This window comes from Podarcis cretensis (assembly GCF_951804945.1).
Source record: "Podarcis cretensis genome assembly, chromosome: 8".
Lineage (NCBI taxonomy): Eukaryota > Metazoa > Chordata > Lepidosauria > Squamata > Lacertidae > Podarcis > Podarcis cretensis.
The window spans coordinates 37,386,905-37,510,605 of NC_137177.1; the positions used below are offsets into that span (position 1 = coordinate 37,386,905).

Consider the following 123,701-nt stretch of genomic DNA (forward strand, 5'->3'; position numbering starts at 1 on the left):
CAGAGAATCTTTAGGAAAACAGAGCTTGCAGAAATGCTTAAGTGTTTAAGTGATTTCTATTCTAAATAAAATACTTGCTTGGCTTTAAACACGTCTGTATAAAATAGTGTGCTATGGAGATAAACCTATCATGTGAACCACACAATCAGCCATCTGTGTGGTGGGCTCAGGACAGAGCAGAGTCCTTTCTTCCTTGCCACCTAATTCACTTGTTGCCAGCTTACTGGGGTTTTTCTCAGGAAGGATCATGAAGGAGAGTGCTATTAATCCTACTGGTCAAAAGAGAAGCCTCATGCTTGCGAGTACCAAGCAGAATGGAGGCAAATCTCAGGGGATAGCTTACACTGCAGTAGTAAAGCAGATGAGCCTGGGTCTGACCAAGCAAAGACCATTATGCAGTTGCTCAAGGCCTCTAAATTCTCTTTCTCCTGATCAGCACCACACCTCCTGCCTTTCCGCTGAGTTCTTTGAGACTTCCAAGCTCTAAAAGCGCAAAAAACTGTTCAGAAAATCACTGTACTCTCTTATAGTGTTCAAATTTCAAAACATCCAGAGTGTGGTTGAAGTTACACAGTATTAATGGGGGAACAACCAATTGCCAGCTTTTTTTCACATGGAGCACACTTGCAAGTGTTGCAAAGCAGAAGGCATAGCTTCTGCAGGGCATCCGTCGGCAGCTACAACTACCCAATTAATTCATCAGGAATAGCGTATGAACCTGCAATGCCCTGTCCATGCATGGGCACCAAAACCAACAATTCACACATGCACTTAACTGAGAAAACAGCTGTCAAGATAAAATGCATTTTATTAATGCGGACTACTGAGAAGTGAATCCCACAAGAGCCACCCGCCTCCCGAACAGTGCAAGGACACAGTCGGCTGCTGGCAACACCAGCCACCCTGTTAAAACTTTGGCGCGTCCACATTGACATCTGAGGAAAGAAAAGGTTCCATGGCTTGGGAATATACAAGCGTTGTCTGATGTGCACGAGGCCACAAGGGAAAGTCCACACACGAGTTGGAAGGGAGCTTCCATCCAATGGAATATGTGCAGAATATGGAGTTCAGGGAGGCCTTTGTATCTTCCTGACCTTGAGGTAAAGGCACTTCCTTGCCTGGTGAGCAGCTACAGAGAATTCTAGCAACCAGAGTTCAGTTGCACACCATATTTTACAAAAACAAACCTGTTATGCAATTGAAGCATAGCTTCAAAAAATGGAAAACGCACTTAAATCCAAACACATTAGCCACAACTGGGCAGAATTTGAATCATTTACTACAAAAAGCATCTTCAAGGACAAGTACAGGAACTGCTGCAGCAAATTGTTAAGTGGCCTGCCAACAAGCTTGAGAATGCAAGACGAGCATATTCTAAACCAGTTTCGAGCGATGAAGTTAAGGTTGCCAATTCTTGTCTTTTATCCTGTTCTCCAATAAAAAGAGAGCTTTGCGCTCAGTGGGTCTGCAGAGGGAAATGGCACCACTTGGCATCACATTCATTTCACAGAAGATGGAATTTTTTAAAGGGGTTAACCGCAATAGGATATGATAAAACTCAAAGGATGGAATGTTTGAAATTGCGCTAAACTAAACTACAAGCTGTCATGTTTGAGTTTACGAACGCCAATTTCTTTGAAACGCAAATGCACTAACACTACGCATGTTTAAAAAAACACAAGGAATGCCGAGTGTCAAAACAGCTCAGTTCCGGAATCATCACGCCCTGTTTTGTATCAAGGGAGATGTCGAAGCGGGGGAGGGAGCAGCCCCACTTCCAGGCCATTTCAGTTGTGCCACGCCTGCCACGATTGCAGCTCCACAAGGCAAAGTCCCGTCTCTTCCAGAATGCGCACACAGGAATGTATGGAGCCAGTTCTCTGTGCTGTCCATCCCCAACACACGGACACGGAGCAGGGAACACTTGGCTACCCGCCTTGGGTCCCCTCCGCTAGACGACATTTCTAGGAGTGCCGTTATGAGTCACTGCTTTTAGACCAGGGATGCTTGCTTGATGGTTGCAGGATCGGTGGGAGGAAATGCCTACTTCAAAGACCTCGTGGATGGCCTTGCGGAAGCAGTGGAAATTGTAGTCTATTAAACCTGGGGGAGCAAGAGAAACAAACCACAGGTGACAATCGAGAGAAGGCAAAGCACATCCTCATCTGGGAGCCTGACTTACCAGAAGACCCTCAGCACCCTCTGCCATTCATTCTGGGTGTAAAGCCCTTGACCCAGCTGTTCTGCACAGCAGCAGACAGAAGCTCTACAGCTGCATCACAGTTACTGCCAAATGCATTCCAAAACACAGTTGACTAAACATGCCTGTTCTTGTTTTAACATGCCTGACAGTATCCAGGCATGTTAGAAAGGGGCCCTGCTCTTCCAGCATCTCAGACTGCCTATCTGGTCGAGACACAAATAGCTACAACAACACAAAACACAACTCAACAACCCAAGAGGATGAGCAACTTTACATGCTCAGGCAAACACTCGTGCTGCTTCAGGGTTTGGATCCAAGCAGCAAACATTGTTCGGCAAATAAAGATTCAGTTGGATCGAAGCCCAAACCTGAGCTTCTTCAGTAAGAATAACTGGGACAGGGTAAATGTAGAAACGGGCCCTGATCTGCAACACAGTTTTAGAAGTGGGGAGGCCATCCAAAATGGATTTTGGAGTCAGCCAGCCTGGAAAAATGATTGAATATAGGTTGAGTCTAGGGCAGAGTATGTGACTCCAGAGGCCCTGGAGCACTAGGCAGAGATGAGGGCAGCACTAAGGAGGGCATCAAATAGCACAAGCTATTTGATGCAAGGGACACACACACACAAAACCAGCCTCTTATAGAGTTTTACATTGCACTGAAAACACATCATGCAGAAGGAACTTTTCCGGAATGCTACCATAAGGAGGCTCTCAGCACCCTCCTAGGCTTGCTGCCCTTTGCTTGACTCTTTGCAGCCCTTTTACCCTTCTTCCAGGCTGGCACCACAACCCAGGCACACACTGCTTAGCTCCCACTTGAGGAGTGACACCATAAAACTTTTGCCTGTGTACATTATGATAAATTGTTTAGCTGTTTATTGATTCTCCTTATATAATTTTGTATATTGTTTCTCTTTATTTTTATTTCCTTGTACTTCACTCTGAAGGACGCGGGTGGCGCAGTGGTCTAAACCACTGAGCCTCTTGGGCTTGCTGATCAGAAGGTCGGCAGTTCGAATCCCTGTGACAGGGTGAGCTCCTGTTGCTCGGTCCCAGCTCCTGCCAACCTAGCAGTTCAAAAGCATATCAAAGTGCAAGTAGATAAATAGGTACCACTCCGGCGGGAAGGTAAACAGCGTTCACATGTGCTGCTCTGGTTCACCAAAAGCGGCTTAATCATGCTGGCCACATGACCCAGAAGCTGTATGCCAGCTCCTTTGGCCAGTAAAGCGAGATGGGCGCCACAACCCCAGAGTCGTTAGCAACTGGACCTAAAGGTCAGGGGTCCCTTTACCTTTTTTACCCCACTCTAGGCTATAAAGATCAAACCTCTCCATTCTGAAGGAAATCAGCCCTGAGTGCTCACTGGAAGGACAGATTGTGAAGCTGAGGCTCCAGTACTTTGGCCACCTCAAGAGAAGAGAAGACTCCCTGGAGAAGACCCTGATGTTGGGAAAGATGGAGGGCACAAGGAGAAGGGGGCGACAGAGGACGAGATGGTTGGATAGTGTTTTCGAGGTTACCAGCATGAGTCTGACCAAGCTGCGGGGGGCAGTGGAGGACAGGAGTGCCTGGCGTTCTCTGGTCCATGGGGTCACGAAGAGTCGGACACGACTAAACGACTAAACAACAACAACAAGGCTATAAATACTGTAAATAAACAAAGTTGTAGAAGTCTAATGAGAAGATTTGAAAACTTGCCCCAAGGGGATTTTGGTGAGTGCAGCTCACAGAGGATCAACTCTTCACAAATTGCAATTACCAGATTTGTGCAACCCCATAGAAGCTGGAGCCCAGGCACTCAATCGCGGGACACACCAATCTTCTTCCTCACCTTTGCGTTCAAAGCTTTCTTCTCTAAGGATGCACACCAAGGCCAGAAACTTGGTCACTTCTTTTAAATACAGCACGGTTGTGTTGTTGAGCTTGATGATGGCCATGGACTCCTTGTCGTAGGCACTGCCGCTCCCATCCTCCTTGAGCCTATGGTTGTTTGAGACAGAAGGGACTATTCAGGGCACATAATTAGCTAAGGACTTTGAGGCAGCATTTTAAAAGTAATTGAATACTGGACGGAGGCATTAAGCAGCAATGAGGATTGTGAGAATCTTGTGGACACCGTTTATCTTGAGTTCAGCAAAGCATTTAACAATGTACCAGGATATTCTGATGAAGAAGCTAGCTAAATGCAGGACTGAAGATTCACAGCTGAGGGATTCACAGCTGGTTGTAAAACTAGCCAAAAAGAAAATGCTCACCAACAGCTCCTCATCAAACTGGAGAGAAGTTTTGGAATGGGGTAGTGTAGGCCCCCACCCTGGGTCTGGTCCTCTCCACTGAATTAGATGGAGGGTGAAAGGAATTCTGATCAGATTTGCAAACTATACAAGACTGGGAGGACAGCTAACACCTCCAAAGGTCAGAAGAAAATTGAAAGCAACCTTGATAAAAGGGCCAAAACAAAATGAAGTTCAACAGGGGAGGGGGGGAGTTCCATATTTAGGCAAATAAGATGCATAGGTATGGGACTGGGGTGTGGGTGGGTGTGGAATAGTAGATTTAGCAATAGTACGGAAAAGAGTTGGAGCTGATTGTAAGATGCATAATGTGAATGGGCAGCATACAAAAGGTTTTCCTCATTATTTGGTACAAATGAATATATTAAAATGTCTCAGTATCATAAATACAGAAAAATATTTACACATGAATCCATCCAAACACCTTCCTACTTTACATCACTCGCTCAAAACAGACACTGCAATTTCTAGTACCCCTCCTTACTAGCAACAAAATCATACAGAAAATGTGTTTTAGTTTCACACCCAATATTCCAAGAGCCAGGGCTTCCTCAATGCTAGGTTTTCATTTTCTCATGACATTTGACAACGGATTTCCCTCTAAGCTACTTCAAGATTCTCTGAAATGCCAAAGAAGCACCACATGGTACTTACCCATATATACAAGAAACATCAATGACGACATCTATCATGTCGCAACAGAGCTCGTATGACTGCATATCAACAGGCGAACTATCCGTTGCAATATAGATCTTGCTGACGACATCAAAGAGAAAAGCTTTTTCAATACCAGAATTCTAAAAGAAGAAAAAACAAGTTAAAATAGTTGTCTAACATACTGAACTATTCCTCAGCCTACTGGCGACTCTTGTTTTACTTTTTTACTGAAGGCAGATGGTCAGACAGGAAGGGGCCTTTCATCGCCACTCTAAGAACGCAAGGAAGAAGAGCTCAGCTGCTGGATCAGGCCCAGCATCCTGTTCTCCACAGTGGTTAACTAGATGCCCCAAGGGGAAGCCCAAAGGCAAGAGCAGCAATACTCTTCCCAATTGAGACTCTCAGCAACTGCCTTCCAGAGGCAAACTACCTCCAATGGTAGAGGCAGAGCACAGACATCCAGAAATTTGTCTGATCTCCTTTCAAAGCCACCCAAGCAACCACCACTATCTCTTGCAGGAAATGAAGATGGTGGCCTCACATTAGCCAAACCTACCTCAAAGACACCACCACCAGTGTTTCAAATAGCACACTGTGCCAGTTGCAAAACTGACAGCCATACCACCAGTTTGGTTTTCAAACTGGTGGTAGTGATGGGGCAACTGCTGTCCATTTTGCAGTCTGAAATGAAGGCACCCGAAACAACTAAGCACGCTCAGAAGGTAATAAATAACTGGCTATCTTTTTATAAAGCGACAAGCAAGACTCTCTAGTAGTGGATTCTGCTTTAAGGAATGTCTTGTCCACATTTGCTGCCATCTCCGAAGATATCAGTCAACTATTTAGGAAAACGTCTGTGCACTTTAGGAGGCCTACTAAATCCCACCCCACCCCCCAAGCCTATTATGCTGCACAAGTGCTTGCTTTATTTCACTGGTGTTTTATTATACACATTGTGGGGGGATGTAAGTAGGTTGGATAAAAACTTGCTGATAACTACACACGTTTTTGAAGAAAAAGCCTTACTTCCAAGGGGTATGCCAGTTACTCATTATTTCTTAACCAAGTATGCCAGTTACTCATTATTTCTTAGCAATATGTCTTCCAAAGGAGAGCTTCTAAGCAAGTTCATACGCTTACCGGCCCAACTAAACATTACTGCAACGTTTAAAAACAAGTCATTGCATTCATTGCCTAATCTTCACTAAACGTTCCCAGGGCAGGGTAAAAAAACATGACAATTAAAGTACATGTACAACACCTACTTACTGATATAAAGATATTTAGCAGGTTTTCCAAAGTTGGCAACTGTGGAATGAGCTTCTGTACCACCTTGCTGAAGGCTTCAAATATAGAATGATCATAGATGCTGGTCAAATAAAAACTACAAAGCAGAACACTGTTATTAGCTATCAGAACAGTTCCAGGTATAATTAGCTGCTTTGGCATACTGAAAGCAAAACTGAAGCATCAAGGAGGCCCACACTGAACAGCTTCAAGTACATTTAACATACTCTGGAAATTCTTGTTTTTCTCTTTGTTCCCCTCAGTGATGAGATCATTGCTTCCAAAGATACCTTTCAACGTGAAGACTAATTTGCATCTCAAAGAAATCGTGAGGGGGGAGATAACAAAGAACAAAAGCAGTTTAAATATTTTTGCAGTCTCTCCTTATTGCACACAATAAGGAGCAACCCTTTTTCTAAACATTTCTCTTGAAATACAGAATATAATCAAGGGGCCAGACATGCCTCAGGGGGGAAGGAATGCTGCAGGGCCACTACTGGAAAGAGCCTTCCCCCCATAGGGACCAGTAGGAGGGCCTCATCTGCAGATCTCATGGCATGGATAGGTCTACACATGAGAGTGGGTATTCTCGTGGATATTTAGGGCCCAAGCCATCAAGGGCATTAAACCTAAGTGTGAGTACCATATTTAGGCCCAGAACAACATCTGCAGACAATGTTAACTGTTGTAAAATGGGAATTAGAGGTGCTTGACCCACTACCCTATCAGCACCCTAGCTAATACGTTTTGCACAAGTTGTAATTTCCATAATGTCTGGTTAAATTGAACGTACACTTTTTAAGAAGACGCCAACAATAAATCAACAGAGACTAATGATTTTTAAACACAACTATTCACAAAACCCACAAATGATTAGTAACATCTTGGAATACATATTCCTCCTTTTCGTATGGAAGAGAAAATACCTCTTCTAACATTATGCAAATGCCCCCCCCTTCAGAACTACCTCTTTATTCATGTGTAGATTAAGACTCATATTATAAGTCAAGTAACAGCTGACTCCTTCTTGACCAATAGACTCACTATTGGTCTTGGCCGCTCAGAGCCAGTATTTGCATGCAGGGAAAGTCCCTAATTCACTGAGGATTTGAGACCCATAGGCTACCCTCACTTGGTTTAGCCAGCCAGTTAAAAGTTGTTCCTGGGATGTGGCTGCTGTTGCATGCTAACAGCTTCTAGGGGCCACAGGTGAGAGCTGAGTGCAGGGTGAGAACCAAAGGTGGACAAACTACCCCAGAAGGAGCATGACATACACAGCTCCAGAGGTACTACCCCTCCCCTAACACCACATACACCCTGCATGTGCTGTAGAGGGAAGTGAGGGGCAGATGGGGCTCATCAACCTGGGAAGGTAGCCCATCTAGGAGAAGGGAAATTCTGATCTTAATCCTCCACTGCCTTGAGGGAGAAGAAAAGTCTAAGGAATAAAGCCTACATAAATCCAAAGTGGAGTTAGACGACACCTTGCAACTCTTGCACCCAAGCTGGTGCCAAACATCCTGTTCTGCTTTTCTTTGGACAACATCAGCAACATGGGTGGGGGGTCGGGGTTCTGTCATCTGTGCAGCCCACCACCTCCACACACACTGCCCAAGCTTGCACAGTGGTTTGACTTCATCCCCGTAGGCACACTTCATTGTCTCGAGACAAGCAAATACCAACAACAACAACTGATTGCTCAGGTGATGGTCCCAGCATTAAACAAGCCCTCGAAAATGCAGCTTCTCCAGATTTGGTCTCAAATGGGAGAAAATTGTGTCCAAATGAAGTCCACTTACCTAAGGTGAAGTTTTTCTAGCCCAGCATCGCCAAGATCATCATTGGCTCTCTGATGAATATCTCTCTGAGTTTCTATTTTATGATCATCTGACAAACCATCAACTTTATGAATAAAAACCTCAAAGTTCATTTCTGGATTAATTTTGTAAGCTTTTGAGACTGTAATGTGCAACCTGGTTAATGCTTCCATGTAGTCATCCTGTAAGCAAATAATATGCATTCTTCAGTCAGAATTAAATGTACAGGCCATACATTACTAAGAAACATAATGATGTCTGCTTGTTGATATTTACAATTTACAATTACTATAATAGAAACAGACCTTGTGAGAATCCCAAGGATAATTCAGAATCAAAATAGTTCTATTCTTGACCAGATCTCATCCCAAAGCCTAAAAATACTGTTACAGAAACTGATAAATTCAACCACAAACTGGTCTCTAAAAGCTGGATTGTTTGCTTGACACTGCCTAAATTACTCAGTAGTATTCCTATCTAATATGGTAATGCCTCTGCACAATGTCATTCCTACTGTTACCAGTATTTTAAAGGTTGTAATCTACTCTGAGCTGTGACCTGTTTAAAAGATAACAACAGACAGACTACAGCTACTTCAACACTTGATATTTATGTTCAGGATCATTGCTTGCAACATCCCCAATACATCCTCCCCACCACTCACAGAGCAACCGACTCTGCTCCCCAAAGTCAAGCTTCATAATGACCTGTGCATCAATAACATAGATGAGGGCTCCAGTTCCCCTGAAGATCATCTCATAATCGAACGTTGGATCAAAAAAATCCATTTGTCCAGGAAAATCCCATATTTGGAAGTTCACAAAGGAGCTATTTGAAATATCATCTTTATAGATTTTATTGGTACTCTCCAAGAATAAGGTTTCATTAGGAGACATTTTGTGGAACACCACCTGTTTGCAATAAAGAGAATACAACCATTATTTACTTTTTTGCTGTTTTACATTTCTACCCTTCCTTCCACTAAGGAACTCAATAATCCTTGTTCTCTCCTCCACCCATCCATTTTATCTCCAAAATAACGAAGCACAACTCCCCCCTCCTCAGTGAGGATCAGAACTGAGAACCTGAAGCTGCATCTTTCTCCCAAGTCTCTTGCCTGAACCGCCAACTATGATGCTACCTTGAGGAGGAGCCAGTAAAGAAATGTCAGACATCTTGATGTGGAATGACAGGTTGAATGGTGGCATGAAGAAATTAGAGATCTTGCTTATATCCCTGCAGGCTCCCTCCACCCGATTTGTCCCCCTGCCCTCCCCAATCATGAGTGATTATTATTGTTAATAATAATACACCCAATTATATCCCACCATTCTTCTAAAGATTTCAAGGTGGGGCATATGATTCCCCCTCCCCATTTTATCCCCACAACAACCCTGTGAAGTAGGTTGCGCTGAGTGACAATGGCTGGCCCCCCAAGATCACTCAGGGAGTTTGAACCCTGGTTTCCTCTCAGGTCCTAGTCGAAACCTAAACTTCGATCTCCTCCCTCGTCGCTATCCCGAAGCCCCCGCGATGCTCCGGACACGACCCCACGCCAGGGAGGAGGGGGCGGGAGGCCCTGCACACCTTCTGGATCGACGATTTCCCGCTGCGGCGCAGCCCCATAAGCAAGATCCGAGGCTGCTTGGAGGAGTCGCCGCCCGCTCCGCCGCCCGAGCCGAGCCCGCAGTTGCTGCCCCCGCCGCCTCCTACGCCGCCGCTCCCGCCAGGACCCCCGATGATTCCTCCGCCGCCGCCGCCCAGCTCGGCCCCGCCATCGATGTCCTCTTCGTCATCCTCCTCGTCGTCGTCGTCCTCCGCGCCGTAGCCGAAGTCCTTCGGGAAGGAATCCGCCGCCGCCGCCGCCGCCGCCCCGAGGCTCCCGCCGGGCAGAGCCCCCGCCGCTGGCTCCTCGACCGCACCAGGACCCGCCGCCGCCCCGAATTGCAGGGCCGCCATCACGAGCTGCCAAAGGCGCCCCCCACTCCGACAGCTCCTGAGCCCGCCCCCACCTCCCAACACCTCGCGCACCGATTGGCCTGCAGGAGCAAGAGGCATTCCCATTGGCCGAAAATGAGACGGCAGCGCGGCGCGTGACCGGAGGGGGGCGCGCGGGGGCCGAGCTTTCAGCTACCTGTCCGGTAAGGAAGGGGCGCCCTTTGATGACATCCGATGGCAGGCCTCGCCTCGCCCAATGGCGCGTCTTCTTCTTCTAGTCCCACCCCCACCTGGGATCCGCCTTCCGGGCGACTTCCTGGTTTTGTCAAGGGAGCAGAAACAGTGGCGGCCTTGCATTGTGTTGTGTCACCTGCGGCGGCAGCAGCAAATTCATCGACCGTTTAGGATGTCCTTGTTTCGGCGTCGCGAACCGCCCTGGAATCGCGCGGAAGCCTTGCGGCGGGGGGCGGCCTCCACCCATTCGAAAGTTCTCCTGAGAAAGTGCGCTACGGCCGTGGAAGCCAATAAACTGACACCCTCAAGCCCTCCCACTCCTTCCCCCTTTCCATGGACTCACTAAAACAGCATGACCGGGAATTTTCTATGGAGGAATAGCTGAAACTTCCAGCATCCCACTTGCGACCTTAATCTCATGGTCTCCTTGCACTGGGCTACAATTACTACATGTTGATTCTTTCACTGGCCAAAAAGAATTAAGATTACAGTTCTAAGCAGTCTTAATTGAGAATTGCAGGAGGATCTTGGGTTGCTGCTCCTGTTCTAAGGGAAGTTAGCTTCACCCTAGGAATATTAAGTGGCATTCAAGTCCAAGTCATTGGAAGTTTTTAAACAGAGGTTGAATGACTATTTGTCATGGTTGTTTGTTGAGATTCCTGCATTGCAGGGGGTTGGACTAGATAACCCTTGGGGTCTCTTCCAACCTGACAGTTCTATGACTCGCCACACCAATGTCTGTACCCTTATTTGTCTTTCATAAAAGCTTTCAACCCTCCAACAAAAAAAAATAGAAAGATTGCCCTGCTGTACAATGGATCCACTTTTAAACAGTGCTTTTCTATTTAATGTTCTCTATTTTTTCAAGACAAGGTATTGAAAGATAATAGTCACCATGTTGACAAAAGCATATGAAGGAGACTTATTACTGCAAGAGTCAGGAACACTAGATTTGTGTGCTTCAGGGTCTTTTATTCAAGTAATACAAAAGGATCTTATTCCCCACGCTTCTCTTCTTGAGGTGGTTCATACTGAGCAAGCTGCAAAGAGAAAAACCCTGATTAAGTCTCAGATCATTTTTGTTGTGTCAAAAAAGTATGCTATGGGTTGACACTCTTGTTAGTGTGAATACATTAGCAGTGCATAATAGTCCTTTGGCTTGCTTGCCAAACAAGTTACTAAGCTACCTTTATAAAGAAATTGTGATTTTAAAAGTATAGACCTGATTGACTTTTGTATCAGTTGCTAGATTTCAACAAGATGACAATAAAGATTACATTGTGAATAAGGGGACAATAAAGATGTACATTGGGAACAAGGGTGGAAGGAGACCAGCAGCACCTCTTATTTGCCAAGAAGCTGCTGCAGAGGTGGCACTGGGGAGGGCTGCCAAGAAGACAGTAGATCCAGCCTCCAAGGAGCATGGAGCAGCTATTAATGCTCTCACAGTGATGGTGGTGGCGGCAGCAACAAACAATGCCTTCCCTGGAGGCTGGATCTGCCCCTGTGGGTCCTGCTGCCTGAGATGGTCACTTCACCTTGCATTATGGGTGAGGTGGCCCTGGGTCAGCAGCAGGAAACTGCCTGGAGGAGCTCTGCACTCAATAAACACTGAACGCTTTACCTTTGCTTTTAGTTTCTTATTTTCTTCCAACATGGCTTCATACTTCTCTTTCATCTCTGCCACTTCCAAGCGAAGGGCTTCCACTTCAGGATTTTCTGGAGCAGTAGCTCCTAAATGATGTTTCATAAAGCTTTTAACCAAAAGTTAAGTTATTTGCTTGCTTGGATGATACTTCACTGTGCACCTGATGAGCTGCAGGCTGTGCTACTCACCAAATTCTAAACTATGCCAGTTAACTCAGGTGCTGCCATCTGTCGGCACATCTACTTTTGTTTTTAGGATTACAGCCCACCAAAGTCAGGATTACTCCTGAAAATAGTGAGTCATGCTGAGCTGAAAGGAGCCCTTTAGTGAGCCTCGTAATTGGGGCCACAGCACTTTATCCTATGAGAACCAGGGACTCAGGGCTAGCTCAGGGCTGTACTCAGCTGCTGTGGGAATCCATTTCCCTAGCTCGGCAGGGCTCCCCTCCCCCCCCCCCCATTATTCTCATCCCCATCAAGTAGGCCAGGCAAGTGAAGGATACTCCAAGGCACAACTGGGTTTCTCCGGTTCTTCATATAAGGCCACCAGGACTGCGGGAGGAGAAAAGAGAGAGAGGGAGGAAAGGAGAGAGGAGGCTGAGTGGCTCTCTCTGCCCCCTGGGAACATAGGCAACAGCTGCCTTATACTGAGCTAGACCACTCGTCCGTCTAGCACAGCATAGTCAGCACAGACTGGCAGTGGCAGCTCTCCAGCGTTTCAGGCAAGACTGGAGCTGGGACCTTCTGCATGCCAGGCAGGCGCTCTGCCTACTGAGCTCCGTCCCTGCCCTCCTCCTCCTCTTCGTCTTCCTCCTGCCCGGCTTACCTTTGGTGAGGCTGTCCATGACGCCGGACTTCTCCAGGTAGCGGCGGAACTGCTCCCTCTTGGAGTCGGCGGGCTGTAAGGGAGAGAATGAGGAAGTCAGGGGCTCGAGGGGGCTCCCGCGCTCCCTTGCCCGCCCCTCCTTCCATCTCTCCCTCCCTCCTTCCCCCTCCGCGGACTCCCCACCTTGTAATTCGCCATGGGGTCCGCCGCCTGAGCCGGAAGTCAGACTGCGCCTGCGCTCCGCACCCTTTGTAAGCGACGCGGCGTCCGCGCGTCGCCATGGAGATCGGCGCTCCTCTTGCCGACGCCTTCATAAACTTAGACGGGTAGACGTACACGCTCCACGTTCAGTGTGGCTCCGCTGCACCCTTCTCGCACGTTGTCCTGGAGGTGGCGCCCGCCACGGGAGAAAAAGGGTGTGTGGAGGCGAAGGTCGAACGCGGCCGAGGAGATCCCCTCTCCCCGCAACAGGGGAGAAGAAAGAGCAAGAGGGCACTCTATTTTTTCCTACCTCTATGGTTGTGCTGCCTCTCCCCGCAGATCCCGCCCCTCCCTGGAGGGGGAAGACGAAGGCCTCAAGGCGGCCCCGCCCTCCAGGAGCAGCGCTCAGACGCGGAGGTCCGTGGGCGCCCGCCTGTGGCTGCCCGCGCCGGCCGAGGCCTCCTTCCGGGGCGGGGGGAGTCCTGGGCCGCCGCTCCTGCCGCTCCTCCTCGCCTTGCCGCCGCCGCCGCCCTTGTAGGGAGCCGAGCCTCCCGGCTGACTCCCCTCGGCGGCGGCGGCGCGAGTCCGGCCTTGGCCGGGCTGGAAGCTCCCTTCCTGGGGGCTCTGCTGTCCCCGCTCGCTGCCGGTGCTGGAGGGCGGGGAGCCGGCCGTGCTCGGCGCCGCCGTGGCCGAGGAGACGGCGCTGCCCGAGTCCCCGCCGCTGCAGGAGCCGCGCCGGGCACCGTTGGCGGGCGGCGGCGAGCGGGACGAGGAAGAGGAGCCGGCCGTCGCCTGGGCTGCGGCGGCGCCGGGGCCGCTCTCCTTGGTGCTGCTGCTGCTGCTGCTGCTGCTCCGCGACGGGCTGCGAGGGCCGGGCGGCGGGTGGGCTTCATGGGCGGCGGCGGCGGGTGGGCCCTGGGCGAGGCGGTCGTCCGGGCGGGGTCCCCAGGGTGCGGGGTTTGGCTGCTGGCCCAGCAGGGCGGAGCGCGGGCTGCCCCCGAGGGCCGAGGACGAAGCGCCGTAGGAGCCCGCCCGGCAGCGCTTGCAGGCCAGGTGGGCGACTTCCAAGCCGTTGAGGGCCAGCGACACGACGGCGATGGCTTGCATGAAGAGCAGGAAGACGGTCTTCTCGGTGGGCCGGGAGACGAAGCAGTCGACCACGTTGGGGCACGGCTGCTGGCGGCACTGGTAGAGCGGCTCCAGCTGGAAGCCGTAGAGCATGTACTGGCCCATCATGAAGGCCACCTCCAGGGCAGAGCGCATCAGGATGTGGGCCAGGTAGGTGCACATCAGGGAGCCCCTCAAGGGCGCTTTGCTCAGACGCTTCTGCTCCAGCTGCCGCAGCTCCTTCTCCAGTCTCCGGCGATCCTCCGCCTTCTCTGGGGCTGTCGCCTCCAGCTCAGCCCTCACCTGGGCCTTCTTCTTCTGCCGCTCCTTCTCCAGGGTCCTCAGCCTGTACAAGGCGTGGCCCATGTAGACCAAGGAGGGCGAAGAGACAAAGATCACCTGCAGGACCCAGTACCTGATGAGGGAGATGGGAAAGGCCTGGTCATAGCAGACATTCCTGCAGCCGGGCTGCTCCGTGTTGCAAATGAAGTCTGCTTGCTCGTCGTCCCACACGTCTTCAGCCGCCACGCCAAGGACCAGCATCCGGAAGATGAAGAGGATGGTCAGCCAGATCTTGCCAATCGTGGTAGAGTGGATGTGGACTTCCTCCAAAATCCCACCCAGGAAATTCCAGTCTCCCATGGCTATGCTGCCATTCTGACCCTAGAAGCCAGAGCAGAAGAAGAAATGGAAAATGGTCGTGTTTGGTGGGCAAAGTTGTCCCTTATCAACCAATTCCAGATGAACCTCTTCTGTCTACTCTGAATGGTTGATACTCCAGTCAGCTCTAAATAAATAGGGTCTATAAAACGCAGGTGGCGCTGTGGGTTAAAGCCTCAGCGCCTAGGGCTTGCCGATCGAAAGGTCGGCGGTTCGAATCCCTGCGGCGGGGTGCGCTCCCGCTGCTCGGTCCCAGCGCCTGCCAACCTAACAGTTCGAAAGCACCTCCGGGTGCAAGTAGATAAATAGGGACCGCTTACCAGCGGGAAGGTAAACGGCGTTTCCGTGTGCGGCTCTGGCTCGCCAGAGCAGCGATGTCACGCTGGCCACGTGACCCGGAAGTGTCTCCGGACAGCGCTGGCCCCTGGCCTCTTAAGTGAGATGGGCGCACAACCCCAGAGTCTGTCAAGACTGGCCCGTACGGGCAGGGGTACCTTCACCTTCACCTTCATAAAAGGATAAACACATATACCCATCCATTTTCTTATACCATGCATATTTTTATACGCCACTATTGTGTCTCTTCTTACTTGCCTTTTCTTTAAAAATGAAAAAGGCCCAAATGTTGCAATGATCCCCTTGATAATTTTGGTTGCCTCTTTCCAACTGTATAAAATCCATTTTGAGATGAGCAACCAAAACTGTACACAGTATTTCAAGTGTGTTTGCACCACAGATTTGCATTACAACATGATATGGATAATTTATTTTCAATTCTTTCCTAATGATTCCAAACATGAAATTTATATTTTTCGCTGCTGCTGCACACTGAGTCAACATCTTTTTAATTGACTACGACTCCAGGGCTTTGTTCCTGGTTAGTCCCTGCCAGTTCAGGGCCCCACAGGCATATGTGCAGTTAGGAATTTTTTGCCCTGGTGTGTATCACTTTACATTTGTTTACATTGAATTTCATTTTCCATTTTACTGCCCATTCACCCAGTTTGGAAAAATTATTTTGGAGCTTCTTTACATCGACCCCGTCGAAACCGGGCCCCTTGGTTTACTGAGGAGCTCTGGAAAATGAAGCGGGATCTCAGACGGCTAGAGCGAGTATGGCGACGGACTCGTGACGGAGCCTCAAGAACATCTTATAGGACACTTATGAAAGCCTATGAGACGGCTATGAAAGCTGCTAAGAAATCTTACTTTGCAGCTTCCATTGCATCCGCTAGCTCTCGCCCGGCACAACTTTTTAGAATAATTAGGTCAATAACGTCCTTAGGAGGACAACCAAATTTAAGCACAAATTTGACCCACAGCTGTGAGGCATTCACGAGTTTTTTTGCGGAGAAAGTCCTGTTGCTCCGCCGTGACCTCCCTGCCAATTTAGATACAGTGACTGAACTGGAGGCCCCTCGACTGACTTCAGGTCCAGTGTTGGACCATTTCGATCGGATACTCCCTACTGATGTGGATAGATTCCTCCAAGTTGGTAGGCCCACCACCTGCCTCCTCGATCCGTGCCCGTCTTGGCTGATTAGGGAGTGTCCAGATGTTGTGCGGACCCCCCTGGTTGAAATTATCAATTTGTCCCTTGACACGGGGACATTCCCAGGGGAACTGAAGGAAGCAGTGGTGTGTCCACTCTTAAAAAAAAAAAAACTTCATTAGATCCCTTAGACCTATCCAATTACTGCCCAGTTTCAAATCTTCCATACCTGGGTAAGGTAATTGAGAGAGCGGTTGCTGAACAGCTTGGTAGGTTTCTGGAGGAAACATCGGCATTGGATCCATTTCAGTTTGGTTTCCGTCCTGGTTTTGGGACGGAGACGGCTCTGGTTGCCCTAACAGATGATCTCCGTAGACAACTGGATCGAGGCGGGTCAGGACTGCTGATCCTTTTAGATTTGTCAGCAGCCTTTGACATGGTCGATCATGATCTTCTGGACCACTGCCTCGCAGACGGGATACAGGGCATAGCCCGTAACTGGTTGTGCTCTTTTATCTCTGGTCGGCGACAGAGGGTGGCACTAGGGAGGGAAATGTCGTCGCGCCACTCCTTGGTGTGTGGAGTGCCGCAGGGCGCAATTCTCTCCCCAATGCTTTTTAACGTCTTTATGCGCCCCCTTGCCCAGATTATCCGGAGCTTTGGGCTGGGCTGTCACCAATATGCTGATGACACTCAGCTCTATCTGCTGATGTATGGCCACACCGACTCGACCCCGAACACACTGACCAGATGCTTGGAAGCTGTGGCTGGATGGTTTCGTGGGAGCCGATTGAAACTAAATCCTTCGAAGACAGAGGTCCTATGGCTAGGTAGGGGTGGCATGGGGATGAGGAACCAACTCCCTTCTCTTGCGGGGGCCCAATTAGTGCCATTGCCTTCCGTTAAGAGTTTGGGTGTAATCCTTGACGCTTCCCTTTCCATGGAGGCGCAGGTTACAGCAACAGCCAAGGCAACATTTTTCCACCTTCGCCGCATCAAGCAGTTGGTCCCTTACCTTTCCCGCCCCGACTTGGCCACAGTGATCCATGCGACGGTCATCTCCAGGCTTGACTACTGTAATTCGCTCTATGCGGGGCTGCCCTTGAAGCTGTCCCAGAAACTCCAGCGGGTACAGAATGCTGCAGCGAGGCTCCTCACGGGGTCTCTGCCAAGGGAGCATATTCACCCAGTGCTTTTCAAGCTGCACTGGCTCCCGGTGGAGTACAGGGTCAGATTTAAGGTGCTGCTTTTGACCTTTAAAGCCCTTCACAGCCTAGGACCCTCGTACCTAGGGGACCGCCTCTCCCGGTATGCCCCACAGAGAGCCTCAAGGTCCATAAATAGCAACACCCTAGTGGTCCCAGGCCCTAAGGAAGTTAGATTGGCTTCAACCAGAGCCAGGGCCTTTTCAACTCTGGCTCCGGCCTGGTGGAACGCTCTGCCTCATGAGACCAGGGCCCTGCAGGATCTGATTTCTTTCCGCAGGGCCTGTAAGACCCTTTGGCTTGGAGCCAATTTGATTCCCTCCCTCCCTCCCTCTCTCTCTCTCTCTTTTTTCTTTTCCTTCTCCTCCTGCGATGAGGCTACATTTTAATATTTTAATGTTCCATTATTTTAATGTATTTTATTTTTGTTTTTAAGTTGTAATCATTCTTCTTGTTTTTATTATTGTTTGTAAGCCGCTCTGAGCCCGGCCTTGGCTGGGGAGGGTATAAATAAAAAATTATTATTACATCCATTACTGTTTCTAACCACTCTGAATAATTGGGTATCATCGACAAACTTTGCTACCTCACTGTTCATCTCTAACACCAGGTGATTTAGGAACAAGTTAAAAAACTGTGGTCCCAATACTGATCTTTCGGGATGCTTTCTACATCCCTCCATTGGGAGCCTTAAAATTCCATTTTGAAAAGTAGAATACTTTGAGCCTCCAACTTTCTAACAAAGATTGAAATATATCTCTACTTGTACAAAAACTACATGAGTCTCTATCAATATCTTCAGTCATTTGCAAGAGGTAGTTGCATATAATGCACTATACATTAATTTGCATCTTGACCACAATTCAGATTTTCAGATTTTGCAAGCTTTGCTCCCTGGAAGAAGCTGGTGGCTTCTTGTATTTTGTTTCACTATTTTAATAGTGCACATACCTTTTCAGCTGAAAACAAATTCTGAAAGCCCAGTGGATTCTTGCAACTAGTTCACCTTCTGCATATTCCATAGGCATTACAAAACGGTACGGGTTTTTTTCTCTTCTTGGGAAAAAATGGAATGCGAGGACATAAATCAATCAGCCCTTTGCAGCCACAGTTGCTTTTCAAAATTTCATTAGAAGCAAAATGATAATCAAGCTGTAAAAGCAAAAACCCCAGAATTGAAGAGATCAACCCTTGTGCCTTTGTGCAGTTTATTTTTCTTCTTGGATTTTCTGGTCCATCACAATTGCCATAGGCAAAAGGAAATAATCATCCAGGCTATGTTCAAATAACTGACCTCCACTCCCAGTTCTGGATAACAGGCTGGCAGGCTGCATCTCTTACCACCTTATTGGTACCAAGGTTGGTGTGAGCCATGGCTCTTCTTTTTATTCCATATCCAGAAACAGGTAGCAAGAAACCCATAATCCACGTTAAGGCCATATATTAGGCCAACCGGCATGTCACAAAATTGTGCGCGATCCTATTGAGCTCTCCGGAACTCTTCATCACATGAGATGGTGAACAAAACAAGAGGCGGGAAACAGCTGGCAGGCACTGAAACCATGGGGTGGAGCCTGCATTTTGTCACAGGGTGGAAAGTGGGCAGGGGAAAGAGATGTTCGCATGAGGCTCTGCAGAGTTCATGTTGCCTTTGCTGTAGGAAAAAGGTTTCCCTGTGCCCTGCAGCAAAAGCTGTTGAATAATGATGGCTGGAATGGTATATAGAGAGGAAGATATTCTGGCAGGACCAAATGTGGGCCAAGGAGACCAGTTTCAAATATTATCTTCTCCAAATAACAAGGTGGGGGTGCATCTTGGACTCATCAAGGATTTTTGAATCTTTAAATAGTTGAACTGCTTTTACTGATAATTTCATAGTTTTGTTGTAAACTGCTTTAGGGTTTTTTGTTGTTTTTTTTGCAATCAAACTATATAAATTTTATGAAATAAATAAGTAGTGTGAGCATCTTCAGTTGAGCCCAAAAATGAACTGGCAGCCCTTTTGGACCAGTTGAAGTTTCCTAGTTGTCTTCAAGGGCAGCCATACATTACAGTAATCCAATCTGGAGGTAACCAGAGCATGGAGTATTGTGGCGAAGTCATCTCTGTCCGAAAGGAGCCATAGCTGGTGAACCAGCTGTAGATGGGAACCAGCACTCCTAGTCATCAAGGCAGTCTGCACTTTGAGGGACAATGTAGAATAATAATGTTTCTATAGTGCTTTAAAGTGTCTAAAAAACTCCACATGCTTCAAATCCTTCCAGTTCTCAGAAGATCTGAGCATTGGGGGGTGGAGAAAACTTTGTTCCAGGCCCAAAAGGCACTACATACTGCTGTAAGCCTGCAGCTGTGTTACCCTAAGCCCCTGGAAAGAAAGGGAAATTATGCTGTCTCTGTTTCTTTCCAGGCAGGTTCCCACAAAGTTACCTGGGAATAAAATGCAGTCTCAAACACACATACACCCATGCCCTGCCTGCAGCCTCTGGGAACAGTTTGTGTTTGCTGCATCACTGCGGGCACAGCAAGGAGTAGCCTGCAAAGGCAGATCAGCTGCTGGCTGATTTGTCCTTGGCTGCCTCTATCAGGTACCCCACTCACCTTCCACAGAAGAAAGGCCCATCACCTGAAAGGAACAACAAACCCCATTTGTTTTAATTGGGAGTGATTATTGATTAATAGGGTAATTAATTGAAGTACCAATTGATGTTGTGAAATTGATGTTCAATTCACAGCAGAAAACTCTGGGACCAAAGGAGTGGGGTTTTTTTACATTGGGTCTCAGGTGGGCTAGCCTGCCTGGTTCTTATGCAAGGTTTGCCTTCAGTGAAATGGGTTCTTGCCAATAGTTTACTTTGTTTAGAGCAGGCATCACCCCTCCAGCTGTTTTGGGACTACAATTCCCATCATCCCTGACCACTGGTCCTGTTAGCTAGGGATGATGGGAGTTGTAGCCCCAAAACAGCTGGAGGCCAAGTTTGGGGATGCCTGGTTTAGAGCATGCCAATAGAGTTAAGGGCTTAGTCCCATGAGACACCATGGCAGCCTCCTCAGAGGGTAGGCTCCTATACTGTACAAGGCTAGCCTAGCTTGGCAGACTTATCCCACCATTTATTGCTCGTTTCTTCACATGGCAGATAACTGAGGCAGTGTATTTTTTTTCACCCTCTGGAGTCCTCTCTCCTTGGAGCCTGTGCATTCTTTTCTTTGAAACAGGAGGCAAGCAATATGCATCTATGCAGCTTCTAAATGGGCAGGGCCCAAAGTGCAAGCAAGAAGGCTGTTGCTTTCTGGAAGAGAACAATAACTAAACACATTGCCAATATTTAAATCAGTTTGTTAGCTTGCTTCTTTTCACTGGTATTGAACAGTCCTGGGCGATCAGAATTAGACAGGCACACACACAATAATGGCATACAAAAATAATTAGCTGGTTTCCAATTACTAGCAAGCCATGAGCACCTGTATTTCCTCCCACCTTATTTATTTGCACAATTTAAGGAACATATTGCAGAGGACAAGCAAACAACCAGATGGAGAGAGCTCCCAGCAGTGGATCAATATGTTCTGGCACTGAGTAGCAATCAATCGGTCACGTCCGATTTCATAGTTAAATGAAACGAGGCCCCAGCACAGTCAAATCCTCTGTGCCAGCCTCTACTTCACCACAGGCCTTTCAGCAACTGATTTCTCCCGTTTTTTAAATGCAACTTCAGTAACTGAAGTTAGTCCATTGAATGACTCTCTTCCCCCACCCCATTCCTTGAATTACCTACTTCTATTATGTTTGCTGAATAATTCTACTGGATCTGGCCTCTCCTTGTTATTGCAGGAAACAGATGTTCCCTGTTTTAGTATCTGTGTTTGCAGAGAGTCAGGAACCACTTTTTGAGGTACGGTGAGGGACAGTCATAGCTCGGGGGTATGCAGAGGGCCCAGGTTCAGTCCCTAATACCTCCAGCCTGAGATTAACCTTACTGGCCAAGAACAGCTCAGGAGACAGAGCTGAATGCATTTTAAAAAGAACCTCAGGATAGTTGCTTCATGAAATGGCTGGCTGGGGCAAAGGGGTTACTCCCAAAGTCCTCAAGTGTCTTCTGAATAGCCCTGCAGGAACCCTGTTTGCTTAGAGTCTGCTGCCCTTTCCCTCCTGACTCTATAAAAGGACATGAGTCATTTATCCTTGCTCTGGCCAGGACCCCCTGACGGACAACTTGTAATTATCATATCCATTCCCCACATGAAAATGGCAGTGGCACAACCGCTGAGGCTATTCCTGCAAACAACCAATCTTCCAGAATGCATTTTGTAACACACCCAGTTTTCTTCCTAAATATGCACCAACTTATGCACAAGGAGTTAGCAAAATGTTCCAAAGTTTACCATTTTGTGCCTGCAATTCACAAAGAAAGCCTGGTTAAAAGAGCCTAGCTTATTCATTAGTTGCAAGATCCAACGGCAAAAAAGCTTTTCTTACCTAAAGTTGGCTTAACTTGCAGTGTTTTTATATTAAACTGGCTGTCTAAACATTGCAAGGAACACACAATGTAAAAGCCAGTGGATTAATCTTGACATTGGTTCAGTTAACTCAAGACCCCAACTACTTGTCGCCTCTAATCTCCTGCTACTTAGGGGGACAACAACTGAACCAGAACGAAGAACAGGACACCTCTCCTGTTGCTGGGAAGTTTTGGCAAGTAATTAGAATAATTTGAAGGCCGGGATTTTCCTCATTCAACAGCAGAGATTCTGTAACATTAACAGTTGTGAAGAAGGGGAATTTTGTTGTTCTCTAGTGCTGTTCTCTAGTGGGAACCTTAAAGTGTCAACAAAGCCACTATAATAACAGTGCAACCCCACCCCCAACCCAACAGAGTTGTTTCAGGAGGATACTGTGGTCAGTGGTATAGAAAACCACTGAAAGGCTGGGAAGAATCCACAGGGAAGAACTCGCCTACCCCCTCTCAAAAACCAATGAGAGCAACAGGAGCTTTTGCAGGCCTAAAGCCAAACTGAAATGGGTCTAAAAATCTGCTTCATCCCCACCCCACTGCCTTCCCTCAAAAATTCTATTTCTCTTGTATCTGTAGTCAGAACATGGCAGACTGGACAGAATCAGGCAAAACTGATCTCTTTGATCTCAAGGAGGAAAGACATGATCACATGCAGGAGCTCTTGTGTGCAGAGATCAACAAGCTCATATATGAACGAAATATCATCATATTGTGCATATGCTATGGCACAGCAAAATAATTCTAAACATAAGAAGTAATGAAAATGCTTGCAGTTTAATATTAAAATACAAAAAAAATATTTCCAGAGCATTGAAGTGCAACATTTGACTTTGGCAAGATAGTGATTAAAAAAACAAAAAACAATGAAAACCACTGTTGCAATGAAATATCACCCATAGAAAAGAAAATCACTTCATATTGTCCTTTAAAGCTTTGCATAGTCATTGTCAGGTGACGTGTTCTACTGGTTTGCTGGTGAAAAAAACACATTGAACAATACAGCAAACACTACAAAGGCCAAGTAAGCAACTATGCAGACCCAGAATCGAGGATCTTTAATGAAATTCTTATCAAAACAGCTGAATATGACATAGCCTATTGACATCCCAGCAAGGCCTCCGGCAATGTGGGCTACAAAGGAAACCTTAAGAGGAAAAACAAACACAGAGAGACACTTAGCAGGTGTTCCACTTTAGGATGGAGGATCAAGCAGCGATCATGACACAGAGGCTGCGAGTATAGTGCAAGGGAAAGTCAGAGCAGAATTGCCAGCAAGTGTCCAGAAGGACTTCAGCACAGTCTGTACTGTGGAAGGCGGGGGCTGCAAGCAGGAACAATGGCCCAAGTCAAGGACTTTGCAAGAAGAGCTTCCAAGAGCTCTAACAACCCTGCCAACGTGCAGCAGGCAGGAAAAACAAGGGGTTAACCCAGCACGTTATCCAGTGTAATAGGGCTCCCACCTTCTCTTCCCCCTTCCCCAAATCCATTCTGGAGGATTGGGAGAAACCCCAAGACATCATGGGGGGTCCGTTCCACCTGGCAAGGAGAAATGCTTGCACTGATGCAACAGGGGGATATTGAATTCCTACCGGCGAATCCACAAAAAAGGGGAACCGGCTGGAGACTGCAAGGGTGGGGCAGCAGGACCCCACAACAACTGCTAGAGGGACGCACCCACCTCAGAGTGAGCCACACATGCTCCGCACCCACCCCCTAGTGGAAACTGCTTTTGGTTGTCTTGGTTGCTGCTGGAAGCCAGGTCTCCCTTCCTAGGCAGCTTGTCTGACTCCAGCTACAGAAACCACCCCCCTACAATTGGGGACCCCCTTTCTGCTCTGCATGGACCAAGAGAACATGCTGATTTCCTTCCAACACATTGCCAGGCTGACTCAAGACCAATGGTCCCTTCCCACAGAGCATTCGGCCCTATCTTCATGTAGGAACCGTTCATGGACTCTCTTTCCACATGCAGCCACTTCTCTTCAGGCTTCCTCGCCCACCCACTTTCCTCTGCAACCTGCAGCATGCAAAGTGCCCCTCAGCTTCCTTTCAGTGTTATTTGAAGCTCCAACGCAGCCACTGAGCTGGACCCGCAGAACAGGCCTTTCTTCATTCTAACCCTGCGTAAGGTGCCAGAGAGGAAAAAGAGAGAGCAAGAAGGCCGCAGGTAAATCATACAGTCCCAAAGGCCAACAGCATGAAGAGCGGAAGGATTCAGCCCTTGAAGGAAGGAGGAGCATCTGGTGAAGGGAAATAAGAGAATGCCAAGTTAGTTTCCCAAAGCAGAAAGCTGAGAGAGCCCAATGAAACTCTGCTGCAGGAAACACGCTTACCTGAGGCGCAGAATTATCGGGAATAAATCTTCTGTACAAAGCAAATCCCACATCAGTTCCAACTAGGAAAACAAGACAAGTGGTCAGAAGAAAACTGGGCAAGGCCTCAAACACTTCTGAGCAGCCTCCCTGTCTGGGAACCACTGACAGGACAAGTAAGCACAAGGGCCACATTGACCCACTGGGTCAAGTCCTTAAGGGCCAAAATGTAGAAATGGGCACCACCATTTCTTAAAAAGGGGAAGGTCTGGGAAGGTCACAACAACCTTTCGGCCTCACAGAATCACAGCAGGGGCCCCCTAGGAATGGTAAGTAAATGAGTATTTTTTTAAAAAAACAAATTTGTGGGTGTAAAAAACTCCAAACCTTTGGCATCACAGTATCACCCATGGAAGCAGACATTGAAAGTAAATCTAAAACTAAATTTATAAAGAAGTTAAAAGGGACAAATTTGGGAGGCCATAAAAATACTTTGCTATCACAGCAAGGGTGGGGGTGGATGGGAGAAGATGGGTGGGGGGGGAATAAATTTGTGATTATGGCATCACAAGTGAGGAAGTACATAAGAGCAATCTTTTTATATATAAATGACAAATTTTGGAAGTTGGTAGTGGCGGTGAAGACCATTGTAGATATAAGAAGAGCCTGAATTGTATGGCTCAGTCGTAATTGCTACGCCTTAAAATGATTTTTACAACCAAGTTAAGCAAGGGTCACCTTCTTTGAAAAGAAAACAGTCCACCAGACTTTGTTCTGCTTCCAAACTGTGGATGATAACATTGAATTATTACTATTATTTTATGACTGTATTAAATTGTTTTCCATTAGACACTCTGCTTTTTTGGGATAAAAGGCATGATATTAAACAAATAAGGAGCTATGTAAATAAACTGTCACATAAAAGAAGAACTGTAGGTATGCCTGAGTGAGCACGGGACAGAAAAAGGAGGCTGGCTTAGTAAATGGGTTTACAGATAGACAGAGAGATTAAATCAGAATGGGACACATTAAAAAATACCTATGCTGAGTATGAAGAGTAATCTGACAACTCCAAACAGTGGAATCATTTCTCGGAAGTTCTGTAAAGAACAAAAACATTAAGAAAATTTTGAACAACCCCATACCTCTTAAGGGTGCTGTTGGATGGCCATCTGTCATGGCAGCTTCAGCTGAGATTCCTGCACTGCAGGGGGTTGGACTAGATGACCCCTAAGTCTCTTCCAACTCTTTGTTTCTATGATTCAGATGTTACCTCACCACCACCACCAAAACACATATTTTATAAAGGGGAGAGAAGGTATGGGACTCCTGTATCTTTGAAACATTTGGGTGAGTCTTAGAGATGGGTTCTGGAGGTATCTTACATTTTCATACAATCATATTATTGGAAGGGATTTTGAAGGTGATTTAGTCAAGTCCTCTGCTCAGGGCAGAGTCTGCAATGGGGGGTCTGCTACTACAAATGGCCCATCACCTCCTGGGACAGCCTCTTCATCAGTTGACAACCCGTTGCCATTCAGACATTTCTCCTGATTGCTCCCCTGCCATCTTTATCCCCCAAAGTTCTAGTCTCGTCCTCATGGAGCAAAAGAGAATGAGAGTCTCCTCCACCTTCTGCTTGATGGACCTTCAAATTGTTTGAGAGCTGCTCTCCTTAATCTTCCCTTTTCCAGGTTAAACACGTCCAGCTCTTTCAACTGTTCCTTGCAGGGCTTTGGTTTGTGGAACTAAGTGCCTAAAATAATTGTTTCTCCATAGAGCAAAGAGAGTTAGGATTAAGCTTCGCACCCACAACAATACAGGTATATTCTACCTTTGAGTAGTTATATCTTTACTGATACCAACCCCAATTGCAAACAACTTCACTTGAATCCTGAGCAACCTCCTTACCACTAGAATATTCATGAAGTATCCTCCTATGAGAGCATAGACTCCTCCTGATGCTCCGACCAGGCCCTGGAGAGGATCACAGACTGAGCTTGCCAAGGAACCTGCAGCAATGGTGGGGAGAAGAGGATTGTGGCAGGTTAATTACTGTATTGGCCCAAATATAAACCACACCTTTAAATTTTTTTTTTGGGGGGGGGGAGAAAAAAAGACAATATCCAAATATAAGCTGCTCCCTTAAAATTGGGCTATAGGCTGAAAATTGCTGTGGTTGGTAGAATTGTAACTCCAGCCAATTTAAGCCTTTGATCTTGCAAGCCCTCAAAAGTTACAGTACAATCGCTAAAATCGCAAATCGCTATTCAATTGCTACAATTCCGCAGGCATTCACACCTGTAAATGGCAAATGAACAGTCTCAAGCTCGCAAATTGGCAAGAAAACATTTTTTTGTTCCATTTTACCGTATGTCTGTTTCAGCAGCGCTATTGTAAAAGCCAATTTTTATAAGGTCGCAAATTTAAGCTGCACTTTAACTTTTCACTGTCGGAATTTGGGGGAAAAGTGAGGCTTATATTCAGACCAATATGGTAAAGCTTCCCATAGAAAGAGGCATGACTGTGCTGCCTGTTTTCCAATCTCTTCTCTTCCTACTCACCTGCAAGCACTCCTGCAATATAGACCAACCCAACTCTGTGACCTTTGTGAACCAGTTCTAGGGGGATCCCCAAGAGAAGCTGCAGAAAGAGGTTTCCTAAGATATGTTCAATGCTGCAGAGGAAAAGAGCACAGGGAGAAGACGAAGCAGCACTTATGTTTATATTGATTAAGACAAAAACAAAATCTGCATTCAAGTGCTGGAGATAGATAGATAGATAGATAAATTTATTGTCATTGTCCGTATATACACAGTATACACAACAACGAAAATCAAACACCCAAGACCGGATTCACATACACATTTGCACGTATCTCCAACACTCTCATCCTATTCAGACATAATCTATTAAAACATACATAATCCAGAATATAACACAACCTATTAGAAGCATAGCATAACCTAAAACCTATCTCATTCCTTACTACTCACTGCTTGCTATTTCTTACAACTGGCCCTGAGATCATTGTTTAGTGCAATCAGAGCTCTTGGATAGAAACTATTCAGAAGGCGTGTAGTTCGTGTTTTCATTGTCCTATATCTTCTGCCCGAAGGCAACAGTTCAAAGAGGTTGTGAGCAGGATGGGTGGGATCTCTCAGGATATTGTGTGACTTCTTCAAGCTGCGAGACGTGAAGATCTCATCCAGGGTTGGTAGTTGGAGCCCAATAACATTCTGGGCAATTTTAATTATTCTCTGTAAGGCTTTTTTATCCATTTCAGAGCTGCTCCCATACCACTAACTACAGGTGCTGACACACATAGGCCACTTACTACTCTCTTAGCCCTGGGCCATAAGGCGGTTTAGATCCAGATTGAAACTGAGACAAGGTCTCCAGCAAAGGAAAGACTTTGGGGACCCTGCTTCTTTGTGGGGCACTCAACAAGTCACCCACTCAGTCACTTGTGCCAGAGAGCCAACATGGCTGTGGTTGAATAGGTGCTGCTCTAAAGGCCAAGCCTCACGAAACTGAAAATCTTAATCACATCATAGAAGGTGCACTGCTGTCTTGAGGCTTAGCCAGAAAATCACCGTTTTAGAAGAAGGGGGTGACCACCAAAGAATAATCCATAACTCATCCCAGCTTCATTGAGGGGGAGACACTCATATAGCTTAACAAGTCTGGGATGATTCAGGTAGGTAGCCGTGTTGGTCTGACACAGTCAAAATAAAAAAATAAAAGACCATCTTTTAGAGACCATCTAAGACCATCTAAGGGACGCAGGTGGCGCTGTGGGTTAAAGCCTCAGCGCCTAGGGCTTGCCGATCGAAAGGTCGGCGGTTCGAATCCCTGCGGCGGGGTGCGCTCCCGCTGCTCGGTCCCAGCGCCTGCCAACCTAGCAGTTCGAAAGCACCTCCGGGTGCAAGTAGATAAATAGGGACCACTTACTGGTGGGAAGGTAAATGGCGTTTCCGTGTGCGGCTCTGGCTCGCCAGAGCAGCGATGTCACGCTGGCCACGTGACCCGGAAGTGTCTCCGGACAGCGCTGGCCCCTGGCCTCTTAAGTGAGATGGGCGCACAACCCCAGAGTCTGTCAAGACTGGCCCGTACGGGCAGGGGTACCTTTACCTTTACCTTTAAGTTTGTTCTGGGTATAAGCTTTTGTGTACATGCACACTTCTTCAGATACACTTCTTCAGAACTATATTCGTTCCAGAGGTCCATTCTTAACCTGAAACTGTTCTTAACCTGAAGCACCACTTTAGCTAATGGAGCCTCCCACTGCCGCCGTGCCGCCGGAGCACAATTTCTGTTCTCACCCTGAAGCAAAGTTCTTAACCCGAGGTAATATTTCTGGGTTAGCGGAGTCTGTAACCTGAAGCGTATGTAACCTGAAGCGTCTGTAACCCGAGGTACCACTGTACCCAGAACAAACTTAGATGGTCTCTAAGGCGCTACTGGATTTTTTTATTATTATTTAATTATTTATTAGGTCTGGGATGCACATTCCAATCCAAACTCTTTGAGATGGGAATCATTTCTTAACTCCAGGAGGTTAAAAGCCTGTTAGTTTCCGTTGCGCTTTCCAAAGTTAACCCAGGCATTGATCCCATAGACCAGGATTTTTGTTTTATTTTAAACAGGCCAAGTCTTCTTCCCATCAATCAATGCAACGGGTTGCTTACCCAGCATGCACCAGCATGTAAGACAAGAATCTCCAGGCTTCCTTCCTTTTGTCAGGCCTGTAAATGAAAGGACTGTTCTGGTTGCTTTCCCAGTCTAGGGTGAGCCACTGACTCTGGGGCTTTGAAACTGCGTAATAAATGAACACGGCCACCTAGAAAGAAACACACAGAGAGTTGCAGTCGGACTCAGACTGGCTCAGGGAAACAACGAAAGGGCAGAGCAGCTATTGCTGCCACCTATCTCTCGCCCATATCTCAGAGTCGCCAGAACCTGGTGCATCTGAAAGTTTAGGAGCACAGGAAGTCTGCACCGAGGGCAAAAGGATAGAGGAGTCTTCCTTTATTTATTGCCTCTTTAATTATTTTTATTGATTTGTTACAAAAAGAAAAGTGCAAACCTAACAAAAAGAAAGAAAACAAAGAATAAAAAAATGTAACCCATGAAGCACCACAGCCTGTAAGGACAAAAGTCCAATCATCCAGCTCAGCTCCAAAGGGATAATGAAGTGTTAACTCATGCAAATATTCCCTTTGCAAATATTAAATGTTTATAAAAATAAAAGTATTCTTCACCTGTGAGTTTCATTATTATTTGGAATAAATGTTCTATGTTGTCTTAACGGAGCCAGACATTTGCATAGACTAGTGGCACTGTGTGACCACATGCCTCAATATTTGTTCTCCTTTATGGCAGGCTCAGCGGCAGCGCACTTGCTGCACATGCATTGGGAACCTGGTTCAATCCCCAGAGAGGGATAGGGAAAAACTCCCCGTCTGAACCCCTGGAGAGCCACTGCTGCCAGTCAGTGCAGGTACTACTGAGCTAGATGGGACTATCATTATTTGGTATAAGGCAACTGCTGCCAGTGTTCTCCTATGAAATCTCTGAGTATGTGTTTCAAAGGAGCCTTGCTAAGCAGCCTTAGACAATATAACATTTCTATACACACACAATACTTTCTGTGGACCAGAGGAACCCTGGCGGTCATGATTTCTGAGCTCTTTTCCAAAGCAGACTGGAAAGAACCCTGCAATCCCTCAGCAGCAGTAGCTTTTCAGATGGGTATGTGTCTTTTCAGACCCTCATTGGACCATTTCTAGTTTAAATACAGTCACACAATTCATCCAAAGTCATGCAAAGCAAAATGTTTACTCCCCATTTAGAGGCAGTAGTATTTCTATTGTCAATTAACTGACACTTAACTTGAAATGAACTTCATATGCTCAGAAAAGAGCATGTAAATATGCACATAGGAAGAAAGTAAGAATCCCTGCACACAGAATAGTAGCAGTCATTTTTACTGAGGAGGATGGACTGCTTTTCCTTGACACACTAGCTTTTCCCTGCGCAAGGTTCCTGACAAGGCAAAGAATTCATTTCAGCCATTCCACCCTTGCATTCTGAAATCATATAATCCCATGAAGGCTGCACCATGGCATGGGGTTTTTTTGTTGTTTTTTTTTAAAATGACAGCTAGGTGGAGCCCCAAGTAACTGAATAGGAACACTTTACTCATGGAGGCAAATGAGACCACAGATTCAAACTGTCACACGCACAGGGAAGAGGGCATCCTGGACTATTACATTGTCTGTCATCCTAAATTGTGAAAAATATGTTGGGATTTTAGGCGGGCGTCGGGTAGTAAGGAAGAGTTTTGAACATTTCCTGGGAGAGCTCTCTACCTCAGCCACGCTGATGCCCAGGATGAAGATGGGTGGCGGGATGCAGTTGGCTCTCTCCAGATAGGTGGCCCGGGAATCCTCCGGGAGCATCCACTTGGACACCGTGTTGTGGAGGCTATCGCAGCTCAGGCAGGCCGCACGGTTCCGACCTTCCTCCTCGCCCTCCTGGGACCGGGTTGCCCGCTCCTCCTCGGCGCTCAGCCTCTCCAGCTCCATCGCGCCCGCCGCAGCCTGCTCCTGCCGAACAAGGAAGAAGAGGCGGGTATCGTCAGGGAAGCCCCGGCTCTCCGCCAGCAGCCTCGCCCTACGCAGCCCAACCCCAAGCCCGCCCCGTCCAAATCACGGATCGGCGCTGGGCTCGCAGAGCGCGCCGTGGCCAGAGCGCACGGGGCTGCGCGCCGCCAGGCTGCGGGAACGGCGAGCGCGGGGACCCCGTCGGAAGCAGTCACCTCCGCCTCTCGCAGAAGCCCGGGGCGTGGCTGTCTGATCGCCCACCGCCGCTGCCGTCGCGAAGGAAGGGCGCGCGGCTGGCGGGATCCCCCAGAGGGCGCTCCGAGGCTGGACGGAAGGTGTCTCCGGAGGAGGCGGGCAGGGCAGCAGTCCACCACCACCGGCGGCGGCCCCGACGAGCGCCCACCTGGAGTCGGGCGCGGTGCGGAAGCAGCACGAAGGGGCGGGCCGCGAAGGCGGAGAGGAAGCAGCCGCGCTCGCTCGCCCTCGAAGCCGAGGAGTCGCGATCGGGGCCAGGCGGAGCGAAGGCAGGCAGGCGAAGCGGGCTCCGCCCTAGGGGGTTCCAGCCAGGCAGAAAGGGAGCGTCTGCGAGTCCCTCCCTAGGGAAGTTAGACGGGTTTCCTCCTTACAGTCCTTCCGCCCGCAGGTGAAGACAAGCTTTGGGGAACTGACTGGTGGTGGTGCCCTGCTATTTTTGTTGTGATTGGGCTTGTCCCCGCCCCACCGCCCGTTTTAAGCACTTCTTGCTTTATCTGTAAGCTGCTTCGAGTCCCTGCTTGGGGGGAAAAGTGGGGCATAAATAAATATTACTATAGCACACTGGGGTGGGAGTCGTGAATCATGGCGCAAGGCAGGGACCCTCTGGGTATTTAGATAGAAGGAATGACAAACGGCAACAGCAGCAGCAACAAAAGTGCGTATCAGTACCTTTATATTATCAACATGCAGGGCTGCCACTGATCTTTATGGACTTATGGATTTTTACAGTGGGTTCCCTCTAAAGTGACTCAAATCACAGATCACATCATTACAATGAATTGCAGCTCAGAAGCCATGGATCCCGCAATGTGTCGTGTCACGTGTCATGGACGCTCAGAAATTTTATACGGGATACTCCTGGAAGTCATCATGCGCACAAACTGAGCAATAAAACCCATTACATGGTGCTGCCATAGTGCAAAAGAGTGAATCCAGATCATGGATCCTCTGGAATTTTTATAGGGAAATCCTACAAAACAACTGTCCACTCCTTAACACACCTAGATCAGAATATTGCAGCACAAAACCCCACCACAGATTTAGGGATTCACTGCCCTGCAAAACATAAATCCAAGCCATAGATCCTTGTGAATTTATGTGATTTTTACATGTTTTCCCCCCAAACCATGATGAAATCAGAGATTCTATCCACATACTAAACAGCTGCTATGGAGCAGAGAACTATGGGAGGTATCTACTGTAGTAATAAGTACGTAGCTTGTTTCAGTAATGGAAGGATTTATTCTGAGGCAACTGAACTTCCACCCCTTTTCCCCCTGAATCTGTTTGAAGGCTCCCCACCCTCTGGAACAGAACTAGGATAGGCATGCTGCAAAGGGATGAGGAATGAAAGGGAGAAATTCTATTGCTTAAGTGTGAATCCTTGCACTAATGGAACCGCTTTGAGGTTTTTTCTACAAGTGGCATATAAATTTTATGAAATAAAAAAATGCACTCACTGAGTAGCTCATTTGCAATTGAGTTAAAATTTCCTTTCCCTTCTCATTTTCTCTGTATTCAATTCCAGATTTTGGGCAGGCAGTTAATGTAACAAAAAAATTCAAAAATGGTGTATTTTAAACTCATTGGGCATTACTCAGTGCAAATTAAAATATTTAGGCACATATATATTCAGAAATATGAAGTTTATTTTGAAACAACAATAAACCTGTTTGGCAAAACATTAATAAATAGGTGGAAATGAGAGAATTATACTATATTGGACATTTTGGCTATTACTAAAACGATCATTCTTCCTAAATTAACAGATCCCCCTTGCTGCTACACGCAAGAGGTAAGGCATGTCAACTTACAGAATCACTTCTATGACAACAAATAATGGGTACCAGATTGCCCCTCAAGGAGGGATTTTTACTTTGCTTCAGCATTCATCAAAGAAAGCAAGAATGCCCTCTAGTGAGCATTTACAACAGCACAACTCATCAGCATCCTTAAAAGAACCAAGGGACCATTCAGGACACACTTATGGATGTGACCTGCCCTTGTCTAACTCACAATATCAGTAAAAGAATCAGAGAATCCTGGAGTTAAAAGCAACCAGCAGCCCTCCTGCCCCTCCACACTCCCAAATTCTTATCAGGATGGTCCCCCATCCCTGCAGAGCTAATTTGAGGGTAAAGGGAGAGGAGGGGAAAGTACCTCTTCTCCCTTGTCCTCCTGGTCCATAACCCTCGTCTGAGGGTTAGGGTTCTTTAAACCATACTGCAACCATTCTGAAGCCTGGGGTCTTCTCATCTGAGATTCCCAACCTTCACATTTCATTACACATTTTCATAGGGGTGTTTTAGTGTTTGGGAGGAAGGGCAGGATAAAGATGGCGCAAGCAATGGAAGTCTATTATGCACCCACAGAGTCATTCCCACTTCGCAAATAGAAAGGGAATGGGGAAGAGAAGGGCGTGTAAATTCTTGTTAAGTTTTAACAAGAATGCTCATCATTTTCCCAGCTTCCTTATGTTCTGCAACAGGGCTAGAACCATGTTGTTTTTCTAAAACTTTTGCTCAAGCTACTAAATTCCTGCATTAGAAGTTACAGTTTTATGTTCTGAGCTTTGCTTTCCAGACCTCCCTGGTCATAAAAACTGCTGAAAGGGAAATTGTCAGAGCGACAGTCTGCAACCTTCATTAATTTAATGTTGGCTGGAAAGAAATCAGCACTTTGACATCTCCTTCCCAAGGCATCAGACAAGCTTTCACACATGGTTAAGCAAGGGGGAAAGGATTTTTTTTAATTCCAAAAAGTAATAAATGCAAATGCTATCAAACAACAGTTGCGTAACCTGTACATCTGCTAGGCAGGGGAAGTTTGCTTCAAAAGCCCAGGCAGGGCAAGAACAGAAGGCAACCTGTGCTGTTGGGAGGAAGAGAGCGGGGGAGGGCCTAGTTCTTTGTAAGGAAAATGGCAAGCATCAGCCTTCCCCCCAGCTTGGTGCCCTCCAGCTGTTTTGGACTACAACTCCCATCATCCCCGACCATCAGTTATGCTGGCTGGGGCTGATGGAAGTTGCAGACCAAAGCAACAGGAGACACATCAACAGACATAATCTTCCTCAGAGGCTGTCTCCATGCTAACAATCTCCTGACTAACACTGCAAGAGTCTCAGGAATTGGTGCTACTCTGGGGGACGGAGAAGACTCAGTTTATGGTCAGCACGTCACTCTGGATCTCGTGGCTCAGCTGGGTTTGGAGATCGCTCAGTTTCTTCTTCAAGCCAGACAATGCAGAGAGGACGATGGTCTCAGGACGCAGGGAGCCACAGGACTCTACGTTGTAGTAAAACCTGAGAGGATAAAGAGGCCAGAGAGGTTTTCAGAGAGAGATGCTCTTTGCTCAAGCCCCAGCACACAGTAAGGAAAACTCAAGAGAACTATCTTCATGACACTGCTTATTAAAAGGATGCACTGTAACTCAGTTGTTTGTGAATGTCTAAAAGTGCTTCAGTTTTCCATGGAGGCTGAGGACACTCACCAGGGAAGAAATGCTCTGGATTATGCTGGGAATGTATACACAGACCACTAGTCCCAGCTCAACATAGTCCAAAATAGACTGGAAGCAGCTCTCCAGGATTTAAGATAAAGGACATTCCAAGTCCTAGCTAGGGGTGAACCTGGGACCTTTTGCATGCTAATTAGGTTCTCCACCACTGAGCTATGGCTATAACACAATATTCAACATACAGATCATAGAAATATGTAGAGAAAGTGGATAGAGAAAAACTTTACTCCCTCTCTTGTAACAACAGAACTTGGGGACATCCAACAAAGCCGAATTTTGGGAAGATTCAGGATAGAAGGAAATACTTCTTCACACAGCGCTTACTTAAACTGGAATTTGCTGTTACAAGATGGTGGGGGGCAAAATAAAGTCACACATACACACATCCCGGCACTGGTAAGATATCAAACTCCTCACCTCTCTGGCTTTCCATTGGGATCATATGGAGCCTGGGCTTCATCTTCATCAATTTCAGAGTATTCACTCTTTGGCCTAGAATAGAGACACAACATTTCCAGAAATTTTGAATCCATAGGGAGAAAACAAATTACCCCTCATCCCATAAATATTTGGGGGGGGGGAATGCAATACTCAATTTGTTCAGCACATTTTACAGATTTTATTGATTTAACCTTGCATTTATCTCTCACCTTGATTGCAAACAGAAAATGACAGATCAGGGCAACCAGCAGGACAGCCCCCCACCCCCATTTTGGGGCATCTTTGTGTGAATGTGTAAAAATTTAATCCACAGGGCTTGCCAATCTCTGTTCCTTCCGCATAATGTTAGATGTAAAGTTCGCAATATACCCTAAACAGTTTGCTTTCATTTGAACTAGAGATACAGTGGGGTGGAAGAGTTTGATTTGTGTTTTAACATGAACTTGTTACTGCCTACAACAGTTTGAGAACTGAATCACGAAAAAAAATTGCACCTCTCCAAATTTTGTGATGCAGTTCTTGAACCAAAATCCATGTACAGTAATGCATTTATTAGCATAAAGTGTGCAGAAAAATGCACATTAGTACAGTGGTCCCTAAACTTCCCCCACCCCCTCACAGACAACTTGAAAACTGCTGAAGGTCTTGGCAGACCACTCAATGATCTTCCTGCCTGTTTTAGCAATTGTAATGTGCTGCGCCAGATAATGTATGATATTTAATTGTATCTTTACAAACACTTTATGAACCACCTGAATGAGGTGGTCCCAGTTTGAGAAACTGGCACATAGCCTGGGAAAAGATGTGAAATAGATGTTAAAATGCTGGCGAACATTCTTCAGAACTTTTTTTTAATAAACAATGTAGAAATCTGGTCAACTGAATTTAAGAGTGGAAAAACGAGAAATAGAAGTTGACAACTTTGTGTCTTCCCCACTTGAACCACCTCTTTATGGAAACCCACCATTCCTCTGGTTTTGGGTAGACAGTGTGTCGCAGGGCGTTATCTGGGTCGTACTCAAAGGCCACTCCTGCTGTGGGGTTCCACTTGGCGTGCTCCTTGCCAAACCCCTTCTTGGCATACGCTCGCAGCCTCAGCTCCTGGCCTTTCCGTAACTTGACAATGAGGATGTCTAGAAGAAGAACACACACAGAGATACACTGGTGAAGAGGTGTAAAACAGCTGTGATGCTTTGTACCTTCAAAATCACCTCTCACCAGAAGCCCAAACGGGGGTGTATTATCATGGGGCTGCTGGGGCAGGGATCTTGGCATCTAGTTCAAGGACACTCCCTCAATACCAACAGTTGTGCTGCTCACACAAAGGTGGGCAGGGACCAACATGGACCATCTCTCATCCCATGTTGAGTAACGTGTATTAATGCCTATAGAGCCCTTGGGCCTCAAAGGGTATGTTATTGGATACAATTCAGGAAGAATTAAACAAAGAAGTCTAGTTTGATCAGAGAATCCAGCTCTGTTCAGGCATGATTCCTGGACAGGGTATCCCATCTTCATGTTTCCCATCTCATATATGTGCATATGGATGCTGGGAATGGAGCTCCCCCACCTTACACATGTTGCTTCTCATGTAACAGACCTTCTCTTAAACTGAGTTTTCCATAATGGGCAGATGAATATGACTAAAGAAAACAAACACAACAGATGAAGATGTCTAAAGAAAACATACACAATTGTACCTGCAACCCTTTGGGAGGCTAGGGGCTCAATCCTGCCATCTAAAGACAACTCTCACCAGAAGCCAAAATATGGGTGCATTGTGGTGAACTTCTGATAGGTATCCATACATATTACACAGCCTGGTAAAGCATCAGTTGCATCAAATGATGGCTCCTCCATAGAGATAAAATACAATCACATGGCTAACTCTGCCTGTAGATTGCCTTTGGCTTGGGTACCTACCATCCTGTTCAACATAGTCATTAGGGTCATTATCTCTGCTCCTGGACGTCACCTGTGTGGAGCCAAGAGAGAAGAGATCACAGGAAGACAGTTTGCATCTTCTGAATTTAAAAACTGAGTTCCTCACTTAAACACAAGTTGGATCAGAATACCACTTGATCCCAATCTGCTTTTCTCCCACCCTGACTTAGGAGCATAGGAAGCTTCCTTATAATGAGGGAGACTATTGGTCACTCTAACTCAATATTGTCTACACTGACTGGCAGCAGCTCTCCAGGCTTTCAGACCTCTCCAGGGTTCTTTCCTAGCCCTACCTAGAGATACCGCTGGGGGTTGAACCAGGGGCCTTCTGCAAGCAAAGCAGGTGCTCTACCACTGAGTTACAGCCCTGGTGTATAAGGCATCAGGCGTCATATATATGCAGGTCCTGCTGTCCACCTGCTCTGCAAAAACTCACTTATCTGCACATAAAGAATTATGCCCAAAGCTCACTAAAAACAGCAGATTCAGATATCTGAACACCGGGAGTTTGCTTGCTTCCTTATTTCCTTGCATATTTGTGCTTTGCTGGTGGGTGGCAGCCATTTTGGGGTAGAAACCATGCAGGCAGGCAGGGAGGGAGGAAGTAAGCAAGATCAAATGAATCAGAAAGCAGGAGACATTGGACAAATCAGTTTTTTTTCCTTTGTTGGTTGGCTGCAGCCATTTCAGGAAGAAACCATTGAAAAATGGAGAGAGATTGGAAAAAATCCAGATTAGAAATATTGACATAGGAAATAATGGAAATCATGGGCTAGTTGTGCAAATAGCCTCCAAATGAATGGAAACAGCATGTACAGTATTTGGGGGTACCTTTGAGGCATTGTCCTCTCTTATTCCTGCACTGGAGCTGTCCTACATTTCTTCACTTTTATTTGTACAAAAAATATAATTAAGAGACTTTGCAGAGATAGAGCAGGACTGACCGGTATAACTCGGGGGTTGTTGGAGATGAGGTCACGTGATGTGACATGGCGGGTCTGGTCTTCATTGCATCGGACATCGAGCGTGAACTCCACCGAGCACTCAGGACAAAATTCATCACAGGTGCAATCCTGAAGGGATGGGAAGAAAAGCAGGACAGGATGGTCCAACTGCAACTTGAAACATCTCCCATTAAATCAGTGATGCTGCTGCTCTCCCACCCCAAAAACTAGAACACAGGACCCTGAAGTGGATCAGAGCCAACGGCCCATCTAGTCCAGCATCGTATTCCTACTATGGCTGACCAGATGTTTATGGGAAGATGCAAGCTGCCCAAGAAGGCAACAGACCTCTCTTGTTCACGATTCCCAGAAAATGATCATTCAGCAAAATGGGAAATGGGCAGAACCATGTGCACCAGTTTCCTTGCAGGAAAGTTGGGATGTAAATGTACTACTAATAATAAGAAAAATGGCGTGGAAATGAACTGTCAGATATAATGATTGCTTGACACAACATGGTCTAATTTCTCCACAAACTAATCAACCAATGGCCAAGATAATCTAATCTTGCTGCAAATTTTGTGCAAGCAAATCAGAATGACTGTTTGATATACTAGTTGTCTGCAAGTAAGCAAGGAATTACAAACAAGACACTCCTGGATCCTTTCTGGCTTCCTGAAGGATACTATGCTCCGGTGGCCAACACAGGAGCAAAAGAGATGTGAAGGAAGTGGTCCATGAGAGGCCCCTTTGAAGAGGTGAGGGAGGCCTTTGGCCCTCTGTCTCCAACTCCCTTTCTACAGTGATCCTCCAAGAAATCTAGTTTGCCGACTAGGGTCAAGACTCACCCGAGAATACTGCAGTTTATCAACAACATCATCACTGGTAAGTGGGATCAAACCTAAGAAGGAAATGAGTGAAAACAGCCATGTGAGCGCTGGAAGGCAGCCAGCCAGTCAGCATCAATAAACAGAGTTCCCTGTTCAAATTTCAGACACTAGAATAACTTTTGTGGCTCACAGTATCCCAGAGGTAAAAAAAGAAATAGCCCCAAAGACTGGAGTGGGTGGGGAAACAAACCTCAACAAGGTACTGAAAAAACATCAGATGGAACTTAATAAAATAGTGAAATGTCCAATACATCTCATTATTTTATTAAACTTTGGGGCTTGTCTCTTTTTGGCGAAATATCACAGTATCCAAAGGGGGGGGGGGTTGGCGGGGAGAGGATAGAAGAGAAAAAACCCCCACAAAGATGCATGAGAAACTTAAGAGCCCATTTAGCTGTATGGAAAAACAGGCACACCAAACCAGCCCTTCCAAACCCTGCACTCATTCCTCTCATTTTTCACTCTTAATTGTATAATAATGACAGGCTGGTGGTATTCTAAAATTGGGAATCTGTTGGCTTATATGGATGAAAGATTTCTATGAAAATATGAGCTATTAACAGGGCTTGAGCTACAAGCAAATCTACAGAAATTACGTACAGCCTGATCAATATATGTCAGGTCTTATTCATATACCACCTGAAACCTTGGGGAAGGCAAGCTGCTCAACCCTTAATTTGATGACTAACGGCCACTCAAATCAGTATAGCAAGATATTGGAGATCCCTAAAGACTGCTTTTATGGAGATTTGATCAACAACTTTGGGAATGAGCACTTATGAAAAAATTCAAGTCATGCAAGAGAAAAAGGAAAACGATCTGATAACTTTTATGCATTTTGGTTTAAATGTATTGTTTTTGCAACAATTAAAATGCACAGGGATTTATGGAGGGACACTTTTAATTCCTTTTGCTGAAGTATTGTTATGATTTCTAAATAACAAAACATCGTGCCTCTCTTCCTTGTTTCTTTATGTACCTTATTGTATCTCATTGATTATATGTGGAAAATAGTTTTTTTTAAAAAGATGCAAGAGAAAGAGGCAATGGGATGATGAGAGTTCAGTTCAACATTTGGAGGGCATCACGTTGGTGAACTGTGCAACTGCTGTACAATGTTTAAAAAGTCTGGGTGCTTTATAAGTGATAAGTAAAAAACAACAGGTACATGAATCTCATGAAGTGGACTCTGGACCGCAAAAGCTTCTACCATAATACACTTGCTAGTCTTTAAGACACTACAAGACTTGCTGCACCACAGGCTAATGCTGCCCCTCTTTAAAGAGTAATGAGGGGTTGTATTTTTTGTTTTCCTTCATTCCATCTTCTACGTACTCACCCAGCCTGTGTGCAATGAACTCATCATGGAGTACAGAGGAGTTGGCGTCTATCTGGACCCAGTCTATGGCTGCAAACAAGACAGTAAGAACCCAAAATGAGAAAATACTTTTTCACCCATCAACGGTAAGAGAATGTGGGCTCTGAGGCACATCTACACTTCAAACTAGGCTTCTCCCCTGGTGCTCTCCGTATGTTTCGGATTACAATTTCTGTCAGCTCCAGACAGTACAGCTACATGATGCTGGGGCTGATGGGAGTTGTGTGGTCTATGACAAACCTAAATTGGTTTGGTTGTAAAGAGTGGCCCCCAAGTTCCTTTGAGAACTGCAGACTGGGGCGATGCTGAAAATTTTCTGCTAGAGACCTGGAATTTCCTTAGAGGACTACAGTTCTGGAGGGCCTTGAGAGAAGCCTTGGCAGTCCACTTTAGCATAGAGCTGAAAACTTCAACGCTATTAGAGAAGCATGCAAAAGTACAACTTTTTCTAAGTAATACATTCAAATCTAGGTTACTGACCAGGATGAATAATATTTTTTCTTCTTTCCTTGCAAGAGAGCTTGAAAATTGGGGTCTTGGTGGACCACTTAAATCCCCCCTTCAGAGCCAGCATAATCAAAAACAGTGCTGTGTTTTGAAGACCACTAAGAGGCCCCAAAGGGACGCAGGTGGCGCTAAGGGACGCAGGTGGCGCTGTGGGTTAAAGCCTCAGCGCCTAGGGCTTGCCGATCGAAAGGTCGGCGGTTCGAATCCCTGCGGCAGGGTGCGCTCCCGCTCCTCGGTCCCAGCGCCTGCCAACCTAGCAGTTCGAAAGCACCTCCGGGTGCAAGTAGATAAATAGGGACCGCTTACCAGCGGGAAGGTAAACGGCGTTTCCGTGTGCGGCTCTGGCTCACCAGAGCAGCGATGTCACGCTGGCCACGTGACCCGGAAGTGTTTCCGGACAGCACTGGCCCCTGGCCTCTTGAGTGAGATGGGCGCACAACCCCAGGGTCTGTCAAGACTGGCCCGTGCGGGCAGGGGTACCTTTACCTTTACCTTAAGAGGCCCCAGACCAAGCTCTGGAAAAGAACCCCTTTTAATTGTATTCTTTGGGGTGGGGGAGTTAATTAGCACACTGCACCAGTGCCATAATGTGAAAATCATGGTCCCTAAGCCAGGACTTTGCTAGCCTGTTTAATAAATCCAACCCTGGGGAAAACTGCCTCAATCTCCAGTGTCAGGGAAGGGGGAAATCAAGTGCAAGGAAGGCCCAGTTCAGATATCTCAACCTTTCTGAGGACTACCTGAGCGCAGCTTGTGGACTACAATATCTGAAATAGGACAAAACAAAATAAAAAAATTCCTTCCAGTAGCACCTTAAAGACCAACTAAGTTAGTTCTTGGTATGAGCTTTCGTGTGCATGCACACTTCTTCAGATACACAGATACATTCTGTGTATCTGAAGAAGTGTGCATGCACACGAAAGCTTCTTCAGATACACAGAAAGCTTCTTCAGATACACAGATACATTCTGTGTATCTGAAGAAGTGTGCATGCACACGAAAGCTCATACCAAGAACTAACTTAGTTGGTCTTTAAGGTGCTACTGGAAGGAATTTTTTTATTTTGTTTTGACTATGGCAGACCAACACGGCTACCTATCTGTAACTGAAATAGGACAGAAACATATTGTGTGTGTATGATGCATATGCATTCGCACCAGCATCTTTGATCAGCCTAGCAATATAATTATCTTGCAAGAAGAGACAAAATATAAAATGGGGAAATACCTATGATGGGAACTTCAGCAATGAAGACTCTCCTGATGGAATTTGCTACTCTAGAATAGAAAAAAACAACAGTTTTTATACAATCTGAATTGTATTTCTGAACCACGTGTGTGAAGTTATGAGCCCCCTTCTCAGCTCGTGCTTTGAGAACTATTTCTGAAGTGCCTTGGGTGCAATCTCCCTCTAAAACTCTGCTATGGATCAGAGCCCTGAGACAAGGCAGCCAGGGCAAAGGAACCACAACCAGGCCATGGAGGGGATCTTGCAAGAGACTCACATTTCAATGCAACAGAGCAGAGGGTGGGGGCAGTTTGAAGAGAAAAACCACAAGTTGTGTTGAGGAAAACAGGTCTTTTAAGAGTCAGTGGCACAGTGTAGACTTAATGGGAAATGACTGGGCCAGTTTCAGAGGAAACCAATAGTCCTTTCCTGCTTGGTATTTTAGGGATGTGTGCATGTGTTTCTAAGTGTTATCTGCCCAAAGTGCTACCCTCCAGAGTCTTCCTCATCCAGGGCTTATGCATGCATATGATCACTAATGTGCCCAATAGTACAGACTTTGCTATGTTACACATAGCAGCTGCTGACAGATTCATTCTGAACTGTTTTTAATATTCTATAGAACAATTACATAGAGAGAGTTAGAGTTAGAGTTGTTATAGTTCCTACAGATATTGTTAGCATCTCTTTAACCAGAAGAACAAGCACTTGCATTGCCAAACATCCTGTTCTCAGTGGCCAACCAGATGCCCCAAACAGAAACCCGCAAACAGGACCAGAACACAACAGCCCTCTCCCCTCCTGTAGTTTCCAGCAACTGGTATTCAGAAGCATTGCTGCAGAGCATAGCCACTGCAGGTAGCAGCCATCAACAACCCTATCCTCTACAAATCTATCTTCTTTGAAAGTCATCCAAGTTGCTGGCCATTGCTGCCTCCTGTGGGAGTTTAACTATGCGCTTGCATGAAGGACTTTCCTTCATCCGTCCTGAAACGTCCAACATTCAGCATCACTGAATGTCCACAAGTTCTAGTATTATGTGGAGGAGGGATCTCTCTCTACGGCATATATAACTTTATAAACTTCCATCATGTCCTGGCCTTCCTCACCTTTTCTCTAACCTAAAAAGCCCCATAGTGCTGTAACCTGTTGAATGTGGGATGACTTCAGGGCAGATAAATGACTTTTTCACACAGCACAGTTAATCAGTGGCATTCTCTCCCACAAGACGTGGTGAGGGCCAGCAACTTGGATGGCTTTAAAATTAATGGGGTCTATGACTAGGGCCGGATTTAGGTTTGATGAGGCCCTAAGCTACTGAAGGTAATGGGGCCCTTTATATTTCCAGCTGTCCTTTGTCAACAACAAAGTGTCGCTGTTTTTGTGTGTTGAATACATGCTATTTGCTAATTTATGGACCTAATAGGTATCTAAAGCCATTTGCACATAACAAAATATGTATTTTATCAAAGTACACTCAGTTTTTCCCCTTTAATTCTTTGGGGGGGGGGCCAAGAGAGTGGGGCCCTAAGCTATAGCTTGTTTAGCTTATACGTATATCCGGCACTGTGAATCCACGGCTACTACCCCCCAACATCCACGCGCTGCCCCCCCCCGCCCCCGTGGGAGGCCAGAGCCCCCTGAATCCTGAACATCCCCAGGCGGAGAAGAGTGCTGTCTCTGGCCCTGCTCTCGGGCTTCCCACTGGGGGATGTGGCTGCTAGATTAGCTGCGCCCCCCTGCGTTTTGAGCCCCCAAAGCTCTTCTCTCTTCGATGTGCATGCAGTGAGTTAAGAGCGGGGGGTTCAAGGCGCGCGGCGGCCGGTAGTAGCGCGGCCCGAGAGGAACCCGCCCGGGGGAGGCTTGCGAAGGCCCCGACCCCACGCCCGTAGCGCCCCCCCCCCCCCCGTCCTCACGCCAGGTCGGTGTTCTCGATGATGAACTTGACGTTCTCGTCGCTGAGCTCCGTGATGCGCACCGTCGGTTGGTTGGCGTAAGGCATGGCGGGACCGCCCGGCAGAAGCACCAGGACCTGGAGGAGGAGCGGGGACAATTCCTCCGCGCCTCCTGCCTGGGAGAGGCGCAGCCCAGCGCCGGCTCACGGTTCCTTGCTCGCCCCCCAGCGACCCGGAGGACCCGGCCTAGGCGGCTGCCTCGTGGTCGCTGCTCTCTGCTTCCCTCTGTGGCTCTGGTGGGCCTTGGTCTGATCTTTGCTCTCCGCCGCAAGCCGGGGGATGTTTCCCTTGCCTGGGTACGTGGGGCTGTGGTTGTTCCTGCTGCTTCTCCTCCTTCATCTGCACATAGGACACAAACTCTGTCAATAATCACGTCGGCTGCGTATTTATAAGGACCTTGGAGTGCTTCAGTTGTTGTTGTCCTCATGTTTATATCCCACCTTTCCTCCCAGTGCGGCTTGCATTAAAAGCATCACACAACAAAACACAATTTCGGTAACAAAGCATAGTGCACAACTTTGCTATCATTTTGTTTCCTCCAGATACTATACCACAATGTGTAGAAGGACCCAAGACCTTGTGACTGGTCTAAGCACTTGTTGCATTTCATAGCTAGAAAGCTTCAAAGGGTATCTTGTGCATCCTATTTATTCAACAAAGAATGGAGGTGGTTTTACCACGATGAAGTAGACTGCGGCCTTGAAACCATAATGAATTTGTTTCACTGCAATCCTATATTCTGAGTCTACAGTACTCAGAAGTAAGCCCCAGTAAGGTTACTTTACTTTGCCTGTATACAGGATACACTCCAAAGTCCACAGTTGGGCATCTTTCTTAGGACCAGCCTAATATAAAAATTGATAAAATATATGCGCTTAATATTGCAGCCTTAATATTCGAGATGCCGCTGCAAGAATGGATGCAATAAATCCTTGCTCTATGCGGTGGGGTGCTGAGCCTTCCGATAAAAAACATTTCAATATATTTTACTGCTTTTTCTTTATCATTCTGGTTTATTTTGTACATTTTAATGCTAAGGGCATTCCTTGATTTGTTACTACTCTTTTTATATCACCTGTTTGAAAGGTAGCTTATCATAAATCTATAAAATAAAACATTTCCGTTTTAAGCTCGTATTTGATTGATGAATACAGCAGGAGCATCTTAATGGGGGAGGGAAAATAACTGCTCTCCTCCCCAAATCTCCAGGTTGTAGTAAGAGATACGAAGCTCTTGGGGCCTCCTGTCTCCATAGCAACGAAGCCCGGCTGGTAGTGATTGCAACGGGCGGGAGCGTGGCTGCCTCGCCTTCGCTCACATCCGGGTATTTTCGAAAGCCGCTGACCCTCCCTCCACCTCCCGCTGTCGTGAAATGAAGAGGGTGCTTTCCGGACCTACTCTAAGCAGTGGGACAAGTCTTACGCCCCCGAGCTATTTATTTAACAAACAAAAAAATTGGTCCGCTGTTCTTAGTGCTTTATTATATTTAGCGTGGAAATAAGGCGGCCGCGGTGGCTGCTGGGAGAAGCCGGGCTCTCCTCCAATCAGAGCGCGCGGCGCGGAGCAGAACAGCGTTGACGTGACGGGCTCGCGGCGGACCGAGGAAGCGGAGCGAGAACGGTAAGAAGCCCTTTGGCTGTGGAATGGCGGGGAGCGGACGCAGCTGAGGGGAGCTTTAAACCTTAGCCTTCCACACACGTGTTTCGGCCCGGCACGCGTTTACAGCCCCTTCTTTCCTTCCTCAGCCGTAGGCCCTAGTACCCGGATGTGCCGCCTTCCACCCTTCCCGCCCCGCTTTAAGGTGCCAAACACCATTAACGCCAGGGCAGAAGGGGCCTCTTGACCCAGCGTCCTGCTTCCAAACAGCGGCCGCTCACTAGATAGCGGGGGGTGAGGGTCTCCCCTTCCTGCTTATCCCCAACACCATGGAGAAACTGTGGGGAGCCAGACTGCCTCTGCACCTGGAGGCTCTATTTTGAAATCATTGGCTAATGATTCCTGCTCCTCTTCTTCCTGCTCTGTGGATTTGTCACCCAAACCACTTAGGCTGCAGACCTACACACCTTTAACTGGAAGTACGGCCTATTGAGCTTACTTCTGAGTAGACATGCAAAGGACTGTGCAGCCACCGGTATCCGTCGCCTTGGATTTTTCTAAACCTCTCCTAAAGCTGCCAGTTCTGCCCGTAAAAGGTTCCATGTTTAATCAACGTTCCAGATAAAGTAGGTTATGGAGGAGGCCTCACCTGAGATCATGATGAGCCACTACCAGCACGAAGCTTGATAAGCCCAATGATCTTGAGTCTGGATGAGTGAGATTTTGTATGTTCACATGGCTATAGTTAGATACAACAAATTCTTTAAAACAGAAGTTGTCTTTGTCTTGTCTTTCCTAAATCTACTGTGGATCAGTTGGTGATCCCCAAGTTCTAATATTAAGAGAAGGCAATATATTTATTTTCTATCCATCCATATCACATCACTCATAGCGTTATCAACCTCTAGCATATTCTTCCAGAACACTTAAACAAAATAATAGAGGGGTTGTTCGCTTTCTTGAGGAAAGGTTTTTCTTTTTCTGCATCTGTCCAACTCTACTGTAGCCTTCTTCAGGTGTGTTAATAAAGTTAATGTTAATTAAGTGTGGTGGGGAGGAGCTCCAGGGACAGTCCTGTTAGCACTGCTTCCCACCACAATTGTGATTGCACTCTGCACAATTGGGAGAATGACAGCAGGCAGAGCTAGCAAACTTGTCTAAAAGGGGCCCCCCATATTTTTGGTTAGCATATGCAAAAACATGTGTCATTGAGCTAGCCATCTAGAACCCATAAGGACAGGAAACAGGGATATGAACTTACAGACTTACCTCTTTTAACGAACATCTAGACTTGCACTCTCAGAAACAAGGATATGAACATGAGGATGAGACTGAGAGGGAATATGTTGCCTACAGCTGCTCAATGAATCTAGATGAGTTTACAACTCAAGTCTCTTAGCTATTTTGTTACACTGCTATTTATCATAATAAATTTGTTAGTCATTGAACTGCCATAAGACTCTGCTTTGCTTTAGCTCTCTGAGATAATACAATTTAAATCCTTGCCTCACTTTAGCAGACTTCTGGTTGTTGTTGCTGGGTAGTGTCAAAGCTCTGTGTACAATGGAGGAATAAAGCCCATTGAGCATACTGGGACTTTCTTCTGAGCAAGTCTGCAGAAAGTGGTGGAAACTCAAAGGTGAGGGGGCAGTTGAATGCCACACAGGAAAATCTCCACAGCTGGGATGCAGCCATAGAAAAGGCCCTCTTGCATGTGCCAACAAACATATCATCACCCTGTGTCATGATATAGAGAAGGGCCTCTCCATCTTGTGTATGGGAGAAGGAATTCCTTTAGGTTCCCTGGACTCCAAGCCATTTGGGGTTTATAAAGGTAATCTCCAGAACTTTAATTGCACCTGGAAATGTATTGCTAACTAGAGCAGTTGTCCTTAAGCGACCACAATATTTTCCCGCATTCCCCCAAGCCACATTGTGGACCAGTTACAAGCTTCCAGAGGTTCTTTTCATAGGTAGCCTCATGTAGTACATTGCAGTAGTACAGTCTTTATGTAACCAAGACGTGTTACTGTGGCTAGATACAGAAATGATCATAGTTGGTGAACCAGCCTAAACTGGGCAAATGTCCTCTGGCCACAGCTACTTCCTTGGTATTCAGAAGGTGGGTGGGCCCAGGAGAAGTCCCAAACTATGCACCTTTATTTTTCAAGATGTCTGCTACTTTCTTTAGAAAAGGCTGAACACTGCACATCCTGCTATTCACCAGGATTATGTAAAGCTGCATTAACTCTTCATTACTAACTAATTAACATAGCATGAAAACAACACGGAAACTACCTTGCCAAAATGATTAGTCCTGTTCCTTTCTTGCGACGAATCTCACAAAGGTCCTTGACACAGAAGTGATATTGCAGCTATGAAATCTTGCTCTAGTTAGTGGGCATATAAAAATTATTTTGCAGTGTTGTGCTGGAGCACCCCAGAGGCATGCCTGTGTGTGTGTGTGATGTAGTGTTGAATCTTGCACTATTAATTGGAATGCTTTTAGCACTCTCTTTAGAGCTGGATGTGTCTGAACTCTCTTGGACTTAGGAGGAGGAATTTTAAATACACTACTAAAAGCAGACTATAGGATTGGTGTGAACTCAGCTCTCGTAATATGGGAAGTTCTTGATGTTCAGCAACAGAGTTCTTAACTGGAAATTGTGTACAAAGCAATGTGACTTGTTTTGTCCCTGTCTGCAGAGTGGGCTGTGCATTGAAATAACACATTGTCATTTTCTTTACTACACAAGATTGTTTTACATTGCAAATGTGCATTGTCCATTGGTGTTGTATGTGTTTTATCAAGTGAACCTGCATTGCAGGGCTAGAGCTATCGTAATGGAACAGAGTCTCTGTATGAATCCTAAATTGTCTGGCTTTGTGAAATGTTTCTTAGGACTTCTCCTGAATCTCTCATTATACATTCTCTTTTCTTTCTCAGTCATTTTAGAGTGGTTAATCTTGAAGACAGCCTATCAGCATGCATCTTCTCTAATTTTGTGCTCCAGTTTTATTTTCTTCAAGATGGACCTTACCTTTTAATATTCAATCCACCAGGAATGCCTCCTCAACATTGTTTAAATGAGTGGGACTTGGGGAATGGCACACAAATATATTGTCTTGTCTCTTGTTTGGGTCCGCAACACCTTTTGGTATGACTGTGGCATGAACACTGAACAGGTAACACCCAGACACAATTTCCACCTCACACTTTTACTCTACCTATGCAGGCAGAGTAACAGGAGACTATCTGGCATGTATGTGGAGTTGTGTGTGTGTGTGAGAGAGAACTAAATTTTGTTGCCTTTAGTTCTTAGTGGATGCAAAGGAAAGAAACTCTGTTTCCCTGCCTAGCGACCAAAAATCCTTTTTGTATTTGCTTGAGTAATGATTCCCCAACATAGTGATTGTCAGTTACTTTATTAAAAAAGGATGGTGGAGGAGGAGAGACTCTGTGTAAGCCTCTTCCAGGATAAGGAATCCAGCTGAAGAAGGATCAGCTGGTGGCAACAGCCTTGATTTGAAGTGGATGAGAATCAGGGAGAAGGAATAGAAGAGGGTCTAAAAAATGGTTTAGAGCATTAGAGACTAACCTTTCGGTCCAGTGTGCTGCAACTTATCAGAGGTATGAGAGAGGCAAACTGGAGTAGCAAGTGAAGCCCCGTCTGCAATGCAGGTATAGTTGTAGGCTGCATAGCTGAGAAGCAGACAGCAGTGTTGGAGAAGCAAGCACAGGCCTCATTCTCTGCCTTAGCCAGCCCTGGGGACCTCCTACTCTACTGCAGTCAAGCCAGAAATTTCTACTTTCAATCTGTCACTGAAAAAAGTGCTGTAGCAGCAGTGGGGAACCCCAGGCTGCTACCTTCCAGATTTCCTTTGGCATTCTGCCCAGGGCACACCTCTCACCAGTTTGAGTGCTTTTGCCGGACTTGAATGTGCCATAGAACTCAGATAATGCCTCTTGCATACTTGTGTGGAGGATACAGAGTGGGGTGTTAGTGTGTGTGCAGAAACTAGTGTACTGTACAAAGGTTTAATTTATGTTCATTGCTGTGCCTACTTTTGCCTCTGGCCCTACTCCCCCCTGACATATGACCCCCAGAAGGGAATGTGGCCCTTAGGTTGAAAAAAGTTCCTATTCTGGAACAAGAGCCCTTTATAAATGGATACATAATCAACGTGAATGAGTTGTGCGCACACACATATGCACACACATTGTATATTGGCAAGAGTTGCATTGACCAACTAGAGGAAAATGAATGGCCCAGCATTCCATTTAATTGACCCATCCAGCCATGTGCAGTTGCTGGAAAGCCCAGCAGGGGAGAGCGGTGTTGCCCTCAGGCACTGTTTGATATTTCTGACCACCGTTAGAACAGGATGTTGGCCTAATCTGTAGGCCCTTATGTTTCACCAAGTGATAAATTGTAGACTGGTTATTTTTCTGTTAGAAGTTGGCTATTTCTCTGTTCTGTTTTCCAAATATTATAGTTTCATTTTAATGGAGGTTGTTGTTTCAGAGCACAGATATTGGCTTAATGCAGCAGGAACTATTGACAGATCTTCAATCTTGATTTTGATGAGTTTTGCTCTACCTGGCTTTTGGACTAATATTTGATTCAGAGAACTTAGTTTACTACCTTCTGCCAGATCCACCTCTTTGAGGTCTCAGTTGTTGCTTTTTCCTCAGCCAGATGTGATGATTCTGGCATCATTCCGCTCATGACTGTGCTATTGCTTTCCATACTGAGCAACCACATTAAGAGTCTGACTGCAGTCCCTTGAATGCAGTAAAATTCTATCCATGTAAAGGCTATAACTTCTGTGCACCAATGGTCTGGAAAATATTGAATCCTGTCATTTGGGAAGAAAGCCCCCTATTTCTTGGCTGGTCCAGGGCTAAATAGCCATTGAACAACAAGAGCACTTAAGTATCTCGCCCCCACCCCTGCCCCTTCTGCTGTCTTCATTCAAAATTCGCCATAATCAGACATAGCCTTCTATTGTTGGACCCTGCCTCCTGAATTCACTCCCCACAGACTGTAAATCCAAGGGATATAAGGGAGGCTTCAGCTGAGGCAGCACTTTCCCATTTTGCTTCAATGAAACAGGATGTCTTTCCCCCAGTATTTAGCAATGTGTTTTTAAAATTCTTTCCTAGCATCCATTACTGTCTGCTCGTACTTTGTTTTTTGGGGGGGCAAAGTTTTAAGGTGCATTTTATGAATGAGACTAGTTTCTGCTGTTTTTAAGATGAACAGAGCTGAAACTTTCACATACAAAACTGCTTAACCATTTTAACCTAGGAAAACTGAGCTTTCTATTTGTTTTTAAACCTACCATTTTAAAATCAAATCTGACTCTCACTAGCTAGATTTATATTGTGTGGAACTATGTACAGTATATTGGAGTTTTCTTTTTACCCATTCAAGCTTCCCTGCTAGGGTTGTGCTGAAAGCTAGGTTTCTATAGGCTTCCTACACCTGTAGTTTAGTTCCTGACTCATAATTTGGTGCTGTGGAACAGAGATGTATAAAGAGGCTCCAGTTACAGGGATGTTTATTATATTGTTGTTAAGGCTTTTATTAAAACCTTCACTTTTAGAAAATGTAAAGAATGCCAAGGCTTTGATTCAAATGCAGTTTTATCTGGAGATTTGTGGGGCAAGCTTTCCTTGGTACAAATACCAGCCTTTGTAGGTACGCTGCTGACATTTTGCACTAGAGTTCCCATCAGTCTTGGCCAGCATAACTCTGCTGGCTAGGGCTGATGGGAGTTGTAGTCCAAAGATCAGGACGGCATCAGTTTGGGGATGGCTGGTCGAGGCTAACCCAGGTTCTGAATCACATTTTGTGATCCAGTGCTGCCTTCTAGCCTTACCAATGCTTTTTGCACAGTTCAGTTTAAAAGTACTATTTTTAAATAAAAATACTATTTTATTTTTTTAAAAAAGGTAACAGTACCTTTTTACATTTCTAATAATTTTCAGTGAGGTTGGTTTGAGAGATGCCTGATCCTCACTCCAATTTTCTCCACCTACTGCCCTTCCCACCCCACTCTTGCTGTTTGGATAGAAGAAAGGCCAGATGTGGGTTAAATCTAGCAATATTCTCAGGATCATTCCAGCATTTTTACAGATTTGCATGTGTGTTTTATACTGATTTATGGTTGCTTCCCTGTGTGCCGTTCAAAAGCGAGAGCAGGGAAATGCATCATCGGAAGCAGCCCATGGAGTGTGCTTTGCTTTACATACTTATTGGCTTCATTGTCGTCGCAGAAGTTTGCTGGTGCTCTTGGTGTCGTCTTACCGACGATGTAGTTAATGAAAAAGAGAAGTGAACCGGATCAAAGTGGAGCGTGTGCTGTTCCTTCTGTCAGTACCAGACGCACTGCTGCACCTTCTGGAACCGGCAGTGGCAGCCTTAACTGGGTGGGAGGGCAACTGCTTCGGTCACTGTCTGCCAGCAGAGGCTTTTCTGTCAGCGGTGCACAGTCATTCTCTGCCAAAGGGGAAGCAGCTTGCAAGGAGATGCTGAGGCGACATCCTGTACTGCATTGCAGGGCATGAAATTGCCTTTTCTCTGTGACCTGGCTCTCTCCCTGGCTTCCATGGCCACCGCCTGTGCTATTTATTGGATTATTGAAGTCTGATGGCCATTTACGTTAGCAAAGAGCCCAGGGCCTGGCGATAGGGGAGGTTCACATGGTCTCCATTGTCTGGGCCAGCCTGATTATTTGCATTTTTTGGCATTTGCATGAATTCTGGGATTAGCTTTTCTTCTTCAGGAGCAAAGCCTTGTAAGGATGGGTAGGTCATATCTTGGGAAAAGGCATATACACTCTCTGCGCCTTGGGTTCCAGGGTGCACACTGCACACTTCCATGTAGGGACAAGCATATTCTAGACCCCAGCTACTGAAGCCTGTTTTCACCTACATAGCTCTATCCTGTATTCTGCTTCTTGGTCACCCTTAAGTGTCATGGCATGAGGGGAAGTGGCTTTATTTGTATCAGGGGTGGGGGACCTTAGACCCAGAAGCCAAATGCAGCCCTCCAGGCCTCTTTCACTGGGCACTGGGGCTTTGCTCAGGCCACACACCCCTCCCTAGGTTACAGTCCTCTGATCAGCCCTGTTCCATACACTCCTCAAATGTGGTTTGTTTTTGCATTCTGGAAGTGTAATAATGACTTTTGATTGCCTGGATGGAGAAATGGAAGTGTGCATAGAAACATCTAACTGAACATAGCCTACTATGCAAAGGGTATAATCATATACGTTCCTGTGCCTACTTTCCTGTAGGGCCCTGCCCAGCAGAGGCATGTGACACCCAGAAATTTGCCCATGAGGGAATTGCAGCCCTTAGGCTAAGAAAGATTTCCACCCCATTTTATACTGATACCTATTATCAGTTTGTCTGAACCATCAAGTATTGCTTCTATTTCTATCCTAATAGTGAAATGTTGCCTTAAACAGAGTGTAGGATGGGCTGATTCAGATGCTTTGGGAATTCCACAAAAGGTTAGATCGGACAGATCAACAAACTTCACATAAGAAGAGAAATAAACTACCACAGGCAGATCAATGCAAACAGAAGTGAAAAGTAAGACTATGGAGTGGGGTTGGCACAGTGAAAATCAAGCTTTATAAATTCTGGCTTTTAAAGCACTTAACAGATTGCAGCCTGTTTTGGCATAACTTATTCCTCCCTGAGAGTTCTTTGAAATGACTCCTACGCGGGAATACATGTGAAAAGTGTTAATGTCGGATGGGAGCCCCTTGTGGGTTTTCTGGAAGATAACTGTGATTAGGATATCAGATTCCTGCCAGCTGCTGCTGGTAAGTCTTTCCTCTGAAATCTGCAAGGGTTTCAGCTACAACACTGAGCTAGCTTCTATAGGAGGTCTGAAACTTCAGAAGCAGGGCCCAAAGCACAGCCCTTCTCTACAGCAATATTTTCTAGATTTCTAGCTTTTCCCTGGACCTCACGCTTGAAATATATAGAAGAAAGTGCAAAGCACCCACTTGGGATCAAAGCTTAAATTGAATGACCAGATCCCACTCCTGTAATTTGTTTTAAGACTAGCTCATTTGAAAGACCACATGGTATTTCTATTTATCTGTTAGTTTTTATCTGAGTTGGTTTCTATTTTATTTGTTAAACTTGCTGTACACAGCTTAGAGACAATTGTCACTAAGCAGAATATAAATTGTCAACAAACATAAATTTCAGAGACTTGAAGTTGAGGAGCTTTCAAGGAAAGGGGAGTATCACTGATGCTTCAGGGCCTTTTGGTCATAATAATACAAATAACTTATATAACATTTAATTCAAAAAATTCTAACTTCATGTTTAGCTGACTCATCCTTATAACAGCCCTGTAAGATAGGCATGTATTAAGATAATAAAAATCATAATCAATATCCCCATAATATATCTGGACTAGGGCTTGTCTGAGGCCACTTTGTGAGCCAGTGATCAGAGCTTAAATTTAGAAGCAGAGACTGCTTGGCTCACAGCTCATAGTTATCTTTGTGGTCTGTGGCAGTCAGCCTGTGTCACTTATGGCAATGGCCCTGGCGTCCATTGCTTCCAGGTCTTTCAGGTGACATAGCTGTGCAACTAAGCCTCTGTGGTAGAGCAGTGTTGGTTCCTGGCTCTCCCTTTCTTGCTTTAGCACAGGCCTGGGGACCCAAATGAGGCCTTTATCTGGCCCTTTGAAAAGCCCACAAGCTGTACAGGAGGGTTCTAGTGCTCTCCTGCTGTTGTTCCCATGCTACTCTTCTTCCAGGTCTGGAAGTAGAATACAGCCATCATGACATTGATAGCCTTATCAGCCATCATTTTTTCTAGTTCCTCTTAAAGTTACCTAAGATGATAAGTGAAGGCTTTAATAAGCTTACATTCAGATATCATTTTTACATGGAAAAAACAAGTCATGACAAGTTTGGTAAGAAAGACTTACCTATGCTACCCCTGTTCTGTACATTTATTGTAGTATGGATGCTAAGCTATCCTTGCAGTTAACCCTTTGTTGGAGTTGAGTAACAATGCCTTTTGTGCGATGAGCTTACCATACCACCTCTCCAGTGATAGATAGAAATTTCTATAAGCCACCAGCCATTACAAGCCCATAAAATGCTGAATCAAATTAAAAATTATACAATTTAAAACTCTGAGACCATCACTGAGACCTTTCTTTTAATGACAGTCACTAGAAATTTTACAGTCTTTACCTCTTTATGCTCAAGTGATGTGTAGGTGATGGACTGGCAAATATTTTGCTTTTATCCATAAAACTGACCACAGCAAGCTTCAGTCTATTATTTTTTCACACAGGTTAATTGGAGGCTGACATTGTTGTCAGTAGCCTTTTCAGGTTGTCATGATTGTACATTCCATTCTTTCTGATGTGACTTTTCATACCCATTTCCCTCAGGTCAGTCCACGCAGTGAGCAGCCTCCCAAATGGATGGGGAAGGGTTTGGGGAGCTCCTGCAGCAGGCAGAGCAGCTTGCAGCAGAAACAGAGGGCATCGCTGAGCTTCCTCATGTCGAACGCAACCTCCAAGAGATCCAGCAAGCAGGAGAGCGCCTGCGCTCCCGGACACTGACCCGCACTTCCCAGGAGACGGCAGATGTCAAGGCGTAAGTTCCTGGTTTGCTTGAAGCTTTTGGTCTTGTTGGTAAGATGCTTATAGCAGCAGACCTAACTAGGGAGTAAACCCCAATAAACCCCTTGGGACTGAATTCTGAGCGATATGCTTAGGGTTGCACTGTAGTTCATTCTTTTTATATTCTCTGTGGAATGTGTTATGATGTATTTTTAAATTGCTTTTATGTAATTTTATTGTGGACTGTCCTAGACACCATTTGGGGAGTAAGGGTGGATTATTATCTGTACCCATTCCAACCTGGGTTCAGGAATGAATCTTCCTTGATTACCCTGGTGGATGACCTCTATTGAGAGGGGAGATTGTGAACCTGTTTCTCTTAGTAAATCCTATTGACAGTGGTATCCTCCTGGACTGTCTACAAGAGATGGGTATCAGGGGCACAGTTTCACAGTGGGTCCAGTTTTTTCTCTAGGGGCAAAATGTAGCACTGGATTATTGCTTCTCAGCCCTTTGCTTTTGATCTACTGGTGCTGCAGAGCACTATATTGTCTCTGATGCCATTTAACACTTACATGAAGTTGTTGGGAGTGGTCATCAGTGTTGGGAGTCTGAGGTGAGATGCCCATGTAGTGGAAGTTGCCCCCAGTTCCAATCACCACACAGAGGCAGTTTAAGGTCCAAACTAGCTTACTTCTGCGGAAAATAAAGCTTCAGTGATGCAGTTTTGGATGTTGATAAATACATACAGCTTGTAGGCTTTGCAGATACAGATACAAATACAAAGCTGCTCCAGCAATTAAATACATGGAGTGATTTGTGTCCTTGAAGGAAATGAATCTCTTCCCCAGGAGCTTTTGAGCAAAGTCTCATCAGTACACCAATGATACCCAGCTCTGTTTCTTTGTAACATCTGAACTGGGAGTGGCTGAAAAGGCCTTGAACCAGTGTCTGGATGCAGTGGTGGGCTGGGTGAAGACTAATAAACTGAGTCTGAATCCTGGGAAGATGGAGGCTCTGTGAGTGTGTCTGGAAGTCAGTAAGTTGCCTGCCCTGGATGGCGTTGCTACTCTCCCTGAAGGATCAAGTGCATAATTTTGGAGTCCTTCTGGATCCCGCTCTGTCATTGTGAAAGTATTTGTAGTCTCATCCCCCTGCCTTTTCATGTCTCTTATAGATCAGTTCTCCTTGGGTCCAGAGGTCTTGACATCTCCCACATCTCCCAGCGGTTGGAGAGTCTTAGTGCTGTAACAACATTTGAGCCTCTAGAGCCTGTAAAGGACACAGATATACAGGTAAGGGTCTTTGTGTAATGAAGTGTGAACAGTATCAGAATCAGCAGTGAACAGTAATGGGTTACTGCCAGCTTTTGGGGGAAGCAAGTGTTTGAGCTGCACTGATTGCAACACTTTTAAGTACTAGGATAGTTTCCCCACATTTTCCTATCAGCAGGGATATGTTCTATGAAGTTAATTGTGAATTTCCCAGAGTTCTTTTCTTACCTCCCCTCCTTCACCGATGACAAATTCTACCTTCAATATCTACATGTTTCAAATATTCATGCTTTAAATATTAGGATCAAAAGTTTTAGTATGAGACAGTCAGGTTGGAAAAATGATTCTGCACATAGATTGCGTAAACCTCCCTGAAGTTGCTGTGATTTCATCAGCATGAACTATGTGCTGCATTCAAGACCCATCTTTGCAAAAAGCCACCAATTCCAGAAGGCAGAATTCTGTGTTTGCCTCCCTTGTTGCATCTGTTTTCTCTTTAGGGAAAGAGCTGTAGCTCAGTGGTAGAGCTCATGCTTTGTGCGCGTAAGGTCTCAGGTTCAGCCCCCAGATTCCCCAGGTAAGGCTGGGGAGTGGGGAGACTCTTATCTGAATCTCTGGTGAGCAGCTTCAAGTGATTGTAGATAATACTGATGCACAATCTATTTTCAGTACAGAATTTGGGTTTTCTTGTACTGAATTTGAAGTGTAAGTACAATCTGTCCTCTTTTCAACATTATTCCTTTCTTTACTGAATCAGCTGCCTCTTCATCTCCCCACCACCCCACCCCATTGTGTTGTAGTGGGTGGCACTGGCAGATTCATTAGGATTCCAGACTTTCAAATAAAGGCAGACAGAACTTCAGCTACTACATCCTTGTAAACTTCTGTTTTCCTTTCAATCAAGGCTTTAGCCGGAATGGATGTCTATAAAATTTATGCTTTGAATGGCTTAGTAGTATTATTTGGCCCAAGGTCTTAGCCCATCAGCCTCCCTGCCCTCTTCTGTTAATCAATTGAGTGTCTTGCTGATCTGAACTTGTTTCTTAAACCATATTTTTTTACTGTTGATTGGGGAGAGGAATGCCAAATTGCATCTTGGTTAATTATGTGAATTATTTAGCAGTAATAAACTTAGATGGCTGAAAAAGAAAAAGAGGGTAGTTTCGGAAATGGCTCCCATTAGAGTAATTGATGAGGAATCTTGTAGTAGATTCCTGTCACTTGAGAGTGGGGTGAGTTTTTTCTTGGGTGGATGAGTCTTTGTATTTTGGAGGGACTTCATTTTCATATCCATTTTGAAGGCAGACAGTGTAGCACTGAAGGTATGCATGCCTTCATAGGTTACTCTTGAGCTCATGGGGTGCAACATCCAGTGAACCACTGGGGTTCCTTTGGACCCTCCCAATATGGTTAAAAAAAACAGGAGAGTCCTTAAGGGAGAACACATGGCTTCCTTCCTGTTGCACTGCTCTGAGGAAAGGCAGGATTCAGGCTGTGCTAGAGGAACACAAAGTTCTGGTGTTGCTTCAGCAACAAACAACCTGAGCCTGAGCCCTTATTACTAAAATGAGAATACTAAATCCATTTGAAGGCCCTAACCAATCAGATACCGAAGCTTATGTCATGGTTTGTGTAGATCATGGAGGAGGAGCTGACCAAGAATTTAGTAGGTTTTGATCAAAATAGGATTTTCATTCCATGATTGGAGTGGGGTCCCATCAATCAGGAAGGCACATCAGCTTGCTTAGTGTTGATCTGTAACTGCTTAACCTTTACCCTTTGTTAGGGAATAAATTTCCTTACAAATAAAATTCTATTCTTTTGATCTATTTTTGTTGTTTTCTGGTCTTGTTTAAATCGCTGACGTACCCCAACAATCTTAAATCTGAGCAGTAGCTAGAGGACCACTTGCAATCAGATGTTGTAATTAAATTAGGACCAGGCCTTCAGAGAAATTCCATACACCTAAATTTATTCTTCCACCATGACAGAAAATGGTTGGATGTTGGGTTTGTTGAAAGGCATGTCATCATAAGGTGAGGAAGAAGCCTAATTGCCTTTTCACATCATAAAGAGTGATCGACTCTTTCCACCAGTTGAAGACTTGGGAGAAAGCTGCAGCTGGTCCTACCTCCCAGTGAATGTAAGTCACAGTGATCTTGGGCTTACATCCTCCTCTGTCTTCCTCTGGTTGTGGGTACAGGAGGAGGTTAGAAGCTTTAATTTTCATTTTCGGTTAACCACAGGTGGTTGTGATGGTTCAAACTGGATAGACTATGGTTAAACTTAGCTATGGTTTGTTGAAACACATCAACTTCAAACCGTGCTTAACGAGATTTTCTTATTTCAGCAAATCCTAGTGAAAATTAACCACAGTTTGGGGGGTCATATGACAGCAGTTAATTGAAAATGAAAGCAGAAGCATGTGGTTGTGCCAGAGGAAGAAGAGGGAATGCATAAGTCCAAGACTGGCTATGGCTCCACCTCATCACACTAAACCCTAGTTATAACATTATATTCTAACATAGCCTAAGGGGGGTGTGTGTGCAAACTCATGCCTATTGCCTTCGCACATTATGCTTTAACTGTACTTTTAAAACACCTAAGATGCATACCTCAGAACTAGTGTGGGAAAAGCAGCCCAAAGTGCAGAACAAAGAGGCCCTGTTCTCAAGCAGCTGTTTTCTCTCATGCAATATTTCATTTGATTTTGTATTGACATCACTTCTACATTTCAGGTATTAGTCTGTGCTCAGTGCAATTCCCACTTAATCTGCCTGGAATTAAGGATGACACATCCCATAAATATGAAATGCATTTGTAATAATAGGCACAGTGATGTTTACTGGGGCTCCTTTAGTGTTACGGTGAATCCGCAATCTCTTCAGCTTTTAAATCTTTGGCTTCAGAATTGCCAGTAAGATGACAGGCTTAATGGCATTATGCAAAATCTGTTATACTGAGCTGTACGCTTTGGGTTATTTCCCTGTGGTTAAATCTGCAAGGAATCCATTCTACTTTTTAGCTGTTCAAAAAGTACCTTTTTAAAAAATCATATCGAGTATAGGTAGCTTACTTTACTTATGCAGTCACAGCTTTTCACAGGTGGGTGGGGAAGGAAGGAAGGAAGGAACCAACTCTCCATTTATTTGTTCCTCCTCCCCTCCCAGACCTGTGCAAAAAATGTGATTGTGAGATTAGCCAACATTGGGAAGGAAGCACAAGGACTCTGGAACCCTTGTGCCTCCTTCCCAAAGCTTAGCAAGTACTTAGGCTTTGAGAATGTGACAGGGGCATTGCCAGAGCCCTCATGCTGCCTTTCTGAAGCCAGGTTCGCAGCCCTTCACCTTGTGATAGGTGCTTGTGCCTGATATCCTCTTGCTGGTAACAATGGATGCTTTGCCACTGTCCCCAACAGTCTAGTGGTTCTACTTCTGAATGCCAGGTCAGTCCATAACAGAACCGTGCTGATCCACAATTCTGTTGTGGATGAGGAGGTTGGCTTAGTGCATTACTGAGACCTGGGTGTGGGAGGTGGGTGGGCTAACTTTGACTCCACTCTGGTTGCCCATGTATTCAAGCTTGCCTCTGTTGTTGGGCCAAAGAGACTGGCTAGGGATGCTGTAGTTGTTACCGCCCACCCTACTGCTAATCAGCCTCCCTGACTGTGCTGGCCAAGGTTGAATTGGGTGTGATGTTAGAGGAAACAAGAACTGTCTTTTAGGGTGACTTCAGCATCCACAGTGGGGATGCCTCAGATCTAGCTCAGGAGTTCATGGACTTCATGGCAACCATTGGGCTATTTCAAATGATCATCAGTCCAATGAACACAGCAGGACATACTCTTGGTTTAGTCTTTGCTCTATGTGGGGAGGGTGGTGGTCTGGAAATATAGGGGTTGAGGTTTGGACTTTCAGCAACAATTCTCCCTTGCAAGAATTGACAGTGCATCCTAAAAAATATGGTCCACCGGAATATTGCTCTTTTGCTTAAAACACAGCAACACTGTTTGCTTAGTTTGCTTATTGACTTACTGAATCATTCAAGGGATAAATTAAATTTTCAACTCTTGAATGTTCAGACAGATTCATTCAAAGGCAGATTTGTTCGGTTTGTTTGGTCCAAACTGGTGTGTGTATTAATGCATTAGCCAGATCTTATTTAAATGCCACTCTTATTTGGTCCCAGGGTTAGCAGACATGCCAGTTGATTGAGTTAGGGCATCAAAGAGTGCTGCTGTATTTACAGTAAAGAAATATTAAAACAAAAGAAACTGCAGGAGTGTGTGTAAAACTACCTATTGTGTAAAGATAGCATGTGCATTTGTTTTGCATTTGTTGCTGTGCTACTTTTGTCTCTGGCCCCACCCGCAACAGGCATGTGCCCCACTTAAGAAGAATACTCAGAAGCTAATGCTGCCCTTGGGCTGAAAAAGACTCCACAGCCCTGCATTAGAGTTACCAGTGGTCTAATAAAATCAGAAGAAAGTGGGAAGATGGCAGGTGTGTCCCATGCTGTCTCTCGTTGCCTCATATATCTGCAATCCTTATTGGCTGAGCAACAGGGATGAGCTGAGCAAGAGTGAAAGTGTTCCTTCTTTGTGAAGACTCTGCCCACCCCAATACTGTTGAAATGCAGCCAGGCTTTAGTGGTCTCTGAAGTGCTGGATTGTGCCTGGATTCCATGCCTGTCCGAAATGTAGGCTCTAGTGCGCTAATGCACTTTGTGAATATTTCATTTGGTATTCTTGGTTCAGAACGTAGCCTGTTGTTTCCGAAAGCTGTTGGAGAAGTGTACTGGGTTTTGTTGTGCCGAAACCTCTGCAAAGAATAAGAGCTTTCCATTTGGTGGCAATCAGAATATGCTGGACAGTAGTTTGTTTGTTTGTTTGCTTGTTTGCATGCTTGTGTTCTGCTCTATGTCACCAGAAACAAATGGATAAATCTTAAGGGCTGAAACCTCATACCTTCAATGCTGACTGAAGAGTCTGCTCCAGAGTATCAGCACCAGAAGGAATACTACATGAGTGCCGGTTGCATTTGTTTCTAATTTATAAGTTCTAAGCTGAAGATGTTCAACATTCTGCAGCAACAGCTCTTTAGAGTCCATCATATGCTGTAAAATAATCATGAGATTACTACTTACTAGACCTCAGTGGGTTAAAGAATGCTCTGTCAGAGCAAATGCTTTATCATTTCAGAAACAGATGAGACATCTCTTTTCCTAATTCCTTTTACGAAATGTTGCATGGCTGTATTCATTTTGACTTGGGTAGAAAATGGTTTATGAAGTTGGCATGTTTTTGTAAAAAAATAAATTTTTAAAAGGTAAATGCCCCTGACAGTTAAGTCCAGTCACAGATGACTCTGGGGTTGTGGCGCTTATCTCGCTTTACAAGCCGAGGGAGCCGACATTTGTCCGCAGACAGTTTTTCTGGGTCATGTGGCCAGCATGACTAAGTCGCTTCTGGCGCAACAGAACACCAAAACCAGAGCAGCACACGGAAACACCGTTTACCTTCCTGCCAAAGCAGTACCTATTTATCTACTTGCACATTTTGGCGTGCTTTCGAACTGCTAGGTTGGCAGGAGCTGGGACCGAGCAACAGGAGCTCACCCCGTCACGGGGATTTGAACCACCAACCTTCTGATCAGCAAGCCTAAGAGGCTCAGTGGTTTCTACCACTGCATCACCCGCATCCCTTGTAAAATGTAGATAAAGCTAAATACATTGTGGCCAAGTTTGGATATAACATGAAACAATGGTTAGTTTGTAACAGAAGCAAGAGCATCCAGTCTCCTCCTTTTGGCTAAGCTCCAAACTATGCCACTGTGCCCATTGTACACATAAATGAGTAATTACTCCCCATTGCCGTACTTTACTTCCCTTGATCTGGACACTAGACTTCTGTTGATGCAACCTAGAGTAGCATTCACTTTTTTGCTGCTTCATCACACTATTGACTCATGCTGAGCTTGAGGGTCTACTAAGACCCCTAAACCATTTCTACTTGTACTACTGGCAAGCTAAATGTCCCCATTATATTTGTGCTGCTGGTTCTTCCTACCTAAATGCAGAGCATTACATTTGTCCCTATTAAAATTCATTTTGTTAGTTTGGGCTCAGTTCTCCAATCTGTTAAGGTCATAGTGAATCCCAATTCTGTATTATGCAGCATTAGCTACCCCTCCCAGTTTCATGTCACCTGCCAATTTGATGTGCATCCCCTCAATACCTTTATCCAAGTGGTTTATAAAGATGCTGAACAACAACAGGCCCAGGACAGAACCCTGTGGCACCCCCTTATCACTTTTCCCCAGGATAACGAGGAATTGTTAGTGAACACTCTTTGGGTGTGAGGCATGATGTTGCAACACAACCACATATCTTGTGCAAGCAGCGTCCCATCTGGGCTTGCAGTTTGCCAGACACCATAACAGCTGGGGTGGCAAAATGTTTTTGTACTGCTCCCCTGGAAAAAAGAGAGGTTTTACTAAGAGTAGCCCTGTTGAAATTACTAGACATGGTTAAGTTAGGCCTCCTAATTTCAGTGGATCTACTCTGAGTAGAATGTAGCTGGCTACAACCCACAGCTCCATGTTTTATCTGCAGATTTCCGTACTATCTTAATTGGAGGAGGTTGTAGGACTGATGAAAGTACCAGATGCTCTCAGGGCTGTGTTTGAACCTCAATCAGCCTTCACTAATAGTTGACGGGCTGATGAGAGTTGTAGTGCAATACATTTGCAGGGCAGCAGAATGGTAAAGGTTGAACTAAATACCTAAGCAGTTTGTCTCTCTCTTTTTTTTGTCTATCTGCTGATCTGCCTTTTTTATTTACAGTTTAAAGTGCTGCATTTTATAAAATTTTATACCTTAGGGTGACCACAGGATATAGGATAAAAAATTACTCTGCAGTACTAAAATACTGCATGGGCCAGGAAGGTAAATCTGTTCTGATAGCTGTGATAACAAATTGGGTTTCATTCCTACCTTAAGATTTCAGCTGTTGTGCTTACAGCTGAGGTTAGGCTTTTACTGGAGAGTGAGTTTCAAAGGGTGTATCACATATTTACGGTAATATTGAAGCATTGATTGTTGACTTATTTGTAGACATTAATACAGAACTATTTCCTTGCTTGGTGCCTTGGAACGTCCATTAAGCTTTTGGCTTTGGGCCAGGATAGGTTGCAGTTCTGCAGTTTATAATGCACATTGGCCATCTGTCCTTAGAGTACTAATGTGAGTTTAATTTTAAAAGCACATGAAGCCTGCAGTTTCTTTTGTTTTAATATTTATTATCTTGCCAATACTAGGAAGGATGGCTCTTTAATGCACATTACTCAGGTTTGTCTTATTTAAAAAAGCATAGCATAGAAAAGACATGAACGTCATTATGTTTTGTGTATTATATTGTACTATCATTTCAGTCTGGTCACATCACATCTTGGGATTACCTTTAGAAGTAGCATTGTTCATTTGGGTGCAGTAAATATGTAAACAAATAAATGATATATATTTTTTGTAAGAAGCCTGAATTATTCAGCTTCTTGAATTGGTGGTGGTTTGGGTATTATTGGTGATGATATGATCGGAAACAGCACTTTGATTTCTTCTCTGAAATAAATATGGAAGTATTTTGCCTTATAGTGGTTAAAAAAAATATTCCCTTGCTTTCTGTGTGGAGCATCACTCTGGATTTTTGCAGATGTTTTCAGCCAGCAGGTCCAGATCAGAGTTCATCCATGGTGCCTAGTGACAACCCCATAGAACGCAATATAGGCAAGACTTGCTGGCTCAAGTGGGAGTGATCTTATGTTGGTAATGTTTAAGCTGTCCCTGATGAGGAGGTGCTGGTGATCTTGTGGGCAAAGTGAAATCCAGAACAGCAATGTCTTGGCCTATCTTCCCCACTACTCTTGAGTGACGTTGGCATATTTTCAGTATCAACAATCTTGGGCTTTATGATTGGCAGTGGAGGCCCTGTTGGTGGTGACACCACTGTTGTGTGCTGCCTTGCCAGTACTGGGTAATTGAAAGACATTGTTTCTGGCATCTTTGACATTATTAGTTAGTTGTGAGGCATCTGGTTTGTTTTTAAATGCTTGTATTGCTTGTATTGCTTTGTTGTCTGCTGTCCCAGTCTCTCTTGGGAGGAAGGGTGGATGAAAAGCAAATAATAAATAATAATAAGCAATGATAATAAAAATAAAAATTAGGTAATCTCTCACAATGTGTAAGCTAGAATGCTCTCATTTTGTTGTTTCAATACGTATAGGATATAGAATACTTTGTTACATTGGGTAGTTCAAGGCTGATTTTGTATGAACATTAGAAAATTTTATATATATTGCAGTCAGTATTTACGCTAACAAAAAAGGCATGTAAACACATGGTTTTTCAGCTACTAAGCAGGTGTGATTAATAAGGTCTGCATATTTGAATTGCTCTATTGATCATATTGTATCATATTATGTGCCAACATACTTCAGCACAGCCAGAAAGAGGGCATTACCATATAGCATTTTAATTTATGCAGTGACAATGACTATTTATAGGCTTAAATAATTACAATGCCAATTTGGGTCACTCTGCTCTACTTCTTTAGTTACTTGCTGCTGCAAGAGATAATAAACTATCTGCAGGAGGGTGAATTAATAGGTGTCTCGGTAGACCTGAAAGGGCAAGAATTTGATTGCATTCTTTAAACCCTTTTTCTAATTAAAAACATTTTCTATTACAGAGGTGGGCATTCTGTCTTAACCCTTGGGCGTAACCCTCTCCCCCTCCCCTTTATATGAATTGGTGCAGGCCATATCTGTTGTGAATCATAGGTTTCTAAGCGGGTAGTTTTCACATTTTCATCATGGATGTAGTGGTTAGCATGGAAAAAATAAATGCCAACTATGAGTCATACAGTTCCAGGGCCAGGCTTGAGTGATCTAAATCTAGTTTTGGCATGACCGTTCTCCAGTTCAGGATCATTGTCAATGTTATTTCCTGGTTGTTCTGCTGCAATTAAAGCCAGGATCCCTGTGTTCATGCCACGTAGGATTTCATAGAGACAAAAGGGTCAGAGCTGGGGTCAGGTAACAGGGAGGAGGAGAATATATCCCAGGGTGCACATGGCTTGTACCAGGCCCCAATCCACTGAAATGATTTAGGTTCTGGTGCCATGTGCCATCATTACACTGGAGATCTTGATAGTCAAGTGGTGGAACCTAGACCTGGTGGGGCACCTAGGAGGTCACATGGATGATGCCTAGGTCCCCATCCTCCTCAATTGAAAAAGGAACAGTAGTCACTTACAGATAGGTAGCCGTGTTGGTCTGCCATAGTCAAAACAAAATAAAAAAATTCCTTCCAGTAGCACCTTAAAGACCAACTAAGTTAGTTCTTGGTATGAGCTTTCGTGTGCATGCACACTTCTTCAGATACACTGAAACAGAAGTTTCCAGACCCTTCTATATAGTGAGAAGGTGGGGAGGGGTATTACTCAGAAGGGTGGTGGGAATGGGTGATTGGCAGATAGCTGTGATGAGCCTGTTGACGACTCTTAACGACTGCAATAGGTCTTACAGGAAAAAGCAAGGGGTGAGAAGGTGAAAAATGGCTTTGTCATGTATAATGAGATAAGAATCCAAGGTCTTTGTTCAGACCAGGACTCTCCATGGTTTTAAGTTTGGTGATAAGTTGCAATTCAGCAGCTTCTCTTTCCAGTCTATTTCTGAAATTCCTTTGTAGTAAAACAGCTACTTTGAGATCTTGTATAGAATGTCCTGGGAGATTGAAGTGTTCTCCTACTGGTTTCTCTGTCTTGTGATTCCTGATGTCTGATTTATGTCCGTTTATTCTTTGGCGTAAGGTCTGGCCTGTTTGTCCAATATAGAGAGCTGAAGGACACTGTTGGCATTTGATTGCATACACAATGTTAGACGATGAGCAATTAAATAGTCCCGAGATGGTATGTGTGATGTTGTTGGGGCCAGTAATGGTGTTGTCCGGGTGTATGTGGCAGCAAAGTTGGCATCTGGGTTTATTGCAGGCTCTGGTGCCAGTGTCCGTGTTAGGTCTGGTTGTAGTATTATTGTGGGTTAGGAGTTGTTTAAGATTGGGTGGCTGTCTGTAGGCAATGAAAGGTCTTCCTTTCATTGCCTACAGTAGTCACTTAAGCAGTATATTTGTACAAGTACTTAGCACCTAAAGTGTTGCCTTTGCATCTGAGAACAAAAGGTGGTGTGAGATGTTGGTCTAAGCTCTGAGAGTGCTGAAACTCACTTCAGTTAATATTTTGGAAACTATAGATGTAAAATTTCCAGAAACGTTGAAGCCATGAGAAAAAACGGCTGTTTTTTCCTGGGTGGGGTATGGGGAAAACTATTTTACACCATTTCTCAATGTACTCACCAGGTGCATTCACATTCTGCTATAGACAGACAAATCTATTGATTTTGTTGTGTATCCTTTTTCCATTTTACAGTCTTAGGTTCCGTTCACCACCTTTCTGCATCACTTTGTAATTAAAAAAAAAATCTTCATGAAGTTTTGCAACAATGTAATGTACCCACCAAGGTATGGATTTTAACAATTCCCCCCAATATGCACCTTTTTGCATGAACAGTGTTTGATTGGAGAATTGTATTGTAAGATTCTTAGAAGGATGCATTTCAAAAGACAGCTGTGTTTTAGTTTATGTATTGTTTTGGGAAGTGTGAATTAAACCAAATTTATCCTCCAGGCCTACATTCTATAATGTAGGGTATAAATAATTTCAATAATTAATTAATAAATAAATAAATTTCAATAATTTGGAGCAGCCCTTTCTTGGGACCATTTGTGGGGTGAAATGGCCCTAAGAGAAAGAGAAATAGCTGGATTTAATTGCTTTCTGCATGGTTAGTGCAGAAGGATTACAATTACTGGTAGCTTGAAGCTTTATTTCCACTGAAGTGAATGCATTGTTGGACTGTATTGAAGAGATTTTTCTCAATCTCTAGTAGTGGATTAAGACCATTAATTACCAAGCTCTTGCTATGAGTCAGTAAAATGGAAAGGTGGGTGCCTGTCCGTTCCGTGGGGGGGGGGTGTACATACCTACCCACACCCATAATGACTCCTGCTGCTTTCTTGCTGGCTCTACCTGGCAAGTAATTTGTGGTCAGCACCAAGGCAGTTCTTTCTAACCCCATTTGTCAGGCTCTCCTCTCTGCTTCCCTTTGTTAATCAGGCTGCCAGTGAGATGCGCTTGCAGCTGCCTATAATTATTAGATTTGGTAAAGCTGACTTTTAAAAGCAGAAGGGAGGTGGGGGAAGGATCTGAAAAACGGTTACAAACTTTAACCAGTCCTCTGAATGCAGCTGCTAAGATTTTGTTTTAAGGCCAGCAAGATCAAATTAGCTGTCTAAAGGTCAGTGCAGTCATTTAAATTCATATTAAAGTGGAGTAATATTCATTTGTGCTGACTTGTCCTACAATTGGAGGGTGGTGGTATATCCATTCTCTTTTTCTAGGAAGAGAACTCAAGAGACTTTATTAAACCAGACAGTTGATGTACCTTTTAAGGGGCTTGGAACTAAAAACTGGGACCGTGTGCAAGGCACTTTGTTGCCCATGTGAAAGGGATAGCATAGCTAAACATTGGAGGCATGGGGAGGATTAGGTTGGTTTGGGGTTTAGTATTTTCAACCCAATATATCTAAATGTTTGCTCAAAGCAGTGGTGGGGACCCTGTGGCTCTCTCAATATTGTTGGACTACAACTCCTATCAGCCTTAGCCAGGATGTCCAGTGGGCAGGGAAAAGGGGAGTTGTAATCTAAATATCTGGAGGGCCACAGATTTCCCACCTTAAGTGCAGGTGTTATGGGTTCTTTTTGACATTATTAAAGACCCCAAGATTAGGCTAACAGAAGCAGTTGGCCTGCTGCTTATATGCTTTGGTGATGGGCATCTTGGGAATTTCACATCTCTGGAGATTCTGATCCTAGACAGGATGTTGATAATAAAAATGCTGTTAACTCAAAAGTGGTATATGTGTGTGAATGAGAGGGAGAGGGGGAGCTAAAAAAGCATTGGTTTACCATGGCAAAAGCCTTGTATTCAGTTTAAACAGTCTGACTGAGAGCCATTTTAATGTAGCTTTCGTTTGACTTCTACAGGGCAGTGCCTTGTAATATGAGGGATTTCAGTTTGGCTTGCCTCTGCTCTTGCAGTTGCCTGGTGGAAAGATGTTGGCCAGGTCAGGGTTCTGAATTAAAAACCCAGAGTTGTGTGTTTGTCTTTGTACATGATTTGCAGAAGGATTAATACGCAGTGCAAAACATAAGACTTGCTGCTTGATCGTACGCACTCCTGTAGCTGTTGCAACACAAGCAGAGACTTCTACTGCAGCATCCTGTGCAAGGAAAGCTGAGCAGACCAGCTCTATCCTACCTTGCTTCCTTCTGGAATCAGACGAGCACCACTTTGCCTGTTTCACCTTTTGCCGGCTCTGAGCCTCTGTGGCACAAGGAAATTTCCCCTCCCTCAAATAAAAGAAGCAGCAACTTCTTCAGCTGGGAAAGAGGTAGGGGTGGATCTGCCTGCTTGCATGGGAGAAGGAGCCAGAGCCCTTGACCCCTGCTGTGCCTCATGTGCAACAGAGCCTGGGATCAAGCCCTTAGTCCTCCTTGGCCCTTTCAAAGCCATCAAAGTTGCACTTTGTCAAGCCAACCACCTTAACATTGAGTTGATGTTCTTAAAATGATTCTTGTTTTTCTTTGTCTGTGCAGAGGCTGAAAAAGTTTTGAATATTCACCCCTCTTCTTTATTTGGGAAGAAAACCCCTCCCCATACAAACAGGCCAACAAATTCCTCTTAGACCAAACCTTCAACAACGCAGTCCTTTGGATAATGGACACTTGTTACTCTTTGTTTGATTACATCTCAATTATCACTTGATGGCAAGAGCACAATTAATACCCTAGGTTGTTTGTTAAAAAACTCCTAATTAAAACCGATTCCTGCTTTTTCCTTGTGTGTGTATAAAAGCCAGCATTCTGTCAGGCTGCTGAATTGTGAGCGAGCTCTCCATTCAGCCGGGCAAAAGACACCATTAATTGGTGAGTGGGATTTTCATGGCAGAATCAGCACAGCCCATCTGAGTGCCAATCTTTACTGCCACTTAAAGGAGGAAACTCCTCACCTTCCCTCCCAGACCGTTGCGGGAAGGGTATCACTCTCTGCTGTATAGGACATATCTACACTGCAGTCCACTGCGCCACACGCTTGCAAGGCAGTGGTTTGCAGAACTGTCATCGCCTTTAGACCTGATCATTATCCCTTGTAACTTCTGCCAAATTCAAAGGGGAAATGCTCTATTCTGTTTATGCAGCAGTGGGCTAAGCTTTGCCAGGAAAGTCTGGCTTCAGGCATCAGTGCTGGTGGCTGCTTGAGATTTTTTGGTTTGGTTTGGTTTTTCTGCTGCCTGCTAGATTAAGGATTGGGACAACCCTGCAAACCAAGTGCATAAAAATTTCTATCTCACAACATTATTTTTGTTTCAGTCTGCTTGACCATACATCATTCATTCATTTGAATGTACCACTCTGATTGTATTTACAGTTGCTTGTCCTGAGATGTGTTGTGTTTTATAGTAGCCGTGTTTGTACATAATAATGCTAATATATAAAGCAAGTTTCGTAAGCCATATTGTAAATATGTTGCAAGCTAGTGTTCATAGCTCAAATATTTTCACTTTGTGGCCCCATTTGCACAAGCAGGTAAAGAAGCATGATGTCTGAATCTAGGTTGGGACACCATAAGAAGCTCTTCGTTTTATTAATTATTTATTATTCATTTCATTTCTCTACTAGTTTATATTTTTAAGAAAGCACTACAACCTACCCTAAAACATCAAATAAAAACAATCCAAAATAAAACACTGCAGAAGAAAGTCAAATATAAAGTATACATTCAAATCAATATTACCTGAAAAATTTCAAAATAAAACATTGCAAAAGAAGTCAGTTCCAGAATGCATATTTAACGCAGCAAAGTTAACAAAAAAATATTTATTTCAAAAGAAAACATTACTAAACAAAGTCAAATATATAATGCACATTTAAAATATAATTAGCAAGAGAATAAAATATTAAGCATAGAACATACCTACTGCTGTTACTGCCAGTGGTGATTCATGGCAGGTGGCAGCTGTGGAAGCTCAGTCACCTGAGTCTGCAAACATGGCCTTCGGCGCTTTTGTAGCTGGAGTCAGTCAGGGCCTCACCCAGGCTAGAACGGAAAAGGCCTGCAAGAAAAAGGGAGCAGGTCTTCCAGGACTCACAGCCAGGATATCATGGTTGGAATACCCACTTGTATAGTGGGAATGTTTTCACAGCTTATTTTTACTGTTGTTAGCTGCTCTGAGCCCGGCTTTGGCTGGGAAGGGTGGGATATAAATAAATAAATAAATGATGATGATGATGATGATGATGATGAAACCAAGCTCTATGCCTTCAGTTATCTATAGAAAGTTGTATAATTGTTATCTCTTAGATGGGAGGGCATTCCACAAGGTGGGCACCACTCCCAAGAAGGCCTTCTGCTTGGTTCCCGGTACCTTCTTCTCACAATGAGGGAACCGCCGGAAGGCCCTCAGAACTGGACCTTAGTGCCTGGGCTGAACGATGGGGGTGGGGATGCTCCTTCAGGTATACAGGGCTGAAGCTGTTTGGTGCTTTGAAGGTCAACACCAACACTTTGAATTGTACTCAGAAATGCACTGGGAAACAATGTAGATCTTTTAGGACTGGTGTTATATGGTCTCTGGTGGCTGCTCCCAGTCATCAGTCTGGTGGTCACATTCTGGGTTGATTGTAGTTTCTGAGTCACCTTCAAAGGTAACCCCATGTAGAGTGTATTGACCTGCACCACCATGGACAGCTGAGAGTCTAGAAAGACCCCAAGACTGTGAACTTGGTTCTTTAGGGGTACAGTTACCCCATTCAGGACCAGGAAGTCCCCCAGACCTGCCTGACCCCTGTCCCTCAGAAACAGTACTTCTATCTTGTTGAGATTCAACCTCGATCCAACCTCCAACTGCATCCAGACCCTCACACAGGATGTTCACTGTCTTCACTAGTTGTGATTTAAATGAAAGGTAGAGTTGGGTATCATCTGCATACTGGTGAACACTCAGCCCTGTCTCCCTGATGATCTCTCCCAGTGGTTTCATATAGAAATAACAGTTGGTCTGTCAAGTTGTTTGCTGTTTATTCTGATTGGTAGTGGCTCTCCAAGGTCCCAGGAGGAGGAAATTCCTGGCCCTGATATATGAAATCTTTTAACTGGATTGGCCAGGGTTTGAACTTGGGACCTTCTGCATTCAAATCATGTGCTCTGCCTCTAATAGGCAGTGCTCATCCCATGGAGTTCATTTAATTTTAGTCTATGTGCTTCTTCATAGGGGCCTCTTTTCCATCTCCACTTCCCATCTGCCCAGAGTACCCTGTGCACCTGACCCATGGTCTCCTCTCCTTTTCTATTCCTGGCCCCAGCAGTCTTGTGGGTGGCCTTGAGAAAAATCAGAATAAATTATGCAGAAAATACGGATTTGCTTTGTTTGCATAGTGGATTTGGTTACAGAATTTGGTGTTGTGTTTATTGCATACAGAAACTAGATCACCCCTCTTTTGTTCAGGATATCTGCAGTCCTGCGTATGAATTGCAAAAACATTTGCCATTGTAGAAGACTTGTGCGCTAACTGAACCCCTTAGAATAAAAAAGATAAACACTTGAGTTAGATCTTTTTAAAGGAGATGGTCTTCTTCCTGTCTCTGTTTCACCTGAAACTAGACAGCTTTTCCTGAAATGGCTTCTAGTTGGATTCCTCTTTGAGAATCTCTGTGTAAGAGATACCCAACTCTCACCCCTGAGACTGCTGGTACAAGGTTCCAGCTTCTGAGTACAGCATCTGTTTGATCTGAAACAAGGAGGGTTTGGCTTCTTGCAGTGATAAAGGAACTGCTCCCCTAGGATTATTCCTTGTCGCAGCAAAGTGAGCCAGCACTCAGGTGTTGCTAATTTCAAAGGACAAAAGTGCAGCAATGAAGAGACCACTTGGATGCTTGTGTAGCCTGAGAACCAGTCTCAGACAGGCAGTCCCTACTTGGCCTTTGACATTGAAATGCCCGAATTACTAAGCACATATTGTAACTTTATGGCAACCAGGAAACATAACATTTATAATTCTATATTTCACTTAACTTCACAAGGCTTTTTCTACTGTTTGCCACTCATGAAGCCTTGCCAGTTGTTGCAGCCCACCCCAATATCTCATAATTCAGTTCCAAAGTGGAAGCCAGACACTCAGTCTGAAAGTCAGATTTTAAATTGGTCTCTGGCTTGTGTGTGCGCGCTCTCTCTCTCTCTCTCTCCTCTATCATTCTCTCTCTGTGTGTGCTTAGGTGATAGTATGTTATTCTATTTCTCCCCCTTTCCTTCAAGCACACACTCACATCTACAAAACTGCAACTGAGAGGGAATCGGTCACTCGAAACCACAAGCCTGCAACCTAGCTGGAATTTGAACTTGGTTATCCAAGTTTGCCATTCTTCCTGCTGAACTATACTATAATTTATTCTTTTCTTACAGAGTATGATTGTGGAAAAAGAACAAATCTTTAGGACTCTTAACACCTACCTTCCAATGGCAATTGCTCCCTGGTGGATTATTTCTCCCATCCACACTAACTTCATTTCATTAATAGGGCACAATTTGAGATGCTAGCTTTGACCCACAAAGCCCAAAATGGTTTTGGACCCTGCCTATCTCAGACTTGATTTTCTTCATCTGATAGAGCCCTCATTAAATATGCAATACAGTATGTTGAACAAATTCAAAACCACATAGAAATGTTTTCTGTGGGTGAACATATGTGAGGGCTACATTAGGAGTATATCTTTAAAATGTCTATGGTTTGGGGTATTGTTTTGTGATCTTTTATGGTTTACTGTTGTATTTCATAAAGTACGTTCCCTAAACCAATGTGGATGGGGCAGAATTTAAATCCAATAAACAAAGAAAATGTTTTATCAGGTATTGCCAGTTTGTAGTGGTTTGGCACAATTGATACACCATTGAATGCAATTTTAATGTACAGCTGTATTTTTTTATTTTTTAAAAACCCTTTAGTTCAGCTTATGAAGTTCACTAGCTGCATTGATAAAGAATATCATGTGCATTAATGGAGGGCTCTGGGCCATTAGCTGTGCTTTGTAAAATGCTTTATCGTGGCCTTGTACCCTGCGCATTTGCAATTGCGTCTGTTAATGCTCTTTATTTTTCTTTATGATGAGGGTTGGGTGAGGCAAGATGGAGAGGAGGAGGAAACACCCACTTCTCGATTCTTCTCTGGATTTCTGCACTGTAATGATGGCACCATCACCTGACTCTCAGGAAAGGCTGGCCTGCCTTAAATTGTGGGGTGACTGGCTCTTTCAGCATGCTTTAATCTTGGTTTTGTTGCATCCCCCACGTTCCTGATTTTAATTGTGTAGCTGCTGCCGTATAGCATTTCCTATGCCGACGATGACCGACATATGTTAAACATACCACGCCCAGCCTTATCGCTTGCTGAAACATTTGTTTGGCTTTTGAAACCTTTTTCTGCATGGCATATTTTCTCCCTTTTGTAGCCAGCCACAATCACTAGTTTGAGGTTAAATACACGCTGCAGAATAATAATGTTATTATATCGCGTATGGATTTGTGCACTACGTGTGACTGCAAGGCATGTGAGTGTGTGAATTAGAAAATACATACATAGGTACATCTCAGACAGTGTATATTATTTGGCTTCTTAGTGAACCCCAGTAGCACCCAGATCTAACCTCGTCAAGAATGCAAGCAACATATTTTAGTGAACAAAGGTGCCAATCAGTCCGCCAGCCATCAGTGTGTAAATAAGAATGCAGACATTGTTCCAGAGTCTTCTGTGAGTCTTAAGATGGCAGAATCACATTTCTATATAATAATGATGATCTGGCTGTCCCTTATTGCAGCCTCGTGTTTTGTGCAAATTCATGGCGGCTTGTGAAGAGAATAGCTTTACAAGCTGGTGTTGCAATGTGTAGCCACAGCCCTGCACCTCCAGTGCAGGAAATGCATTTTCCACATTAACCAAACATGACAGCTGAAACGGTTATTAACCATGCAAGATGTCGGAAGTCATCAAAAATTCACATTGGAGTAATTACAGTGGCTTGGGGGTGGGGGTGGGAAAAATAAACCCTTGTTAAATCTTTCACTGCTTGCATCTCATCTTTTCCTTCCCTTCTCTCCTCCCCGCTCTTAAATCTTACATGGTACATTCCATTAACAATAAAGTATCCTTCTGTAACCTATAAACGCTCCCTTCAGTAACTGGTTTCACACCAGTGCTGCCTATCCTTGGTGAAGGACAGCCCTGAGCAAATGCCACCGCTGCTTTGCTGGCAGTGGTGTTCCACTGTGGGAACAGCTGCTTTCTCATTGTCTTGCTGGACTCTTCACTGTCTCAGCCATAGCAGAGCTTGCAGGGGGTTTCCCACCCTTGAGAAGAAAAACTGTGAGCTCTGATACAGGAAGATTTGAGGTGCCTGGAACCAAATGCCAGGCATTTAAAGTATTGCAACTCACCCCGACAAGGTTTGTAACTTCTCAGTTCTGTAGCCCACAAATAGGAATGCATTTTACACGTTGTTTGTTTGTTTAAATGCATGTATATTTAAAACACAAAGAACTCAATCTTGAACAGTTTCTTTTCTGTAGTAATGAAAGATACAAATGTGGATTATTTTTAAATATGTAGAAATTGGGAGTTAATTTAGAAAAATAACTGTGATAATTTTAAAATAAAATATTGGATTTTTGCTTCTGTTAATTCCCCTTCTCCCTTTGAAACAGTTGTAAGGGAGGGGCGTCTGTTGTCTGCTTTTAAAATATATCCATTTATTCACCTCCTTAGAATCCTTTGCTGCTTATTTTCTTAAAATGTAGGCAAAAGTCAGGAATGCTACGTTTTTAAGGTGTAGCCTGCTGATTTCATTGAAGATATTACCATCCTTGGGTGGTAGATTTTTCAAAGAGAAATATCTGTAAATTGGATTTATGATATAACTGGTGGAAATCTGTATATGTTCCAGTTTGTATAGACGCTTGCTTTATATTCTTAGAAATTCAGTTGTGAAATATATAGATGAAGCCCTAATTTTAAGGGAGGGTGTCAATAAATAAGGAGTTATTATTTATTTCCTGGTTCTGAAGTATATTCTCTCCCCCACTGAAAGTGGTTTGAATTAAGTATAATTGATAGTCAGTCACTTTTTACCTTGTTAGGTTTTGGGCATGAGTCAGTACTCTGAACTTAGAATTTCTTAGCCATGTAAAACAACGGAGAGAGAGAGCGCACATATTTCTGTGGAGTGGCTGATTTGGTTTTGTCTGTAACATAGTATTCTACCTTCATTGGGGAAGCTAAGCTAAAGAAAGGTTTCTATTTTATATATCTTTTGATGTGGTACAGGCAGTTAAGGATTCATCCAACCAGTTTAGAGGTTGTACTTTAAAATCATTAAGGTGTAGACTGGACGGTTGCCTGGTCCCTTTTCCTTGTTCCATGAGAAATGCGACAACTAGCTTGGCACACAGATGTTGCTGTGTGGCAACATTCTTTGACCAAACAGTTGTGTGTTAAGCCTGGTTTAAAAGGGAGCATTGCTACAGAGACAGCCTGGCAATCCCATATGTGTGTGTGTGTGTATATATATATATATATATATATATGGATGAATGAGAGAAGAGAGACAATGAGATGTTCATGCAAAGATGGAGCTTGCCACTGTCCCTAAGTGGGAGATGCCTCAGTTATTCTTGCAGTTTTGCACTGTCTTATAGCAAATTATTTTCCTTTGTCTGAAGAGGGTGGGAACCAGAGTTCAAATATGAGCTCTGTAAATCAACGTATGGGGAGGTGGGAGGGGGAGACACCTAAATCCCCATCTAGAATCCCTAGGTCCAGCTTGCTTCTTTTAAAACCATGCTCTGGGTGTTTTTGGGTTGCAGTTGTCTTTTGTGTTTGTGATTAAAATGTTTAGCTTTCATGTCTTTTTAACATATCACATACATTCTATAGAAAAGAGTATGCATTTTATTTTTTATTTAAAAAAATGAGGGTGTGGATATGCATACTGTTGAATGAGGGAAAATGGAAACCTTTTGTCTTCTGTGTGTCTTTACCACATTGGTCTCATGGTCATAAGTGTGAAAAAGTTTAAAATGGGGAATGTATTGTAGAAGCATTGTTTCTTCATCAAGCCTACAATAATTAATGGACATAAATCACGTATTATAGCAGGAATTGATAAAATACATGGTTATTATTAAATAAGTTTTGTAGATTGTGTTAAATAATGTTTCATACATCAAATTTCTATACACATTTAATTTGTATAACGTGTTTAGGAACTATATCCATTTTTAATTATGTACCATTTTTATAAGGCCAAATGTTTTAACAGAAATGAAATTAATTCCAGCCTTAACACCACCTATTTAAAACTTTTTTTTTGCTCAAGACAGATTCCTTCTCTCCCCCCCCCCATCTGCTGTCAGAGGAGGAATAGTATTTGTTTCTCAGTCTAATCATCTGTTTTAACAAATTATTCGTTAATTTCCAATGGTATTGTTGCAATTTGTCTTATTTGAATTTAAGATTCATGGGTGACTGTCTTGGTGCAATGTATGAGATAACTATTTAAAGTAGACACCTGAAGTCTCAGATCTGTTGATCCTTCCAAATTGCCTCACCCCACCCCACCCTAATGTATTAATATTGAGTATGGTATTTTTATGCTTGCTGCCCCTTTGTTGTAATCTTATACGCATTGATCATACCAGTCTGGGAAAAATAGGTTGTAGCTTTGAAAGTTTGATTGTGACAAAGTTCTTCCAACCCTTCAAATGCTCAGAAAGAAAATTATTAAATGACATTTTCAAAAGTGTCGCAGTGAGTGAACGTGTCCATCTCCTGGTTCTGCATTTTGCATCTCCATTTAACTTGGTTATCATATTTCAGTGCTTGCAATATACCGAGGAGTCTCTTTCGAACCAGGCGTTGCCCAGCAAGTGGGCGTTGGTGTGTGCAGATGCTGAACACTTGGTAGATGGAAGGTGGGGTAGTGGGGAAGCTTGTAACTCTTGGCTTTTTTACAGAAACTGCAAGATCTTTAGTGTTTCCAAGGAAAAGAATCATAAGCAGGTACATGGGATTGTCTCAGGGCAGGAAAAATGAAGTGATTAAAATCAGTTGTATTTTAGGTCTGGGGAAGCTTTCAAGCTTAAAGAAACAAAGCTAAAATGAACCAAAGAGTGTGAAATGTGGGCAGCAAAGAAGCTTTAAAAAAATGTGTTTGAGCACATGCACTACATTTTAATGTAGTTGTTGTGAAGCGTATAGCTCCATTTGCAGTAGTACAAGAATATATGTGTCGGTAAAAATCCATCTATGGAAATGCTTCTGAAAAGCTGCAGATGAAGCATTTCTGACAGGGAGCCAGAGGGCTGACTGTTGAAAAAAAGGAGAGATATCATGTGAACAGGAGTAACATGGTGAAGACAGAGGAGTTGCCTTTTCAGCCTAAGAAACTCAGTAGGACAGAGGATCAGTGATAGTGTTAATTGCTGGGTGGTTTTCTTATATATTTTAGAGGGGCTATTGGTTTTGGTTTTGGTTTTCGGATGGCGTTCCAGGGAAGCTGTTCATTGATATAATTCATTTGAAGCCAATGATTCTACACCAATGGTGAGATTTTTAATCAGCTAATTTATGATGGCTTTTAAAGTGTTTCTAATATGATGAATGTTAAAATCAGGCTTCTTTGCAATGGCAAAAGTGCAGTGTTGTGTCCAGGTAGACACTGGAGTTAGATGGGGTATGTGTGTGTGTTACTTTTTCTTTTTTTCAAAAAATAAACTTCTCTTTGGGTAACAAGTTTATGCATGGCTACTCAGAAGTAAGCCCTGTTGAGTACAGTTGGGGCTTACTCCCAGGTAAGCGAGTATAGGATTGTAACCCAAGTCCCTATGGCTCATGGAGCTTCTCTTTGTCTTTATATTGGGAAACAGACTCCCCTACCTCTTGTATTCCCAAAGAAAGCCTCTTTCCATTGATTTTTCATAATTTCCTAACCCTGCTTGAATGCATTGAATGCTGAGAGCTAAGGCGGGGTCCTGGAGTAGCAGAATTGTGCTTTTCTGCCCCTTGTACCTGAGGACAGTGCAATAGCAGAAACTACAGCTACATAAAAGAAGGAAGGGTAAAAAGACACATCTAGATTATTTTGAGGTTGTTTGAGAAAGAAAGCTTTAATGTTGCTTCCTTGAAAAATAAAAGGCATATGTGTAACTTCAGTACTAAAATGGCAGCAAAAAGCAATAAAATGGCGTCACGAGGAAAAATTAGTTAACTAGCCTGATTTCAGGGCGTTCCCCTTGCTCATTCTGAGGAAGATGATTCTTTTCAGTTCTGGTTGCTGCCAGTTATGACCATAATTTTTCAGTTTCCATTCTAGAACCAGAAATAGCTCCTTTTTCCTTTTCTATACCTTTGCATCCAGTTTTGAGCAAGTGTATATGGGAGCCCCTTTAATGGAAAATTATATTTGAAATTATCTTTTTCTTATTACGGCATTTCTCTATTCTGAGAATAAACTATCATTTAAAAGGACTCTCTGTGTGTGCCTCAGAAGATTAACCTTTCTTTCAGATAACCATGCTTGGCTCCTTAGAAGCATCATATGAGTTCCTGCAACTTAATGCGAGGGGACAGGACATCAGTGGAAATGGTCAATTTGTGGTTTAGAACAGGTGTTCTATCGGGGTGCCATACACAGTAGCATATATCCAGCTATAAGTATAATGGTGTGCCAATGCTCAAGATGGCTTGTCATAGCATTTGAAGCACTGCAATTTCACTAGGTATAGTTCAGCCAGCACATAGAATGTGGAGTTACAAGAGCTTGCAGAACTACTTACAGAACTGACTTTGTGAAGTCTGTATATTGCTGAGCCCAGAGGAAGGCTGAAAGCCGAATGTATACTTTTAATGTAAAAATTAGTTTAATTTTTCTGTCATCACCATTATTGGTTATAATAATCTCTGGTCCAAAAAACACAACAACTGTCACAGAATTACTGTCCGGAAATCTGTGACATAGCTTAGTAGTAGTGAAACCAAATAAGACAGGGTTTAATTTCTTTGTTTGATAGTAAACAAATATTCATTGACCCCAAATTTAGGTCCAGGCTATCAAATGGGACACAGACCTTCAAATGGTGATAAGCTTCCAGTAGGTGGTAAGAGAGGTCTTTTCCTGTCCCTTCTGCAAATTCTCAGCTATTAACTAAATTATTTTGTCAAAAATAATGGTCATCAAGAACTGAGAAGAATATTGTTGGAACCTTGGAGCAGTAAGGACCCTCTGCTGATAGTGAAATATTAGGTGAAAGAAAAAACAAATGCACTAATTTTATTTTTATTTTTTTCTATGTATTTATGTAGCTCAAACTTTGAAGTAGTATTACATGGATTTATAATTACTCTCTTTAACAGATTATTAACTCAAAGTAGATTTACTGCCTGGTGGAGGTGGAATTGACTCCTAGAGACAGCTCAAAACTGAACCTTGCCATGCACTCATATGCCCCATTCATATTGCATGCATTTTTAAAGCTTAACAAGTGTCTGGTGCCAAGTATGAAATGTCAGCGTTAATATACATTTCAACAGAAATAAATTACAAGCAGAATTAGATTAAATCATGATCGACTAATGGTACCCATCCTAATGCTTTGAGTTAGAAATTTCAATTTAAAAAACAAACAAACTGATGAAGTTATTTCAGAATTTGAAGGTTAAAATGGCTGCCGGCACCATTGCTGCTGCTGTTGTCAGAAGCACCCTCATAAAAATGGAGGTCAATGACAGTAAGATTAGTCCCGCCTCCTCCTCCTCCTCCTTTTTCTTCTTCATGTTTGCATGCTTTCTGCATACTTACTGGCGAAATTGCCATTCCAAATGGCATTGTCTCATATACCAAACTTATTCAGGGTGGTTAGCTCAGTTTGCTTTGGATATCCAAACCCTTCAGCTGGCATCCAAATATTAAATGCGGAGCCCTTGTCAGATTTCCAGTTGTAATTGAACTTCTCTTTTAAACATCCCTGTGTTGGGTCTGATCCATCCTTCAGGGCCGCAGCTTTAATTTCATTGTGGGCTGTATGTATCTCAGTCTGAGCTTTCCTGAAATGAATGGAGATGACCCAGCAGTCGTGTTTGATGGTTGCGTCCATTGTCTGCAGCAATGCAGCTATTTGAAGCCTTGTGTGAGGACTGTGATTCCTTCTCTATGCACATGTTGGAGTTTTACTGGGGTGTACTAAATTCCGAGACCTCCTCACCTGTCAGTCTTGTTCTAAACTTGATTTAAAATTCCCTTTCTACTTTGCACATCATTTAGTTTCAAACAAAAGAAACGATCACACTTTTATATATAGTTGCTAAAACACATTTATGAACCTTGATACCACATGTGGTATATCATTTTGCTGTCAAGTTAGGGAGAGCTGCTGCATTTGCTTTTTTATTTAAGGGTATTCTAGATGCTCACAAGTCTGCAGTGCAGCGCAGTGCAATAACTCATAGTGAGCTGGTTCAGGTGTAATGCCAAACCATGGTTTGGTGTGATAAGAGCAAGCCCTCAGGGAAGTTGAGGCCATGCTCCCTGCCTTTTCCTCCCACCCTCTATGCTGTAATTCCTTCTCTACTTCACCAAGCATTTATTAGGCACTACAAATACAGGCCATCATAAAACATCCATATATAAAATGTTAAAATATATCCAAAAACAGCCTTGTAAAATATGTAATAACGAGGGTTTTCGTTGGAGTTTCTTCCCGCTAAATAGTACCATTCACTACTCTTAAGAGACACTATTGACAAAAACTCAGCTACGCTTGCAGTTACTTCTGAGTCAGACAGATAGAATCTGTGCGGTGATGTTAGACTACCCAAAAAAGGGGATAGTACACGTTTGTGTAACTGATTGTAGAATGGACAGTAGAAAATAATATGTTCTACAGTGTCTGGTACATTCAATGTCTATTGTTTATGGGGATGTTTAAATATCTATCCTTGACAAAAGCTATGGGGAAAATGTTCAGTCGGGCTAACATGAAGGCCCTGTGTTGGAATAGAATTATTAATTTTGAAATATAAGTGCCCCTGTTATCTGTTGTAGTTAAACTATAGAACTTGGGGGAGCAATATTTTTTTACACCTGACAAAACTTACAGTTTTGTTTTTCAATGTCCCTTAATTGTGATAAATATATTGCTCATAATTCCCTCTCTCTATTCCTAGTTTGAGGCAAGCTATAGTTCACCCTAACCCAACAAACCTAATATTTACGTTTGCCCTGCAAACCAGGGTTGCAATCCATAACCAAATCACAATTTGCTAGTTTAGACCGAACAGCAAGTGGGTTCCCTCAAACTAGGAGATGGATTACATTGGGGTCGTGTTTCAGAAACCCAAGATTCCTTCACAGTTTATTGTAGTCTCAAATCATAATTTGGTGTTATATCTGAACAAGCTCAACATCTAACCCTTCACAGTTTTGTTACCTTAAGAAAACTCTGGAAGAAGGTCTTAGGTGATATGTACTTGGTAGGGCTGGTCCTAGTCGTTTTGCCCTGCATGATTCACAGATTGCAGCCTAGGATCCCTTGCAATGCTGCAAACAATCTTGGGCCTGCCTCTGAGTTGTCTTCTACTTCTTTTGGTGGCCCTGAAAATAATGCCATACCAAACAACTGTGTTGTTAGTGCAGATGGGCTGTCTCTAACAGAATGCCTGGTTTTTTTGCTTGGTTTAACGCCCTGTCCACGGCTTCCTGCTCACCATCTTTTCTGCTCTATAATCAGCATGTTCAACTTTCCTTGTAAAGAATCCTCATACAGAATTGTCTCTTCCCACCATTGCCAAATTAACCTGAATGCTTTAAGAACCAGAATGATGTTGTCAGAGTCTGTAATCTAATTATGATTTGGCATATGTAATGAGAACAGCCCTGAAGCTAAGTTGGCATACCCTGCAGGTGCCTTCTCTTCAATGTAAGTGCCTTGATTATTGGTTCCTATTTTTTATTTGGAATATGGTTGCCTATCATATTGTATTGTTTACATTTCAAATGTTACAGCTCTGATACTAAATATTCCCCAGAAAGACACATTTTCCCCAATTTCTCCGTGGCATAGAAGAGACATCAATTTGTCTACATTTTCAGTAATGTTCCATGAAGTTCTGATGGAGCCAAAAAAAGGAGAACAAAATTGGAGCTAAACAAAATTGGAGCTGTTTGTGCTCTGGCTCCTTGACCTTCACTAACAAGGACTGTCCCTGTTCATCATCTGCTGGCAGGAACTGTGCCGTCTAGCAGTAACGTCCTTATTTTGCAAGCATCGCCTAAGTGACTGGCATGGCCTGTTTGCAGGTAGTATATGTTAGATGGGCTCCTAAAGCATTTCCGATGGAAAAAACCAATCTTCCCTGCCTCTCACTCCTCTGGTGGTGCCCTGTCTTTACGTGTGCTCTTTTTAAAAGCAGCTTTTCAAACTATGTTTGTTCTTGTTCAAACACATGCATCTAAGTGTGCAAAAGTGACGTCGGAAGGAGTGAAAACCAGAGTTTCATTATAGGATCTCTCCTAGTCATTCCTGAAGATGACTAGGATTGAACCTGGGACCGTTTGTATGCAAAGCATGTGTTCTGCCCATGCATTCTGCCCCTTTCTCCTAATCATAGCCACTGGAAGGAACCAGAAAGTGATAAACTGGGCATAATTAAAAACTGCAGCCATGTAGTCATAAACTGTTTATGCCACAGCCAAATGATCTATAATTGTCACCTTGGCTTTTCAGTGGTCCTGCTTGTTTACTTTGTATCAAAGTTGTATAAGGTATCTAACTACCTTTCTTTTAATTTATTAAACAGGAAGGACTGAACTCTGCCTGTTTCTTAACTGGTCTTGGCCATTCTGATTTTGTTCTTAATCTTCTCTCTTGCATCTTCCATGTAATAGTCTTTATTAATCAAACACACATTCTGTGTGATGTGCCAATTTTTCCCGCTCCCACTTTAATACTTTATTTCAGGATCACTTCACGCAAATCATTTTCAGTTGACATGTGACACCAGTCAGATGTGAAGTGCTCATGCATGCACTTTTTGCAGCTTCTCTTTTTCAAAATTCAAGCAAATTGGAGCCTAATCCTTTCCCCAATTGTTATTTGTACCTAAATTGTGAGAATAACATGAAAAGGAGAAAATGGTCAAAGCTGATGTGGGATGTACTTGTGCAAGGAAGAGAGCATTTGCCCTTTAGCATGAGAGCTGTTGTAGGCATTCCTTGGGTCTTTTCTAGAATACATGAGCAACTGTGCAGGCTAGAAATTGGCTTTTGAAAATGCTGATCTACTTGGAAGTCTGTAATAGGTGTCAAATCAAAGACTACATTCGGTGCCACAGTCTACATGTGTGGAGTTAGAGAATACAAAAGGCTTTGAATTTAAGCAGTTGGAAATTCATGAAGCCGGTTGCTAAATGGTAGGGACAGTCATTTAAAACAGCAAGCTGTGTAATGAATATTGGAGAGATTTAAAGGGGGGGGGGGGTTGCATGTCTGAATGCTTTGCACTTGTTGGACTTTAGGGTGTGATCCTGGTTGGTGAGGGCCAGGCCACCCAGTGTCAAGGGTGGAAGATAGCTTTTTAACCTAACTGCAGGTGTCCCTAGGACAATTGCGTCCTGGTTCACTCATAGAAACTGAATTACAACCCGACGCTTTCCAGAAGCTTCCAATTCCTGGGGAAGATCAGTTGCAATGGGCAAGCTGTCTTTCAGGAGCACTCTGCCATTACTGTGCTGCTGATTTTTCTAATTGAGGAATCTCCAAGAAGCTGGAATCCTCTGGACAGAGGTTGAAACCCACTGTTAATTTATGGGACGATGGGGAATCTTTGGCCTTCCAAATGCTGTTGGACTCCCATAATCCCTAACCAACCATTGGCCCTGCTAGAAGTTCGATCCCAGTGTCTTCAGGAGAGCCACAGGCCTGATATATAAGCTACTTATTGAACTTTGTTAAGCTTGTGGGTAAATGTTTTAAAAAGCAAATTACATAAATCTAAATTTGAGGCTCCATTTAAATCTTTGTCATTTTTTCCTATTGCAGTTTCTGTTATTCGGAATTGCTTTTTGCTTTCTTGACCCCCCTCTTGTTCTGCCTTTTACCTATTCCTATGATGGTGCCTCATTTCCCCAAGTTGTTTGTTCATGTTTGATGGGAATGTGACTGGGTATAAAGCCAGGATTTAAAAAGCAAAATAGATGCACACAGCAAATAAAAGAGTAGCTGTTTTTGCTGTTCTGGATTGATGGTTGGTCTGGCTGGCTGCCTGCTTGGGTATGTTCCCCTGTGAATAAATAAAGTGGAAAGCAGTGTGTGTTAAATCAATGACAGGTTGTTAAGCCTTGCCCAGAGAATTGGCTGAGGGCTTGGGCTACGCTAAACTCTTCCAAAATAATGTGATAGATAAATAATACAAGCAAAAATACAATAGCTTTGGAGTTCAGCTATTCTCATGCTTTAGCTGGATAAGTGAAAGGATAAGCAGTTATTTTTGGCTTCTGCCATTCAGTCAACTTGTCCTTTTTGGAGTTATTTGTATGTTTTCAGGGACTGGCCTGGAGCTTGTAGAACCAGACCATCACTTTTTAACTCTTCCTTGTGATCAGGCAAGCTTAATGTCTCTTCACTGGCATCCAGAGCTTTTCATTCTGGTTCTCACAAACCGGAAGAGAGGCAGCAGGTGCTGCAGTGCGGAGCCGAGAGAGAACAGAAGCAGGGCACTTTGTAAAGAGTTAATGCAGATATATATTGAAAGGGAAGTGTTCAACCTCTTTCATTTTAACATGGAGCTTCTTGAACATCTTCCTCTTTCCCCTCTCAAGTTGAATAATCTTGCTGTTGTAGCAATTTGCAGAGAATATTGTTAAGTTTAGTCTTAAAACTTAAGCCAGCTGTGTATGTAAGGCAGCCTTCCATCACTCCTGTAGTGCATGCTGGCTGGGGCTGGTGGGAATTATAGACCAAAACCTCTGGAGGGCACCAGGTTGGTAAAGGTTGGTGTAGTACCAAATGTGTCTGAATTTAAATGTCAAGCCAATTTATGAATCTGTACTTTTTCTTTCAACAGGGATTCTTAAAAAATGAAAAAGATAATGCTTTGCTGTCTGCCATTGAAGAGTCCAGGAAACGGGTAAGTTGGAGAAGGGCATATGAAAATGTCCTGAAATTGAAACACCTCTTCAGTAGAGAGGCTGAATCTCAGAGAATTCTGCATTCTAATTGGCATTGCAACATGACAGATTTGTGGTTATACTATTCTTCATAGCATGAGTAGCTAGTGTGGTTCCTCCTGAGGTTGTTGGACTCCAAATCCCATCAGTTCAATAGAGAATGACATTGTTGCCTGCTTTTGCTCTACAAGTGCAAGAGCTCTCTCCCATGCCTAGTTTTAAATGACTTCACACCTTGGAATTGAATAAACTGTATAGACAAATACTTTTCTGTAATAAACCCAAAGTGAGTGGAGGAGTGGGATTGCTGCTCCTGAGTTGATTGGCTCTTGTGCCATATGCATGGGCTCTGTACAGAAGAGTCAGTGGAAAGTTTGTGTCTGGCCCTAATACCACAGTCTCCCACTCTCATCCATGGTGTACAGTATTCCTTATTTGGCTACATGAGTAGGGCTAAGATTACATGCATTCAGCTGAGAGTTATACATTACTACACTGTGAACATGAGTTAAGCTCTTGCTTATTTTACTGGTTTGCCTCTGAAATAGCCTGTAATAATAATAGTGAGAAACCACAAAATGAAGATTTGAAATCACTGTGATTAAGTTCATGTGTAATGGCCTCTGATTATTATTTTTAATGCTATGTTTTTCTTGAAGATGTGGAAGCATTGGTTTTTCTCAATTTATTTCCGGGACTGGCCAACAGCATGCTTCTGTAACGTACAATATCCAGCCTACCCTAAGTCTGGTGCCATTGGCATCAATTTGGCACATAGGCAAACCAAAGCCTATATTAAGAAAAGTTTGACCGGTACTAATACTAATCAAGCTTATTTGTCTAACTTCTCTCATTTGTGTGTAATTATTGCATGTGTCTACTTTAATACATTTTCCTACTGCTTTACATATTTTTTTGGGGTTTTTTTGTTATTTAATTCATTTGTTGACTACCCTCATCCATTTAGTATCACAGGACAGTTCATAATGCAATAATAAAACAATAAAAATGTTTTACATAAAAATAGTAACTACTAAACTAATGTTAACAACTCCCATATTGGTACAGTATGAGAAAAACAGTAACGATGGTTCAACCAAAACATCAGTATTACTGAAACATCTGGGTGGTTAGGTGAGACTGATTGATTCATCTCCAGATTGGAGGAGGGAGCTGTTTCTGTAAATGGGGTGACACCACAGAAAAGTCCCTGTTTTGAATCACCTTATGATGGGTAAGACCACAAGAGCCTCCCCTCCTGTTTGTAAGGCCCCAAACTGGCACATATAGAAAGAGGTGCTCTTTTTTCAAGTATGTGGGCACCAGTTTATTCAGGGCTTTAGAAATGAGCATCAGGATCTTGAATTGTGCCTGAAGAAGTGAGAAAATAGTGAGGATTGTAGAGCCCCACAAACTTCAGACATTTCAGCCAGCATTGTGTGCACACTCCCAAGCATAACTTTTCAGTCCCAAGAACTGGAAGCTTTTAAAAAAAAGAAAGCTGAGAATTCTCAGCTGCATTTTGCCTCCAACACCACACTCTGAACTTTATCTACACAATGTTGGCTGACATCCAGCACTGAGCATCATCTCCTGAAAGGGCAGGGTGCATGTGAAAGAAAAAGCTGTATGTTTCTGTTGTCGAAAAATGAAATGAAATCAGTTGCATAACTGATTTTGCCAGCATTAGTAGTAATTAGCCAAAATAGATCAGGCCCCAGCTAATGCTGGCATTTGGTCTTCTACCTGCTCAGCATGCTAAGCAGATCACAGTGCCAGGAATTTAGCAAGCCATCAGCAAGGCTCTCTTGGCCAACTGGGGGCTCCTGTTCCACCACTTGGAAATTGTAGCTTTCCTTGTAATTGTTTGTAACCATGAATAAATGATAAAGTATCGTCAGACCATAAGAGATTTATTAATCTATTTATTCCATTTATAACTCCTCCTTCAATCTGAATGTTCCAAGGGAAGTATACAGCCAAAGTCAGTATGAATTAAAAAACAAATAAATAAAATATGGCATTACATAAAACCAATAAACATCATAAAACAGCCACAGAACAGCAGAACAAAACCACTTCATCTCAAATCTTCCCCAGATGCCTGTAGGAAAAGATGTGTCTTAAATATTAGTTGAGGTGGTGTCTTAAAATATTACTGGCTCCACTCTTCTAGTTGAGCGCCAGTGGCGTAGCGTGGGTTGTCAGCACCCAGGGCAAGGCAAGTAATTTGTGCCCCCTAACCCGTGGATTTGCGCCCCCTAACTCGTGGATTTGCGCCCCCTAACCCTAACCCCCAGATGTTGCGCCCGGTGCGGTCGGCCCCCCCTGCACCCCCCACGCTACGCCACTGTTGAGCGCTATATTCAGGGCATTAATTTGACAGCAAAATAAACCCCTGTGTTGACTTCCTGTAATTTCTGTTTTAAGACAAATCAGAAGTCAGCTGAACAGCAAAAAATGTGTTCTTTGACCTTCTCTTTTTGCATTTGTATGTGAGTAAAACACATACTCAAATCCTATTCTGCATTTTAATCTTTTTTAGCAAAGCCTGATTCTCCATAGCTATCACTACCACTACAGATATGCAGGGCTCCAAACACCCCAAAACAAACCCAAACCATGGGGACAAGCTGACTTTTGGACTGGGATACGGACACACACACATACACCTGTTTGTCCCAGCCAAGGTTACTCATCTGTCTTGCTCATCTTGGTGTAATGTCCCATTCTAGAGAGAATGTAAACCAATTCAGGCAGTCTCCGGAGTAACAGGTTGAAAACACTTGCACCAGGGTCACTTGTTGTAGAGAAGAAGCACCAGGTAACCACACTTGTGCTGGGAAGCAAATGTCTTATCACTTAAGAGTGATAACACGAGAGAGCCCATATGGCGTAAGGTCAGGTTGATATGCAACCCCCACACATAGACACGCTCCTGGTGAGTGAGGCAAAATTAAACAAAGGCAATGCCACATAAATGCAGGTCTGACTGCCTTAGAATGGAGTTTTGCTCTTTTAAAATGGAGGGACAGTAATGTCCAGCTAACCAGCCCTTGTAAATGTGTGGCCAGTATGAATCAGCCTTTTTACAAGCTACTATCCTATTATAGACATAAAGAATGCCCAACTTGGTTGCTGGGAGAACAGCTGCAGCCTGCAATGAAAGTGTAGCAATAATAAAATAAAGAGGAGGGCATGATGCTTCAGTTATATATGGGCATACAGACAAAACATATTTGTCAAACACGGCTGCCTGTTTAGAAAGACATATTTAATGTTGTATTGCAGTTGACAGTGTCATAGTTTACTGTAACACAATGAACAAAAGCAATGCAAGCAATCAAAATATTTAGTTTCAAGACATTTGGTAAATCACTAACCATTTGGAGCTTGCAAATAATTCACCGTGAACTGGTGTATGTGGACACTGATTCACAACTAAAACGTCAAGTCATCAAGAATGTAGTTCTTAACAAGATGGTCAGGACGCAGACGTGGCTTAGATTATAATAAATAATTTTAATAAATCTATGGTAACTATTTTGAGAGTGCAAGACAAGATGACACAAAGTGATTCTGTAGCTTGTCGTGTCTGCAAGTCTTTGTTTCTGATTAAATTTGGATTCACTCGGAACGATCAAATATTCTTCACTTAAACCAAGAGTAGCCATATTGTTTTGCATTTGATTTATCCCAAAATGAAAGATATTTAGAAACAACTTCATTTTTTGATAGTACCAGAATGGAGAGAATGACAGAGTGATAGAGTTTAATCTGGTTCTTCAAAACTTTGTTCTGATTCAGTGCATACCTTTAGAAAGGGCCTTCTTTCTGATCACACCCAGTCCTCAGAAGTAAACTTTTGTAAAGCTAAATGTTCACATAAAATGTTGATTAAAAGATCCAAATTTCAGCACTATACATTTGTTCTAGTTCTTTCTCCTATAAATAACAAATTTTCTCAGTGCAGACATTTAAACCTTAATTTTCCCAAGAATATTTACTTGCCAATGCATCAGCTCCATTTCTCTTTCTTTGTCCCCAAAGCCTTTCAGTTCCCAGTTTTAATGCTTCCCCACTTTTAGAACAAATATTTCAAATTAATTAGAAACTAGTTACAGGAAGATGAATAAAATAATAATTACATAATTCTGGTTGCAATAATTTAGAGATTGGGGATGAGTGAGTAGAGTATGTAGACCCTTGGTCGTAAGGCATCATTTTCAGCAGGATGGGGGGCAGTTTTAGTAAAAAAAAAAGTAGTAGTAGTTGGTTCTTGACATGAATGTTGCTTGTCCTGTTCTGGGTGGGTTTGATGCAGCTTCTGCCACCCTGGTGTCCTCTGGGCAAAGTCATGCAGCCGGCGCTGATGGGAGCTGGAGTCCAGAACATCTGGAAAGCACCAGGTTGCTGAAGGGTGGTCTCTTGGGTCGGTGTTTTCTGCATTAATCTTGCTTTTCCTAGACCTTTGCTATGGCTGAGGAGTATCACCGAGAATCAATGCTGGTCGAATGGGAACAGGTGAAGCAAAGGATCCTTCACACACTGCTGGCTTCAGGAGAAGATGCCTTGGACTTCACTCAAGAGAATGAGGTATCTCTTGGGCTCTATTGCAGCTGCTGCATCATCATCATCATCATTTATTCTCTCTGGCTTTTGAGATTTCACTCTCTTCCTGTCTCAAGCATATCTTCACAGTCATGGTGTCAAGGAACTCGCTTTTAAAATGAAATCTAAGCTTGCTCACTACTACCTCCTGCGTCTCTCTCCCCCCCCCCCCAGTGCTTTCACATAATTGCAGTCTTCAGTGTCTGTAGTTTAAAAAAATAATTTTGATCCTCCTCAAACTTTTCACTTCCTAATTGCATCTAAAAGTGTTCTTCACTGTAGAAACGTGTGGAGCCCTGAAGTTCATTTTCCAAATTGCTCATGTTAATTGGCTATGCTTCATATTGTGATCTGGAAATGATGCTGGGATCTCTTTTTCTTAAGCCTGTGCTAATCACAGAAGCATTTTCTTTATGGAAATACCCTGTGGAAGATGTTTTACTGACAACTTATTAAACTCAGTGGGCTATCAAATTTTTCAGTTGTGGGGGATGCAGACAAAATATGTTGGAAACTGGGTGATCACTCACTGCTCTTCAGTAGCAGAGCCTTGCAGACTTAGCAGGTTGTTCAGGAAGCATTCAACAGCTTCTGGGGGTTTATGTGAAATTGAGTTTACCTTTATTGGGAACATCTTTTGAACAGGTAACAGTGGGTACAAAGGATGACTAGCTTAGAGTTAAGTGGTAGACTGCCCTTATCACAAATGTTGAAATCTCAAAGGAAGAAAAAACATAATCCATCTAATACACTTCACAAATCAGTTAAAAGACAGGATGTGATTTATCGCTCTGTAATGCTCTTCTCTCTCCTGCAGAGCCTATATAATACTGGTGTGTCGCTGCGAGAGCATTTGAAACCCTTGATGCGATGTTTTGCCCCCAGCCTTGAAGTCAAAGGCCTGGGAGGTTTGCCAAGCATCTGCTGCGTTAAAAGCCAGTTGCTTAACTTTCCCAATTCATGCTGCACTTAAATCCTATTTCAGAAAAATTGTGAGCGAGCAAGAGGCAGACCCCCATCCTTAGAATATAATAGAGAGTTAATTGATACCTCTGGATATGCAGAATCAGCTGAAAGGCACAGACCCACACAGCAGGAAGCAGGTCAGCTGGGGAGCTATATTTCAAGCTTTGGGCTTGTGAAAAATACAGACATGTTGCTTCTGGAAAGAAGACCAATTAGTCAGTGATGTTTTACGGTTCAAAGAAAGCTGAACACACATTCTCTTTTAGAGGTTTCCACAGTTCCCTGAAGGGCATATGGTGTCTGGTCAAAGGAAACACAGTATGGATCATGTTTGGCTTAGCTGTGTATTCCAGGAGTGCTCAGGCCAAGGTTCTAGTTCAAATGGGATCTTCTGCTCTCCCTCATCCCCACACCCTTTGGCCATCTTGCTGTTTTTTCTGAATCTCCCCACCCCCATCTTTTTATTTTAAAGTGCAGCTGTCACACAACCTGTTTCTATGCCATCTGAAGTGCATGGCTGCTCTGTCAGAGTTCCGATATCCCCAGTTCTCTAAACTCCTGTATCTCTTCAGGTTTTCTGGATTCGAGATAGAGCCAAGATGGCAAGTGTACTGGCAGCATTGCAGTCCCCCCTTCCCCCCCCCCAGTGTTGCAGCGGATGGCCAAGTCTTTTGAAGCTTTGCCAAAATGGCTGCCAAGGTTTTTGCTTTGGAATGCGTGTATGAATAATGCAGATTTTGGGTGCCTGCAGTTTGCAACAAATGAAGCTAAATGCAGAAGGGCTAGAGGCACAATTGAGTACAGTGGTAGCTCGGGTTAAGAACTTAATTCGTTCCGGAGGTCCATTCTTAACCTGAAACCGTTCTTAACCTGAGGTACCATTTTAGCTTATGGGGCCTCCCGCTGTTGCTGCCGTGCAATTTCTGTTCTCATCCTGAAGTAAACTTCTTAACCCAAGGTACTATTTCTGAGTTAGCGGAGACTGTAACCTGAAGCATCTGTAACCTAAAGCGTCTGTAACCCAAGGTACCACTGTAATAGCTTTCTGTGCTGCTGAGCTGTTTGTAAAGGTGGAGAAGCCATTGGGAATTAGAAGGGCATGTTTTATTTTCCTGCATTGAAATCCAAAAAGTGGGCCTGCTCATGACACTTGACAAAAAAGCCTGACTGTGCTTTCCAAGCTTGTTGTACTTTTCTTTGGGACTCATGCAAACAGAAGACAATTATTTTAAATGCTTTGATCACACCAAATGGCTAGTTGCAGATGTTGCCTGCTTTCATACTTATTGATTACACAAAATAAAAACAGGTTTTTTCACACACCAAGCTGATTTTTCCTTCTTTGGGTCATGCAAGGGTTGAAGTTGCATAGTCTTGAATGCTGAAATGAATGCCAGAGAAACCAGGGTCTTCTCATCAAAAGAAAATGTTCTCCTGACTGAGTTTGGTGATCCCAGCACTGCCAAACAGGCAAACTGAACCAGGGAAGTCATGCTGATAGGGATTTCTCTTAGCAACATAGCAGGAAGCTGCCTTTGTGGAAACTTTGCTGAGTAGGAGGCAGCTATCCCTTAATTGATTTATTTTCCAGCACCTCTAAGTATTACAAAACCTAAATCTGACTCTAAACTTGACATTATTCATTGTCATACCATCTCTCTTTGTGTATGTACCATTATTTTAAAGCAATAAAGACTGGCAGTTATGAATTTGAAAGCTTTCTTGTTAAGAGACAAGAGTGGGGGAAGAGCGGATCGAACATTTTTTATGTATGCAACAACAGCAGCAAGGATACTCGTTGCCAAGCATTGGAAAACTCAAGATCTACCCACACTGGAAGAATGGCAGATGCAACTGATGGACTATATGGAACTGGCCGAGATGACGGGCAGAATCCAAGACCTGGGAGAGGAAACGGTGGAAGAAGATTGGAGAAAATTTAAGATTTATTTGCAAAAGTATTGTAAATTGTATGAATGTTAAGCAGGATGTTTGATCATAAACAATTGGGCACCATGGAAACAAATGAAGTGAATTATGAAGATAAGTTAAATTTATGAAAAAACTAAATTTTAGATAATTATTGGGTTAATCTTAATGCACTGAAGAGGAAATAAACATATCTAAAATTTAAGATATAACATTGTAAAAAGGGATTTTAAGGTGGGGATAAGGTGAGAAATTGCTGGTTTAATTTTTATAAATTTGGAACGTAGGAGCGGGAGATGTGAGGAAGTCCAAGGAGGATCAGAAAATATGTTATAACACATGACATTTCTGTATGTTTTATTTTGTTTGTTGTATTTAAAAAATCTTTAATAAAAATTATAAAAAAAAAAAGGGTGGGGGAAGAGCATTGGGGAAGGGTGTTGGTAGTGGCATATTTCAAGATTTTGATATTGAAGGACATACGTCTTTCCAAGGGTTCTTTTCACGCCCACAGGCCACTTAGCCAGTTGGTGCTTATGGCACTGCAATAAAATACCTCGCTGTGGCAGGGCGACCAGAAGTGGGTCCTGTAAATGTGTCCCCAGGTTGCTTCTAAAGGGTTGCAGGGAGATAAAGAACAGGGAGAGAGAGATGGATTCACAGCTGTGGGGAATTTGCTACAGCAAAAGCCTCTTGCCCAGCAGCTTCATGCTCTGGTGGGATTCTTGAAGTTTTGGTATTGGCACAAAAGTGCCACCCAATTGCTAAATGAATTTGTGTCAAATACTCTGACCTGCATTTTCATTTTCTTCCAACAGCCCAGTTACATCAGTGAGCTACCACCACCAGTTCGTAGTTCTTTGGACAACATTGAGATGGCCTATGCTCGACAAGTGAGTAAATTGGAAACTTCAGTATCTCAGCTATATTACCTGAAACTCCCAGTTAGGCCCACAGTCAGGCTTAGAGGCCAGCTCCTCAGAGGCTGACCCTTTTGAGTGACATCGGCATGAAACAAACACAGACATTTAAAAAATGGAATTTGACACCAGATATAAAAGCAGTGGTGTGAAGCAGATCGGATTTGAGTGGATCAGACCAAGAGAACCAAAAGACATACTGACTGCTGCAACACATTGGTTTACCAGAAAGTACAGTACATAGAAAACAGAATTATAGGAAACAGAATCGGACACCTGTCCATGAAGCTCAGTGTTGTCTCCACTGACTGGCAGTGGCTCTCCAGGGCTTCAGACTTTCCTCAGCCGTCCCTGAAGGTGCCAGGGATTGAACCTGGGAACTTCTGCCTCCAAGGCAAGCGCTCTGCCACTGAGCTACAGCCCTTGCATTCTTCCACACATGAGGAGTGTAGTGGGAGCAATCAAGCATCATGTAGCAGCACAAAGCTTGTTCCACATGAACCACACTAAGTCAGCAACCTGGACTTATGCAGATATGGCCATTGTGTCACCATGTGAGCATGTACTTAAAAACCCCTTACATACCTGCCAGCATTTGATCCTCTTATGTTGTCCTTAGAGATATGCCATGTGGAACAGTGAGAAATCCTGGCTCGCTCCCAACCCTGAGGCCTGCCTGGGGCTTTAGAGTAAATGTGGCAGAACATTTTGTATTCCTCTGTATCCCCTGATGCACCATTGCTGCAAGGCAATGAAATGGGGGCACTTGCTGGCAGGAGCACTCCCCCAAGACCATGTGATCTGGAGGCTTGTTTCAGATTCTTCTGTGGTTAGCAGGGAGGGAAGGGGTTGGAGGGAGAAAGCAATGGGGGAAGGGGTACTTGTGCTAGGAAGCTGCTTACTCTGTTTGTTTTCAGATATATGTTTATAACGAGAAGATTGTGAATGGATACCTGCAGCCCAACTTGGTGGACCTTTGTGCTTCTGTAGCAGAGTTGGATGATAAGGTACTGCCTGTGAAGTGAGCATAAGGAGATGCTCTGCTTGTGCTCAACTGAGCTGAGCAGCCTGCTGACGGAGGAAACACTGGCTGCTTCTTCCATATGCCCATAGATTGCTGCATACAGGCATTTTTGCGTACAGCAGTGGTTGGTGGCAGTAGACATCTTGCTCCAAATTCAAGTAACCTGGTATACTAGCAGAAGCCAGCAAAGGACTGCCCCCAGCACCACAGTGCTTGCTGCCATGCCTCTTCCCAAAATCTTCTCTGGAGGTTCAGGAGAACCCCCAGAACAGCACAAGGGGTGGGGGATATCATTCATCCAGGCAAGCAGAAATGCTTACACTGATGGAATGATCATGTCAGCACAACATTGGACTCCATCCCTTGTTTTGGGGGACACTGAACAGACTCTAGTGTCATATGGTCTACTAATCACTCTGTAACTTATGAAACGATGGACACTACATATAACACTTGGCTTTCTGGAAGCTGCATGTCCATCCCATGGTAGAGAAACCTTTTCCATCAATATATATATATATATATAGAGAGAGAGAGAGAGAGAGAGAGAGAATATTCCCTGGGGTATGGGCCATAAGAGTACAACTTAATTTCAGCTGCTTTAAAGCCTTTATTAAAGTCTTTATTTAAAGTCTTTATTTAAGTTGTAGCCTTGGGGCATTGGTCTTCAACTCATGGGTGAGGGCCCACTACCAGGTTGTGGCCTGATCTAAGGTGGGTCACATCACTACCACTAGCATCGTATGTACAGACATGGCAACAATAAAGCAATATGTGAGGACATATTGCTTTATTGTTGCCATGTCTGTACATATGATGCTAGTGGTGAAAACATTGAAGACTACTATCTTAGAAAAGTGAGGATAGTTAGTACTGTCAGCAACAGTGTTCCTGTGAACCGTTACCATGTATCCTGTCCATTTAAAATGCCATTCTCATGAAGATAAGGATGCAGCTTCTTTTAGTGGTAGCTTCTTCTAGTCATTTGACCTGTTTGTTTGGTTGGTTGGTTGTTTTGCAGAACATTTCTGACTTGTGGGCTATGGTGAAGCAAATGACTGATGTTTTGCTGGTTCCTGCAAGTGATGCGCTGAAGGTCCGGACAAGCATGGAAGTGCAGATGGAGTTTGTCAAGCAGGCCCTCCAGTACCTCGAGCAAAGGTAGTGCAGCAAAATAGTTAGAACTCAGGAGCTTTCATTTGTTGTTACAGATGCCTATAGATGTAATAGTGCTTCCGAAAGATCTACCACCCATTCATATATTAACTGAAAATGCAATGCAAGGAAGATGTAACTGTTTTTTCTGATCTGTCCTTCACATGTTGTGCTTTCATACCCAAGTGTCCTCTATAAGCGTTGCCACCTCAGTACCAAAGAAAGCAGACTTGGAACATCGTTGCAATATCTGATCCTGGGTGGGTGGGTGGTGGAATCTTCCAGCATGCAAGGAGGCTGACTGGAACTGGGATCCCTTTAATGGGTGGAAGGGATGAACCTTTCACTCATGTCCTTCCCCCAACAGCCAGGCTGGGTAAACTATAGCCGTGCTCAATGCACTCACGTAGCTGTCACCACACTCATTTGTCACTCTCTGACTCCAGAGAAGAGTGACCTCTGGAGACCCCAAAGAAATAACCACAGCGGGGAGCAGGGGATAGCATCTCATGTACCTCTCTATTCGCCAAGACCAGGGTGGCATACTTTTCAGAACAGAACATTGAAACAAAAGAAACAGTTCAATCCAATTGTAGCTAGCCTATTTTAGCTGCTTATAAAAAGGCTTCTGGAAACCTCAAATACAGTGGTGCCTCGCAAGACGAAAAACCCGCTAGACGAAAGGGTTTTCCGTTTTTCGAGGCGCTTCGCAAGACGAATTTCCCTATGGGCTTGCTTTGCAAGACGAAAACGTCTTGCGAGTCTTGCGATTTGTTTCGCTTTTTTCTCCCTTTTTCTAAGCCGCTAATAGCGCTAATCCGCTAATAGGGTTGCTTCGCAAGACGAAAAAACCGCTAGACGAAGAGAATTGCAGAACGGATTCTTTTCGTCTTGCGAGGCACCACTGTATGGAATAATCTCATTGCTGGGCTGGTGTGGTTAGGGTCACAGGATTGTGTAACAACAGCCTGCTTTTAGGAGTTTAACCATCAGGATTAACCAGGAGATCCCAATGCAGTCCCAGGACAGAGATGGGAAACACTCAAGATGGCCATAAACTGGAAATAAGCCACCCTGGTGAAAAGAGCAACATTATTCAAACTCTGGGACATGACTGTTTCATTTGCAGAAAATGGAGGGCTAGGGAGAGAGAACACTCTTAAAGGAACAGGTTGGGGACATCCAAGTTGTGCAGCACAATCCCCTCTCAAATGCTATTCCTGTGGGTTGTATACTCACCATAAAGCTGAGTGGAATCCATCACCTGGCGTAGCTCATTAAGGTGGGAATTGTAAGCATATATTTAAATACTTCTTTAAAACTATGTTAAGTAAACATGCAACTGTGTGAGATGTATTATGAATCAGAAATGGATGGTTCCTTGCAGTTACAAGAACTACACGTTAGTGACAGTCTTTGGAAACTTGCACCAAGCCCAACTGGGAGGGGTACCTGGAACCTACCAACTAGTCCGCAGTTTCCTGAACATCAAACTCCCAGTATCTGTCCCAGGACTCCAGGTAGGTATCTCCACAGCCAAGGTGTTCTGCCATGGCTGTATTTACCCATTCAGATCATTCTGGATCTCTTAACCCATGCATAAATTTGGGGGTTGAGTAGGGGGTTGTCATGTATGCCAAGAACAGAGCATGAGAAAGGTATCTCTTTGCAGTTGCTTATGGGGCAGGGCTGTGGGTAGTCTAATCTTTAAAAAAAGAAAATATTATGGGTTGTATTCAGTGGTGTTCTCCTGTGAACAGCAAGGATATCTGAATCTAGCAGAAGTTTCAGTGAGTGGGAGAGGCAATTTTCACTGCTTCCTTCTGCAGCTCCCTTAGCCATCTTCCAGACTGTTCCACAGCATCCCCCAGCCCTCCAGAACAGATTGTGTGTCTGTTGTGACGGGTGTGTATGTATGTGCAAGGGTAGCCATCATGGTTTCCTCCAGGTATTTTGGATTCCAAATTCCCTCATCCCTCACTATTGACATATCTGGAGGGCACCATGTCAGCTACACCTTGTGTACAGAGGGACCTAAAATCTGCTAAAATTCCCTCCCTGCCATTCCTGGTCGGCTCAGTTAAATTAAAGATGCTTCCCATATATTACATTAATCCCTAAAAAAGATGTAGATGCTTTAGAAGTAAAGAACAAAGACCGATTTCGTTATTAAATAACAATTATAAGCTGTTCGCAGATGTGATGGCAGAAAGATTAAAAAAGGTCTTGAACAACAGAATTCACAAAGATCAAACGGGCTTCCTCCCAGGGAGACAACTGAGGGATAACGTAAGAAACGTAATAGACATTATTGAATACCTAGATACCAGAATAGACGTTCAGGCCGCCCTGGTATTCATAGATGCCGAAAAGGCATTTGATAATGTTTCATGGGACTTCCTGAAGAAAAGTCTGACAGCGATGGGGATGGGAGAAAGATTTAGAAAAGGTATAGAAGCTATTTACTATGAACAAAAGGCAAAACTTGTAATAAATAACACAGCATCAGAATTTTTTAATATACACAAAGGAACTAGACAAGGCTGCCCTTTATCTCCCCTACTATTTATAACAGTACTGGAAATATTTAATAAAAGATTGAGGGAAACAACAGAAGCTAAAGGAATCAAGGTAGGATTGAATGAATATAAAATCAAAGCCTTCGCCGATGATATTGTACTAACTCTTCAAGATCCAAAGCATAGCGTAAAAGAAGCTCTACAAAAATTTGAAGAATTTAGCACCGTATCAGGACTTAAGGTTAATAAGAACAAAACTAAGATGTTGGTTAAAAATTTAACCAAGGAAGAAACGGTAGACCTAGAGCAAAGGGTGGGAATAATGACGGTAAAAAAGGTAAAATACCTTGGGGTATGGATTACGGCTAAAAATATTAACCTGTTTAAAGATAATTACGAGATCACCTGGAAAAACATTAAGAAAGATTTGGAAATTTGGGACAGAATGAGACTATCCTTCTTAGGAAGGATAGCAGTTGTAAAAATGAATGTTTTACCCAGAATGTTGTTTCTATTTCAAACTATCCCGGTACTCAAAGGTCTAAAGCAATGCCAAGAATGGCAGAGAACCTTGGCGAAATACATCTGGCAGGGAAAAAGACCACGAATTAAAATGAAAATATTAGTAGATAAAAAGGAAAGAGGGGGCTTTTCCCTACCAGATTTGAGTCTATACTATGAAGCGGCATGTTTATTGTGGTTAAAAGATTGGATAAGATTGGAAAATAGAGAATTACTAGATCTGGAGGGCTTCGATAATAGGTTCGGGTGGCACTCATACCTGTGGTACGGAAAGGTGAAGGCACACAGGGGCTTCCTAAACCATATTTTTAGGGGTCCAATACTCCAGGTATGGGAGAGGAACAAAAATCTTTTGGAAAGGAAGACTCCTTGGTGGATTTCACCAATAGAGGTGTTGACTATTAAGAAAACCAATATGGAAGAGAAGAATGCCACTTATGAAGAACTTATAACTAAATCAGAACAAGGCTTGAAACTTAGACCTTACGAGGAGATAAAAAAATTTTTCACAAGTTGGTTACAATACCACCAGGTGAATGGTCTGTTAACTGAAGACAAAAAGAAATTAGGATTTGAAGATAAAAAAATCTAGGTTTAATGTGGAGGTAATAGAGGGAAAGAGTAAAGCACTGTCTAGGATATACGACATACTACTGGAGTGGTACACTAAAGATGAGGAGGTGAAGGAGGCAATGACAAAGTGGGCGATAGACGTGGGCTATAACATCGATTTTGAAAGGTGGTTAGAATTATGGAATAATAATACAAAGTTTACGGCGTGTATGGCATTGAGGGAAAATATGTGGAAGATGATATATAGGTGGTATCATACACCGGTGAAATTAGCTAAAATCTATAGGTTAAAGAACAAAAGATGCTGGAAATGTGGGGAAGCAGAAGGCGATTTCTACCACATGTGGTGGCTATGTAATAAAGTGAAAAAAATTTGGGAACTAATATATAATGAACTTAAAAAAATTCTCAAATATACTTTTCCCAAAAAACCTGAAGCCTTTCTGCTAGGAATGTTGGGTAAAGAGATTAAAAAAGAAGACAAGAATATATTCCTCTACGCCACCACAGCCGCAAGAATTATGCTGGCACAAAACTGGAAAACGGAAACCATACCTAGTATAAGTGACTGGCAGGTTAAAATGGTGGAATACGCCGAACTTGCTAGACTAACGGCTAGAATACGAGACCAAGATGAGCAAATATTTCATAAAAATTGGGGTAAATACTGGAAATATATTGAAAATAAATTGTAGAAGACACTGGTGGGCCTGGATTAACTCTAACAGAGAATAACTAATATTTAAAACTAAGAGAAAATACGTGAATGTAGGATTATTTGATACTTACCAATAGGGTGGAGGGAAGTCCAGGACTAAACAAAGTCCAAAGGCGTCTTTTTTTTTTTTCTTTGTATATCTATATGTATGCTTATAAGTTTAGTGATATGATGATCTGTATAGTGTATATCTATATAGACATGTGTATTTCTAAAATTTGAATAAAAAATATATAAAAAATAAATAAATAAATAAAGATGCTTCCATGAATGTACAAAAGAAAATCTTGCATGTAGAAATCTAGCATGTTAGGAATGAAGCAAGGCTACCCAGTTCTCCATGCACAGGGAATTGTTTTGTGTGGAAGAGCATTCAGTCATTACCTGCAGCCTGAAGCAGGACACCCCAAACATAGGTTTCTCACCTGTAGGAACTGGACCATAATCACAACATCAAGAAAGGTTTCCTCTCTGTTTTTACCATTTATCTGTTTTCTTTAGGATGGGGAAGTAGAAGGTCACCCTGTTTGGGCAATAATTTACTACTGCATGCGATGTGGCGACTTAATGGCAGCCTTGCAAGTGGTGAATCGAGCTCAGCACCAGTTGGGAGAATTTAAAAGTTGGTTCCAGGAATACATGCACAGCAAAGATAGAAGGTACTGGGATGTCTCAAAAAGAGGCCAAGAAAATGTGTGGGATGGGTCAAGGAGTCTACTTTGAAGTGCATCATAGAATTGCAAGGGAGCTGGGAGCTTATCAATCTATCCTCCTAAGGTTTTTGCTTGAACTAGTAAACCCTTATGAATTGACACATGTCTTCTTGGCTGGAAAGGCTGATGTTAACATTGCCCATTTTTAGTTGCACGTGGCAAGTTCGGTTCTTTAAGTTAATGGAAACAAAGCTGTTGCTTTTGTTGCTCTGCTGGGCTCCTTACACCTACACTGCTTGCTGCATGCACACAGTGTTGGATGTTGTGAGCAACACACGCAGAGCCAGTGTGGGTCAATCAACTGGCGCACTGGTAGGAGGGGCCTGTCTTATTGTGGGCTGTAAGCTGGACCACAGCTCCATTTAATAACTTGCCTTTCTTTTATTGTAGATTGTCTCCTGCCACCGAGAACAAAGTTCGCCTCCACTACAGACGAGCCCTGAGAAACAACACTGATCCTTACAAAAGAGCGGTTTACTGTATCATAGGACGCTGCGACATTGCCGATAACCACAGTGAAGTTGCTGATAAAACAGAAGATTATCTTTGGCTAAAGGTAACGGTGGCTTCCCTTCAAAGTTTTAGAGATAGCACTGCTCACTATACTTCCAATTCCCCCCTCATTTGAACACTGCCTTCCTCTGGAGAATACCCTCTTATGTATCCCAGCTCCCACCAGTGAGTTGCAAAGGATTTTGAGAAATGTGGCCTGCTGTGTTGCCAGGTCTCCAGGGGAGTCTTCTTCACTCTGTGCATTTGGGCAGCAGGTCAAAACAGCCTTGTTTAGGTGTGCTTTTTCTGACTTCTGATGTGCTTCTTTCCGAATTTTGATATTTTTTGTTCACTTTGAGGGTTTTTCTTTCCTTCTGCTGAAGTTTATTTGTTGATAAATTGTGTTAGATTTTACTTTCTACTTAGATGTGTTGTATTAGGTCAGGCATAGGCAAACTCGGCCCTCCAGAGGTTTTGGGACTACAACTCCCATCATCACTAGCTAACAGGACCAGTGGTCAGGGATGATGGGAGTTGTAGTCTCAAAACATCTGGAAGGCCAAGTTTGACTATGCCTGTATTAGGTGTTCAGAGGGTCCGATTTACGCTGGAAGAATCAGGATACAAACAGATCTATAAAGAAAAGAACTGGTGAAGATCCAGTCCCGGGCTAAAGTGTTTCCAGATATGATCTGTAAGGTATTAACACAATCTTCCTGGGCAAAATAGTGGTGCCATTGTCATTTTCAAAATAAAGGCTTTCAACATCAGACCAAGTGTCTTGTTCCAGCTGGATGTGAGACTCAGGGAGGAAGCACAGGACCTTTCAAATTAGGGTCTCATCAGGCAAAGGCAGAGTCATATCAGGAATGTGGACAGAGGATTATTGGGAGAGTTTCCCTGTATAGCAGGGATGGGGAATCTGTGCCCCCCCCTCCCCACACCCAAGATGATGTTGGACTCCAACTCCCATCAGCCTTAGCCAGCATGGCCAATAATCAGGGGTTATGGGAATTGTAGTCCAGCAACATTTGGGTGGCCACAGGTTCCCCATCCCTGCTTAGAACACTGTTGTCTCAGCAGAAGCCTAAAAAAGGCTGGCCTGTCTAGTCATCTTGTTAGGATGTGGAAAACTGAGGCTGAGAGAGAAGTAACTTGCCCAAAGCTATCTTGCGAACCCATGGATGAGGTAGAATATGTCGCTGTGCCTCTCGGATTCAGGATCACTTGCCCGTTTATAAGAGCACATTTTGTTCGCATAGATGGTTTACCTGATTTTATTTTGATTGGTGGCAACCTTTGTTTGCTTTTCACTTGTTTGACTTTTGAAGAGAAGCTTTTTGTTGCATGCAAGGAAAGCCTTAGCATCACTTTCTCCCTCTTGTGTGTAGCTGAACCAGGTGTGCTTTGATGATGATGGCTCCAACTCTCCCCAAGACAGGCTGACATTGTCTCAGTTCCAGAAGCAATTGCTTGAAGATTATGGTAAGTTAACCCAGAGACTGCGAGTGAGTGATATTTGGAGTTCTGTATATGTATGCATGCCTGGTAGTTTTTGTAAAATAAAGGTAGTGTAAAAAGTCGAGACCTTGAGTTAGAACTCCCATCATCCCTGACCACTGGTCCTGCTGGCTAGGGATGATGGGAGATATAGTCCAACAACAGCTGGAGACCCAAGTTTGAGAAACATTGAGTTATAACCATTTAAAAGGTGGACAAGCCAACTTAGTTACGGGTGCCTGAGAAATTGGTAATTCATGACTTGAATTACTGGCATGTGAATCTGACATTACTAGTATTGTTTTAATAAATGTTTATAATTTTATAAATGGTCAACCACCTTGAACATTTTCAGGCGGGGGGTGGGGGTTAAGCAATAGATAATATTGCTTCCTCTGCTACTTTACTTTTTATTTTAACTTTTCTCTAAATAATCATAGGTCGATTTTGTGCAATGCAAACAGTGTTTGATTTTGTGACTAGTTTCCTTCATCTTCCCCTGATTAAAGCACGCCAGTGTGCTGTGTCAGGCGCCATCCTGTTTCAGGCACGATCAGGCTAGCTGTGAAAATACCTAACCCTTCATTCTTGTGTCTTTCTTCAGGCGAGTCGCATTTTGCAGTGAACCAGCAGCCATTTCTCTACTTCCAAGTGTTGTTTCTGACGGCCCAGTTTGAAGCTGCCATCGCTTTCCTCTTCCGCACAGAGCGCCTGCGCTGCCACGCCGTTCATGTTGCCTTGGTCCTTTTTGAACTAAAGCTGCTCCTGAAATCTTCTGGGCAGAGCGCACAGCTTTGTGAGTCTGGATTGTGTTTATCCTGTCCTTTCCCCATCACATTTGTATCCTGCACAGAATATAAAAGAAACCATCAGAGCAGGAGACTACAATAGGGCAGAAGTTTGTAAAAAAAATAAAAATATGTTAGCTTTTAAAAAATGGATTAATTGCTTGATTGTAAATGAGAAATTGTGCCCAGATCAATGAAATGAAGATCTTTTGGACCTAACCTGGTTAGAGAAGGAACATAGCTCAGTTCTCTCAGTGACCAACCAGACAAATGCTTCAGGGAAACCTACAATCAGGATATGTGCGCAACAGCAGTTTCCACACATAATCCCCAGCAGCCATTATTCAGAGGCATTTACTGCCTTTGGCACTGGCATTAGAACACAGCAGTCATGACTACTAGCCATTGGTAGCTTTATTCTACATGCATTTATCTAATCCCTTGCTAAAACTGTCCAGGTTGCTGGCCATCACTACGTCATATGGCAGCAAGTTCCAAATGCTCTGGGTGAAGAAATGCTTCCTTTTACCTGTTACAAGTCTTCCAATATTCAGCTTTATTGGATCATCTGTCCACTTTCTCTACCCCCTTTATGATGTTATGCTCCATTATCATGTCCCCTACCCAGCCCCTCCTCACCATTTTTCTATGCCAAAACCCACCAAATACAGCAACCTTTCCTCATAGGAGTATTGTTCCAAGGTAAAGGTAAACGGCGTTTCCGTGCTGTCTGGCACTTCTCACAGTGTCCCATTGCACTAGAAGTCATTTAGTCATGCTGGCCACATGACCCGGAAAGCTGTCTGCGAACAAACATTGGCTCCTTTGGCCTGAAGTGAGATGAGCGCTGCACCCCATAGTCAAGTTTGACTGGACTCAACCGTCCAGGGGTCCTTTACTTTTATCCTTTACCTTATTGTTCCAACCCTGCAGTGATTTTTGGTTGTCCTCTTCAGAACATTTTCCAGCTCTACAATTCTTGCCCTTGGTGGTCCAGCCCTTTGATAAAGTTCCTTTATTCAAAGTGCTTGCCTGTGGTTAATCCCTGCAGACATAATGAACATCTTTCATATGAATGCTGCCTTGCTTGGGGGAAAAGAGAGATTCATCTTTCTGTCCCTTAACTTTTTAGTAAGCCACGAGGCAGGTGACCCTCCGGCCATCAGGCGCTTGAATTTTGTCCGCCTGCTGATGCTCTACACCCGCAAGTTTGAGTCCACTGACCCTCGAGAAGCCCTGCAGTACTTCTACTTTCTCAGGTGGGCTCCTGTAGCAACAGCTTGAAGGCTGGGGTGTTATTTTAACAGCTGCTGTGTTAAAAGCAAAGCACGAAGCAGTCAAACTGCAGTGCTTTTCTTCCTTTCTGCTCTTCTTTTGCAGGAATGAGAAGGACAGCCAAGGGGACAACATGTTCTTGCGCTGTGTGAGCGAACTAGTGATTGAGAGCAGAGAGGTATGCCAGGTTCCAGTTGCACCTTTTCCTTCCTTAGTTTAGGGTGGAAATCACCCTTCTTTAAAAGGAGCTTCCAGTGCAGCAGTGGAACCCCATCACCAGGGGTGTTAAATCCTTAAATCACAATATTGCAGTCATCCCCCAGAGTGTTAGCACACCCTCCTAACTTTATTTTCTTTTTCTTTTTCATGGGTAGTTTGATATGATTCTTGGAAAGCTGGAGAATGATGGCAGTAGAAAAGTAAGTTCATACATAATTTTTCGCCACCCCACCCCCACTACTATTTGATTGCTGGCTGTAATTATTGTTTTTGCAGGTTCCCTGTTGGTTTTTCAGTATTGAAATTAATTTCTCAAACTTAAACACGGTTAGGGTAAACCAGGGTTCTTCTTAACCCACGTTCTAAACTACAGTTTCAAATCTGTCCCGGTTAACCTCAACAGCAGTTACAGTGGGTGTCATAATTCCCAAACTTTTCAAGGCCTACAGTCTGTGCTGGTCTTTAGCCACCCAAATAAGCAGCTTCTTGTGCCTCAAATACGCAGGAGATTATTCAGACAGTTCAGCATTACAGGATGATAGAAAGAAACAATTAGCACAGGTTAGGGAACTAAACCCAGAAAAAGGACAGGTGTGTTCCTTCAGCCTTTTCAGATACCCCTCCACTTCCTATTAGTGAAGGGCAAAGAAAACTAGTATGAAGGGGCAGATCAAGAGAAAGCCCTTTCTCCTCAATCTTCTGATATCCCACCAGGGAAAAATGTGAGGTGGGTGGGTGGGTGTGGGTGTGGGTGTGTATTATGGTTCCCAGCTATGGTTCTCCTAACCTTAGAGACTTACTCAAAGGGCCTGACGGTAACTTAAATCAAATAGTGCCAACATATTCTGTCCCTACAATGCCCATAATTCCACCTTGCCCTGTAGCCCCCGCAGGCAGAGACCAAAGAGTGATTTTAGAATCAGAAAGGAAGGAAAGGCAATGGCATTTGCTTTCTGATACTGAGAAACCCGCCGCCACAAGATTATTAACAGATTTAGATTACAATCTGAATCTAGGCACAAAATTGTGTATTTATATGTACCTTTAAAATCCATAAATAAGAATAAAAGGGGGGGAGCATGGAAGGCAAGGGGTGAGGAAGGAATCTCTATATTTTCCCAGAGATAATTTACAAATAAAATTAGCCATAATCTTGCATACAAAAATGTTGTTGCCAGTTGATAAGACTCATCTAAAAGTTTATAGTATTTCTGTTGTCCAAGTATTTTATCTCCCTTCTTTATTTGTATTCTTTCATCAGCCTGGAGTGATTGATAAGTTTACTAGAGACACCAAACCACTTATTAATAAAGTTGCTTCAGTGGCAGAAAGTAAAGGTCTCTTTGAAGAAGCTGCCAAACTTTATGACCTTGCCAAGGTAAGCAGGTTTTCATCACTGCTGGCCAAGAAGCTCGTTTAATTTTTAGATCAGTAGGGATTAGCTAGGAGGCATTGTGGACTCTGGAAATGTGACCTGAATTTACAACACTAGGGCCAGCTGCAGCCTCTGAATCAAAGTATGCTTATTTTTTTTTCTTTAGTTATCTGGCCCTGTATGTTTCTGGCCTTTGTTTTATCTGGCTTTTCAGGATTCTTTCTGTGCACCACTCTGAATAGTTAATCTTTGTAGAAAGGTTCACAGGATTGGACCACCAGATAGTCATATCTGGTTAGTAATGGCAATGTGTAAGTTATCAACTAATTAGCAGTTTAGCCATGTCAGATTGAAGAATAGTGGAGCAACACACAACAGTTATCTGAGCACTACAGGAAAATTATTGGAACAGTGTCAGCTCAAAGGGGTTTTATTTAGATCTGTTTTTCCTCCAACATCGGCACCCCTCCCAATTTCATACGCCAAACTGCCTTTGAAGCTGGATTAGCTGCTCAATGGAAAGAAGGTCAAAAGTGCCATTGGGTTAGTAGAAGTCCCTTGGGTGAGCCAAAGCAGCTCTTTGCACTCCAGCCTCAACTGTGTGCTAAAATTAAAACAAAATTTTGCACAATCTACATGCTGTGCAAACATGAGCTGGAGTTTGTGATCTGTATCAGTTGTGCAGGTTGAACACATCTGGGTAATTTCTCAGATTTTTCCTATGCTGTTTTGGCATAATTATTTTTGGTTTTGCTTGAGATGAGAGGGACAAGGGCACTGAAGCCCGAACCAATGAAATTCCCACTCAGCTGCTTCTCTGTTTTCTGAGCCCTAGGATGAGAAAAGGACAAGAAACCACATTTGTTTGTTTATTTTTTAGTGAAAGTGGAGGCTCTCAGGGAGCAGAGCAGTACTACTACTCCTGTGCTATTCCTCCACTCCCTCCAAAGGATGATGCCATAAATCAGGAGCCAAGAACCCTTTTTTTCCTAATGAAAGTTGCATTCCCTCAGGGCTAATCTATTGGGAGTCACATGCTGTCATTGGGGCAGAGGGAGGACTGGAATCCAAAATAGACAGAGGGCCGTCATTTCTCTCTTCCATTTCTATCACACACATGCACATACACACACATTTTCCTCTCCACCACAGAAGGACTGCAGGTCCCACCCCTACTACAACCCAAATGTCTTTCTTAAGACTTCTTCCATGTTCTCATACATTGCTTTTACTGCTGAAGATGTCAGTTTTTCTTGGGAGTTTCTACATTTTATTAAAAAAAAATCTCCCCTTGCCCCCTACCCTGGACTCCGTTGGTTGTGTGTCATTGAAATGCATCTTCTTGTCTCTGGGCTCTGCAGTTCTTCTCTTCCCTGTTTGCACTTTCCTTAGAATCCAGACAAAGTGCTTGAGTTGATGAACAAGTTGCTGAGTCCCGTGGTCCCTCAGATCAGTGCTCCTCAGTCAAACAAGGAGAGGCTGAAGAATATGGCACATTCCATTGCGGAGAGGTGAGAGAACAGCCTCCAGGAGGGGAACTGAGTTTCATGACCATGGTCACTGTAGCTTGAGAAATACCTTTAATGATGAGTTTGTTGAAAAGACACATGGCTTGGATGTGTCCCACACTGCTTTTTGTTGCTGTGCATTTTCAGCATTCAATCCTGCACACTTGCCATGTGTGTGTGTGTAAATGTGTTATATGTGTGTGTAAATTTATGCCATTACCAAAACTGGAGAGGAGAAAGTCCACAGGAGAGTGAATCTAGAAATATAATCTGAACAGTTTTATACTGAACTTAATTCAGTAATTCTCCAACTCCATTCTGGAATGAATGAATGAATGACTTTTGTCAGTCCATAGAACCTACGCACAGAGGAGGAGGTTCCCACACAAGCTGCGGAAACCTGTATTCTCCTTCAGTGTCCTGGCTCCTCCCATTTATTTCACCAACAGACATGCAAGCTAAGTTTCACCCCTTCTGGTGAGAGGAGCTCCCTGTCAAGTTCTGATCCTGCCTGCTCCCCATAGAGTTGCTGTGCCCCTCTGTCCCCTTGCCCACTCCATTGCCATCAGCTCAGAGCAGCAGCAGTCCAAAGTTATCTTCCACACGTGTTGCATGCAGTAGATCACAAATTCTAACATTTCCAGCTTTAAAAAAAAGTCAGAAAGCAGGTGATGTGAAAGAGTCAGTACCAAGATAGACCTGGCATAAAGTAACTTCATGTGTTTCTCCCTCCCTTGGATCAGCTGGGTAGGGTGGCAACTCTAGTTTTCTTCACCATGGTTGTGCAGTCCCCAAGCAGGTCACTCACTGAGCAAGGGTGGTGCAGAAGGGTGTGTGCATGACACAGCTCCAGCCTAGGGCCAGTGAATCCAGCAGCAGAGAGACTAGAACTCCGTGGCCCTCCTGTCAGCTTGAAGCCATGCAGTCACTGGTTGGCCCCTGGGCAGTTCTGTTATTTCAACCTCAGTTCCTCCCTCCAGGCTGCAGTATGGAGAGAACAAGATTAACCATCCTTACAGGGTTGCTGGACAAATTGCTGAGAGAATGTGTGGGAAGCAGTTTGAAGCACTATGTAAATGTGAAATATACTCATTCTAGGGGAAATGTCCTTTCCTGAAAGTTCAGCTGCCTGCAATTAGCAAGTGTTGCACACATATAGTACTGCAGCCTTTTCTCAGATAAAATGTGACTTGTTTTGGTTTGGTTTTTTCAGATATAAAGCACAGGGAATAAGTACAAAGAAACCCATTGACTCCACATTCTACCTCCTGTTAGACCTCATCACCTTCTTTGATGAATATCATGCCGGTCACATTGACAGGGCCTTCGATGTAAGTTTCAAGTTTTTTGTTTGAGAAGATAAAGCTACAGGGATCTGCAGTTTGACGAGCTCAACAAGGAACATGTAAATAGCCTTGGACACTCACAAACAAGGCATGATGGAGATGGCACTGCCTCCTGATTGCTTTTCTTGTGGTCCTGTGCTTATGTAGCCCAAGAAAGCTGGTGTAGTAGAAATAAAGGGGTATGAGAATCCAGGACTGGGACCTCTGGGAAAATCCAGTGAGCATGAAGCAGGCAAGAGAGCAAGCCCTTAAGGCATGTTGTGGGGAATCTGTTGCTGGACTTCATCTCCCATCAGCCCTGACCATTGGCCATGCCAGTTGGGGCTGGTGGGAGTTGGAGTCCCCATCCATGCCTTACAAGCATAGAGCCAATGCTGGCAAATGTCCTTATGGCTGATGGTTGTGAAGCCTGACCTGAAAGTTGTTAAAATGCTACCAGGTCAGAGGTAACCAATGAGCTACCTGGATGGATGGACTCTCTCCAGCGTCTGAGGAGGCATCATAGCCCACAGATCCTTCTGAACTATAGTCTCAGGTGTCAGCACTGATCTGAATGCTCCTGGTTCTAGTCCTTTCCACTCCTAACAATCTCTGGTGCTTTATATACCAAGGTATATACTTTCTTGAAATATGGAAGTTCTGTTTTTGGCTGTCATATCTAGCTCCTTTTAAAGACATAGTCTTCCATGAATTTGGTTTAATCCTTTAAAAAAAAAAGCTGTCTGGTTATCACAAACAGTAGTCAAGTAGGTAAAGCTGATCTGGGTCTGTTCAACTTCAGATAGCAGGTGGAATTGAAGGTGACACGTATTTTAAAGCTTTTTCTATATTGAAAACAAGAATCAAACTCCTAGCCGAGCAAAAGATGGATTCCATCTCTTCCCCTTTCTGCATAGTGTGCTAGTTTGCTCTGTGCTACAGGAAATGGTTTTTCATGATGGAGTGTTTCAATCTTCCGATTCCCCTGAAGTGGTTCAGACTGTTAGTGCCTTTCAGGTGTTTTGGACTGCAGCTCCTATCAGCTTCAGCCAGCCTGGCCATTGGGGAAGGCTGCTTTATCGCTGGATAAAATGATCACTGTTCAGTACTCCACCTTGCGCTATGAACGCTCTTTGTTATGCATTTGGGGGGTGGGGAATCCTCAGGCATTTCCTTGAACACCTTTTAAAGATTAACAATGCATTGATGTGGCAACAGTGCAAGCACTATAAAGATGCTGCTTTTCTGATGACCACCAGGAACTTAAATGAGAGAATTTTCCTGATCTTAGGCCCAATAAAGAGGACAACTAAGTGGTCCTTAGCACAGTATTTCTGGTGGTAGATTTGCATAGTTTAAAGTCCTGTTATATGCTAAAACTTGCCAATTAGTATGCGCTCACAAGGTATATACTAGGGTACATACAGAAGTTTGGTTCAGAGCTTAAACTGTATGCACTCAGTGCAAAAGGATAGTGTGTGTGTGTGTGTGTGTGTGTGTGTGTTAGGAAAAGTGTCTGAACACAGAAGAAGATATTGCACACACAAACTGCCTGCAAATTGTCATCTCCCTTCTCGACATTCCATTGTTACTCCTGTGCTTTCATTACAGATCATGGAGCAGCTGAAATTGGTTCCCCTGAGTCAAGAATATGTGGAGGAAAGAGTAGCAGCCTTCAGGAATTTCAGTGATGAAGTAAGCAAGCCACAGCTGTTTGGTCCTTCCCCTTTTCTTCCATGAGTTGCACACATCCAGGCACCTCTGCCATGGGGACCTGCAGATCCTATTCTCAGGATGTATCTGCCTGCACTTGCTCCCCCAGTGCCACTGACAAGGACAAGTGTGCAATCAAACAGACGCTGCATAGTTCTTGGCACTGAGGATCAGCGAATGTCAGGTGGGGGCTTCACCCATGCCTGTGTCATTTTCTGTGATCCTCCTTGTGTGCTGCCACACCTGACAGGAAGCTGCTGCAGGTCCCAAAACATGATTCCAAATTGAAGCTCAGATGTATTTAGCTGGAAGTAGGAAAAACTCTTCTGGAGATGCTGTAACTTAGCTTCTTCTGCCACCTTGAGAGAGGTGGCATCATTCCCCTCCAAAACATAATTGCTGTGTTCCATAGTGGCCGTAGGTCTTGCTGTTGTGAGGTCCCAGACACATAGTGACTCACCCAAGCAAGGAATGGGTTCCCCCTTTCCCCTTCAGTGCCGTGAAATGCTCTGCATGCTGATCCCCATTTCCCAGCACCAAAGAGAGAAAAGGGAAGAGCTGCCTTACTTGTGTACTTACTTTCACGCCAGAGCATTTGTTTTGTGTCAAAGATGTGAACAAGCTCTGTTTGCACTCTGTGTTTATGTTTAAAATCTGATATCCCAGCATGATACTGGGTTGGGGAAACTGGTCAGTCCCCATATATTGATTCTGTTCCTGTGTCAATTTATTATGGAATTCTTTTTTTTTAAAGGGAAATATTTGTTTTGTTGTCAGGTTGAGCCCCCTGCAAAACACAGCCTAAAGGGGACTGATAACATCCTGATGCCTTTCTGTCAATAGTAATATTGTTGGGGTGGGTGGCAAATCTCTTCCTCTTGCTTAAAGAGGTGGAATCGAAAGTTACCTCCAATCTTTCAAACACATCTTAAAGAGGGCTTGTCGATAAGGTAATTGGTTCATGCTGCAAAGTGAACTTGGAAATCAAAAGACTGGATGGATGAATGGCAGCCAGGGGAAGTGGAGAGGGGTTGTTTTGTTTTTGGCTTCTAGCCTCAGAACATATTGATTTCCTGAGTCATCCATTTTGTCAGCTTTCAGCCAAAAGCTGCTTATCATTCATCAGTTGCCTCTGGGCTGCTTGGTCACAAAAACCAACACAGCAATTTGGCATTGTGGGACTCGGCTCTTGATCAGTACACTAATCCTGGCTCAAAACTCTTACCCTTCAGTGAAAAGATTAATTTCCTGCTTCTCATTCCTTGATGCTTAGTGAGTGAATGAAGTGTGCTTTCTTCTTGACCTTTTTTAAAAAAGAAAAAGAAAGATGAACACATCCAATTTTACCCCAGCTTTATTTAATCCAAGGTTTAATTCTGGAACCCTATAGTATCAGCACTTGATTTCTATCATCTACTTGTGCAGCAATTCTTTGTTTACAAGAATGCTTTAAAATTCTTATTCCTTAGTTTATCATTTATCTTCTTCAGACTGCGCTCCAGGGAACCCCAGGATTTCCCAGAAGCTTGTCTGGGGTTCCCCAATGCGAAGTTCAGGGATGATAGATAAGATTCCCTAAAATACATCTTGCCCCTCCCTGCCAGTCTCCCCATGCAAGATGAAGCATGTTCAGTTCACCCTTGGTGTGTTAACTGGAAAGGATCTACAGAGGGCAGAAGTGAGCTGCAATAGACCCACCCAGTACCCGACATGTACTGCATCTGCACCCCAGCATGTCCCAGATCTTTTGCAATTTGCAAAGGGAAAGCTGGGAAACTGTCCATTAATGACATAAGTATATTCCTGTGTGTCTAGTTTTCTCAAGCCTTGTTGGTTGAATGTGTTGTATCAAGAAAGTGCAATACCCAGTTTGACTACCTGTGGGGCACAAATTGACCCTTGGCTCCCTGCCTTGTCTTTCATTCCTTTTTGCATTTTATTTTCCCTTGTTTTCGCAGATCAGACACAATCTGTCAGAGGTCCTCCTTGCAACAATGAATATTTTGTTTACCCAGTACAAGAGGTTGAAAGGCACCAGCTCAGCCACCCCTGCCAGACCCCCTCGTGTCATGGAGGACCGAGATTTGGTAAGCTTCTCTTCCCTCAATCCCATAAGACGCTGTTTAGGTCAGGGATGGAGAACCTGTGCTCCACCTGATGTTGTTTGACTCCGGCTCCCATCAGCCCCAGCCAGCTTGACCCAGTAGTCAAGGACGATAGGAGCCATAGTCCAGCAACATTTACCTGGAGAGCCACATGATCCCCATTCTTGCTGTAGGCAGGTGAAAACAAGACTAATCATGATAGGCCATGTTGCAGGCCCAGAGTGTTAGTAATGGCATTTATAATAACAGTAATAATTATATTTTATTACTGCTTCACGGAGAGCGAACTGAGAAATTACAACTATCTTAGCAAGGCACACGAAAAGATCCCTGCTCCGAATCTAATCCTATCCTTGGACCACACTGGCACATGTGAATGCTAAGAAAGCTTCCTGAGCTTAGATGCCTGTCTTGAAATACAAGCCCACCTTATTGTTTTTGGGGCCAGGATAAGCCTGCTTTCCTTTTACTGGGGAGGCAGACCAAAAAAGCGAATTGGCAAAGGTCATGCCATGAGTGCATCTGAAGTTTGCACCTTTGGCAGCACTAGAAGAGTCCTCTCTTTGGAAACTCCCATTCACAGCAGGGTTTGGGCCCATGGAAAGGTCCCCTCCTCTGGGCATGTGGATTATTGTTTCATAGCATACCCTTGTGTTCACACAACTTCACTCCCTTCCTTTCTTTGGAAACTCCATTTCAACTGATTTAGAGATGGGGACCCAAAGGAGGTGTTTTCCTTTCCCATATGCCCACATTGTGCCCAAACCTTACAAGTTTGGAAGTTTGGAAACACCACCTTATCCACACTTGACTCTTTTTCTGCCTGTTAAGTCTTGAATCAAATGGAAATCCGTAAAAGGTAGTACTAAGAGAATACAAATCCAGCCATTTCAGTGTCATTGCAGGTCATAACAACTGTGTTTATTTGCTTTGGGATTTTTACTGGCACCAAGGGGCATTCTCATGCCCCCTTGAGAAAGGAAAGGGAAAGTAATTGGCACTGAAGGCATTTGGGTGGCTCCTGCTTTTGATTAAATAATTTATAACAAATAGAACACCTGCACCTCCAGGCCTCCTTTAACCTCGGTAGAGAGGGCAACAGCAATTCAATTCTAAATTGTTTTCCACAAACAAGGACGGGAAGAAAGGGGCTACACCAGCCGTGCCAATCTGTCCCCGAAGGCCTTTGAGGGCAATGGTATTTTCAGTTTCCAAACAGAGCTGCATCATCATAATCTTCTACTGCTTATTTGTCTAGAAGTTGCTCATAACATATTATTTTATTTCATAAAATTTATATAGCACTTGCTTTAAATTTTTTTAAAGCCTTCAGATTCAAAGATTACAGAGAAATAGTGCTGATGGTCATCAGCATTCTGATGGCACCTTACACTGAAATGCCTGATGGCAACTCCCAGTGGCATGTAGATATTAAACAGCACTGGGGGCAGAGTAGTGCCCTGTGGCACCCTATATCATAACTGCCAAGGGGCCTAAAATAATTCTGCCGATGCTACTCTCTAGATTTGGTTCCTTAGGTAGGACCAGAGCCACAGTGAAACAGGGCCCCAAATTGTCATTCTATAGAAAAACCGCAGAGACACAAGCAGGAGCAAGGTCACCCTCCCCCTGTGTAAAGTTAATCCATCAGGGTGACCAAGGCCAACTCAGTCCCAGGCCTGAACCCACATTATTCCAAACTCAATAATCTGTGTCATCCAGGAATGCTCACAGCTAGCTCACTGCAACCCTCTCCACCACCTACCCCGCCCCTCCCAAAAAGGCGTATTTGTAACTGGCCTTTCCAGTTCAAGGGGTCCAGGGCTGATTTTTTTTAAGGAGCTGCCTGCACCACCACATTTCAAGGCAATAAGGATTGTCCCCTCATGCAATGAAGCATGAACCACATTCTGGATCCAACCAGCCAGCCCCCCTCTTTTTAGATTTAATAAGCCAAAAGGGACAGGGATCAAGAGGGCACAGGGTCAGACATATTTCCGCCAGTACCAATCAACTGCCTGCATTAGCTGATACTGATCCCACAACCCATCTGGCATTGGGTACTTCATCAGGAAGTGCAACACTTGCACAGTCAAGATTTCTCCGGTCAAGTGACTTTATCCTCAAAGTGCATAGCTAGTCAGTCTCAGCAAGGGTCCTTGGGTGCTCCAGAGGTCCCTCCCCCACCGCAGGAGTCAGTAACTGCAAGACCTTCCAAAATAACTGCCGGCTGGGTGTTAGAGGATAAGGAGTTTTTGTGAGGCGATACTTCAGTTAATTCTGAACTATTTCTGAAAGCATATGGTCACTTGAACGACATATTTCAACTCTGATGGAAACAGAGCCCAACTCATATTTCTTTGATGTTTTTCTAACCTAACTCAAGATATCAGGGGTTGATCCTAGACTTTCTACATGCATAGAAGGTCCTCTGCCAACAATTGTGCTCTGTGACCTTTGCTCTTCCTCTAAGCTCAATATTACCCAGCCCCCACAGATTACTCCTGGTTGCACTAAACACATACATCTATTTCTGGGAAGGAAAGTGTCAGCCACACAAGCTGATGGTCATGTTGCTTGGTGGTCTACAGCTTCATTTTAGTTGACGTACTTTGAATTTAGATCTGTCCACCCACCCTTTTCATTCTAAGAAGAGTCTCTCACCCAACATCCATCTCCAGTTAAAATATAAGTCAAAGCATTCTGTTTCTGTGCTTTGTAGAAACTCCGATCTCAAGCTCGGGCGCTGATCACCTTTGCCGGCATGATCCCCTACCGAACCTCAGGAGACACCAACGCTCGGCTGGTGCAGATGGAGGTCCTCATGAACTAGGCATCTTGGGAAACCTGCCAGATGCTGTTGGTACCCTCAGTGGGCGGCCCAGTTTAAGTTGGGGTTTTTTGCTTTTTGTATTATGTACTTTGTCAACCACAATAAATTTTTTTGATTTATATTTGTTTTGACATTTTGCTTTACTTTTGCCATTATTTATGTTCACTGATTCATTTATTTTGCTTTTTACAATATTTCTTTCTTTTGAGAGGTGGGGGAAGGGGAAAGCTCATTTTAACAAAGGAGCAGGATCTATGGAGGCAGACACTGTGTCTTTTATTTTAATTCCTTAGGCAGGGGTCATCGACATTTTGGATTTTTAAGCAAGTGCCATAGGTATACCCCGTCCCTGGACATTTCTCTCCCTGCATCAACCTCCCCTCCCCCTGCCCAATCCCCGAGGAGAGACAGAAAAAGAGAAAGTGCAAACACACACACACACACACACACACACACACACACACACTTTCCCAAGTGATCTGGGTAAAAGTTTGAACTAGCAAAACTAATCCGAGCCTCTGAAAGGGGAAGCGGGAAAGTGTCACTCAGTTTTCTCTTTCAGTTCTATGTCCTTCTCAAGGAGAAACGGGTTACCATTCTCACCACCTCATGAACAGGGGGTGGGCAGTAAGATAAGGCTTATCTTAGATTTTGTGGGTGTCAGGGGAAAACCTCAAGGGTACTGTTGCGCTTATGGTCACCATGTTGGCAATTCTTTTCCTAGGAAATTGATGAAGCTTAATTTTCTACTGCTATGAGATGCGAGAGATGTGTTGGTCGTAAATTATATCATATAATTAACTCTTACCTGCACTGGCTGCAGGATATTTGAACCCCAAAGTGCTCTTGCACAAATGACATATCCACTAGCTGAAGCCCACCCCCTTCTTGCAGCAACCCCCCCCCCAACCTGTGCATCTCTGGTGGATCTTCTAGCCCTCAAGGGTGGCTTTTCAGGGGGTACAGAGGATGGCAGTGTGGAGAGGGGCAGGCAGGGACTCCTTGTTGCATGAGTAGAGTCCCATTCATGCATCCTTGGGTTCAAGCCATCCTGCTGCTTACGTTCTGCAGCATTCCCTCACATGCAATGGCATCTACTCCTTTGGAAAGCAGGGAGGTGCAGTTGAATATTTCTAGAGCATGGGTAGGCAAAATAAGGCCCAGGGGCCTGATCTGGCCCAATCACCCTCTAAATCCGGCTGGCAGGCAGTCCAGGAATCAGTGTGTTTTTGCATGAGTAGAATGTGTCCTTTTATTTAACATGCATCTCTGGGTTATTTGTGGGGCATAGGAATTCGTTCATTTTTCCCCCTTCAAAATATAGTCTGGCCCCCCACAAGGTCTGAGGGACAGTGGACTGGCCCCCTGCTGAAAAAGTTTGCTGACCCCTGTTCTAGAGGCTGTTTAGGCCCATGATTCTCGAACAGTGAGGTCAGCGTCTCCAATTTCAGTGTGGGAGGCAGCATCCTCCCTGCCTCCTCATAGTCTAGACCTTGTGTCTAGACTTCAGTGCTTCTGTAGATCAGGAAGGTGTGGAGTGAAACTATAAGAACTGCCATTGAAAACATCGGCATCTGGGGTTCCATTCTTCCCCTCCATAAGATACAGTACAACTGGTCCTGGTAGCATTTCATGCCAAGCATTTCTCCACTTCTGCTAGTGATGACTAGTGATCCTTAGCAGGGAGGAATGCTCATCGCCATGACATTAGGACACAAGGTAAGTTACCAACTTAGTGCCCCCTGAATGTTTAGTAGGTGGAAACTGTAGTCTGAAACATCCAGAGGGCACCAGATTAGCAAAGGCTGTTCTACCTATTATGGAGGGAAGGGAGGGAATTTGAGGTGGGGCTGCCATAAAAAAAGCAGGAGCCCCACTTCATACAGAGTTGGCTTCTCCCTTCTTTGTGGGTGTTCATGGGAAACCCAGAATCAACAATCAGAATATGATTAAGCAAATCAGCCTCAATTTCTCTGTTGGTTTTGTTTATTTAAAATATATCTTAACCACCTTCATTAAATGATTCCAGGGTAAAACACAAGTCGGAACATACAAATAGATTTTAAAACCAACTAACTTAGCAAAATGCAACGAGTCAAAAGCAAACAGAAATCCAACAAAGCCAAAGAGTGGAATAGGGCCAACAAAAATCATCACTAATCTACAGCATGATTTGCTAATCAGCTGCTTTGACATGGCTTATTCCAAAAGTGATTTTTTAAAAAGTCAATAACTGGGAAAACATAAAGAAAAGGGGGAGGGATGAGATTAAGAGCTGGAGAGAATATGATAGGAATTCCTGAAGGGAGATCTGTGTGAGTGCTGTGGGTGCCAGTCACAGAAAGTTGTGTATGGAATGACATAATACAAAATGGCTACCACACCTAAAAGAGCAGAAAAAGGGACAAGTGTGCCACCTGAATAAATGGGGGAGGGAGAGATGTGAATGCCAGCCTCTGCCACTCTCACAAACAAACAATTTCCTTTTTTCAGAAGGCGGGGGGCGGGGAGCATCCCTGGCATCCAGTGATATGAAAGCATGTTTAAGGGAGCATGTTCAATGCAGGAGAAGTTGAGATAGGGCAAACAGCCTCTTTGGCAGTGTGGATTTTGGAGGATATATTTACTGAGACCTTTTTGCAGATGCCAAGAGCTGCTGGTGAGCACATTGGTACCCATGGGCACCATGTTGGTGACCCTTGGCCAAGAAGTCATGGCTGTGTGGCAAGTGACAGTAAGTTGATAAACCCCATCCACATGTACGTACATACATACATGGGGAACCCAGGTGCACAAGAAGTTGCCTGGAGTAGCGCCATGTTTCAGATGATCCTTGGGCACAGCTCTTGGGATAATACGATACAGGCCCATGCAGTGTCAGGTGTCTTGGGTCAGCCTTGCACATGCACACCCCAAACCACATTACATTTTTACAGTAAAACCACCATTCTTTAAAGGTGGACTAGTTTATTGAGACATGAACTAGGCAACAGCCTACGTAGGTGCACTGGGGTGGGTGGTGAAGATGCTGGACAGATAGATACCCACACAGGTCAAGGTGGGCAGGTAAGGTGAGATGAAAACCCGACTGCAGTACCTGTGAGTCAATCAGCTGCTCAGAGCTTGAATCACAAAGGATCAATAAACCCCATAGCTGGGGTCAGTTGAGGATTAATTTCCATGACGCCTTCACGTGTGAGATGATGGGTCTTTGTAGGAGAAGACAGGCCAAAACCATGATTTAAGTCCTGATAAAATTGAGTTGGATCTGTCAATGAGCCCAGTGTGTTGAAAACTCATATTTGTGCCATTTCTACTGTCAGGAAAAGCGCAGCATAAAAGCCTGGGGTTGGAGCTGGATATTCTGAGCCAGTAATTTATTGCAGTCCCGCTCCCATTGGGTTTTAGCAAAGGCTTTGAAATAATGGCTGCTTATGTTCCATAAAAATGATTCAAAAAGCATTTAAGATAAATACAGAGCTAAACCAACTTTGGGTATCTCATAATAACTTGTTTGCCTGGTGAAATAATGCAGGGTGACATCTGGCTAAATCATTGTCAAATTGACCTGTTGAAAGCAATGGATTTAAGTTACTTGACTAATAGGCTCTTTATAGGTCCTTCTGCAAACAGAAAAGCACAATTAGACACACACACACACACACACACACACACACACATATATAAACTGCTAGAATACAAACCAAAATTAAAATACACAATGGCAAACTGTTCAGTGAAAGAAAGAAATGTTTACTTCCAATCAATCAACAAGCAACTATCTCAAATCTCAGTCTGCAAATCTACCCATTCTTCTCTATTGACTGGAAAATATTAGGATTACTCCATCCAGTAACTCAGTACCAGTATAAAGGGAACAAAGGGAGGGTGTTAACTTATTATTTGCATCTTCCATGTTTAAGCCAGAACCCCTGCAGGCCTTTCCCCCTCACACACACACACACACATGAAGCTACGGTAATTCTTAGCTAATAATGATTTAGCAATAATGTACATGTGTTCCTTTCAACCCTGCGTGAACTACAGCTAGCTCCCAACCACCTGATTTCAGTAAAAACTGGCACGCAGCACTGGTGTGGCCCCTGTCCATTGAGACATCACAGGGCAGGACCAGTTAGTGTGGATTGAACTAGTCAGCTCAGCTTTGCACAGCCTGCTACTCTCCAGATGTTGTCAGACTGGAACTCCCATCATCTCCCACCAGGCACTTTCATTGCATGCTCATGACAGAAACTTCCCTCCTGATGCCAAAAAAATGAATAATGCTTCTTTAATTTCAAAGATGTATGAAACGTTCTGCTGAAAGAAGAAATGGTCATTCACAGTCTGTCCTCTAAAATGTTTTCTGTGCATTTTTCAGGGAATGGGCACCATGTTCCTAAGGTCTTCTAGTAAATTTATTTTGGCACAACATCTCCACGGTGGCTGGAAGCGGATTTGTGTCACCTGACCGTTCTCATTGGAGTTGGGAAGAATTTGGTTCTTCCTTTGGCAAAAGGGAATTGGGAGGGTCATTTATCCCACGGTAGCTTAAAGCAGGCAGGATGTAGCATCCATTTTCTTTATTTCAACCATTCTAAGTTTAATTTTAACCATATTGAGGCTAATAGCCGTAAAACTTGCTTCATTCTGAGAAATTAAGAGACATCCCTGCTTTAGGTAACAATCCTGTGCATTTGGTGGACTGGGCACAATCCACTCATGACTGAAGCCCTTTTCGGGTCCGTTGATTTCAGTGGGAATCTTAAATGTGTGCATAAATCCCTCCCATTGAAAACAATGCAGTGCCAAAGTGCCTAATTCTGAGTGGGTTGTGCCCTTTTCTCTGGGATAAACCTTACAAATATCAATAGGTTCAAATAAATGTTCATAGAATTAGGCTGGATATTGATGGAGGTCAGTATAATCACCAGCAAAGGAAAGTTGGTGGGTTCGGAAAAGGAAATATTAAAGATTGCTTCCTCCTTCAAAAGGTAAAAGTATGGAGATTTGGTAGTGTTGTTAAAAACAAACACATATACTGAATAAATGGTAAAAGGTGGATGATCTCAAAAGGAATTGACAGTTTTAAACATATTGTTGTTTTTATCATTCACTGTTTTTTCCAACTTCTTTACATGATAATGCAGCTGTGTGGCTCACTTTGCAAAGGACAGTCTTTTGCTGCTGTTATTAACCATTTTTTAAACTTGACTTTTCCAAAATCAAAAACAATTACAACAATATACATTAAATCATAATAGTAGATGTAAGGGAGTAGAATAGCTGGAGGTCCAGCCCAGTGCCCAGACAGTCAAGCAAATAGAGCTGTACTATATCAGAGAATTTCCCATTTTTCTTGTGGTTATGGTCACCTTCTCATTTGCTGCCGGGTGGCGCTGTGGGTTAAACCACTGAGCCTAGGACTTGCCGATCAGAAGGTTGGCGGTTCGAATCCCCATGACAGGGTGAGCTCCCGTTGCTCAGTCCCAGCTCCTGCCAACCTAGCAGTTCTAAAACACATCAAAGTGCAAGTAGATAAATAGGTATCGCTCCGGTGGGAAGGTAAACGGTGTTTCCATGCGCTGCTCTGGTTCTCCAGAAGCGGCTTGGTCCTGCTGGCCACATGACCTGGAAGCTATACGCTGGCTCCCTTGGCCAATCAAGCAAGATGAGCGCCGCAACCCCAGAGTCAGTCATGACTGGACCTAATGGTCAGGGGTCCCTTTTACCTCTATGTCCTCTGTCTACTGTATGATTGGGAGGGATAGACATCTGATTCCAATATTGAAGTATTAGTGGTTTAGCCACCATGAGTACCCTTAGAAGCCAGCTAAATTGTCCCTCTGTCAGGTTCCAAAGGATTGGTACGTAATTCAACAGAACATTAGTATCCATAAATCTCATGGTGGTGTCCAAAACCATATTCATGGGGCTGATGACTTCTGACCTAAAGGACATTGCTCTCCTTGAAGGGCCTTCCCCATTCCAAGTCCAGTTTAAAGATAAGAAAGGAAAGCTAGAGGAACCTTGAAGGTGCCCATCAGCAATTTAACTCCCTGACAGACTGATCAGCTACATCTGGCCTGTCTTCCCCACTATGATGAATGACATGGATTTTGTTCCTGTTTAAAGACAGTGGGCTGTATCCAATTAAATTGTATTCAGGTCAAGCCCACTAAAATTAATTAAATTACTTAGGTGTAGAATTAATCTATTTGACTTCTTCTTGGTTGTCATCATTTACCTGTTGCTTGCATTAGATCCTGTGATGTGCCTTGGGGTTTGAATGAATGAAATTGTCTAAGAAGAAGAGTAAAAAAAATGCAAGTGTGGGTTTTTTTTAAGAAAAAAAAGTAGTGTGATTTGTTCTTGAAACGAGACATCGGCAAGCTGTTTTCCAAGGTGGATCAGGAGCCTGGCAGCCCCCAGCCTAGAGTCACGGTATTGTTGCTGCAGCTGGTGTTGTGAATCAGGCCGACACAAAGCGCATCTTACTATCCGGCTATTTCACTACACCAGGGTTGCATCATACCACTTGCCTTCCCTACGCATCCAGCATCGGAGAGGCTGCAGATTCACTCCAGTGTCATTTCCGTTGACTCTCTTCTGTTCCTCTTCTCTTTTGCCGCAGACTCTCTTCCCTATGCAGCTGGGATGTGAGTTTTAAAAATAAAGCTGCTTCAACGGCAAATGTGTGCGTATTTATATGTGTGTTGCTTCCATGATATTCTGAGTGTGAAAACCATGGACTACTCTATATCCAGGCTTTGGAGAGCCGCTGGGCAAGGGTGGTCGTAGTCCTCTCTATGAAGGCCTGCCTGATAAACATCTGGTTTAGATATTGCTAAGGAGAGAGAGCAGGACCAAAAGCTGCAAACTCTGCTGGCGCTTGCATCACCTGGTCAAAGCCCTCCACACTAGGGGGAGATG

At 43.8% G+C, this 123,701-nt stretch overlaps 6 protein-coding genes across 11 annotated transcripts; 1 reads left to right on the plus strand and 5 right to left on the minus strand.

Moving 5' to 3' along the window:
* Positions 1-790: 790 nt before the first annotated feature.
* RRAGC (Ras related GTP binding C) lies at positions 791-10,260 on the minus strand. Of its 2 annotated transcripts, none has more exons than XM_079988444.1 (7): positions 9,851-10,260; positions 8,971-9,174; positions 8,246-8,445; positions 6,429-6,543; positions 5,157-5,299; positions 4,040-4,188; positions 791-2,103 (listed from the first exon to the last, which is right to left on the minus strand). In XM_079988444.1, exons 1-7 carry the CDS (start codon positions 10,220-10,222, stop codon positions 1,952-1,954), a joined length of 1,335 nt encoding a protein of 444 aa, XP_079844570.1. In that variant the 5' UTR covers positions 10,223-10,260; the 3' UTR covers positions 791-1,951. The 2 variants fall into 2 exon arrangements, with proteins under 2 accessions (XP_079844570.1, XP_079844569.1); XM_079988443.1 differs by having other exon boundaries at positions 3,968-4,188.
* Positions 10,261-11,386: 1,126 nt separating this feature from the next.
* Positions 11,387-13,246, minus strand: MYCBP (MYC binding protein). Its single transcript, XM_079989263.1, has 5 exons — positions 13,092-13,246; positions 12,909-12,981; positions 12,586-12,634; positions 12,060-12,189; positions 11,387-11,475 (listed from the first exon to the last, which is right to left on the minus strand). Exons 1-5 carry the CDS (start codon positions 13,104-13,106, stop codon positions 11,431-11,433), a joined length of 312 nt encoding a protein of 103 aa, XP_079845389.1. The 5' UTR covers positions 13,107-13,246; the 3' UTR covers positions 11,387-11,430.
* Positions 13,247-13,514: 268 nt separating this feature from the next.
* GJA9 (gap junction protein alpha 9) lies at positions 13,515-15,927 on the minus strand (the record flags this gene model as incomplete). The annotated part of the gene is made up of 2 exons (XM_079989383.1): positions 15,403-15,927; positions 13,515-15,037 (listed from the first exon to the last, which is right to left on the minus strand). Exon 2 carries the CDS (start codon positions 14,856-14,858, stop codon positions 13,515-13,517), a length of 1,344 nt encoding a protein of 447 aa, XP_079845509.1. The 5' UTR covers positions 14,859-15,037; positions 15,403-15,927.
* A 6,912-nt stretch (positions 15,928-22,839) lies between these two features.
* On the minus strand, positions 22,840-31,534 carry RHBDL2 (rhomboid like 2). 3 transcript variants are annotated; one of them, XM_079988474.1, is made up of 8 exons: positions 31,408-31,534; positions 30,771-31,007; positions 29,088-29,239; positions 26,961-27,073; positions 26,308-26,408; positions 25,436-25,496; positions 24,418-24,479; positions 22,840-23,228 (listed from the first exon to the last, which is right to left on the minus strand). In XM_079988474.1, the coding sequence occupies exons 2-8, from the start codon at positions 30,984-30,986 to the stop codon at positions 23,046-23,048; spliced, it is 888 nt and encodes a 295-aa protein (XP_079844600.1). In that variant the 5' UTR covers positions 30,987-31,007; positions 31,408-31,534; the 3' UTR covers positions 22,840-23,045. The 3 variants fall into 3 exon arrangements, with proteins under 3 accessions (XP_079844600.1, XP_079844599.1, XP_079844601.1); XM_079988473.1 differs by lacking the exon at positions 31,408-31,534 and adding an exon at positions 31,220-31,360; XM_079988475.1 differs by lacking the exons at positions 22,840-23,228; positions 31,408-31,534 and adding exons at positions 23,270-24,324; positions 31,220-31,382.
* A 1,356-nt stretch (positions 31,535-32,890) lies between these two features.
* Positions 32,891-45,246, minus strand: POLR2C (RNA polymerase II subunit C). 2 transcript variants are annotated; one of them, XM_079988489.1, is made up of 10 exons: positions 45,137-45,246; positions 44,023-44,400; positions 42,107-42,156; positions 40,334-40,402; positions 38,953-39,005; positions 38,105-38,233; positions 37,140-37,191; positions 36,181-36,349; positions 35,193-35,267; positions 32,891-34,560 (listed from the first exon to the last, which is right to left on the minus strand). In XM_079988489.1, the coding sequence occupies exons 2-10, from the start codon at positions 44,106-44,108 to the stop codon at positions 34,416-34,418; spliced, it is 828 nt and encodes a 275-aa protein (XP_079844615.1). In that variant the 5' UTR covers positions 44,109-44,400; positions 45,137-45,246; the 3' UTR covers positions 32,891-34,415. The 2 variants fall into 2 exon arrangements, with proteins under 2 accessions (XP_079844615.1, XP_079844616.1); XM_079988490.1 differs by lacking the exon at positions 45,137-45,246 and having other exon boundaries at positions 44,023-44,419.
* Positions 45,247-45,405: 159 nt separating this feature from the next.
* Positions 45,406-116,887, plus strand: NUP93 (nucleoporin 93). 2 transcript variants are annotated; one of them, XM_079988383.1, is made up of 22 exons: positions 45,406-45,681; positions 55,101-55,308; positions 56,452-56,569; positions 85,883-85,945; positions 90,453-90,581; positions 94,310-94,384; positions 95,329-95,418; positions 96,457-96,596; positions 97,978-98,110; positions 101,424-101,581; positions 102,026-102,191; positions 103,519-103,612; positions 104,232-104,423; positions 105,548-105,674; positions 105,796-105,868; positions 106,065-106,109; positions 107,171-107,287; positions 108,677-108,795; positions 110,006-110,123; positions 111,729-111,812; positions 113,789-113,917; positions 116,658-116,887. In XM_079988383.1, the coding sequence occupies exons 2-22, from the start codon at positions 55,130-55,132 to the stop codon at positions 116,766-116,768; spliced, it is 2,460 nt and encodes an 819-aa protein (XP_079844509.1). In that variant the 5' UTR covers positions 45,406-45,681; positions 55,101-55,129; the 3' UTR covers positions 116,769-116,887. The 2 variants fall into 2 exon arrangements, with proteins under 2 accessions (XP_079844509.1, XP_079844510.1); XM_079988384.1 differs by lacking the exons at positions 45,406-45,681; positions 55,101-55,308; positions 56,452-56,569 and adding an exon at positions 74,978-75,214.
* Positions 116,888-123,701: the final 6,814 nt, after the last annotated feature.

What these genes read in the sequence shown, in the direction of transcription:
- RHBDL2 (XM_079988474.1), bottom strand. Translation starts at nt 30,986, where the DNA reads ATGGAGCTGGAGAGGCTGAGCGCCGAGGAGGAGCGGGCAACCCGGTCC. An exon ending in TACATGCTGGTGCATGCTGG is followed by an intron (nt 27,074 to 29,087) that starts GTAAGCAACCCG and finishes TTTCCTCTGCAG; the next exon opens with CATTGAACATATCTTAGGAA. An exon ending in ACTCTTCATACTCAGCATAG is followed by an intron (nt 24,480 to 25,435) that starts GTATTTTTTAAT and finishes TTGTTTTCCTAG; the next exon opens with TTGGAACTGATGTGGGATTT.
- POLR2C (XM_079988489.1), bottom strand. Translation starts at nt 44,108, where the DNA reads ATGCCTTACGCCAACCAACCGACGGTGCGCATCACGGAGCTCAGCGAC. An exon ending in GTTCATTGCACACAGGCTGG is followed by an intron (nt 39,006 to 40,333) that starts GTGAGTACGTAG and finishes TTTCCTTCTTAG; the next exon opens with GTTTGATCCCACTTACCAGT. An exon ending in CCCAATGGAAAGCCAGAGAG is followed by an intron (nt 34,561 to 35,192) that starts GTGAGGAGTTTG and finishes TTATCCTCTCAG; the next exon opens with GTTTTACTACAACGTAGAGT.
- RRAGC (XM_079988443.1), bottom strand. Translation starts at nt 10,222, where the DNA reads ATGGCGGCCCTGCAATTCGGGGCGGCGGCGGGTCCTGGTGCGGTCGAG. An exon ending in TCTATGTTATTGATGCACAG is followed by an intron (nt 8,446 to 8,970) that starts GTCATTATGAAG and finishes ATTTGCTTACAG; the next exon opens with GATGACTACATGGAAGCATT. An exon ending in CTAGAAAAACTTCACCTTAG is followed by an intron (nt 6,544 to 8,245) that starts GTAAGTGGACTT and finishes TCTGCTTTGTAG; the next exon opens with TTTTTATTTGACCAGCATCT.
- MYCBP (XM_079989263.1), bottom strand. An exon ending in CATGGACAGCCTCACCAAAG is followed by an intron (nt 12,635 to 12,908) that starts GTAAGCCGGGCA and finishes CTCCTCCCGCAG; the next exon opens with TCCTGGTGGCCTTATATGAA. An exon ending in ATAAGAAACTAAAAGCAAAG is followed by an intron (nt 11,476 to 12,059) that starts GTAAAGCGTTCA and finishes TTCTCTTTGCAG; the next exon opens with CTTGCTCAGTATGAACCACC.
- NUP93 (XM_079988383.1), top strand. Translation starts at nt 55,130, where the DNA reads ATGGATGGGGAAGGGTTTGGGGAGCTCCTGCAGCAGGCAGAGCAGCTT. An exon ending in AGATGGCCTATGCTCGACAA is followed by an intron (nt 94,385 to 95,328) that starts GTGAGTAAATTG and finishes GTTTGTTTTCAG; the next exon opens with ATATATGTTTATAACGAGAA. An exon ending in TGGGCAGAGCGCACAGCTTT is followed by an intron (nt 104,424 to 105,547) that starts GTGAGTCTGGAT and finishes TTAACTTTTTAG; the next exon opens with TAAGCCACGAGGCAGGTGAC.